At 36.6% G+C, this 144,179-nt stretch overlaps 4 protein-coding genes across 5 annotated transcripts; 3 read left to right on the forward strand and 1 right to left on the reverse strand.

Moving 5' to 3' along the window:
• Window positions 1–2,371: 2,371 nt before the first annotated feature.
• LOC121406279 (spondin-1-like) lies at window positions 2,372–99,950 on the reverse strand. The gene is made up of 12 exons (XM_041597296.1): window positions 99,761–99,950; window positions 30,859–30,953; window positions 30,035–30,168; window positions 17,471–17,544; window positions 16,384–16,521; window positions 14,850–14,998; window positions 8,951–9,211; window positions 8,257–8,446; window positions 6,554–6,955; window positions 5,652–5,687; window positions 3,144–3,314; window positions 2,372–2,580 (listed from the first exon to the last, which is right to left on the reverse strand). Exons 1-12 carry the CDS (start codon window positions 99,948–99,950, stop codon window positions 2,405–2,407), a joined length of 2,016 nt encoding a protein of 671 aa, XP_041453230.1. The 3' UTR covers window positions 2,372–2,404.
• A 6,179-nt stretch (window positions 99,951–106,129) lies between these two features.
• On the forward strand, window positions 106,130–120,599 carry LOC121406280 (monocarboxylate transporter 12-like). Its single transcript, XM_041597297.1, has 4 exons — window positions 106,130–106,305; window positions 110,619–110,759; window positions 111,087–112,067; window positions 120,454–120,599. The coding sequence occupies exons 1-4, from the start codon at window positions 106,278–106,280 to the stop codon at window positions 120,597–120,599; spliced, it is 1,296 nt and encodes a 431-aa protein (XP_041453231.1). The 5' UTR covers window positions 106,130–106,277.
• A 2,929-nt stretch (window positions 120,600–123,528) lies between these two features.
• On the forward strand, window positions 123,529–127,722 carry LOC121406050. 2 transcript variants are annotated; one of them, XM_041597057.1, is made up of 3 exons: window positions 123,529–123,751; window positions 125,990–126,059; window positions 127,217–127,722. In XM_041597057.1, exons 2-3 carry the CDS (start codon window positions 125,990–125,992, stop codon window positions 127,537–127,539), a joined length of 393 nt encoding a protein of 130 aa, XP_041452991.1. In that variant the 5' UTR covers window positions 123,529–123,751; the 3' UTR covers window positions 127,540–127,722. The 2 variants fall into 2 exon arrangements, with proteins under 2 accessions (XP_041452991.1, XP_041452992.1); XM_041597058.1 differs by lacking the exon at window positions 123,529–123,751 and adding an exon at window positions 124,124–124,142.
• Window positions 127,723–130,977: 3,255 nt separating this feature from the next.
• Window positions 130,978–140,570, forward strand: LOC121406281. Its single transcript, XM_041597298.1, has 8 exons — window positions 130,978–131,095; window positions 132,752–132,925; window positions 135,102–135,142; window positions 135,620–135,793; window positions 136,968–137,091; window positions 137,336–137,530; window positions 139,584–139,624; window positions 140,424–140,570. The coding sequence occupies exons 1-8, from the start codon at window positions 130,978–130,980 to the stop codon at window positions 140,568–140,570; spliced, it is 1,014 nt and encodes a 337-aa protein (XP_041453232.1).
• Window positions 140,571–144,179: the final 3,609 nt, after the last annotated feature.

The raw sequence follows: 144,179 nt of genomic DNA on the forward strand, positions 1-144,179 counted from the left end.
CTTTTTGTTTGTTTTTGAGAAAAGAAAACACCCTTTCTTTTATTGCTTGTCAAATTTGTTTTGAACCACCATCACCTGGAATTAAAAACCCTTTTTACTTGATATCTATTTATATTTTGAAATAAAAATCACATTCACTTGGGAGTATCAGTGAAGACCTTTAAAAAAAAGTAAAACAAACCAGCACGATGGGCTCTTTAAAAATCACTCTCAGGTCCCTGCGGTTGGACACTGTTGCCATGGCCGTAGTTATCATTGGATGGAAAATTTAAATATTAAATGCAATGGAGAACTGTATGCCATGGACCAGTGGCGGATCCGATGAGCACAGCCAGCCTGTGCCCCCCTTTGAGAGCCAGAATCAAAATTTGTAATGTAAATATACCGGTACTCTTTTTACTCATTAAACTTTCCGTGGACGAAATGATCTTCAATTTTAGGTGAAAACCTCTTTTTTGCTCGTCAAATTTTCATCGGAATAATGCGCCCCCTCTCCTTTTGGAAAATCGTGGATCCACCCCTGCCATGGACGACTGGTTTAAAATATCTATACTTGAGAGGAAAAGGGGAAAGTGACAACACACTCACAGCAGGTTTAAGAATGCAAGAAAGTACATTTACATTTATTTGTACATGGCAAAAATGATGACATACATTATGATATCCCAATTCAAACATACAATTATAATCATACTTACAATGAAAGCAAACATTTGGTGCATTTGTTTTCTATTTTTCCCCACTTGTCCCATGAATAACTTTGTTTAATGGAGACAAGATTCAATTCAGGGAAGAGACCCTTTCCTAACGGGGCAACAAAACTTCACATTTCAAAAGAGTTATATTCGAGCTTTTTTAAGAGTTTGAATGACATAACAACCTGATATATATTTTTTTGTTATATTGGTTGGAATTTCAAACGAAATAAATAATACAAAATAATATTTAATGTTTAGCAAGTAAAAATATTTTTTTTACTTCAATGAAACGCTGGCGCTCACCAGCTAAACTTGCTTACCCTCTACAAAGTTTACATAATACAAGGCCTTTCTTCCTACCAGTGCATACACTTGGGTGGAGAGTGGTAAATGTAGATAAATGCCTTACCAAAGAATATACAGATAAATAACATAGTGGGATTTGAACCTCAGACCTTCTGACCCAAAGTTAATATTTTGATTGTCAGGAGAACTCAACTGGGTTATCATCCTTGGCTATTCTGATCTGAATTTTGATTCAGCTGTCCAGTTTTTATGCAAAAATTATTAAGTGATATAAGTTTGATCATTACTTATTTTATTTATTTTTCATAAAAGAATATGAAATCTTATTTTAATACCCCCAAGTATATGGACACTGTCCTTGAAAGGTGAATTAAAAATATTTTGAACTATCATAAGATCACACTCTTATCATATAAACAGTTTAATACACAGACATGTTCAGTCAATTCCGGAACATTGTTCTGTTTCTTGAGAAGGGATGGCAATCAATGTTAAAATAATCACATGTGATTTCATAAAAAGAGAGATTTACATATTTTATAAACTACAATGTACAGAGTATAGAAGTGCATAAAACACGATTTAAAAATAGAGTTTATTAACATAGATACATTGTACAAAGACTGAGTTGATCAAAAATTGTATCATACATTTTTTACAATACACACTTGGTTTGTTGGGTATGGTGGAGTTGAATTCTAAAAAAAAAAAAAAAAACTCAAACAAGTGGTTTAAAACATTTTGTTTTGGAACCAGGTGGTCCTAGTACTAAGGCTATGTTTTTTTTAGTCAATATCTGATGGTTAATGTTGCCAAAATTGAATAGTAACTACACATTATATTAAACTTAACGGCAAGAATTCAACAAAACAACTTAATGTTTTACCTCACAAGTGTACAAAAAAACTAGTCAATTGTGTTGTTTTTGTGATACAAGTAAACACATAGGTGATTTGTGGATATTCATGCTTATTTTAGCAATAAGAAAAAAATTTCAAGTAGTTGCACTCAATCCAATCTCTGTTTTTTATATTGGAATAAAGAACTCGATGAAAAAAAGTAGGCTTGAAGATTTTAACAGAAATCAACCTCGATAATAAAATGATTTACAAGAAAGCAGAAAATTCCACAGGATCATAAGAGGAAAAATAGCCCCCTTGCAAACAATATCCCATAATTGGCCTGCTCAAAGATGAATTACAAATGTAATATATTTTAAATGCGAAGTACCTTGAAGACAGATTTACCAGTAATTCAGAGCAAATTCCTACTGGGATTTTCGTGTTTTTACTCTGTATGTAACTCCCTACAATGGTGCTACAGAAAAGAAATATCATTCACTGTTTAAATTTTTTTTCATGAAAAAGTTTCTAATTATAAAAAAATACTGGTTGAAGGCATCAGCAGGGAATGGCCGAGCAGGCACGCATCTCCTTGAGGGGGTCACAGGGGGCGCCGTCGCCCCTTGCTCTCCTCACGACATCTCTCATGCGAAACTCGACGCCCATCCCGCAGGTAACCGAGCACTCCGACCACGGCCCCCACTCGCTCATACGGCAGTCTCGCGATTTTGAAACTGCAAAGAGAAGAATGGTTAAAGATAAATGTACTAATAATTTCAAAGTGAGTCTATTTGTAAAAATAAATCAATCTGTCCAAAGGGATTCTGGAAGAAATTGTTTAATTGCTGAGAAATCGGCGAAATAAGTCGTTGCCATACTACAGAGATTCCTACTTCTCTCACTGTATTATATGAAGCCTAAACTTTAGCTATGGACAAGCACTACATTGTATGTTTATAGTTATGCAAAAAATGTCAAAATTTTGTTAGTATTATATGATTCTAATGTTCAGAGTTCTTTCTCCATAGTAATTAAGAAAATGTTTCTAGTTACAGAATGACAAGGGTGGGGGGGGAGGTCTTTATTTTACAAGCTTTACTTTTCAAAACACCCCTCCACTTTTATTTTTTATTGGGATGTGTAGAAACGAGTAGAAATTTGCATATTTCATGTAGATGGTGTATTTTTTGTCCAATTGAAATGATTTATCATTGTGGAATATGAATAAATAAATAAAAATAAATAAATACAAATCAATCCTGAGTGGAGAGTAAGGGCCTCCGACTTTAGACCTTACCACATCTGGCAACGTTGCAGGACTGTCTTTCCCTCGTTGGTCCGCATTCCTGTCCGCCATTGCGAGGTCTTTGCTTGATCATCCTCTGACGTAGCATCTTACCCTTCCCACAACTCTTGGAACACTCCGACCACTCGCCCCACGCTGACATCATACAGTCTACAACCTTACCTACAAGACACAATAATATAAAAATACATAGGATTTATACATAGTGTCTTTTTATATCCTTTAACCGGAAACTATTATTAAAGGTAAAGTCCACCCCAGGAAAATGCTGACTTAAATAAATAGAGAAAAATCAAACTAGCATAGTGCTGAAAATTTCATCAAAATCGGATGTGAAATAAGAAAGTTATTGCATTTTAAAGTTTTGTTTACTTTTAACAAAACAGTGATATGCACAACTAGGTGAGTCAGTCGATGATGTCCATCACTCACTATTTCTTTTGTTTTTTATTGTTTGAATTATACAATATTTCATTTTTTATAGATTTGACAATAAGGACCAACTTGACTGAACCATACAGTATTAAGCAATGCTAATTCCACATGTTAAGGGAGGAATTAATCGTTGTATCACTTGACAATGAGGAGAAAATTAGAATATTTCATATAATAAAATACAAAAGAAATAGTGAGTGGATGACATCATAGTCTCCTCATTTGCATACCAGCCAGGATATGCATATAACTGTTCTGTGACACTAAGCGAAACTTTAAAATGTCATAACTTTCTTATTTTACACATGATTTTGATGAAATTTTCAGTGTTATGCTTTTTGAATTTTTCCCTTTTTATTCAAATCAACTTTTTGTTGGGGTGGACTTGTCCTCTAACAACATATTCATTCTTATACCTTAACAAAACTGAACATGGATATAGCAAAAGCAATAAGGAGTAGTAATAATAAATAGTCTGTTTTTGTTCTTCAAATTGGCAATGATCACTAATAATTCTATTCATTTTCATACCTTGAAAAAATTATGGTTGTAGCTTGTGAGGAAATGACTAATCTGCTTGTGCTCCTTGGGTTGGAGTAACCACTCATTATTCTACTCATATCTTGAACATTCAAAATCTCTCCTAGATATGTGTTTTAATAAATTCATCATTTGCTTGATAATTTGGTGTGTTCGCCTTTGTTTAAAAAGGTCATTTTGCAAATTTCCTGTAGAAAAAAATATGACACTGATGGATTTCCACAGAGTTACCATTGATTGGATCAATCGTAACTCTTTGTAAGACAGGGCACAGAATTGAATGGTTGTTACATGTTTTGCAAATCTTGTGAAAATAAGGTCTCTTGGGCCCTGAAATGAGTGCTCCTTTCGTGTTTGATTGACGACCATGAATTGAAAATACATAAAAGAATACTCCATTACACACGTATGCATATGATTCCTTGAGGCATTTTGCCCTGAAATGAAAATTAATATCTGCAGTGGAAAATATGCTTTCCATCAAAATCACAAATCCTCCTTCGGTTATCCACACGGGCTTCCATGATTACAAATTGAAATTTCACCTTAAATCTTATTAATACAGTATGGATTTATCGGCCTCCATTCGTTGCCATGGTAACCAGCCATTTTCAGCGTGGTAACCAAGAATCTGATTGAGCCCCCTGCTTGGCGTGATAATTACATCCTGATTGAAACAATTTGCATTTTGAAGCCACTCTACAAAGTTAAAGGGGAATCCAACCCAAATTGGAATGGTAATTTGCAACAACACCCACTTTGTCTACTTTCCATTTGAACTCATCCCACATGTTCTAATCCTAGTTTGTCTACTAGCCATTTGGTAAATTCAATTGAATTAATTGCCACTTGGTCCACACCCACTTGGTCTACTTTCCATTTGGTCTCATCCCACATGGTCTAATCCTAGTTTGTCTACTAGCCATTTGGTAAATTCAATTGAATTAATTGCCACTTGGTCCACACCCACTTGGTCTACTTTCCATTTGGTCTCATCCCACATGATCTAATCCTAGTTTGTCTACTAGCCATTTGGTAGATTCAATTGAATTAATTGCCACTTGGTCCTTACCCACTTGGTCTACTTTCCATTTGGTCTATAGACCAAACAGAAAGTAGACAAAATTGGTGTAGCCCAAGTGATTCCGCCACAAGGCCTAATCCTAGTTCGTCCACAACCAGTTCGTCCATGAACCATCTGTGCCATGTACATGTATGACAAAGAGTTGTGATGGAACCGACCGACCGATCAACCAACCAACCCCCACCCCACCCCACCCTAACCCAACCCAACCAAGTGTAACACACAAGGTATCTAAGAAACTGCATCATTTTTACCAAGTCATTCATGATGGTTCAGAGATAATTGGAATTATAAACATAATGTACTTCAATTAAGTGTTGTTTGTGTTGTATGTACATTGTTCAGTTCCTTTGTGTCTTTCATGTAATTTATTCTTAGAAATTGAATAAACACAAAAATAAATATCAACCATATTAACAAAGAAATAAATCTGGACTCACCTCTTCTTTTAGGGGGCATAACCTCTATATTAGTACCTAAAGGAAATACAAACATAGGTGAATTTACATTTGTTAGCTATCTTTGAGCCCCCATGGTCCTTTGGTTATCTTAAGAACTAACCAAAGGAACAGACTGGAACCTCAAAAAAACGAATAGTTCTCTCCTTCTACCCCAGTCTCGATCGGCCATTTTGTTACGATTCATAACAAAAATGGTTGATCGAGACGGGGGTAGAAGGAGTTCATTTTTTTGAGGTTCCAGTTTGTGCCCAGATGTCAGGAAACTGCCACTCGTTAGACCTTCATCCATATAATCGTGGTAAGTGCTTGATTTCTGTTTTAACTATTTATTCGGAGAATTATTTTTACCATACTTCACACTAGTCCCGTGAGTATGGTCAATTACACGGTAAGGTCCTGGGCTACCACCCGCTATGCGGGCGGGAGTTCCCTGGGTTACTTAAGAACAAGATACCTAGCTTAATGCATGTAAGACCTCTACGACCTTTAAACTTTGACCTCACGACCTCCCCCCTAATCTAATCAGACAGATCATTGTTCCTCCAACATACATACATCAGCCAAGTTTGAAATGGTTCCTTTGTTATTGTGAGAACAAGATTCAAGTAAATTTTGACCTTTGACCTCATGACCCCCCCAAAAAAAACCCCCAGAGCACTGCTATACTTGGAGGTAAACCTGGACTAATTTTCATAGTGATCCATTAGTTATTGAACATGTAAGAATAAATAATAGGATGGTCAGACGCTTAATTGTGCTTTGTCAGCAAGGTTGAAGCCAATTATTATGCTAAAAATACCGCCTACAAAGGATAAACTGTTACTGAACTTAGTAGTTTGTTTTGTCAGGTCGAGTCTGAACGTGCCTGAGTGTTAACTCACCTTCAGGGATAATCTCAATGGTCTTCCGTGGCATGGTGACTCCGATGTGCTTTGGAGGCATTGTAGGTTCTTGAACCATGACCTTTGATGGCATTGTGGTTTCATGACCTCCCATGACCTTTGGAGGCATTGTTGGGTCATGACCTCCCATGACCTTTGGAGGCATTGTTGGGTCATGACCTCCCATGACCTTTGGAGGCATTGTTGGAACAGACAGTCCCATGACCTTTGGAGGCATTGTGGGGTCATGACCTCCCATGACCTTTGGAGGCATTGTGGGGTCATGACCTCCCATGACCTTTGGAGGCATTGTTGGGTCATGACCTCCCATGACCTTTGGAGGCATCGTGGGATTGCCACCCATCATAGGCTTCTTGGGTGGCATGCCTCCATGTGCACCACCTGAAACAAAGTGTAAAACAATCTTTGAAGTAAAACAGATTGATATTATTATTATTAAACTATTCTCAATGGGAATCGGTTGGCTCCTGGGGCCCGTCTTACATAGAGTTGCGATTGATCCGATCAATCGCAACTATGGAAAGCCAGCAAAGTCAACATATAAAATACATTATTGTTCAAAATTTGTTCTAGATACGAATGTATATCCATAAATTCATTGATTTCTATGATTTGGTGTGTTCTCGTTTGTTTACAAAGGACATTTCACAAATTTCCTGTAAAAAATTATGACACTGATGGATTTCCATAGAGTTACGATGGATTGGATCGATCGTAACTCTTTGTAAGATGAGACAAATAAATGAGGTGAACATCTTGGTGGAGAATTCACAAATTAATTGTTAAAGGAAATATCAAAGGAATTTAAAGTCAGATTTTTCCATTACAGCGCCATCCACTATCAAAAGGAAGCAACTGTGAAAGTCTGATTTGCACCAAAAAAATCATTTCTTTCTTGATTTAAGCTATTTTCTGTATGATTTACAAGATGTCGAATGAGTTTGAGTCTCATATCCCCAAATTCTGAAATATAGACGTTTCAAAGCATGTAATATATATACATGTATAGGCCTATATATTTTCATATCAAATAATGACACTTTCCTCATTTATTAACAAACTCATTACACAGAGTTGCTTTCTCCTTTCAGTGGACGGCAGTAAATTTTCTTGTATTGCAATCAAGAACAGGATAATAAACTTTATATATATCAAGAATTTTAACATTCTTGTGATAAAGGATGAACTTTTTTAGTACCACAAAATCATTTTGTGTTATCAAAATGCCATTTTTATATCAAGAATTGAATTCTTAATGTCAATAAACAGGAATGAATGGTAAAGTGGCTTGACCTATATGTATGTTGGGTCAAATTGAATAACATGTTCTGGGGTCTAATTATAAAGACTTTCAACTATTGTAACCTTGCCACTATTCTAACTTCAAAAGAAACTTTGATTGTGACTTGCTATCAAGCCCTGTTACCATTACAATTGTAATTGAATAAACTTAACGATACAATGATTGAGACTTTTTATGAAATGGGCTCCAGTGGTCCATTTCATAAAACTTGTTCTACATGTAATAACAATTTACAATAACAGTTAATAGCTACTGAAATCCTCCAATCTGATTGGCTGATAGCAAATTCAAAATAAATTCAGAAAGGGCTGTTTTTTTCAATATAACAAGTTCTTTGGTGACCACATAAGTCGGTTACATGACAATAAAGTAGGCTAACCTTGTGAACCAGTTGTGTCGTCAGTTTCTGTGTTGCTACGGTTACGGACTGATATTCTTTCAAGGATGACTGTCGCAAGAGGAGGGATGGGATGTCCGTTGGGGTGAAAGAAGGGCGCCCTCGTGTTGTTTGGATCGGAGCTTGTGATAATACGGATGGGATCGGGTGGATCCATAGGGGAATTCCTGGACTAATAATAATGATAATAACAATGATAATAATATTAATAATTATAACAACAATAATATGAATAATAGTAATATCAATAATAAAAATCAGAACAATAATATCAATTTGTGCCTATTAATGCCTTGTTTATATAAAACCATTTCTCAATCATGGAATGAAATGAAAATTTCAGATTAAATCTTTGTCAGTAGCATCTCTAATCAAATTTCTAAATCTGTAGAGTAAGTGCTCAAATGCTTATGTTTGCTAAAACCAGTTTAACGAGACAAAAAGCAATCTTGAAGACCACATTGCGAGATGGGTTTCCGAACCGGTTGGGAGATCGCTTCCAAGACCACTTTGAGCATTCTCATTACACGTTAAACTAGTTTCCAGTAAACTAGTTTTAGGACGGTGATGAGAATGGGATATAATCCACATTACTGACAGTTTACCAAAGCTTTTAAGTAAATACATAAATAAATCAACAAATAAAAAATAAATAAAAGGATAAATAATTACTTACATTGTACATGATGCCACTATCCGTGCCTGCATCCCAGGGTTGCAGATAGAAAACCTTTCTCTCGACCCATCCACAGTCCTCTGTGCACAGGTTTTCCTTTGAGATGCCGACGCACCAGTCTGGGCTGGGACCCATCATGGACACCGCCGATACGAGGTTGCGTTGGGAATCGGTCTTGAAGTACGACGTCATGTTACGGAGTCTGGGACCGTAGGCGGGGAAGAGACCGCGGCTGAATATTACGGTCTTGACGTCGTCTCCCTGGTTTCAATAATGTGGAGAGATCAAGAGAAAGGAGGGGTGGGAAAAGAAGAGAGGGAGAGAGAAAGTAAGAGAGGGAAAGAGAGAGAGATAGAAAGAAAAAAGAGATACAATGATATAGGTATTAATTTTCAAACTGATTCTTCACAAAAGTTTACTACAAGCAGCATGTTTGAAAAGGGATAATAATCCATTAAAGACTTGTTATATATATATACCATTAGCCAATCAGAATGCATGATTTCAATCGCTTTTAACTGTTGATGCAAATTAGTTATTATAACAAGTTTTATGAATTAAGCCCGAGCTGATATACAACCAACTGTTGAGTGACAACAATCCTTAGAGGCTTAAATGCACATTACTGGAAGAAGATGAAAGATAAATAGAAAGATAGATATATACATGTAGATAGATAGATAGATACATGTAGATAGATAGACAGATGCTGGATATATAAATAGACAGATAGATAGACAGAAATAGATAGAAATACAGACAGGCAGGCAGACAAACAGACAGACAGACAGATAAATAGATAGATAAGTAGATACATGTAGATAGACAGATAGATAGACAGACAGCTCAGAGATGTATAGACAGACAGGAAGATAGAGAGAGAAAGAGATAAAATATTGAGATGAAAATCATAGAGAGAATAAAGGGGAAGATTAAGAGAAGAGAAAATAAAAGAGAGGAAAAAAAGGAAAAGATGTCAATGGTTCCAAATAAGTGTGATATAGGAAAATAAAAGAAGAATATGAACGAAGACAGAAAAGATAGAAAGAGAGGAAAGGGGGCTGCACAGTGGCTGCTGGGCCCAAAATCAATTGGGAAAAACAAATTTTTGGAGTATTTCATTTCTCGTGTTTATTTCGAACAATGAAATAAAATATGGAAAAATATGACGTGAAAGGTATCAATATGAGCTTTGAAAAGGGAAATATTTTTCTAAACAATCCCTTTATGATAGTAGTAGCAGTAAAACACCAATTTCATGAGAAAGTCTGTAAACCCAAGGTTAGGTATGACTATATCATCATGGATCTAAATCTAGTACAGTTACATAAGCTGAACTTTGTTATATCAAAAAGTCTACGCTGAAATACCATCACACTGAAGATCACCAACACAGATAGGCACACGTGGGACAGTGTATTATTATTGCTGGAATGAGACCCGATGGGAAGTGACCGAATCTGCGCTTATTTTGCTTATTTCTCAGCAATTACACAATTTCTTCCAGAATCCTTTGGCACATATTTTTTATTCATACAAATAGACACTTGTGTGGTCATTATATTAGATTCTGTAAAAAATCATTTTTAGATTGTTACCAGAACCGGAATTTAATAATAATAATAATAGACAGTTCTTGTATAGCACATAACACATTATAAATAACGTCTCTATGCGCTTCCAAAGGACTTGGATATTATTACCCTGGCTTTAGCCTTGCAGCCTTTTTACAGCGCGATGGCATTTCAAGGAATAAATTCCTGCCAGGTACCCATTTACCTCACCTGGGTTGAGTGCAGCACAATGTGGATAAATTTCTTGCTGAAGGAAACTACGCCATGGCTGGGATTTGAACCCACGACCCTCTGTTTCAAAGTCCGGAGACTAATCCACTGGGCCACAACGCTCCACATATCCATATCTGTAAATTGATAGCTGAGTTCTATTTAACACCCCCTCCCCTGCTTTGAATCTGACATGATCCATAATTCATTTCTAATTCTCTCGCTCACATTATATTACTCTCAATGGTGATTACATGTAACAGATTGTCGGCTGAATAAAACATATTTTGAACTCATATTCTGTTGGCATGCATGTACAATGTAAGTCATTGTGTGTGAATATAATCACTGAAGACATAATTCATTCTTGCGTCTCCCCATGCCCATATTACTCATAGCAGTGGTAAGTCTTATATCTTTTGAACAAGTGGAATGCCTCTGGCCGTCTCACCTGCATCACGCGGTTCAATATAGCAGCAGTGCTGACTATGAATACTACTCTAACTCGCACAAGATGTTCAGTGATACATGGTTACTCTTATGTCCAAGTTTAATGAACTAGACCACTTTTTATGAACTAGACCAATAAACTTACAGAGATATGATGGTGGTTATTCAACGAAAAACCCCAACATGGCCAAAGTTCATTGACCTTACATGACCTTTGACCTTGATCATGTGACCTGAAACTCGCACAGGATGTTCAGTGATACTTGATTACTCTTATGTACAAGTTTCATGAATCAGATCCATAAACATTCAAAGTTATGATGGTAATTCAACAGATACACCCAATTCGGCCAAAGTTCATTGACCTTTGACCTTGGTCATGTGACCTGAAATGAGCACAGGATGTTCAGTGATACTTGATTACTCTAATGTCCAAGTTCAATGAACTAGACCAATAAACTTTCAAAGTTATGATGGTAATTCAACAGATACTCCCGATTCGGCCAAAGTTCATTGACCCTAAATGACCTTTGACCTTAATCATGAGACCTGAAACTTGCACAAAATGTTCAGTGATGCTTGATTACTATTATGTCCAAGTTTCATTAATCAGATCCATAAACTTTCAAAGTTATGATGGGAATTCAACAGATATCCCCAATTCGGCCAAAGTTCATTGACCCTAAATGACCTTTGACCTTGGTCATGTGACGTGAAACTCATGCAGGATGTTCAGTGATACTTGATTAACCTTATGTCCAAGTTTCATGAACTAGGTCCATATATTTTCTAAGTTATGATGACATTTCAAAAACTTAACCTCAGGTTAAGATTTCGATGTTGATTCCTCCAACATGGTCTAAGTTCATTGACCCTAAATGACCTTTGACCTTGGTCATGTGACATGAAACTCTAATAGGATGTTCAGTAATACTTGATTAACCTTATGGCCAAGTTTTATGAACTAGGTCCATATACTTTCTAAGTTATGACATCATTTCAAAAAACTTAACCTCAGGTTAAGATTTGATGTTGACGCCGCCGCCGCCGCCGTCGGAAAAGCGGCGCCTATAGTCTCACTTTGCTTCGCAGGTGAGACAATAAAACATACTTGAATTCATTTGGCATACTCACTGAAGCTGCTTATGTAAGTCTATTTCACCTTGCCCTTATTAGGCAATGCAATGATTATATCCACCTGACCATTGAATAAAGTTTTGAACTCATTCACTTTCGAAATATATCATTGCTAAAAAAATAATTCATTCCTACAGTGTATGTATTCCACCCTTTCTAACATTATTCAAAATTTTCGGTTGTAATCATTTATCTGCTGAATATGGCATATTTTTTTAACTCACTTCCTAACTTTCAACGAATCAGTGAAACTATAATTCATTCCCTTTTCTCTGTTTATCATAATATTAATAGGAACTAAAACCTATTGTCCGCTGAATGAAACTGCAAGCCAATTCCGCTCTCGTTCCGTCAACACAATTAGTAATACTTCATTCATTTTTTCTGTCCATATATATCTACAATTACACAAATAAGATGCATTATTGAAACTGCTTTCTGCTGAATACAAATAAAATCTTTTCTATTTATCACAATTACAGCAGCATTGTTGCTCAAATTCGTAATAGAAATTGTATCATTATTTTTCAATGGGGGAGGGGGGGGGATAGCTAGGCTTGCTCTATTTCAGAGGCACCGAGAAAATCTACTGCACATGAATTCGCTCTCAAGAGGATTAGGGCCCATTTCCCATTAATGACAATTGGAAAGTTATGTCACTGTTATAGAGCTACTGAAATCCTGCAATTTGATTGGCCAAGGCCAGGTTTGTCATTGACTTCCAGCATTTACAACCAATATTAAGTTTTATGAAACCGGGTCATGCTGAGATAGAGTGATATCATATCTACTCTAGATCGCATTGAAGATGTACTGAAGGGTGGGGTTTTCATAAAGCACTTTCATCAGTGATTTCTTACTGACAAATGGGCTCTCAGCCAATCACGTGCAAGGATTCTACTTGTCTGGTATACAAATGATGAATGTTTATGAGTGCCATGCACAGAATACTTCATGAGGTGAAAGATCGAATGATCCATTCAACTCGGCTATGCCTCGTTAAATGGATTACTCATTTCATCTTTTATCAACTGAAGTTTTCTGTCCCTTGCAGAAATGGGAAAAAATCATTGTTTATGACAGCTAAAAAATAGATAGATCCTTGTACTCCTTGTAAATGGACATTCATGAATTTGGATGCAAAAGCGCATGCAGTGCGAGCACTGCCTGTTGATTATCGCTAATAGCGTGCTGCAAACACAAGTGTTTCACTTGTAGCGCTGATGGTCTCGGCAAGCGTGCAATGGGCAGAATCGTATGGATCCAAAATTGCACGAAAGATGACGTCATCGTAATATGGGCTGAATGATCGATATCAAACAACTAATTAAATGACAAGGATCTATCTAGGTGTCATGTAGTAAATTCTAGTATTCAGAAAATAACCTGAATTTACTTTCATGTACATTATACATTCTATGATAAAATTTACATAACATGAAAAACAAAGCAAACTGCATCACCAAATATTTTTTGAACTAAGAAATAAAGATAACTCTTGCTAAAAAATATATAAAAAAACAGCAATTTGAAGAGGAGTGTGTAGCAAAATAATCAGAAAATAGTAAATAATATCAAAGTGATCTGGGAATTCGGAAATTTCAGAGTTTACAAAATATCTCTCAAATTCTGATAAGGTTTGGCTGAGCCTTGAATTATTCATTAAAGAGAGGGTACAATGTCAGTTTGTATTATTCCCGCTGTAACAAATGTTCCTTCATTACTTGATAGTTTCCTCTGGTTTATCTGAAGACAATGAAGACAAATAGCGTGCCATATCAAGTCATCTCCAACAGGGTAAGAATAATCGTTCATAGAGTTGGTTGGTTATCTTACTTGCTTTAAGGCTCCGAGGGGAAGGGGGGGGGGGGTTGGTGTTCCGGAAAGCTGTTCGTAAATTAAGAGCATCTTTAAGAATGTCTGGTGAACCTTTCTTACGTGCAAAACCATTGCCAATGAATATTCAGGTGTATACCATTTACCACAAGAAAAGATCACCAGTCGATCTTACAGTCACTCTTGACCTATAAAAGAGCTTTAAGAAATGGCCCCCAGGCAGAAAATTACATTTTTTGAACCGTATTATTCCATATTCCACTATGATTCCAGGTGCACATTTCATAACGAATTTATGGTTACTTTGTCATTCCAGTATTAGCACCATAGAAACCTTGATGGCTGCTGAGCCCTGTTACCATGGCAATGACCATAGGACCTACTGACGAAGTTAGCACGAGGCCTTAAAAAAGTTTGTTCACCGTATTTAATGGACAAAAATAAAAGGGTCAGTCTGTATCTTCATTCTTTTAAATGTATGATACGATATAGCTAGACATATTTTGATACGAAGATGAAGATTCTTCAAGTACAACTGTAATCTGGTTATAATATGGAAAATATCATGGTGCAATATTAGCCAATTCTTAATAACATTTATCGATTCAAAGGAACAAAAAGGAAGAAAAAAATGTATGAAAATGACGGTCTGTCTGCAAATTTTAATTTTTTTTGTCAAACCGATTGTTTACCTGCTGTTTGATCTCTCTCTCAAGCGCGTAAGGACTGCCCCACTCAGCGACCATCTTAATACCTCTGGAAGCATACTGACCATAATCCCATATAGTGTAGTCTGAACTGTGAGAGGCACCAATCAAGTCGGACCAGTGATTGCCGTTACCTGAGAAAAGAAAAGGTTCGTTAGTCTAAAAGTATGTTATTCCGACGGTTCAGTAGTCCAAAAAAGAATCAAGCTTTTGTATAGTTTGTTAGATACTGTGTATTTCAAACTAGTAAACTTTAACCCTCACTTGACCCATGCACAGACATATTGTCCTTTCTACAAATTGCACATTACACAATTTATGTTATATACCAGTATGTAAAGAAATGGGTTTTGATTAACTTTTTGGTACATGATTTGAGATCTTTTCATCAGATACATTTCATTAACATGTCAACAGCATTTTTTCACTTATCAAATGCCATACCGGGTATTTCAATATAATTAGAGCAAAACTTCACAACAACAGAGAAAGTGCATTTACCAAAAATTACTGACTTGTGTAAATGGGAAAATACATGTATGTATGAAAATGAGGGTGTCTGGAAGAGACTCTGTTCCGATGTGATTATGGGGGCGTCATGGTCCAGTGGTTTAATATGACTCTCCTCTTTAAATCTGTGGGATGTGGGTTCGATTCCAAGCCACGGTGTGTTTTTCTTCAGCAAGAAATCTTTACAAACTCTGCTGCACTCAACCCAGGTGAGGTGAATGGGTACCTGGTAGGAATTTATTCCTTGAAACGCAGCGCGCGTAACAGCTGCTCTGCTAAAGCCAGGGTAATCATACTGAATTATTGAAGAGCACTAATAGAGATTTCTGATAAAGTAGGTGTTAAAGGACAAGTCCACCCCAACAATAATTTGATTTGAATAAAAAGAGAAAAATTCAACAAGCATAACACTCAAAATTTCATCAAAATCGGATGTAAAATAAGAAAGTTATGACATTTTAAAGTTTCGCTTATTTTTAACAAAACAGTTATATGAACGAGCCAGTTACATCCAAATGAGAGAGTTGATGTTGTCACTCACTATTTCTTTTGTTTTTTATTGTTTTAAATATGAAATATTTTGATTTTCTCGTCATTGTCATGTGAAATGAAGTTTCATTCCTCCATGAACACATGGAATTCCATTATTTTAACATTTTGTGCGTCAGGCAAGGAGGTCCTAATCATCAAATTCGTAAAAATTGAAATATTGTATAATTCAAACAATAAAAAACAAAAGAAATAGTGAGTGACATCATCGACTCTCTCATTTGGATGTAACTGGCTCGTTCATATAACTATTTTGTTGAAAATAAGCGAAACTTTGAAATGTCATAACTTTCTTATTTTACATCCGATTTTGATGAAATTTTCAGCATTGTGCTTGTCTGATTTTTCTCTATTGATTCAAATCAACATTTTTCTGAGGTGGACTTTACCTTTAAGCATTACATGAGCAAGTATAATTTTTATTATTGACACTATAAAAAGGTGGAATTCTGTTTATTACCAGTAGGGTATTGATTTGGATGAGTCTGTGGCGTCCATGTGCTGACAAAGGTGAACCTATACTTGGCCTCTTGGTGGGGCGGGGCACAGCAGCGATGAGGGTCAGGGGTGGGGGATGGGGCTGGACCATCTTGGATCTCTGTAAATGAAATAAAAAACAACAACCATAATAGTTTAAACAAGTGTTTAAAATTTTCCTCCAAAGCAGTTTGTTCATAAAATTAATCCATTTTGATTAAGGTAGGGGCGGGTACTTATATGATACTTTGATTTTGACAAGATATCCTTTTTCCAACATACATAATTTGTTTTCCCTTTAAAGTATATGCAGGTTTATGAGTAAAATTATTCTTCCCTCAATAATTATGCAGCAAGTTATTTTCATTCGATTACAAATATAACATATGTCTGAAATTAATCAGGTCCACCAATCATTGGATTTGATGCCCTATTGACTTATTCCAATGCTCCTCTCATATGTATTGAATATTTTTGTGCCCTTTTTAATCTTTTCAATTTTTGCTGTAACCCTACAGAGAAAAGGTAGAATTGCCCTAAAAAGAACAAGATTTAAGGCCTGTAAGCATCTGAATATAAACTAAATACTTAAAGATAAACTCCAGTTTTGGTTACGATCTCAAAATGACTTTTTACAGAATCTAATATAATGACCACCCAAGTGTCTGTTTACATGAATAAAAAATATGTGCCAAAGGATTCTGGAAGAACTTGTGTAATTGCTGAGAAATAAGCAAAATAAGCATGGATTCGGTCACTTCCGTCGGGTCTTTATTCCAGCAATAATAATAGACTGTCCCACGTGTGCCTATCTGTGTTGGTGATCTTCAGTGCGAACATTTTTCAGCGTAGATTTCAAGATTTCACAAAGTTCAGTTTATGTAACTGTACCAGATCTAGATCCTCGATGATATTCTGACAATTAAGCCTGGTTTTACAGACTTTCTCATGAAATCAGTGTTTACTGCAACTACTGGCATTTCTCTTTAATGCTATCCCCCCAAATCTTATGTTAATAATAAAAGTATTATTGAGAAAAGAACGAGAGTTAATAAAAGAGGAAAGATTACCTCTCTCGCAGAGTTGCAAAGTGAGTCGACCATCTTCAGCAAACCACACTGTTTTCTTCTGAATCACACCAGCTCTGCGATTAAAAAAGGGGACAAAATCATGATCATTATTATTTTTTAATGCTTTGTGATGACTTAATTTTTCTTTTCTTTTTAGGATCGGGTTTGAAATCATTTATGTATTGATACACTGAAGGTACATGTACCATGAAACAATTTTCAATTTTCTGAGAAAATGACAATTCATTGATTATTTTACCATGCTATATGTATAAAAGCTGCTCGCATATGTCGTCACAAATCAAATAATTAAAATTCGAATAACTTTTTGATTCTTTGATGCATTTTCCTCAAACCTTTGCCAATATTCCTTATCACTTTTCTGCTTCTTTTTTTTTTACAAGAAACCCTTTTAGGGTGAACTTTCTCTTTAACTAGCACAATGAGAATATATATACATGATACCCATTATCCATTTCACCTTCTGATGCATTTTGAGTCATGCCTCGACGAGAAAATGAGATAGAATGTTCTGATTACCACAAGTTATTTGTGTAGGTGGACGGTGAAAAACATCCCATGGGCTGGCTTTCACAAATGAACATGAAAACAAACAACTATAGGCATCCCTACGTCATTGCTTAAGTATGGTACAAGGGCAAGGCTTATGACTGTTTATATACTTAATGAGTCAGTATATTTTTCACCATGTGACTATAAAGCCGGGCACACACTATGCGATTTGTTGCAATCCATTTTTCAAAGAAATTGTAATATCATTTGAGATGAACATTCCAGCCGATAAAATCTTAGCGATCGGAGCTCAGAATATGGCAAGGAATACTGAAATTGAACGTCGGTCTAGTTTGAGCCTCCCTGTAGGAATGAAAGTAAAAATTAATCTTAAATCACAATGACTCATCATTGGCTGCGACTTGAAGCCAATTTGGACTTTTCTCCAACCATAGGGCTTGCCGCAAAGTAAAATTATTACTTTATTATTCCTATCATTCCGAACTTCAAATAGAATGATTTCACGTCTTGAAACTGTAACATTTAATGCAAAAAAGCGATTTATTAAAAAAAATTGCATTGCATCGGATCGCACGTGCGATGGGCTCAAGAATTCAACTGTATGCAGCAAGGGAAAAATATCTGGGAGTATAAAACACATTTTGATATATAAAAAAATAAAATTTCATGAAGCTTTCTGTGATCCAACAGGGTGATTCCATAATATGAACCAACTTTTTTGACACTCCATTTTCTTATTCACTTTGTACACACAGATTTCATTCTCTGAATGGAGGAAGTAAAGGCAACATTTATTTCTCAATAAAAATATAAGAGCATTTCATTGTTTTATGTTATATATTTTTTTTGCACTGGAATACTTATATACCTTGATTCCTAATGAAGTTTTCTTTCCCTAATGAAGTTTAAAAATTCCCTGATAATTATTTAAACCCATTCCCAGTTTCGCATGTTTTCTCAGTTGTCGCAGTGAATTACATGAATTTCAGTAAAAAAACAATAATGTAAAACTAATTAGTACCACCATAAGCATTCATTCCGTTGTTGATATGCAACAAAATATAACAGATTCTGACCGACTGCCATGCTTTTGACTTTTTTGCTGATCAAATTCCATGATTTTTCCCTCATTTGAGGCATTTTCCCTGATTTGAGTTAGTTTTTTAAATCAAATTCCCTGATTTTTTCCCTGACTGGAAAAAAGTTAACATAATTTCCCCTGATATCCCTGATAAGTTGGGAACCCTGTATACAGGTAGGTAATGTATATATTGTACTTATACTCTAATGCCATTTATGAACTGTTTTTTTTCCGTTTTTTATGAAATGTCGAAATAAATGAATGAATCAATCAATAATTCTTAGACTCAAGTCACTCAACTCTCTCTTTTTAAAATCTTATATTCATTTCAAAGAATCTTCAGCTTTTCACCTTTCTGAACAAACTTATAGCTGTGTTGATAACTTTACCAAAAGATGCATTAACCCCAAAAGAAATGAGACATCTTTTTTTACATGTCTTCTTTCTTTCACCAGAATTCACAACCCTCAGACATTGCTTTGGAGTAGAACAGGATATTAATAGCAGCCCTGATTATGTCTTCAGACGACAAACTTATGGGAAAGTAATGTCAGAGAACTACATTTTAATTGCTTAAGCAGAGTTTAATACAGACTCTTATCAACAGAGAAAGCTATCTTGATATTGAATCTCATAATACAGTCTACCACTGAAGATCAATGTTTCTAACAGCGGCTTAAAGATCATGGTGTCAGTTCCTTTCTCATCTTCATTAACTTCTCATAAAGATTTCATACTCTCATAAAATTGATGTCAGCCATTGGGAACACATATGCAAACATGTAAAAAAAAATGTCTCTAGTCTCCATTCTTTAGCGTACGTGTTTATCACCCTTTTGTTAAAGCACACACGAAAGCCGGTTTCCTTTATATTCAGTTCTAAAGTGTAGATTCAACATTACTCTCAATGTTATTTTATTTATTTATTTATTTATTGATATATTCATATTCCACAAAGTACATTTCGTAATCATGTTTACAATGAAAAAAAAAGCATAACATATGCAGGATTGAAACGTAGCAATGAAATGAAAAAAGTGGAGGGGCCTATAAAGCAGAGCTTGTAAAATGTAGACCCCCTATCAAAACTTTATACAAGGGTAATATGATACAAATAGAGTAAAATAATCAGCAAAATTCTATAAAATTCTATAGATATAAACACTGTAACACAAATGTATTTACACTATATACAAAATTAAATATTGACTTAAAAAAAATAATCAATACTACCGTGGATAAGTATGAAGTATTTCCATCATCTCTTACGAATAACATGTCTACCATGGATAAGTATTAAATCCTATGTAATTTGGTTTTGCTTTCTTTCAAATCAACAAAATAATGCTTCACATCATCAATTTGGTAAACCTTTCAGACATAAACCGTCAAAACCATCTTTTGACTTGATCAATAATGAACTTGAGTATGTATACCCGACTTCTGTTGAAAAGACAGGTCGAAGACATAATTCTGCTTCCTTACAATCGCTATAGTCTTACAGGGGGCATGAACCATATCATGTCACTTGGATACTCCACTATTCATGATACCATCTAAGGGGCGCCTAATTGATGTTCTACCTAGGGGGTGCCAAATTAATGTTAGACCTCGGGGGCCGGATCGATGGTCGACAAAGGAGAACCGAATTTATGGTCGACATAGGGGGGGGGGGGTAAAATTTATGTTCGACTTAAGGGGCGCCGAATCTATGTTCAACTTTGGGGGGTCATCGAATTGAGGTTCGACATAAGAGGGGGGCGGACTGATGTTCGATATAGGGGGTGCATGAACCATATCATTTCACTTGGATACTCCACTATTCATGATACCTGCATGACCATCCTGTAAAATGTCAAATGAAATTGAAATGGGTCTGAAATTTCATTTTTCTTTTACAATATTTAAAGTGTTTTATTGATTTCATGACCAACATAAACAATCACCAAAAGACCATAACTCTCAGATGTCTCTGTTTATCAGATTAAACTTATTATTTTTTCCTTTTTTTCTCCCCCTACATTTTCCCGATACGGTGCAAGGGGCACGTAACCTCTATATACACCATTATCATGATTCCCGTTCGACTGCTGTTAAATTGAAACAGGATTATGAGAAGACTTCTCTTGCAAAAGGCATTAACTCCACTTGTTTATTTGGGATTGCCAACAATAAATAGTAAGGACAGAAAGGTCAATTTTGATGATAACATGTATTTGGCCTCGACGACTTCCCATTAGTTGAACTTAATTGAAAATGGAATAAACAGACCCTTATACATGGACATAGCAGTTATTGTTATAATGCTAAAATATTTGCTGTTGTCATTCGTGGCTTGGGCTTTTGACGCGTTTCGCAGCAAAATTTGTTGCCCATTTCCCTGGGAAAAGGAGCGTTTGAAAGGTCGGTTTACTTTGAGGTTGACTTTGCGGTCTAATAACCAATTCGTTGCAATTACATTTCAGAGTTGTCACAAATCAATTATTCATCGGAACTCCCAAAGTGGCCATCCAGAACGTCCAGCTATGCATTGTAATCAGCCTCACGTGTCATCGTGGGGTGATCCTCAAATTGGCACCAGTGATGAACTCTGATAGGGGAGGTTTATTTTCAAGAGTGACATATGTCAACTGCAGTAATCCCCCAGTTTATTCAGACATGAAGCCTTGTTGTCAGAAATATATCTAGAAACCTTGACAAGAGTAAATGCTCTTTTAAGTTCATACACTTAGTATTTCAATTGCGCTAGGCTTTAATGATGCTACAATTGAAGAATAAACTAGTAGATGAAGTAGTATTATTAGTAGAAATAGCAGTAGCAGCAATATCAATAACAGTATACAAAGTAGCATTACTACTACTACTACTACCAGTAGTAGTAATAGTAGTAGTAGTAGTAGTAATAGCAGCTGTAATAGTAGTAGTATTAGTAGTAGAAGTAGTAATAGTTTTAGCAGTAGTTGTAGAAGTAGTAGTAGTAGTTCTAGCCATATAGTAGTAATAACAGTAGTAGTAGTAGTAGAAGTAATAGTTCTTGCAGTAGTAGTAGAAGTAGAAGTAGTAGTTCGTAGTAGTAGTAGTGGTGGTGGTCGTAGTAGTTGTTGTTCTTAGCAGCAGCAGCAGCAGTAGTAGTAGTCATGAAGTAGTAGTAGTAGTAGCATTTCTAGCAGTAGTACTAAAAGTAATGGCACTAGTAGTAGAAGCAGAAGCAGTACCATGGTAAACTAATCCCAAAATGAAATCAATAAACTGAAATCTAACCTAAAGTGCCAAAAAATTGCTACACTTGAAAAATAAAGAAGTTCAGAACGAAGCACTGGTTCACAGACAGGTCAGATAGAAAACCAACCATCTTCTTGCGGTCCTTGCCCCCTGGAGAACGGATCCTATTTTCATCAGGGTAATTCCATTCTAAAATCCCCTGGTCCTTAATAAGAAACCAATTGGATACATGGATGAGGCTGGACCATCCATCTCCCATCTTCGCTCCTTAAACGCTAAATCAAATTAGTCCTTAGTTCTTTTCTAATAGGAGGTGGTATGAAGCTCCTTATTTCAAAATTGAATATGGGGTGCAGTGACCATTTAGTTGAGTGACGGCAATGTAATATAAACTCCCGTGGTACCACACTGAGGGGAAAAGATCTACGTAAATCTATAAGGAATGGATATTTTGCCCTACTTTGGGATTTGACCCACAAAAGTTGGATAATTGGATTCTCTGACTGAGTTACCCCAATTTCTTACAGTCCTGTGTATATTCCTTGCTAGAAAGAGCAAACTTGTCATTATTTCTCTTTTGGATAGTATAAATTTAACAATAATAACATTACCTGATAATGAGCAAAAGTTGGCAATTAGATGAATTGGAAATAAACCTAAACAAAGTGCATGCCTTTTATTTTGTGTATTTAAATACATTTTTCTCACTTAATCTCCTTTTATACAATTATTTAAGACCTTTAAATACATTTTCAAACAAAATCAATTGTTTCTCCATCTTCTCTTTGGCATACAAATCATTATATGCTCTCTCTCTATAGGCCTATGTATGGGGCACAACATTATTTGAGGGTTTCATGCTACGAAACTTCAAGATTTTTTTTTCCCTAGAAAGCCAATCTTCCAAAGCAATTTGAACTTTGCCATGATGTCAATCATCAACCATATCAAATGGACACACCTTGGCTAATTCGCTGACCCACCTACCAACCCATAACCTTTCTAATCTTAGATTTCATAAAACAAAAGTAAGCTCATCAAAATCTTGGAGTGACTCATGGGTCCGTTTACACAGCACAAAATAACACGAAACACTGCTCCATTCACACAACCAATTTAAATTATCATAATTTGGGGGAGTCCGCTTGGAGAAGAAAGTATGCTTAGGTCACTTTAAGGTTTGGACTAGCAGATTATTAATATACAAAAATATGATCATTTAAATATTTTATTGCTAAAATTTTGTTTTCTCCTTATTTTTCGAAGCTCTCACAACATTTCTTCTTGTCCAATCAAGTACTTGTGTGGATCAATTGTGACAAGTTACATATAATTTGAAAGCTTAATATGTTCATTTGGTCAAGCTCAATGAAAGTCTCAAAATTCATTTTGGGCAACTTCTTTGCAGTGGCAGGTTACATAATAATTGCACAGTAAGAATTCTTAAAATTCAGTGTGAAAAATACTTGGTGCATTTATCTCTAGTCTAAATGACCCTTGCACATAGAAACCAATATGTTTTTGTGTAGGTGTATGGGTCTCCAGCGAATGAGGTGTTCAGAATTGGAGATTTATTGCCAATCTGAGGACCAAACCTCTGCCCAAATTGATAAAGCTACAGATTTACTTTGTTGACAACACTGTGATTGCTATATGGAATCATGCACAGCTACACGATGAGACTGCTGCCCACCCCCCAAAAAAAACATGCATACATTCGTAATTCCGAAGCTTTGTTATTCCGAAGGTTCGGATATTCAAAGGTTTGTTAATCAGAAGGTTCGTTAGTCCAAAAATGAAGTGAGGTTCGTAATTCCGAAGTTTCGTTAATCCGAAAAAGAAATGAGGTTCGTAATTCCGAAGGTTGGTTAGTCCGTAAACTAAATGATTAACTAACCTTATTTCGTTTTCGGACTAACGAACCTTATTTCGTTTTCGGATTAACAAACCTTCGGAACAACGACCCTTATTTTGTTTTCGGATTAACGAACCTTCAGAACATCGAACCTTATTTCGTTTTCGGATTATCGAACCTTCGGAATAACGAACCTTCAGAATAACGACACAAATGTTCGGATTAACGAACCCTTTTACGTTTTCAGATTAACGAAGATCGAGGTATAGGCAATTTGAGTGTTTCGGAATTACGAACCTTCGGAATTACGAAGTGTAACCAAAATACATCATCTAATATAATCTAAAAATAAATCATACTCTACAAATAAAAGAAAACCAGGTCAATGATGATATTTCTATTAGGCATTTATTCCTTGCACCCAAACAAAGAGAAGAAAAAATAAGAGAGCTCAGAAAAAGTGGTATTTCATAATTACGGCAATCAGGCAAAAATTATTTATTCATTTCCAGGGGCTTTATTTCACAACTTACTACCAGGTTCTGCAAAACATTGAATTAAGCTTTTAAACTGCCATCTTTTGAGATTCCAGGGTTCTTTTGAGAATTTTTTTAGTCCCAGTGTAATGTTTCCCTGATGGCAATGTTGGTGACTTCATAATATCTGAAAACAGTCTCCCTATTAGGGCAGTACAAATTAAATGCTCAATTGGTTCTAACTGGTGTGAACTGGGCTGTGATATGATTCTCACTATTTAATTAGATTTCATTGCCCATTCGCAAGAATACAAAAAGGCAAATACAAATTATGTCAACTTCACCAAATGATCAATTGACCATTTTAACTTCTGAAAAAGCTATTGCTAAGCCTATATGGGTCTCATTTGACCCCATCATAGAAGGAATTATATTTGATGCCAATTTGATAGAATGCTAAACAAACATAATAAACATAATAACTAAAATAGAATAGTAAAAAATAAAAACCTAAAAAATATGACCAAGATTTTTAAATTAAAAATAATATCAAAGTTTACCATGTATGTGAAAACAATGCAGAGATCTTTGTACATTGTATAAAATGGAACTCAACAAAAGGTGATTTCATCAATTCAATTTCAATTCAATTTATTTTATTTACACTCTCAATAAAAACATGATAAACATACATAGGGTACATACATGTAAGTAAAACATTGTCACAACATACAAATAGGTCACACAGAAAAAAACCCTTTTATAAAATTTCAAATAATGTACTTTTTGCATTTTTTTGCACTGAAAAAAAAATCAGCCATATTGTGAAATATTGAAAGATTGTCTGTGAAACCAGACATTTCCCTCTGTCAACGCGGTAATCTAATCAAAATCAATAGAAGACTACATAATTTCATGTCTGGTTGATAATGATGCCCAGACTATGTTCAATTGAATATTTTAGGCTGGGAATCACAAGAAAGATTCACCTATAAAAAAATTGACATTTATTCTATTTCCAGTTTAAGGTTACAAGTAAAAAAAATAAATAACTTACAACCTCATGATTTCAACCCTTTTTCCAAAACCACTGCACATTTCACATTTTGTGAACATGCTGCACCCCTTTTATGCTGAATCCAGAATGACCATGGTCACACATTTGCAGTAGTGTACGAAGGAATATTGAAGGGGGGGGGGGGGACTTCAATCTGAATGAAATGCTGACAACCAAAAAAGAAGGAAAAAATAAGGTTCTCACCACAAATTTTAGGTCGCTTCTTACCACCCCCAAAAGGTCCTCAATGAAATTGGGTGGGTGAAACAAAAATTGAGGGGGGGGGGGGTTGAACCCCTGTAACCATCCCCCCTGCATATGCTAATGCACCTTTGATAGAATGATTTTCCTGAAGGAATCACAATTGATTTCCATGAAAGAGGGACCGAAAATGATTATTATTTCTCTCCATCTCTACTGAAAAAAATGTATGGTATGGGGGCTGGGGTGGGAGTTACTTGCCCCACCCCCCCGCTATACTGCCCCTACCCCAAAGGGATACCATTTTGTCAATGAAAAGTGAAATAATTTAAAGCTTGAATAAATAAATTATGTACTTTTCAAAGAATGCTGACTCAGGCAGCATCCTCTTTATCAATATAAAGACTAAACAGATTAAAAAGCAATTAACCTTCTAAAAGCAATGTAGGACCTTTGTTTGCCTTTACAATATGCCCATAACAAACCCAGCCTCTTTCCTGATGAGAGAATAATCACCAATCAAGATATATAATCTATTATTAAGCAACCCAATTAAAAACATTACCCGGCAGGGGCCTGCGCCTAAATTAAAACCTAAGTTGCGCTAGAGGAAGTCTGCAGAGCTTGAGGACTGCGCAAGCATGAGGAGAGATTTCCTGAAAACTTATTTGCTCTGGTAATGCAGCGCCTGCTTATCGACTTTGTGTTCTGCATATAGATAAATGCATGAAGAGATGAAAATAATGCTCAAAGTGAAAAATATGAAGAGAAAAAACAAAATTAAGAATATGAGGGAAAAAGGGAGAGGACGACAGAGGGATAGAGAGCAAGAACGAAGTGACGAAAGAGGACAGCGAACAAGAAAGATGACGAGACAGAGATAGAGATGGAAAGAACAGGGTTCCCAGCTTTTCAAGAAAACAAAATTCCCTGATAATGATTTAAACCCATTCCTAGTTTCGCATGTTTTCTAATAAGTTGTTGCACTGAAATACATGTATTTTCAGTATAAAAAAACTAATTAGTAACCAGTCATTCAATGGATGTTGTTTTGATATGCAACAAAAATATAAACAGAGTCTCACTGACTACCATGCTTTTGACTTTTGGTCTGATCAAAATTCCCTGATTTTTTTCTCTCATTTGAGGCATTTTCCCCCTGATTTTAGGGATTTTAAAATCAAATTCCCTGATTTTTCCCTGACTGGAAAAAAGTAAAACAATTTTCCCTGATTTCCCTGATGGGCTGGGAACCATGTGTGACAGGGAGAGAGCGAGAGGGAGATGAGAAATATTGGGAGATAGAAATGAAGATATAGAGAAAGAAGAGAGTGACAGGGATTGAGAAAAAAAGTAGTAGAGATATTAAGGAAGAAAGAAGCAAGAGGGGAGAAAGGAATGATAAAGATGTGTGGATAGAGATGGAAAGAAGAAGCAAGGCAAGAGGGGAGAGAGAAAGAACAAATGAGAGACTGGGAGGTAGAGAACTAGGGATACTGATAGGAAGAAAGAAAGAAAGAAGCAAGAGAGGGAGAGCGAATGAGAAAGATAGGGAGACGGAGATATAAAAGAAACAAACCAGATAGGGAAGAGAGGGAGAGCACAGTATAGTAAAGTATAGTAATATAGTATAGTATAGTATTTTATTCAATCCAAATTAAACACAAACAGTGGTAGTACAAAGAACAACATCACAGAACTCAGAATGATAGGTTTGGGACCCCAGTGAAGCACACCTTGTCGACGGGCCGGGGCCCCCTTACATACTGGTATATCCAAAGAGTAACATATTTACAAAGAGTATAACTTAAGAACAAATGATGCAACAATACAATACTTGGGGTAGGTTATAAAATAGGGATGTTTCTGCTTGCCATAAAGCCATACAGCAAAACTTCCATTCAGCCGGAAAAGTTTCAAAGAAAGAGGGTAGTCTGCAGGTACAGACCCTTTGCTTTTCGCAATTCACAGAGTGCATAACACAGAGTCTGAAGTAGTGAGACTAGATTCACTAAGTACTGTGGCTGGCTTACACAGACAGAGTCGTTTGCGTCTAGTCTTCAGTCTAGTCTTCAATCTAGACTTGGTGGAGCATTGTTGCCCAGTGGATTAGTCTTCTGACCACGGGTCGTGTGGTCCAGTGGTTAGAGCATTGGACTCATAATCGCAAGGTTGTGAGTTCGAATCCCAACTCTGCCATTGTCTCCACTTTGATAAAAAGGCCCAAGAGTGATATATGTCATCTATTACGTCAGCCACTATGACTGATTAATCTAGACGTAAAATGTTTCCAAGGTAATTGGTTATATACCAGCTTGGCGTTTACCAGCAAAAAATGCTGTCCTGCCGAGTTCCTACGGGAGTTACCACAAACAGAATCAGACTTTGAAACAGAGGGTCGTGAGTTGGAATCACAGCCATGGCGTAATTTCCTTCAGCAAGAAATTTATCCACATAGTGCTGCACTCAACCCAGGTGAGGTGAATGGGTACCCGGTATGAAGAAATTCACCGAATGCTTAAGCGCCAAGGCAGCCCAGATAAAGCCAGGGTAATAATAACAGCAGGGCCTGCTGGGAGAACAGTTTTCAGAACTGAAGTGGCTTTCCTGGGTAAATATACCTATATTATTATCATTATAATTGGTTAAAAATTCAAATATGATTCTGTGGTTGCAGACTGGGAACATGGTCTTAAAGGGGAATGAAACCTTTGGAACAAATAGGCTTGTGTAGAAACAGAAAAATCAAGGAATAAGAATAAAGAAAGTTTGAGAAAAATCGGACAAATAATGAGAAAGTTATGAGCATTTGAATATTGCAATCACTAATGCTATGGAGATCCTCCCATTGGCAATGCGACAAGGATGTGTGATGTCACTGATGAACAACTTTCCCTTTGGTGGACTATAAAATACCCTCAAAATGTCTCTTTTTGCTTTTTCTTACGATGATACAAACTCTTTATCCATTATGTATTCTTAAAAAAATATGTATTACATGCCCTCATGTAGAAAGAACACATGATCTATGGATAGATATGTGTAAAAGAGGCAATTCAAGTGAAATATACTGTATAAGCTGTTATTTTCGCGGGGGTTTTATTTTCGCAGATTTCGCGAATTGCCGATCGGCCGCGAATTTAACAACACGCGAAAATATTGACACATTGCCAATGCCCCCAACAGCAAAGCTTTGCTATTGAAAACATCCTGCACAGTGAGAAAATGGAGGTATGCACCTCTATATGTACAAAAAATAAGGCTTAGAATGTACAGTTAGTGATTCAAAAAGTTAGCTAGAATTTCACTTTTTTTTAATGTCTCAAACAAAATCAGAGCCTAAATTATTTTCTAACATTATTCTATCAATATTTATACACTCACTGTAATATTAAAATGTACTTTCCATGAAATAATTTGATTTTATTGTCATCTGATTGACTCTATACACACGTATTGGTAGCTATTTGCATACTCATTAATATTCATAAGTCACATGACCCCAATTTTTAGGGGGGAAGATTCTGTTCATAAAATTCCACAATTTTGCACTTTTACCAACTTTTTGAAAAATTAATCAAACAAAACACAAATTCCAAAGATTGCTTAACTCTATTAGATCCTGTGGCATGATGATTTTTTTTGATCTAAAGGTTGAAAAAGCGAAATTTAAGCCACCTTTTCCATAATTTGTAACTGTTTTTACAGGGACATATTTATGTATCAAAGACATATCAGCATAATGATTGTGAAGAGTGAAGATTTGCACATGATTTGCACTGGATTTACTTCTTTGAAATGCTGTGGAAATGTTTCATACATCTTCTGATCGCGAATTTAACAACCCGCGAAAATGTCGGGACCCGCGATTCGATTCTGTACGCGAAAATAACAGCTTTTACAGTATACTAAAGTAATGGGGAGAGTTGTTCATCAGTGACATCACACATCTTTGTCGCATTGCCAATTTTCTATCTCCATAGCAATAGTGATCGCAATATTCAAATGCTCATAACTTTCTCATTATTTGTCCGATTTTTCTCAAACTTTTGTTGATCTGTTTCTTTGATTTTTCTGTTTTCACACAAGCTATCTTGTTCCGATGATTTCATTCTCCTTTAAGTTTCTTTGGTCTCACCTGAAAATTACACAACCCGTCCCAGCTGGTGGGGCTATCCACTGAGCCGAGATGGACGTCTTACTTGATGCAAAGGTGTGCTTCAAGGCATGGCTGCACCTATCTGAGAAACGCACCTTTAATTTGTCTGTAATCTGATGAAAACAAATGTAACAGTAAATTTTGCTGGGTTAATTTCTGTAATCTGTACTCTTACTTTTGGCTTTCCATACTTAATTGTTTACATTCAACTTGTTTATTCCATCCCACCGCTGCCACCAGTTGTAACATGACCGCTTGTACACTTCCAAAATCATAAAAATAAGAACCAATCAGAGAATAGAGAAGGGTGATCATGAGTTAAACCGAATCCTAAACAAATAGATGAAACATAAAGGCCCAAGTTCATAAGGGGGTTTTGAAAACCATCGGTTGAACCCATGGTTTATGCAAATTACACTTATTTAATGCATTTATCAAAAAATGTTAAGCGCTGATATCCGCTTTCGTCACATTGCAGCATATTGATGCCCGTTGGCATGGTTGAGTACGCTATTTTATTCACGAGGTACTGTTCAAAACAGTTGACGCATTAGTTCATAACAGTGGACCCATGAATAAAATAGCATGGATAACCACTGCAACAGGAATCAATTACCACAATGTGACAAAAGCGTGCATCAGTATTGGTCATTTTTTTTTAGATACGATGTAAATTAGGCATAAATTATACACGTAATCTGAGTAAACCATGGGTTCAATTGATGGTTTTCCAAACCAAAGTTTTAAGATACACACTTTTATTGCTCTAGCGATGGTTTACTGATTTAAAAATAGAGACTTACACTGAAATTTCCTGCAAATTCATTAGGGGCAGATTCCTTGGTTGCGACAAGAAAGAATTCTCTGAAAGACACGGGTGTTGTACTCTGAAGAAGGACTGTAAAAAAAGAGAAATAAAATAATATGTTTCAAATACCTATAATATGATTAATTAACTTAAGTCTAATTGACCCCTGCAGTGTTGATATTGTCTGTTCTTTCTAGCATTCAAGAACTAGGGTTTTGAAATTTTGGCAAGAACTTAAGTAACATCATACATACAGAAATGAAAATGGCCATATGCAACAACCTTGAGGGACACCAGCTATATTTCCTCTGATGACGCTTTAGACCTGCAAATGTGTTCACTAGGTGGATACGACCTTAGGGTTGTTGAGTAGATTCAAATGGATATATTGGTTTATAGTTGCTAATTTGTGAATTTAAGAAGTAGAGTTGCTAAGTTCAAACATTGTTAAAGCAACCTGTCACCATTTATAAATTTTTTCTTTGTCAAGACACCTCATGGTTAGCAAGAATAAGTACTTAAAAATGCTACTATACACTGAAATACATTACTAACTACTCATTTACTGAGAGCACAGTTATTTTTTACAGCACCAATATTTTGTAGATTCAGAAGTTGCACAAAATGAAAGATTAGGAATGAACATTTTGAATGTTCTATTTCTGTTTCAAATCACAATAAACAGACACATAATTTCTTTAAAAGGAAATTATAATACTCTCTGTATATGTGTATATATTTTGAAAATGCTGATGACTTATAACTACACGTATAAAGTAATTATAATGGCTACACTTGTGTATCAAAGGAGAATGAAACCATTGTAACAAGATAGCTTGTGTAAAAACAGAAAAATCAAAGAAACAGATCAACGAAAATTTGAGAAAAATCGGACAAATAATGAGAAAGTTATGAGCATTTGAATATTGCGATCACTAATGCTATGGAGATAGCAAATTGGCAATGCGACAAAGATGTGTGATGTCACTTGTGAACAACTCTCCCCATTACTTTAGTATATATTTCACTAGAATTGCCTCTTTTATCACATCTATCCATAAATCATGTGTTCTGTCTACATGAGGTCATGTAATATATATTTTTTAAGAATACATCATGGATAAAGAGTTTGTATCATCAAAAGAAAAAGCAAAAAGAGACATTTTGAGGGTAGTTTATAGTCCACCAAAGGGAAAGTTGTTCATCAGTGACATCACACATCCTTGTCGCATTGCCAATGTGAGGATCTCCATAGCATTAGTGATTGCAATATTCAAATGCTCATAACTTTCTCACTATTTGTCCGATTTTTCTCAAACTTTCTTTATTCTTATTCTTTGATTTTTCTGTTTCTACACAAGCCTATTTGTTCCAAAGGTTTCATTCCCCTTTAAATAAGATAAGTATTTCTGTCAGCTGTATGTGATGGCTCTTTAAATTGAATGATACATCAATGATCACTTTGATTTCAAATCAAATCAATGTAAATAAAAGAATATAGTCTGAAAAAAGTATTTTGAAAGGGAAACCATGACTGGCTGTTCCCTGGACGTGTAAATAAAGATCAACATGGGTGAACAAATGCAGGATATTACAGAATAAATAAAATCAATTGACCCGAATAACAGTCTGTGATACTCTTCCGGTTTCCTTTTCTGCGTCCCATTTCCTTCCTTTTACAGTTAATATAGATCTCTCTCTGGATTCAATTCGATTCATTTCAATTCAATTTGCATTTATTTCGTTCTTGGTTAGAAAGATACATAGAACAAAATACATGAAATTATTAACAAGCTATCAACAAGCTTAAAAATCTATTTTTGAAGGAATTAACTGACTTTCTTTCATTCATCTTTTTAGGGGTAGAGTTCCGAGTTACAGGAAAATTGTGTCGTGCAGATTTCATTATATTAGTTTCAGCAGGCCATAAGTGAAACAAATCTTTAAAATGGGTATTGTGATTATGAATTTGGTGAGTTGAGAGGAAACATTTCATGGTAAAAAGAAAAAAGAAAAGGCCTACACTTACATTCATTTCTTGAATGCAACATTGAACATGGACATACTCTAGGATTAGAGTAAAATCACATGAGCGGAATGCTAGAAAATGCACAATGTAATTGATTCTATTAAAGGAAACGGGGGATGCAGAATGATGGCCTCAGATTTACCTGCCAAGAAAACAAGATGTTTTGTAAATAAAAGCTAAAACAAAAGTGCTCTTTGAATCTGATTTTGTTCTTATTTTCAGATTTTGCAATAGGCCTACCGACCTAGTCTGCAGGCACAGACCTTGTGTTTTTACAATCCGCATAGTGCATAAAACAATCTGAAGTAAAGAGACTAGATTTACTGTAAATATGATATTCTATGTAATTTTAAGAAATCATATTTTATTGAATTTCGATGTGCTGTTTTAAATAATACATCAATAAATAAAAAAATTATAAAATCTCAGTTTCATTGGCTTTCCGTAATATTAACCTAAACTTTTATAGAACATGGCCTATAAACTTCAGATACAGACCGGGAGTACACAATTTCAAGAGCAAGAGAGAGAAATGCTCTATATCTTTCCACTCAAACCAACATGCTTCTCTCCAATAGCGTCTTCAAAAGTCAATTTGACTGCACAAGACAGACATCTCTATTTCTAAGAACAATGATCAATCATTTTGCCGCCCTGTATGTGAGAGACAGCTGCGAGAAGTACCTGGCTGACCCAAATAGAAAAGCTTGATCGGATGGGAATGCCAACACATTCGGTTGCCCAATTTACTAAAAGCAATGGCAATTTGCTTCCATATACATGACAACTTGAGACTATGCATGCTGTAGAGGTGTTTGACATCATGGTATGTTTGTTTTGCGATTATTTTGACCAAACTGTCTCATTTGACAAAATAAAAAGTTGTACAGAAGGCACTTTTCAATGGTATACCCTGATTTAAAAATATGAAAACCTATGATGACCTTCACATTAAAACAAAATTATTCAATGCTGTTTACTATATGAACCTTACAGTAATTGTTTAAAAAAGGTTAAAAAAGGTTAAACAAGTGTTCAAATCTTAAGCAACAAAGTTAAATTTTCAATATCTAATCTTCAATAAATTAAACAAACGGTTAAACAAATACTGAAAGGTTCATATAGTAAACAGCGTTGTATAAAATCTTAAACAGCATTTTTAAATACTAAAAACTTGGAATCAAATTGTAAAATCTACATACTTTTGTTGAATGATCAATATAAACAAGTACATTATCAAAGGGAATTGTTATTCAGACAATGCCTTAGTTTCACATAGGTTAATTATGCACAAAACATTGTGGCATATGACTGAAAAACACTCCCTCCTGTGCTACAGTACTGAAAACACTCAACAGTGTCAGGCAAGAATAGCTATTTGCTCTTTCAGCCTCTCAAAAGATGAGATATGTGCCCTTTTAGCACTATATCCAGGCTGACAGGAGCAAAAACATTCAACTCTCTCAAGTATTTGGTATTTTACGAAGAACAAGCAGAGCAAGTAGAGGGAGGGAAGGGGCACGTACGCCCCCTTTTTGTGACAGGCTCAGGTGTATCTGGCATAGTTCATAAGTAGCACCTCTCTTTCTTAAAGTTATTTTAAAATTACTTGAACTACTTTGATACTGACAATAATTTTTATCTTTTTATTCATTTGTTTCATTTATTATTCATTCATCCATCCAGCCATCCTCTTATTCATTTGTTCATTAATTAATGTGTGTATTTATTTGTGTATGTAATTATCATTATTATTTATGGGAGGGGGAGGGTTAATTGCAACATATTTTGAAACGGGTAACTATTTCATGTCCCTTTTGATTTTAAAAGAAAATTTACCCTCTTTTATGTCTTTTATAAATGGGAGAACCTCTTTTTTGTTCTTCAAACTCACTTCCTGAGGACCTTTATGCAACATTCTGGACATGCCCCTGTTTAGAATGGATGTGAAAGTGTTTACCATGGTTCTGACAACTAGTCACAATAAGTTAATGCTCTGTAACATGGAGAGGCTCAGCTGACAGAGTCTGTTATAAATAATCATAGAGAGAATACAGAATAACATTCCTCAGCTCAGGCAGTGATACAATACTTGACAGAAAAGGTGTTCAGTACTTGATTAATATATTACCTTTATTCGATTAAGAAAGAAAAGGAATTATAAACATTTTCATTAGAATTTTTAAAAAGGAAATGAATGAATTTTGAAAAAGGAAATATATAAGTGTCTTGATTCATACTAAAAACAATAATTTTCTCTTTTCATTTTAAAGGAGTACATAACTTTGACTGTTAGTAAAAAAGTCAGTCATTTTTGGACCACCATACGGAAAGCACCATGAAAACCATAATTTTGAATGGTAGCTGAATGTGTGGCTACTAAAATGGTAAACTGCCGATTCGTCTATTGCCAACTCGTCTACTCATCACATGGTCTACCTTCATTTAGTCTAATGCCACTCCATCCATTATCATTTCATCTGACAACCAGACTCCAACTACCATTTGATCCAATAATCATTTTGTCTAATCACCACTTCGTCTATGACCATTTCGCTCATAACCAATTGGTCTAATACCCATTTTCTTTTCATTCATTTCACCCAATCAACACTCTATCCAATTTGACCGAATGGTTTATGGACTAAATGGCTCTTGGACCAACTGGTTATTAGACAAAATGGCAATTAGACCATGTGGATAGTGGACGAATTGATGATAGACCAAATGATTGTAGACAAGTCGATAACTAGACGAATTGGCAGTACACCAATCGGAAATAAACCACTAAAATGGCCAAAACACTTTGGTAAGTCTATGCAACAGAACAAAGAACTTCAAAAATGTAGGGTTTAAAATTTAAAGTAAGAAAAAGCGAAGACAAGGATAAAACTGTCATTTAATGTCCGCCTTCTTCTTCATCGTTTCCACCACTCGCAATCCGTCAAGTTTTAGACGTAATGAAAATATTTCCTGACAACGCTCTGGAGGCATTCTTTCCAAGGACCGAAAATTGATAAAAGGTTTCCTGTCGCAATGGTACATTCATGACCATCTTTCCCCATCACAATTCATTTTATTCATTCATCAGTCTTTCATGCTTCCCACCAATCATACCCTATTCTAGTAAGGCACGTTCACATTCCTCTATACACTGTAAATATGCTGTTAAATTCTATTACACAATGCTGTGTATTACATGAACCTTACAGCACATTAGCTAATCCATGGAATTAAACAAGTGTTTTACTCATAAACAGCAAAGGTTGAGTTTTAAAGGACAAGTCCAACCCAACAAGTTGATGTGAATAAGGGTGCGTTTATTCGACACTTTTTTACCCTAGAATCATGATTAGAATCATGATTCAAATCACGATTCTGCAGAATCACGATTGCGTTTAGTCGAAATTGGAAATAAACGTCTTTCAAATCACAAACATGAAACACGGAAAAAGGGGCGTTTGGAAAGACGTTTCTGTAGAATCACGAACGAAAAGGGTCGTATAAACGATATCGTGATTTGAATCATGATTCTATGATGTCATTGTGTCGTGCTTCTTCCGGGTTCGACTCAAAGGCGCGCGCTGTGTTTCGTGCAGGTAAATTTTCGTGTAGCAGATTGCCAGTGTACTAGTACCGGTATATGCCAATTGTCATGTGCATTTAGGAATTATCATTCTGTGTATTGTACCCCGGGGTTGTACTGTAGCGTCATTTGTATATTTCACTCAGGGTGACCAGATTTCACAAAATGAAATACGGGACAATTGACAAACGAAGATCAACAAAGAAGCCCACACAAAGTGTGGGCTTCTGAGAATCCATAGTATAATAATAAGACTTTTGAAAAAAATATAAAGAATTAGAAGGGAAGGTGAACGAAAGAATGAAGGAGAGAAAGAAAAGAGATGATTGGGAAGCCGGAAAGAAAACAAAAAATAACAGAAAGTTAGAATAAAAGGATGAAAGAAATAATAAAAGAGATAAAAAAGGTTTCCGTCATTCTTTGAAATGAATATAGAAAGAAAGAAAGGAAGGAAGGGAAGATTAATAAATGTCTCGCAAAATAAAGGAGACAATTAAAGGGGGAAAGGTGAGAAAAAGTAGGAGGAAAGAAAGAATGAAGGAAATAAACATGTTTCCTTCATTCTTTGAAAGAAAGAAACAATAGAAAGAAAATAAAAATAAGGGAAAAGAATGAGAAGGGAAAAATGAAGAAAGGAATAAAGAATGGAAGGGAAGAATGAAGGGGAAGAGAACGAAAAAATAGAAAATAATGGAAGGAGAGAAAGAACGAAAAGAAACAGGAGACGAAGAGAGAAGGAAGCCAAGGTAATTATAAGGAAACGGAATGAAGGAAATAAAAAAGTATATTGGATAAAGAAGGAAAGACAGAAAAATGAACAGAGAGAGAGAGAGAGAGAAAAAAGAAAATGTCGAGGAAAGAAAGATAGGAAATAAAGATAGATGGAACAAAAAAGGGCAAGCAGAAAGGATAGGGTATATATAAAATAAAGAAAAGGGAAAAGTTCAAACTTCAAGTAAACAAAAAAATCCAATCATCTAATAAAAATCATAACTTTATTAAATGTATTTTTAAAATTTTAAACATAAAATGTTTTAGAAATGAATAAAATTTCAAAGTGAAACATATTGTCAAACTTAAAAATTAGATGAAACATCGCGGCATCGTGCACACCAAGATTCAAAACGAAAGCTGAAACTAGATCTATGAAAAGTCAATAACATTTTCCTCCGATTACATCTCCAAATCATTAAACTGAGAATCCATAGTATAATCATAAGAATTTCCCGCCGATTTTGTGATTATTTTGGTAGAAAAACTGTTTATCATGTGAGGTGTTTGCACCATTGAGAATTTGCTTCGATCCTCCATGCCTAGCTAGTAGCCTGCCACACACAGGCAGGAGGCCAGTTCGTTTGCAATATATTAGCAAGAAATCATCGCAGAACTTGCAAAAGTTTACAGTTATCGATTTAATTGTTGTCCCTGCTTCGTCAGCTGTTGGTTATTTAATGAAAATTCGTCACTTTCAAATGTATTAACTACATTTTGTTCAATATTCTGAAATACGGGACAATCCCGGGAAATACGGGACGTCTGGTCACCCTGATTTCACTGTTTTCATCAATCATGTCTTCAAGTTCCAAAGGCACAAATTGGACTGACGACGAACTCAGGGCTCTGCTTGTGCTTTGGGCTCAGCCTGAAGCACAAGCATCCCTTACCGGGATTCACAGAAATATAAGACGATCTACGAGTCCCTTTCAGCGGCGCTTGCAAGGGAGGGATTTCAACGGAGATGTGGCACCGCCTGTCGAGACAAAATTAACAGAATTCGTGCCCAGTACTACGGCAACCTAACACCATTTCGATGAACCGACAAGATTGAATACAAGTAAACAAAAACAATACGACCGTACAATACACGGAATTCTGGAAGTAAAAGATTTATTTTTCGGAAGCCGAGTTGCACTTGCACAAACGATCGCGCGTTAGCTCCGGTGGCAGCAAAAATCTAGCAGCCGACGTGAAGTTAGAAACACGCGCAAAAATGTTGACCTATACTTCCTGGGTCAAACTGCGCACTGTGATGCGCACTGGATCGGCCCGAATTCAGGGAGAAACAGCGTTAGAAAGATGGTCGTATAAACGCTGATTCTGTCGGATCGTGATTCATGTTGCTGTTTTGAATCATGATTCAAATCGTGATTCCAATCATGATTCTGGGTTGAGGTCGCATAAACGCAGCCTAGAAGGAGAGAAATCCAGCAGGCATAACGCTGAAGATTTCATCAAAATCGGATGTAAAATAAGAAAGTTATGACATTTTAAAGTTTTGCTTAATTTCACAAAGCAGTTATATGCACATCCTGGTCGGTATGCAAATGAGACTGATGATGTCATCCACTCACTATTTCTTTTCTACTTTATTGCATGAAATATTACATATTCTAATTTTCTCTTCATTGTCAAGTGAAACAATTACGGTAATTCCTCCCTGAACATATCAGCATTGTTTAATACGATATGGTTCAGTCAAGATGGTCCTTAATGTCAAATCTAGCTGTTAAAAAAAAGAAATATTGTATAATTGAAATATTAAAAAACAAAAGAAATAGTGAGTGGAAGACATCATCCACTGTCTCATTTGCTTGTCACTAAATTGTGCATATCACTGGGGTTTTTTTTTTTTAAAATAAGCGGAAATTTATGATGTCATAATATTTTACATCCGATTTTGATGAAATTTTCAGCTTTATGCTTGTTTGATTTTTCTCTATTTCTTCAAATCAACATTTTTCTGGGGTGGACTTGACCTTTAAGAAGTGGTATTTGATGGAATGTATGTTACATGCCAAATTGGGCAGCTGCTTGCATATTGTCACAAATTAAAAACTCCTCTAATGTAATAGTGTTCTCTTGATTTTTCTGATTTCATTAGATGACCTTTATCGTCAATTTCGGTAAAAAAAAAGAATGATACCCTCATAATGTTGCTTTGATTCCTCACTTGTCAAAGTTCTTGAATAGGGACTCACCCCCACAAAAATCAGCACCAAATTCTGTCCCACCAAATACTCTACCAGTATCTGGTTCCAATAAACAGGTATCAGCTCCCCAAAACACTGCCAGGCACGTTTACTGGGCAAAGAGTGTAACATAAACTCTGAACACTTTGCAGTCCAACAAATCAATTGCAGATTAATGGCTTAATGTACTCCAACCTGGAAACTATATTGATCACATAGGTTTCATTTTACATTTGCTCAAACTGTACTGTAACATATCTTCAGGGCTTCTACTTGAGTGAGGGAGCTGTGTACTATGATCGATCAAGGAAGCTCCCGCTTTTGCGAGAGCAACCAAATCTTGAATAACAGGGATTGGTGGTCGGATGACGTAATCTTTTAGAATCTCGCCGAATAGCTTTCCTGTACAAAGTGAATGGGGATACCCTCACTAAAAAAATCATATAAAAAAGCACCACGGTGGCAGATTTTTATTTTCAAATATGTTAGGCCAATTAAAATAAGAAAGTAGTTGATCGTCCGGGTTTTTTGAGAGCGGTGATGAGGGAGGTCCTTACTATTTGCTATCTTACTATTTTTTTTAAAAACAAGGAGGCATTTTCTCGGCCCTTTTTTTGACATCAGTGATGAGGGAGGTCCTTACTATTTACTATTTTTTTTGTTATTTTTTATTAAAATCGTTGTCAGGCCATGTCAAGCTCGAAATATGTGATTGATGCATGCTCAATAATAATAAATGAGTAAAAATGTATATATATATATATATATGCATAATATACAATTGATTGGAAATCTAGGGAAAATGTATTATGTGATAAAACTCTATTGATGTATTTATACTGATGTATACCGGTACTGTATTGTAAAACAAAACATTCATGTGAAGTGAATGATTTAAACATTATTCTTGTAGAGGTAAAAAAATGCATGGGGGTGGGGTCATTTTATTACCATGGAGCCATGTTTAGTTTTCCAGAGCCAATCTCTTTTTTTTTTTAGGTCTGGGCATGGTTTCGCATCGCAGTTTTCCAGCTGCTTGTATATTCATTTACATGTTGTTTAATACTGTTCAATTTTTATTCATTTTAATTGATATCAAATGTTAAATGATGATTGAGTTAATTGTTCACATAGGCTTAACATGCCTAATGTTTATTATTTTCATGTTTGTAACCGTGTTTACAATTTTCCATCAAATTGAATAGCTCAAGTAAGAATAAAGTTTATCAAATTTGAACAGAATTGGCACTTCTTGGAATCCCATTAATTATTTTCAATCTTTATAAAGAATAACCCACTTGAAATTATTTTTTAAAATATTCAATGCACTGCCTGCTGACGTTAGAAAATTCAATTCATTTCACAAATTCACATGTTGCGCCAGCACAGTCAATAACATCATCCCAGCACACAAGTCATGCATTACCCAACAGAGTCACAACAAGCACGGTCGATCACCGTAACACACATCGAAGTACAGGTGCTATCACTCACCAAAAACCCCGCCGAAATACAAATTTACGTCATTAAAATTGATTTGTCTGCGCCATATTTCCAAAGCATGCGACGGATTAGTTCAGATTCAGGAAGCGGGGTCCCCGAAAATGCACTAAAAATGAAGAAATCTGTGATCTTCTCGGGATCTTCTCCGAGTTTGCAAACTTTATTTTCACGCTAATTTATGATGGTATCTTCAAAATTCCAATAGAAAAACAAATCAGAATTTTTTTCTTTCTTGCAGTTACGGCGATATCAGACTTTGCAATTGCTTTTGAAGTTGCGAGAGAGTTCCCAAAGCACATGGAGAGCAAATCGCTCGCCAATTTTGTGATTTTTTTTCGCTATTCAGCAGCCATAAAAAATAATAAATATCAAGAAAATAGATGCTACAATGAAAAAGGGAACATCAAAAAAGGAACATCACGATTTTTTTTTTTTTTTTAGCCAATTTTTGAAAATAGTAAATATCAAAAATTTCCATGCGGCGGCCAAAATAGATGCGTGCGAGGACGATCAACTACTTTCTTTTTTACTTTGCCTTAAAGAAAATTAAATTTCTCATCTATATATTCGAAATAAGAAAATTCGCCACCATGGTGCTTAGATGCTATTGAAGAAAGAAGACACATTTATGATGAAAAATGCAAGCAAAAGTTCTCGTAAGAGGACGTTAGTCCCTGCGTTCAGCCTTTGGAGTTTCCTTGACTGATGATCAAGTTAATTTCATGAATCAAACTGCTGAAATATAGTGCATTCCACAAAAAAGAGAAAACCCTATTTCCCAGTTTCAGAGATATATTTCAAAGTTATGAAATATGTTTTGATCACAAATTTCACATTTCTGGTAAAAGTGGAATCTCCTTTATTACCTGAGACCAAGCTGTTAGCAAAATGTCCAAGCATGGCAGATTACAAGCAATAAATACTGAGGCATACCAGAAATGATCTGCGCAAAAACAAAAGCGAATCTGATAAGAGATAAGAGACAGAAACTCAAGAATTACAAAAGAAATCATAATGAGCAAAACATCGAATAAGCACGGTCATTGTATAATTAGCCAATCTTGTATAAGTTTACTGTACAATAACCTGATTTGACACTGAACTTTCAAACTCTTGCTCATCAATGTGCGAAGTGTTCGTCTTACATCAGCTATCAAAATATAGAAGAAAACTGTGCTTTCCAATATTACAAATCAAATCCCATAATTCATTTGCCTATGAAGAAAAAAAAGGGAATCCCAGTTTACTTTATGTGGGATATACTGAACTGTTTAGAAGGTTGGTGTTGATTTATTGATATCCATGTTTTTCTGAGAAAAAAAACAAACTATTTGGCATACTGTATGTCACTTAAAACAGAAAAAAATGGACCATGAATGACAATGCTTGTTATCTTCCCCAATTCACATTCTACTTTATCAAACCCACAATACACCTTGCAAAAGAGAACATCGGTTTACCATTGCTGAGACATGCTAGTGGGATGTGCTATTCCCAATACACCAGTGATGCGATTAATCAAAAAGCATAGCTGACAAAAACATGAAGAGCTCTTTCCGCTTTATCAACAGAAATGGCTGAGGATTCCGAGAATAGAGGCCAAGCCTGCTGTCATACAGTAGTAAAGAAATACAAGTCATATGAACAGCTCGTACCAAAGCCCGCCCTGCACTAACAAGATAAAAGTCAGATGAGCAGCTTGTACCGAAGTTCAAATTAAATAGGCTGACACGAATGTCTCCATGTGGATCAACCGGAGTTACTCTTATAAAGATTCCATCTGACTTTGCCATGTATATACAGCGCCTGTTCTTATCAAGTCTTGATTTTGTGGGCGTATTGAAACGGGGTTTCGATTGCTATAAATTCATGCAGGACCACTTTACGAGTCAGACTCAAAAGATTTCAAAACATTTTCACTCATTCCTTTTCCACGTCAAAATCATGATGGATGGCACTTAGGCTACCACTCTTTACTATATCATTCTACGTAAAAATATTGAAATACTGTTTGAACAAATCTGGAAGTTCCCCCAACGCTGCTTTCACACTATCCATGGGGGATTGGCAGTCCTCTCAGACACAAGATTAGCATATCATTCTCTTATTGGCTCATTTACAGGCCGTTCAGTCTGTCCCCTGTCAACCAGGGGAAGGGGAGAGAAATCTTATCTCTTTATGACGGACCGTCCATACTTCTCCCGGTGGTGTCCGGGAGATGAGCGGGCTAGGTCATTGGCATGGTTACGTAAGGCGCGCCCGCACATGATAACACGGGAAATGCAATTATATTCGATCATGAGCGACCTGAGCGGAAGCAGTTCTCTTGACACCACATTTCGCGCATGCGCACTTATGATTAAAACAGGAGCTCGGATTACGAGCCAAGGTCACTCTTCCTTTGAAAAACCCTGGGGATAGAACCGGGAGACGGGGACAATCCTCCAGACGTTCCAGACTGTCGATTTTCCAGGGGATGTCCCGGGTGACGGGGGACAGTCTGAACAAGGTGCATGTGTCTGAGCCTCAGAGACTGGTGTGAACGGTCAGTCCTAAAATATACACACATAAGATCAGGCCGAGACTTTGCCCTCCCCTTGGACAATAGTCAGAACCCAGGGTTGTGTCTGACCCCAGCAAAACTGCCTTCCCTATGCCTGTCTCCTTGTCTAACCCCAGAACAAGTCCCTCTAGGCAGAGTATCAATCATTCCTAGTTGAGCTATCACCATGGCTGCGTTCAAGCGAGCACATTTCATCTGAGAATCACACTTCCAATATGCAGCATTGAAGTAGTCTGCTGTGGAAACCCTTCAATCAAGTAAAAGGGTCTGAATGTGCCACTTACAATAACTTGTGTACTGAAGGCCCCTAAAATTGAAAAAGCAATTGTTATGCAATAAATAAAGAATATAGGATTTGTTCAGCGCATGTATCCACCTTGCTAGGTGCTCAAGGCCCTTCATATATTACCCCGGCTAAGCTATAATAGTCTACCGATTCTGATGCGCACAGCCTTTTGAGGAATTACTCCCTGCCGGTACCCATTTACCCCACCTGGGTCGAATCCATCACAGTGTGGATAAATTTCTTGCTGAAGGAAAACATGCCATGGCTAGGATTCGAACCCACGACCCTCTGTTAGAAAGGAAAGAGTCAGAACCACTAGACCATGATGCGCCCAATAGCCACACATACTTTCACAATCGCTGTACAAATGATTTCATACCATTTATTGCTACGTATAACTTGTTCGTATGGCAATAGAAAAGGTACAGTATTTTTTACCGTAGCATTTTATGTGCTAGTCTTGTGTGAAGACCCACTTGTTGATCGAAGTTTCAAACAGGGTCTGTGCCTTCAGACTAGTAATGAAAATATTTAATCGTCTTCAATGGCTAGATGTAACATGTCTTTCAGAAAACATGTAAATGTATGAAATGGTAAATACTAAATAGGGTGCATATCACAATTATGTGACTCTGCGTAACAGGTTGCTAAAAAGATTATACCGGTTTACCTTTGAATTCCATTCTGCATTTCAACATTCAAATTAAACAAACTTTGAGGTGGGAGTTGATGTGGCTTTGAATAAGGGAATCAGCACTGTGGCGCATTCCTGAAGATTTGCAGACAGACACATCACAATAAAGGAGTGGTACAGATTTTTTTACGGGCTTTTGCATTTACTTTAATCTCTTGATTCGTAGTTGTCAACTTGTCAACCATCAGCCGTGAAAACACTATGCCTCTTGTAATTTGTATTTCAGGAACTAACCAAGGATAACGTTGAATCTTAGAAGTTTGGGTTACAACCCAAATTAGTTTCTTTCTACCTTTTTCATTGTTACGTAAACTATGAAGCGCCAAATGAAATTTATGCGAGGTATGGAATGCGATCGTTACAAGCACTGCTAAAAAATTGTTGGAATACTCTTCACATATCCGAGCTATATGTGCTGCATGAAGTTCCTGAACACATTCCTGAAGAGCATTTCACAAAAGTTTAACCATTTGTTACAAGCTACTGAAACCCTTGCATCCGATTGGCTCAGAGCAAATTCATCAGTGAAAGTCACTGACAAGACACATTATGAAACACTTCCCAGGTTGAGCTATCAGGGAGAGAATGAGCCCATTTCACAGACAATTGAGATATTATCCTGCAGACCGGAGGATCCATATTTTACTCCTTCTCTCCCCCTCTCTGCATCTTTCACTTGCCCTCCCTCACTCTCTTTCCCTCTTACCCTCTCACCCTTTATGTCTCCATGTCTTTCTGTCTGTCCCTCTCTCTCCCTTTTCCCCCCTCTTCATCTTTCTCTCTCCCCCGCTATGGCCCGTATTCTGAACTCGGGTTTAAAGTTGTGTTTAAGTATGGATAGCCAATTGTTACATAAATCACTAACAGTAGAAATATAATATTTCAGCTCATTTGGCTCTCAAATCATTCATAATTGTCTAGGAAGTATGAATAGATGATTGGCCTCACCATCGATGAATCAGGAAAGAGTACAGTAATTATAAGAAACATACAACTCAATAAAAATGTTGACACTTCTGGCTTCCCGTAATTTTAGCACAGAGTTAGACTATGTAACCAAATGGTAAAGTTAAACCTGACTCCAGAATACGGGCCTCTGAGTCTGCCTGTCTGCCCCTCTCTCCTTCTTCATCTAGGTCCATCTCTGTGTCTTTCACTCTCTTCCCCATCTCTCTCTCTCTCTCTCCCTCTCTTTGTCTGTCTCACTACCAGTGTTCGGAGCAAGAGAGGGAATTTAAAATCCTGTTTCCTCAAATGGATGCAAACGCTATCACATCACATCAGACATCTCTTAATAAAGGATGCCCCACATCGGATGTTGGGTATCACTTGGGGGTGAGATAACTGATATATCACTATATCAACATGATGATGACAGATGAAAGGGGGTGGGGGAGATGGAGATGAAAGGAATGGTGATAAATTGATAAAAAACTGTGAAATCAATGTTTTTTTTAAATAATAAAGGATGCCCCACATCGGATGTTTGGTAGTAACACTTGAAGTGAAGAGAACTAATACATCACTATGGCAACATGATGCTGATAGATGGAAAAGGGTGGGGAGAGGGAGGGAGGGATGGAGATGAAAGGAGTGGTGATATATTAATACAAAATAGTGAATTCAAATTTCAATGTTTTTTTTTTCAAAATAATAAAGGATGCCCCACATCACATGTTTGGTATCACTTGAGGTTAAGAGAACTAATACATCACTATGGCAACATGATGATGATAGGGTAAGTGTAGGTAATTGGAGACCACTGAAGCTGAAACTATCCTGCCCTGCCTGCGCCTGGCTATAATGTTGTTATAGCGCGATCTACAGTTTCTAAAATACTTCTGCAAGATCACTCTGCTTGTTTACCATACAGGTCGTCATTTAGTGCAGCAAAAAACTTCGAAATAGGTCACGGTATGATATTTTCATCTTCAAATTTTGCCCTGGTGTAAAAATTCATTTTTCAAGGAATGTTGGGGCGTGTTCGCATAGTGAAGAGGTGATCGGTAAAAGTACTTCCAATAGGAAGTTTTGTAAGTGGGCTAGCCACATAAACACTAAAAACGGCCACTGTGTGTTGTGTATGGGTGATACTGTGGCCACAATGAACTGGTCAGTCCAATAATGTGTGTAGGTAATGGGGGACACCAACATGGCGACTGTTTGTTCTGAATGGCAGGTGTCACAGGAAAGTCCTTGACAAAGCATCTTTTCTTTTATGTAACGAATCTACAAAATGGCTGCAGAAATGAGAATAAATATGGGCCTACTTTCCTTTCTTTTTTTCAGAAAAGTTATTTTTAAAGCACTTCAGAACATTTAGGATTTAGGCCTAAAGCATCATTTATCATTGCAAACAAAAAGACATGTTTTCAACCACATCTAGTTCATATTGTTTTAAAATGATGTTAAAATAATTGGCTACATGTATTTCTGTAAGAAAAGTGTTTGAACTTAGCATGACAATCCCATTTTTACTAAAGTTTTCTTGCAAATAACATGATTTGTAACTGTCCCTCATTACCTACACATGTAGGTAATGAGAGACCTTTGATGATGACGTCATTAATCCTCATTATCTTATTAATCAATTAATTTGTGTTAACCATTTTGTTACCAAATATAGAGTAGAAGTTGCTGAAGAGGAAAAAAAACCTTTTAAGAGTGTGTCATTTTCCATGTTCATGTAAATTATGCAAATGAGCTTAACGGTCTCCAATTACCTACACTTACCCTAGATGGAAAGGGGAGGAGAGGGGAGAGGGAGGGGATGAAAGGAGTGGTGATATATTGAAACAAATCCGTGAAACCAATGGTTTTTTTTAAATAATAAAGGATGCCCCACATTGGATGATTGGTATCGCTTGAGGGTAAGAGAACTAATACATCGCTATGGCGACATGATGATGACGGATGGAAAGGGGTGGGGGAGGAAGGAAGAATGGAGATCATATGGGAGAAGTGATAAATTGACCATACAAAACAGTGAAGTCATTTTTTTTTAATGTAATCATGGTCACCATCCAACTGTGCTTGTTCAAAGTAAGAGGCAATACTTCTGATGTAAATAAGTGAAGGAAAGGGAAGAGTAATGTTAAAAAAGAAGAATTAGTCCAGTTGGTTGCAATTTATCGCATGTAAGTGTGATTCAACAGGTTTACCAAAAGGAGAAGTTAGAAGAAGCAACAGTGTGCCACAGTGTGTTGACAGTGTATTCACAGTGTGGAACACAATGTGAAATCACCTTCACACTGTTAAATTTGAGCATTTTAACAGTATGAATCACATATTCACATAGTCCACCATGTGAACATGCTGTGAACAGTCACACTGCTGAGGTGCCCACAGTGTGAAAATATCTTCACACTGTTGAATTGAGCACTTTAACAGTGGGAATAATATTTTCACATAGTCTACACTGTGAACAAACTGCCATCACACTGTGTGATACTGTTCTTTTCAGCACGCATTTAACGGTTTTTCATGCAACTGAACTCAACGGCAAGTCCGAAACCTGCTCCTGACTGGTTTGAATGCAACTTGGTCTGAAAAGAAAAAATGAAATACAGCAATAGAAAGAGAATAAATGAAAGAAGAATATATCCAAGGAATAATTATATAAATTTATCGAATGGAGCAACTGCAAGGGAAGAAAATAGTATGGGAGTTCTAAAAATTTAGATTACAGACAGAGAAACGAAACAGCCCAGATAAAAAAAGGGAATGAAAGGTAATACAAGAAGATAGAAAGAAATGGGAGAGAGAGAAATCAATCAAGCAATCACGATTGATTCTACATTACATAGTCAATGCTATCAATCATAGAAAAATGTTTTGCGATTGATTGCTAAGCTTTGTGTTACGGGTCCCTGATTGCATTTTTTGCATGGTCAGCCCCCCCTCCAAACTTTCATCTCAGCCCCATCTCCCATTTAAAGGTCAAGTCCACCTCAGAAAAATGTTGATTTGAATCAATAGAGAAAAATCAGACAAGCACAATGCTGAAAATTTCATCAAAATCGGATGTAAAATAAGAAAGTTATGACATTTCAAAGTTTCGCTTATTTTTAACAAAATAGTAATATGAACGAGCCAGTTGCATCCAAATGAGAGAGTCGATGTCACTCACTCAGTATTTCTCTTGTTTTTTATTGTTTGAATTACACAATATTTCAATTTTTACGAATTTGACGATTAGGACCTCCTTGCCTGAAGCACAAAAAATGTTAAAATAATGGAATTACATGTGTTCAGTGAGGAATGAAACTTCATTTCACATGACAATTACGAGAAAATAAAAATAATTCATATTTCATATAATAAAATACAAAAGAAATAGTGAGTGAGTGATGTCATCAACTCTCTCATTTGGATGTAACTGGCTCGTTCATATATTTATTTTGTTGAAAATAAGCGAAACTTTAAAATGCCATAACTTTCTTATTTTACATCCGATTTTGATGAAACTTTCAGTGTTATGCTTGTTGAATTTTATTCTTTTTATTCAAATCAAGTTTTTGTTGGTGTGGACTTGTCCTTTAAGAACTGTTCTGTGGAGTGGACCCTCTTTTCATTAATTAAATTACTGGTCAATATGATATATGGTTGAGAGAGACAGGAAAGGATTGTAGAGATTGAATCTCAGTTAATTAGAAAAGGTATACCCATATCATAAACTCTCTGTAAACCGTGCTTGGAGGCAATATAATCATCAGGTTGCCAAGTAAGAGACGATATCATCTTCTGAATAAACATTCAACACTCAATATTGAATAAGGCAACCATGGAATCTTCATAGCAGTAAAAAAATCTTTCCAGGGGGTGTTTCACATTCAATTTTTTTTTTTCAAATTCAAATTTATTTTCATTCTTCAAAATGATACAAATAAGTACAAGATGGATTGATTCAATTTAAATAAACAATAGCATGAACAAAATTCAATATTGGAAGAAAAAAAATACATATTTGAAAGTAATTTAAATATAAATTAACATACATGTCAAGTTAAATCAATATAATCAATATCATAAATATAATTGAATCAATGCAATTATATATCATTCACCTCGCTTTACAGCAAAAGTTCTGATGTGGTGAATATAGGCCTACTCTAATACAACAGATCTTTAAATTAAACTACCTTCTTATTTCCTTTTTGGATAATCATAATAATACAAGTACTTTCGTATTAGACTGGTAGAGTATACTTGTACAAAGTAAAAAGGTGTTTAAATCTTTATACAATGCTGTTACTATATGAACTTTAAAGTAGTTGTATGCTGTTCTTAATCTTAAAATATATAAATATATTTACAAGGAACAATGAGTCCAACAAGCTTATTCATTGCAATTTATTCGCATAGAGTTTATGTCTCTTTACACATGTTATAGCCGTACACAAAGTTAATCAGCATTCAAAATTGTGCAAAGTGATAAGCAGTGTTGGTATAGATATTTGATGTCAGTTGAATATCGCAAGCAAATATTTAAACAACCATGCTTAAAGGTATTGTTTAACTTTGTGAGCAGCCGATTTAAATAATTCTCAAACCAAGATGAAACATGTGTACAAGTGCATGTATTAGAACTTATAAACCCCGAAAACAACCATTATTGAGAATGAAAAGGGAAAACTACAAGGCAACCCCCGATTTTGTAAATAGGCGTCTTATAGACACCTAAATAGTACACATAAGTGTATGGGATGAAATTAAGATGGTGTTTCCGGTCACTTATATTTCAATTTTTGAAGCACTAAATAATTATTTTCGAACATAATTTTTTCTGGGCTTCATTTTTGTAACATATCACAGACACAGGTGACAAGTGTGACCTTCTAGCTCAGATTTTTCAAAAGTCAAACCAATGTTAACCAATCATTTTAATTTATTGAATATCAGAAATAAATATTAAACTTTGTTGTGTAAGTTTCTTAAAACTTGGTTAAACTGTTACCCAACTACTATTCATATTGTAAACAAAAATTTTACTGTGTACTAGCCATCTTTGTAAGTGAGACAGGTGTAAAAAACCCCAATGTAGTGAAAATATCTGTAGAAGATATGAAACTATTGGATTTGTTATTTACAAAAAAAATCAAAGTGTTATTCAAAGTGTTCCATACACGTAGAAAAGAGAAAGAGTGGATTTTGCATACTCTACCTTAAAAGGTTTGATTTGTTTTACTTCACCTGAATTAAATTCAATGACCTTGATATCATTATGTTTGCTAGATGATCCAGTAAGGCAGCCACAGATCACACATTTTGAATGTAAAGTTCATAAAATCCATCCTTCCACTTTTTCAACAACTTGAATACAATTTTGAGGTATCTGTTAGTAATACAGAGATTGAATTAGCCCTTCATTTTATTTGTGTAGAGAAAGAAAGATATTTTTCAGAGGAATCGTTCCTGTTTTGCTACTTGGTAATATAATTATAGCAATGTGAATGCACCAAGTAGCGACTTTGTGTCTTATCATTCAAGTGGGTCTATATCACAAGACTACACTGCTCACAACATTGCATTATGGGTGATGAACCTGACCAGATATGCATAGTTGATGACTTGGGGTGGGGCTAATATTGATAAGGCTGCTGGTTTGCATGCCCTTTAAAAATAAAATTAAAGGGGAAGTTCACCCTGACAAAAAGTTGGTAAAAATAGCATAAAATAAGTATAAAAATATTGCCGAAGGTTTTAGAAAAATCCATCAAAGATTAAAAAGTTATTATAATTTTAATTATTTGATTTGCGACGTCATATGTGATCAGCATTCTTTCATATATTGAATGGCAAAAAAAAATCAATGAAAAGTCATTTTCTCAGAAAATTGAAAATGGTTTTTGCTGTACCTTTTGTATATCAATAAACAAATCTTGCACACCTGATCATGAAAACAGAACAAAATAAGTCATCAGGAACCATTGAAACAATGAAATTCATGCATTTGATATTTTTTTTGTTTTTATTTTTTTATATTTAGGTTTTTATTGAAATAAATAACAATCACAATATTTACAAATGGTTAGCATGATGAAAAAGCATAAAATCATGAAACATTACAAAAAAAATAGGCAGATATAACATAACATATGGGGCAGCTGCTCATTTATGACATCACAAATCCAAGACTTAAGATTTTTCTAAGACCTTCAGTCCTTCACTAATATTTTTCATTTTTTCAGCTTTTTTTACAACTAACTTTTCTTTAGGGTGAACTTCCCTTTAAAGGGAAAGTTCACCCTGAAGAAAACTTTGTTGTATAGCAGAATAGCAGAAAAAATAATAAAAAATATTGGTGAAGGTTTGAGGGAAATCCGTTAAAGAGTAAGAAAGTTATTAGAGTTCAAAATTTTGGATTTGTGACGTCATAAACGAGCAGCTGCCCCATGTGTTATGTAATATAAAATGTATGAATTTCAAATTTTGTATGGTTCCTGATGACTTAATTTTGTTTTCTTTTCATGATCTGGTGTGAAATGATTTGTCTATTGATATACAAAAGTTACAGTGAAAACCATTTTCAATTTTCTGAGAAAATGACATTTCATTGATTTTTTACCATTCGCTATGTAGGAATGCTGCTCGCATATGACGTCACAAATCAAATAATTGAAATTCTAATAACTTTTTAATTGTTTGATGAATTTTTCTCAAACCTTCGGCAATATTTTTTATTACTTTTTCTGCTATTTTTACAATAACTTTTTTGTCAGGGTGAACTTCCCTTTAAGGTACGAGAACAGAGAAAAGAAGAGGCAGGGGGAGGAGGAGGAGGGATGCTGGCTCAACAAGGAAGGGGAAGACTTTAAAGGGGTGGTCCAGGCTGAAAATATTAATATCCCAATAAATACAGTAAAATTCACAGAACAAAATGCTGAAAATTTGATCAAAATCAGATAAGAAATAACAAAGTTATTGAATTTTAAAGTTTATTAGTTGGGCTGATGATGTCATATCCCTACTTGTTCTTTTGTATTTTATTTTATGAATTTAGGTTTATTCAAAATGTTTCTACCACCAACTAAAACAATTGGATTGACAACTGATTAGGTGCATTAGTTATTTATTGCCGCAAGCCAACTTATTTCATCGTAATGGAGACACATCATTTACACATACTTGAATCAATGTAATAACATAAAAAAGGAAAGTGAGGATATGACATCATCAGCCCACCTAATGAATATTCATGATGATGTGCATATAACTGTTTCCACAAAATATTGATAAAATCTAAAATTCAATAAGTAACTTTGTTACTTGTTGTCCGATTTTGATGAAATTTTCAGCATTTTGCTCAGTGAATTTTTCTCTGTTTATTCAGATATATAGATATTTTTAGCTCGGACCATCCCTTTAAGGAAGGAAAGATATGGGATAGCCGAAAAGGAATAGGGGGGTGTCCAAAGGGAAGAGAGATTCAATATCAATGAAAAGTTGTAGGAGCCATCGCAACTAAACGTCTTGGAGGCAAACATCCAACCTGCAGTTTCCATGGAAACAAGCCTTTATACACTGTAGGTGCGCGAGGCAAATATTGATACGCTTTCATCCAAAATGATACCTGGAGCTGGAAATTTAGAGCTCTCCTGAACATGATTGTTAGACGCATGTACCGATTAGCATATATCGATCCCGTGCTTGCCCAGTAGAACTAATTTGGCGTGAGGCACCGTACGTCACGTCTTTAAGTTGGCTGCCTATTCCTTTTGCATACACTAAATCCTCTGAAAACTGATCCATCAACAAGTTTGTCAAACTTATCAAAATGATGAGTTAACGTGATTCTCTACTATACTTTTGAAGCTGCATGTCTCATTTCGGAATATAATGAATTGGAAATCATAGAGTGATGATGGAACGACAGATTGCTCACAACCAGGAAGATCAAAATTATCAAACTAAACTTACTTGGTTGTTATGAAAGAGAAAAACAAATATCATGAAAAGTCTTCAATGATTCCCCAAATTATTTTTCCTCACCCGTTCATATCCAAAAATATATGATAGCTTATAGATAAACAGTTGTTTATTTAGTGAAATTGCTGACAATCATCCATATAGGGCCTGTTGCAGAAAAATCGCACATAAATACAAAGTTCCAATCATCAAATGTAAGTCCCACTTTTGAATCCTGCATTGGTTGAAACTCAAGTTTCAATTGATTATGTTGCTTAAATTTAATTGCAAGTCTTCATGCAACGTGCACCTCAATCGCATAATGCCCATTACATATTACAGCAGTGTGTTCATTTATCATTCAGCAAGAGAGTGAAATAATTATTAGTGATTTATCTGAAGAGCTCCCTTTGCTCCTGTTTAATTAAAATAACTGGACCATGAAGGGTTGAAGGTAATAGAATAGATCAGAGGTGAGGTAGTCTACAGGCACAGACCCTGATTGAAATTTTGATCTACAAAGGTGTCTCCACACAAAGACTAGCACATACAAAACTTGCTGTTTCAATTCGAGACAGCCTTCAGGACACAAGTCATGAGTAGGCTGCACATTCAGACCCTTAGCTCGAGTGAAGGGTTTGCGCAGCAAACTAGGGGTGAAGGGACTTCACCACGCTCAGACTATTCTTCAGAGTGAGGAGAATTTGTGCATTTTATTTTTAAGAAACTAGGGCTATATTTTTTGCAGCAAACATATTTCACCCTAGAACCAAGTTTTTCAAAGTCAGAGTTAGACAGTTATTGATTGAACCATTTTTAACATCTTTCATTAAAAAAATATTTCAAAACAAACATTAAATGCTGAAAGCAATGCATTTTGAATGCTGACCCGGCTGAACAACGGAGGAGAAAAAGTGCTTTAACACAACAAACATCTCAATCAGGATTCTACACAGTAAAAATGATGTTTACAACTTTATAAAACACTGTTCAATTTTACCATAAATTTTTTTACCAGTTTGATCAACCATGCTTAATTCATTGATTAAATAATGAACCCAAACTTTATTGTTTCAGATTTCAAACTCTTGTTAAAACTGTTAATAAACTACTGCAATGTAGATATAGTAAACAGCATTGTATGGAAAATGTAAACATATTTTTTATGTGTACAACACTAACAGGCTTCATACGTCCATCTATGGATATGTAGTTCATACACTCCATTCTATAGTCTATCTTGTATCCTAAAAAGGTCTCATCATCCAAAGAAAATGTAAGCAACAGATTCTGACCAAACAAATTCCCAGTGAGACTGGGGAGCAGCAAAGACAAGATGATGTTGGATAACATTTAGTTACCATGGCGATGAGTATCAACTGACCCGTCATCCACAACAACAATGAAGTTTAATCAATGTTGATCATCTTCAGATCGTCGTGACCGGAGGCAGGGGGGAAACTGCATCAACAAAACCCGAAACCGGACAGATTGTTTTCAACCCAAAGAGCTGATAAATGATATGGCATGGGAGCTAATATCGATAATGGAAAATGGAAGATGATGAATGTCTGTGGCTGAAACCTGTTCCCTTGCGCTAACAGAAACATGGAGCATTGTGGCCCACTAGATTAGTCTTCTGACTTTGAAACAGAGGGTCATAATCTCAAATCCCAGCCATATAAGGTAATTTCCTTCAGCAAGAAATTTATCCATTGTGCTGCACTCGACCCAGGTGAGGTGAATGGGTAGCTGGCAGGAATAATTCCCTGAATGCACTGAGCGCTGAAAGGCAGCTGGAGCTAAGGCCGGTGTAAGAATAATAATAAACAATGTGCCTCGGAATAGATTATTTCTAGATACATAGCGCTATATAAATACCTATTATAATTATCACTATTATGATGCACAGCAGAAACTGTGGTGTTAACCAGTGTACATAGAGGAAAACAAATTATTTTACTCCAGTGTTGAATTGACAGTGTTAGGTTAACACCTATAGGTGTTATTACAATACCTTTGGTTGATTGCATTTACACTCTTTGGTGTTATGTCAAATCTCTAGGGTCTAATTTAAACACCTCAGGGTGTGGTCCTCTATAGACACCAACTGGTGTCAATTTTAACACCACAGTTTTTACAGTGTTTCTCAGGCATCAGGTTTGCTCTGCAAAACCTTGGCCTAAGGAAAGTGGTCAAGTCTTATGATTTACACCTAATTTTCTTAAAGATAAATTCCAGTTCTGGTAACGATCTCAAAATGAATTTTTACAGAATATAATATAATGACCACCCAAGTGTCTGTTTAAAAAAAAGTATGAATAAAAAATATGTGCCAAAGGATTCTTGAAGAAATTGTGTAATTGCTGAGAAATAAGCAAAATAAGAGCGGATTCGGTTACTTCCGTCGGGTCTTTAATCCAGCAATAATAATACACTGTCCCACGTGTGCATATCTGTGTTGGCGATGTCAGTGTGATCGTATTTCAGCTTAGATTTTATGATTTCACAAAGTTCAGTTTATGTAACTGTATCAGATCTAGATCCTCAATGATATATTGACAATTAAGCCTGGTTTTACATACCTTCTCATAAAATCAGTGTTTACTGCAACTACTGGTATATCTCTTTAACCCAATGCTCTCGTTAAGCAAATTTTCATTATTGCAAACCATTGACTATATCAAAACATACTTATCTTTATGATAAGGAAATAAACACTCTTAAAATGGATCGCTAAGAACCCCCCCCCCCATGTATTGGTACATTCTTCAAACTAACTAAATTGGTCAAAAACCTATAGATTTATTGGTGTCTACCGGAATTTGGTTGATATTGACCATTTTCATGGGTAGAACCCATTTTCACTAACAGATTATTTACTGTGACAAATCCCCTTAAAGAGTGTAGTTTTCCTTTTCTTGCTCATTATGACTAAAAAATCAGAGTACACACCCCTACAAAGTAAAACTGCAGATTAGCATTTCATAAAATGCTACTTACTATATAAACCTATAATTGCTAACAGTTTAAACAACCAATCTTAATTCATTGGGAATATACAGTTTTTTCTGTCTACGCTTGTCTGAAAAAGGTATTCTTGTTCATATTATATCAAGTAAAATCCTCCATCAAAAAGGCCAGTCGGTTTCAGCTGTCTGTATTTAGCATGCCTTCAGCACTGGGATAGACCTCAACAGTAACAGGAAATACTATTCCATAACTACGAACAGGCCGAGGATTAATTGCTACAGCATGCCTCAAAGCTGTACTTTTAGAGGATCATAATTCTCCGTCTTGGAGTAAAATAAACGTTTCCATCTGCCGGGGAAGACGATGACTTTATTCACATTTTGATCAGAATACGAGGATTCGCCTCTGAGCATTCAGCTTCCTTAACTTTTAAGGAACTGAGAAACATTTCAAAATAATTCAAAGTATGAGGATTCGCCTCTGAGCATTCAGCTTTCTTAACTTTTAAGGAACTGAGAAACATTTCAAAATAATTCAAAGTATGAGGATTCGCCTCTGAGCATTCAGCTTTCTTAACTTTTAAGGAACTGAGAAACATTTTAAAGTAATTCAAAGTATGAGGATTTGCCTCTGAGCATTCAGCTTCCTTAACTTTTAAGGAAATGAGAAACATTATAAAATACTTAATATGAGGATTCACCTCTGAGCATTCAGCGTCCTTAACTTTTAAGGAACTGAGAAACATTTTAAAATACTTAATATCAGGATTCACCTCGCAGCATTCAGCTCTCTTAACTTTTAACGAACTGAGAAACATTTAAAAATAATTATAAAATATGAGAAGTTTTACCTCCAAGCAATCAGCTTCCCTTACTCGTATAGAACTACTTTTCAGAGGTTATTTTTATGATGATGAAGGCTGAATCCAGGTTAAAGTGGAAGTCAATTCAAGTTTGGGTGAATAGACATGAATCATGATGTAGTATAAAATAAAAAAAAAATCATACGAAATGGATGTGAAATAAGAATGACATTTCAAACTTGTGATTATTACAAAACAATTAAATGCACAACACAATCAATAGGTTAATGAGAGAAAGGATGATGTCACTTAACAAAAGACATTGAGCGCACTCGCTCTGCAATGTTTTATTTCTCATTCAAGATGACACATTGAGTAGGCCTACTTACATGTATCTAAAAAATATTGTGATCAAATGTCAGAAAACTAAAGATCATTCAAGAATATGTTCTGCAATGTTTAGCACATTCCATGCTTTTGAATAGTTGTTGTAAAAGGAAAGGAAAAAAAAGATGCAGACATTTCATTTTGACAGGGCTGCATGGGCATGTCCATAATAATATGATTCATATTTTGATGGATACTTATGCAAAAAGTCAATTTAAAGTAAATTTTCAGGTGAAATCATGAAAAATCAGTTTCATATCTTCCACATCATAATTGTTCATATAATATAGTAATAATGATAATGATAATAATAACAGATGTATTAATATAGCATTTTTTGCCTGAGGATACAGAGCGCTGCTATTATTACCCCAGCTTTAGCTCAAACTACTATCACCAGCGCTCAGTGCACTAAAGGAATTTTTCCTGCCGGGTACCCATTCACTTCACCTGGGACGAGTGAGGCAAAGTGTGAATAAATTTCTTGCTGAAGGAACTAACATACCATGGCAAACATTTGAACCTACAGTCCTTTGTTTGAAAGGCGAAAGTCAGAACCACTAGACCAGACTACGGCTGCGTTTATGCGACCTCGACCCAGAATCATGATTTGAATCATGATTCAAAACAGCAGCATGAATCACGATCCGACAGAATCAGCGTTTATACGACCATCTTTCTAACGCTGTTTCTCCCTGAATTCGGGCCGATCCAGTGCGCATCACAGTGCGCAGTTTGACCCAGGAAGTATAGGTCAACATTTTCGCACGTGTTTCTAACTTCACGTCGGCTGCTAGATTTTTGCTGCCGCCGGAGCTAACGCACGATCGTTTGTGCAAGTGCAACGCTTACTCGGCTTCCGAAAAATAAATCTTTTACTTCCAGAATTCCGTGTATTGTACCTCGTATTGTTTTTGATCGGGAACCAGAAGGGGTCATCATCCTCCCGATCGATTTTTCTTGTCTATGATGGTCCTGTACTGGGCACGAATTCTGTTAATTTTGTCTCGACAGGCGGTGCCACATCTCCGTTGAAATCCCTCCCTCGCAAGCGCCGCTGAAAGGGATCGTCTTATTTCTGTGAATTCCGGTAAGGGGATGCTTGTGCTTCAGGCTGAGCCCAAAGCACAAGCAGAGCCCTGAGTTCATCGTCAGTCCAATTTGTGCCTTTGGAACTTGAAGAAATGATGGATGAAAACAATGAAATATACAAATGACGCTACAGTACAACCCCGGGGGTACAATACACAGAATGATAATTCGTAAATGCTGGCAATACTGCTACACGAAAATTAACCTGCACGAAACACAGCGCGCGCCTTTGAGTCGAACCCGGAAGAAGCACGACACAATGACGTCATAGAATCATGATTCAAATCACGATATCGTTCATACGACCTTTTTCGTTCGTGATTCTACAGAAACATCTTTCCAAACGCCCCTTTTTTCGTGTTTCATGTTTGTGATTCTAATCATGATTATATTCAATTTCGACTAAACGCAATCGTGATTCTGCAGATTTGTGATTTGAATCATGATTCTAATCATGATTCTAGGGTAAAAAAGTGTCGAATAAACGCAGCCTACATGTGCCCACATAATGAATTCGAATAGTGATCCATATTGGCGGTAATTAATCCGAGTTTATAGACAGGGGCTTTAGATTTAATTGTCAAACCAATTGACTATGAAATTCCCCTAGATTTTGTTCAGGGACAACTCGATTCAGGTAGGCAAAGGTTATAAGTAATGAAATCACCCGGTTCCTCTCCGAGGGGTTATTCATCCCGCATACACTTGATGTTTCATAGAGAAACAAGGTAACTAGAACACTTCATATTCTTGATTTATTTCTCAACTAAATCACATTAATGATTCTACTTTCTGTAATTTCAGCTCCATCAAACCACCTGATATTGGCCCCCTTTTCTGCAGAAGCAAAACTCGAATGTACTCTTCTCCGACCGACGTCACGCGGCCGTTTCAAAGGATTCCAGCATCTCTTTTAAGGTTAATTTCATAAATCACAAAGTATCTTTCTTTTACAAATGATATTCAAAGGAACAAATCCCCATAAATGTAGAGCTTTGTTGTAACACTTACAATCAAATATGCCCTCAATATCTTTCCTTAAAAAATAACCTTTAACGAGCTTGCACTTTCAGTCTCTTACAATTCTTTTTTTAAAACTACACAGCAAAAACTGTGGTGTTAACCGGTGTACATAAAGGACCACACCAGTTATTTTACGCCGGTGTTAGTTTTACACCTATAGGTGTTTACAACACCTTTTGTTGTTACATTTACACTCTTTGGTGTTATGTTTAATCTCTAGGGTGTAATTTTAACACCTCAGGGTGTAGTCCTCTATTAACACCAATTGGTGTCAGTTTTAACACCGCAGTTTTTACAGTGTATATTTTTCATTAATTTTTACAATAATCATGATCATACTGCTGAGAACTTATGTTGTACAGTGTTCTCTAGTGGTTACTTTTCTTTTACTTTATATGTACACTGTAAAAACTGTGGTGTTAAAACTGACACCAATTGGTGTTAATAGAGGACCACACCCTGAGGTGTTAAAATTACACCCTAAAGACTGAACATAACACCAAAGAGTGTAAATGTAACAACCAAAGGTGTTGTAATAACACCTATAGGTGTAAAACTAACACCACCAATTTAACACCGGTGTAAAATAACTGGTGTGGTCCTCTGTGTACACCAGTTAACACCACAGTTTTTGCTGTGTACCATTAATAAACAACAATAGGCACCTGTATGATCTCTTCCAAGGTGCACCGATGTCATTCCCAGCTTTAGCCCAACCTTTCACTTCCAACGCTCAGTAAATTCATGAGAGCTCTTTTTAAAGAGAAATTCCAGTAGTTGCAGTAAACACTGATTTCATGAGAAAGTCTGTAAAACCAGGCTTTAATAACTGTCAGTATATCATCGAGGATCTAGATCTGGTACAGTTACATAAACTGAACTTTGTGAAATCTTGAAATCTACGCTGAAAAATGTTCACACTGAAGATCACCAACACAGATAGGCACCCGTGGGACAGTGTGTTTTATTGCTGGAATAAAGACCCGACGGAAGTGACCGAATCCGCGTTTATTTTGCTTATTTCTCAGCAATTACACAATTTCTTCCAGAATCTTTTGGCACATATTTTTTATTCATACAAACAGACACTTGGGTGGTCATTATAATAGATTCTGTAAAAAGTCATTTTGAGATCGTTACCAAAACTGGAATTTATCTTTAATTACAAAGATTGCCAGATATATATCCCTTTAACATACCTCATGTTATATAGGCAGATACCAATCAAATCATTTCAAAATATATGCATCATTAGACATGTAGCAATCCTTTTCTCTTCTTAAAAGCCTTCATGAATTATTCTTATCACAGATATATCACAGATAAAAATCAACAAGTCAGACTCAAAAACATCTCTCACCGTAATATTAGAGCAGGGAAAGCCTAAAATAAAATTGCTGATTAAATTTGGTTGGAGCCCATTCTGAATGATATACCAAATGGGGAGTTTGGTTCAAAGAAATCCAACTACTCATTTGCTTTTAGTTTATACTGAGTCTAGTTTGTTAATATGATTAATTACGTTAAGTAGTTAGGTTGCATATTGTAAAGCGCTTTGAGAAATTTTATTAGGACCAAAAAAATATTGAATCATCATCATGTGACTACGTCATCCATTACTTGTATATGTTTAACTTTAAAGAGATAGATTATTGGACAGAAAATTTTCTTATGTCATGCATTTTGTATTTCCATTTTTATCAATTTCAGTTTCAATCATATATTGCTGTACAGGTTTATTTAAAAGGACTAGTTGCTTTCTTAAAGGTCCTGGCTTATTTTGTTTGGTACATGTTCATGTATCTCTCTTTAAATTTTGTAAATATATTTGTATAATAATAATAATAATAACATAGGATATTTATATTGCGCACATATCCACCTTGTTAGGTGCTCAAGGCGCTCCTATATTACCCGGCTAAGCTAGGCGTTCATAGCGCACACAGCTTCTTAAGGAATTACTTCCTACCGGTACCCATTTACCTCACCTGGGTTGAGTGCAGCACATTGTGGATCAGTTTCTTGCTGAAGGAAATTACGCCATGGCTGGGATTCGAACCCACGACCCTCTGTTTCAAAGTCCGAAGACTAATCCACTGGGCCACAACGATCCATCTTGCCAATGAATCCAATTCAATGAAAGTATAATATATCATAAAGAATAAAAAGATTTTGCAAGTCAATATCAGGTTGAAAAAAAAATGCTGCTTATGTAGGACTGTTATTTTGACATTTGGTTTCCTTTAATAGTTTAGTTATTTATAGTTCAAGCTTTGGTATTTAGTTCAGCTTTGTTTAAATTCTCCATGCTTCTGTTGTCATCCATTTACTTGACTTTCAACCTGCTTCTCCTGTCATTCCTTTCCTATTTAGATGTGTTCATTCATTACATTCCCACATCTGATTCTTTTGTTCAACATTCTTATTATGTAATCATTCCAACATCGTATTCATCTCCATCCTCTATCTCTTATTGGTTATTTTTATGAATTAGACTTTTTCACTTTCAGTTGGTTTCTCCATTCTCTTTATTCTCATTGGTTGATTTTGTGTAATTTAAATATATGCTAATTTTGTATGAGTTTTACTGAGGCAAGGAAGCCCAGCAAATATAGCAGTGTACAACCAGACTCCTTCGTTTTAAGTTCTCTTTATTTGCGTCTCAGTTTCACTTATATTCCCCTTCAGTTTGATGATTTAGAACTTAGATTATTTTCATTAACTATTCCAAACTTATAATTTCTTCAACCCTACACTTACAAAGAGTTGCAATTGATCTGGTCAACCACAACTATGGAAAGCCACCTAAATGCATGTTTGTCCAAAAGAATGTCTAGATATGTTGGATATCCATACATTCATCAAACTGTCCTTAAATGCCCTTTTTACACAGGATTTTCTTAACCCCGGACTATCGCTAACCCCGTACTATCCTTAACCCCGTACTATTTTTTTTCCTTTTCACACATGCCAAATTGTTATTGCTAACCCCGGATAAGGAATGCTTGCTTTTTACACACGAAACTCGCTAACCCCGGACTAGTGGTTTTTGTCGATCATTCGTGGTACAAGTGCTTCACTCGTACACTTTTTACACACGCTACAGGTGGGGCCAAATTGCCATTTAGCCCCACCTATAGTACGGGGTTAAGCTTAGCCCACTTTCGTTTTACACATGCGATCTTAACCCCGTACTATTGCTCTTAGCACCGCAATTGGTGGGATAACCCTGCTTTTTTGCAGGGCCAAATAATCCCGTACTATAGGTGGGGTTAGCCCACTTTGCAAAAACGCTGTGTAAAACGAAAGTGGGCTAAGCTTAACCCCGTACTATAGGTGGGGCTAAATTGCCATTTAGCCCCACCAATAGTACGGGGTTAAGGAAATTTTAGCCTGTCTAAAAAGGGTATAAGATTGAGGCCCGTATTCTGAAGTCGGGTTTAACTTAGACTCAGGTTTAAAGTTGTGGTTTAAGTATGGCGAGCCAATTGTCACATAAATCACTAACAGTACGAGACATCATACTTCAGCTCATTTGGCTCTTAAATCATTCATAATTGTCTAGGGAGTATAAAAAAATTATTGGCTTCACCATCGATGAATCAGGAAAGAGCACAGTAAACATAAGAAACATACAACTTAATAACAAATTTGATACGTTTGGCTTCCCATACTTAAACCACAACTTTAAACCTGAGTTTAACTTAAACCCGACTTCAAAATACAGGCCTGAGTGTGCTTCTCTTTGTTTATAAAGGACATTATGCAAATTTCCTGGAGTAAAAATTATGACATAGTTATATTTCCATATAGTTTAAGATGATCAGATCAATCATAACTCTATAGAAATCCATCAGTGTCATAATTTTTTCTACGAAAAATTTGCACATTGCCCTTTGCATGCAAAGAGAAGCGCAGTGAATTTTCAAGAAAACAATGATTGCATGAATACCCATCATAGCTTGAAAATATTTTGAACAAACATACATAACAGATGTTGACGTTGCTGGCCGTCCATAGTTGCGATTGATCAGATCAATTGTAACTCTTTGTAAGACATGGCCCTGATCTGCTTCTTGAAACAAGTAGCAAAAATCAATTTTGCTCTAGTGCCAATTGATTTGTAATTTGCATCAGAAATATGCAACTGATCGCAAATACTTTCTGCAAACATCCCCTAAAGCCTTCTCTTTGAACCTTCCCTTTTAAAGCCGATCTTTAATTGGTATTTGTTAGTTGGTAACTACCCCTAAACTGTACACAGTGTTGCTCAAAAGTTACTGAATCCAAACAGAAAATGAACATATTCAATCTATTCTGCCATGTTTCTATATATTTTATTGTCAAGTCATGTCATAATAATATTACATTCAGTAAAGATTGTTTCTATTTTCTCGCCAAACACTCTAGAGGTGGTATCTACTGTGGACATTCAGTATGAAAGAGTGCATTTTAGTGGGTTCACTAACTTTTCAGCACAACTGTACAGTAAATCTATTTCATTGCTAAATTATATGAATGAGTGTGCCCTAAAATGATTACGATTTAAAGAATGTATTAATTCAATTCAATTTCAATTTATTTCATTCAAAATTAAAAACAATTACAAGGTAAAAATATATATAAATAAAATAGAATGTGGAGACAGCTAGGAAGAACACTGAAGTCTTATAAAATGCTGCCACCAATAATACAAACAATTAAAACCAAGTAATATACAAACAAATGAAAAGAGAGCATATTTCAAATGAATAACAAAATGATACATATTATATAAATTTAGCAGTTTACAAAACCTAACAAACCCTAAACAGACATAACAAAAGACACAGATAAAAATGAGCCTGATAATTTACATGTAATTTTGTAAAAGTAGTTTCTTATAATTCTTTTTAAAAACATTGAACGAAGGGCTTAATTTCATTTCTTCTGACAGAGCATTCCAAATTTTTGGTCCTTTATAAAAAACTGAATTTATGCCAACATTTGTTTTAAAAAGAGGTTAATAAAAATTTAACTGGTATCGCATATCATAAGAAGTTATTTCAGAAATCAGAGTGAACTTATACATGAGAGATATAGGTAGAACATTTTTAGATATTAAATACATTAAAATAGCTGTATTTAATATATTCAAATCGTATATATTCAACAATTTTAAATCATGAAAAATAGGTGATGTATGGGCAAGAAAACTGGCATGAAAGACAATACGAAATGAAAATTAATTTAATTAGAGAAAGTGTATATATTACAACCAAATTTAGTTTGATCTAAAAAAATTTGGCATCTTCTTCCTTGACCCCTTCTCAAGCTAGAAATGGGGGAAAAATTTGAAGGATATTCAATCTCTGTCTGTATGGGTTTGTGATATCGATACTAAAATTGTAAAAAAGTTTGCTTTACGCCTCACAGGAGACGCCAAACAAAAGAAAAAAACCAACAATAATGATTATAATGATGATGATGATAATATAATAATTATAATATACTTTGAGTTAAATTGGAATGGTAGATGATACTCTTGTACAAATTCACATTACCGACCATTTACCAAAGCTTTAGATGGACTTTGATGACAATATTCATCTTAACTTTTTGTTATCATAACAAATTTACAATAACAGTTACAAGCTACTAAAATCCTTGACTCTGATTGGCTGATTGTAAATGTATCTTTATGAAATGTGACCCTGTACTTTCCTCCAGGGGCCCCGTTTCATAAAACTTGCTACAGTAACAAATTTACAATAACAGTTACAAGCAACTGAAATCCTTGACTCTGATTGGCTGATTGTAAACGTATCTTTATGAAATGTGACCCTGTACTTTCCTCTTGCTACTATTGTCTCCCCTCCCCCCCCCGAGATTCCATTAGAACTAAGACTAATTTTCGGATGGATGGTAATTTCCTTTGTCTGAAACCGCAATGTCATTAGATAAAAGAGCTTTTATACCCATAAGAGCATGCATTATCGATAATGATAAATCATGACATGACTGCTTCATAGTATTAACTTGTAGTCTATACTCAGAGTCTAGTTATAATATGGGGCAGCAAAACTACAGAGATTTTGTTTAAAGATCAGTGGCATACAGATGGGGGGGGGGGGACCAATAAAACAAAAGAGAGAAAAGGAAAGAATTAAAGGTGAAATATTATATTATTTTCTGAATATTATGTCAAATTCTATCACAAAATTTGATTTTTGTATTGAAAATGACAGATTTTCTTTTTTCTTTTACAAGTGCTGCTTCCTGACTGACCAACCAATCAAAATATTTCCTTTTAAGTAGCAAGACACAGTCATGTTCTGTATACAGAAATGACACTTACCACATGGCTACCCACATGGCACCTAGGGATCGAATCAATGACCTTTGAACTCCATCGATTAAAAACCTCACCTAAATAAATCTATGAAAAAATGAATGTGAACAGGGTCAAATTTGACTTCGACATGTCACCTTTAAGAGGACAATCATCAATAATCATCTGGTCAGGAATAAACATGGACCCATTACGGTTTCTCTTGGGGGAAAAACTGACCAAACATTGACTTTATAGATCCCCTCACAAAGTAATATGTGGATTACAAACGTATAGATGCTTGTTATACCTCCCTTATTGAGATAATGATGTATAATGGAAGCAGTATGAAGGAATGAACTGAAATGTATAACACATTGCATTACAAAACAAACATTAAAGTGGTATGAACGATGGATAAAATTTGTGTTTTTCTTTTGATCATTCTTTTGATTATGATTGTACAAGATTTGCTCAGCGTTTTATGAAATGGGCCTTCTAAATGTAAATATTGGGCATCGAACATGTTAGCCAAGTTTTACAAAACAAATTTCTAGACAAATAAAATATTCAAATTGATTTTTATGAATAAACCTAGAAATAGTATAAAGAAAGGGGAGAAAGATATTATGAATATTCCCCCAAATCAATCAATTTTGACTTACTTCACATCTACCCTAGATGATGTAGACAAGAAAAAGGATATAGAGCATTCTTAGATGAGGTCCCAAAGGAGGACATACGTAGTCTGTAGACACAGACCCCTTTTTTTGCATTTTGCAGAATGTACAATGCAGGGTCTGAATTGGTGAGACTAGATGTAGATTCACTATGTACTGTGGGTGGTACACACACAAAGAGATTTTGGAATCAAGTCTTCACTCCAGATGTGTTTTTGTCTAATCCGCGGAGTGCACAATGCAGAGTCTGAAGAAATGGGACTATTATGCTTTTCACACTGCACTTTTTCCCCTTTACCCCAGGAAATCGGTGGGGCTAAGGGGGGGGGGGGTCTTAGCCCCACCAATTTCCCGGGATTAAGCTTAGCCCACTTCGTTTTCACACTACGTTTTAGCAAATTGGGCTAGCACGGTAAATAGTAAGGTACTATCTGGCCCTGCAAAAAAGCACGGTTAGCCAGCTTATTGTGGTGCTAGCACAGCAATTGCGGTGTTAAGAGATACAGTGTGAAACGAAAGAGGGCTAAGGAAGAGTGGGGCTAAGCATTAGCCAATCACAGAAGTCGAAATTGCACGTTAATCGCGCTCTGTATGGTAAAATCATCAATATTAATGAGCTGTGGGATAGCCGGGGGTTAAGAATGACAGTGTGAATCGAAAAAAAAAAAGTATGGGGTTAAGGATAGTCCGGGGTTAAGGATAGTATGGGGTTACGGAAATGCAGTGTGAAAAGTATATACATGCATGTATTGTGGGTGGCAAAAAGACAGAGAGTTTGGAGCCTAGTCTGCGCTCTAGACATGGTTTTGGTATAAAAAGTGTCAAATTTTCATCTGTGCTTGGCTGCTTGCAGACTAGAAGATTCAAACAACGGGAAACCTGTGCAACAGACCGCAAAAATGATGATTTATCACTGTTTGATGCACAAAAGTTTATTGTTTGCCCTCCAACATGTCTGCCATACACTGTTAGAAAATTCATCCTTAAAATAAAAAGGAGTTCCTGCAGCAGTCTCGAAAACACCTGTAATCTTACCAGATTGCTTAATCATACAGGAAATTGATATTTGGTGTATGGAACCTTACAAATTTCCTTTAATAAAACACCTTTTCCCCCTTTTTAAACAGATCTCTTCTGTTAAATTGCAGAAAAATTCATGTTATATGAATTTACAGAATGATTCTGTTATTGCTTTCTGCAAAATCTTCTTTGTTTTTTCTGTAAAATTAGAGGTATTTTAACAGTGTAGGGTACAATGTATGCTGGAGCATTATAGCCTAGGGGAGAAGTCTCCAGAGAGAGTCCAGACTTTGAATCGGAGGATCGTAAGTTCAAATCCCAGCCATGGAGTAGTTCTACATTGTGCCACACTTGACCCGGGTGAGGTAAATGGGTACCTGGCAGGAATTTATTCCTTGAAATGCGCTTGCACTGTAATTACCTCCATCAAACTACATATAACGCGGGGGCAATATTATATCCCATTCCTTTGGATACGCATAAGCCATTGAGACATAATCATAATGTGATATGTGCTATTACTATGAAATTTGTACTAAGTTCACATTGTCTAGACTACTTAATTTCCATGCAGCATTCCTCCTGAAAACCAGAAGAGTGAAAAAATAATAATATCAAAGCTTCAAAGACAAAAATACTATATAATCGAGGAATAACCCAAAATATCTTCACTATTCATAGCATTTGTCCTACATAATTATTTAGTGCACTATTAGGAAGAGCAACATGTAAGTTTGAAAGCTTGAAGGAGAAGTCCACCCCAACAAAAAGTTGATACAAATAGAGAGAGAAAAATTAAACAAGCTTACAGCTATTTTTTTCATTGCAATTGAATATGGAATATTTAGTTTTGAGTGATATTTTTCCCTAAATTTCACAAAACATAATAAACATATATGGACATTCTGATTTCATGTATGCGAATGACTGATGAAACTGTCCCATGGATCAATTCCACTGTAATGCTAACAGGAATCTTTCATAAAGTCTTTATGAAATTGCCCAATCAAACATTTCCCCTGTACTGCCCACAAACATACACTGTAAAAACTGTGGTGTTAAAACTGACACCAGTTGGTGTTGATAGAGGACCACACACTGTGGTGTTAAAATAACACCCTAGAGATTGAACATAACACCAAAGAGTGTAAATTTAACAACCATAGGTGTTGTAATAACACCTATAAGTGTAAAACTAAAACCACCAATTTAACACCGGTGTAAAATAACTGGTGTGGTCCTCTATGTACACCGGTTAACATCACAGTTTTTGCTGTGTACATGCTCATGTACTGCTGGCAATATGCATCACCAATGCAATCTCACTACTGGTTTTATAATCCAGTAATAATTCATCTCTGCATCTATCACTCCCACTGTTGACATACTTCCGCCTCACTTCCTTTATACTCATTCACTCTTTGACCCCGATATCCCTCCATCACCATCTGTGAAACTCTCCTGCCGGTCTTTCCTCTTTCCTCTCATCTTTTCCTTCCTCTTTCTTTATCTCATTCTCTCTTCTATAATGTACACATTCCTTCTTCTCTCTCTTACTCTTCTCCTTTTCTCTCCATCCTTTTATTTCTTTTCACACTTCTACTTTTTTTTTCTCGTTCACTCTCTTCGTATTCCTAAAATGTTTTCCATTGTTTTATGTGTTTTCACATTACTTTCTTTTCTCTTGATTTCTATCTATCTATCTATCTATCTTTTTATCTATCTGTTTGTCTGTCTGTGTACATCTATCTATCTATCTATCTCTCTGTCTGTTTGTCTGTCTGTGTACATCTATCTATCTATCTATATATATATATACATATATATATCTGTCTGTCTGTATGTCTACAACTACCTATGTATGTATGTATGTATGTATGTATGTATCTATCTAAAATCTTTTCTATTCTTGCCTCTCTCTTCTTTATTTCTCATTGTCCATTCTTTCTTATACGTTTTCTTCTCACACTCTCTGTTTTTGTCTCTCTCTTTTTATCAATCTATCCATCACTTTATTTCTTCTTTCTGTCTATCTTTCTTTTTGTTCTATACCCACTTCCTCACTGTTTCATCCTCACCTCAAACCACAAATTTCCACCCTCTCTCTCCCTCTCTCCTTCTGTCCGCCCCCCTCTCCCCTCTTTCTCACCTCCTCTGCTCATGTATCTCACCCTTTCATTCACTCTCTACATATCTGACATCAGGAGCAATTGTCAGCATCAAGTATTGATTTTTTTCTGCGGCCAGTATCACCATTTGTCAAACAAATTGAGTTACATCCAGCTTTGTTGAAGGGGTATAAATTATAACCAATGTCGATTTCTTGGTAGAGATGGATGGGACTTACAAGGAAATACATTAATGGATTTGTACAGAACCATGCAGTGTCTCCACCGATCAAAAATAAATTTCCCCAAACTGAATCCTAAATTTTCTGAAATTCATAGATATTTCCCGGTATTTTCAAGTTTGATTTTTAACGAAAATCGGGCAATAATACAACGAACCTAAATTTGGTCTAGGTGGCCTAAATCAGCAAATCTAGCTTTTTTTCACGGCCTCTTTAAAAATAGGAACAAAATTACAAAATTTTGAGCTACATGTACGTATGGAGGTAAAAACTCTTTAAATATAAAGAGAATATTCTAATTTGCTACGTTTAATTGTTAATTGTAATTTTTGGATTTCCAGAAATTTCATGGAATTTTTTCATCATCCGAATCTTTCCTGGAAAAAGTCAAGATTTCACGAATTCTGGGAAATTTCAGGAAGAGTGCAAACACTGGTACCATTACTCACCCATATGGAGAAAGGGGTGGGGATAGTTAAAGAGAGGGACAGAGGGAGAGAGAGAAAGGAAGAGGGGGGGGGGGGCTTCTTGAAACACATCTACAAATCTGCTCAGAACAGTGCACCTTTGCAATAAGTTTGTATTCAACATTATCATTCCATTGTTTATACATGTAGTTCTACTATCAATCGTACAGGAGTATAAAAAAATTTGATTCAATAGCAAATTTTTAGAGCTCTCAAAATGGCTACAAAACCAATGCAAAACAATGACTGAATTTCCAAATACGCTTCTGACCTTCCCTTTTAAAACAAGCTGACAATTTGTTATCCAGAGTTTTCTGCTTTCATTAAAGCAAAAATGGCATCAGAGGAGAATACTATACCCCTTTAAAATCAACACCTCGGCCTGAGCAAGAATGATCAATAGCGCATGTAGATTGTTTGCGGTCTTCACGATCCATTAAAGATCATATGTAGGATGCAATGACACCCATGGGGATGTGTACAAAAACAGTCAGTAGGTTTATTTTGTTCTGTTTGCAAATTATCAACCTAATGATCATCCATTACTCCTGCAATTCTTAATAATAATAATAATATTCCATTTTTATATATCTATATATCTTTAGCGCTCTACAGAGTGAAACAAGAAAGAAAGGAAAAAAGAGAGAAAAAACAATAATATAGAACCTACAGAAATACAATAACACTGTAAAAACTTAGGTGTTAAAATTGACACCGGGTGGTGGCCCCAGATGACCTAACAAACTGAGTGTTAAGATTACACACTTAAGACTGAACACAACACCAGGGAATGAGTGTAAAAGGAACAATCAAAGGTGTTGTAAACTACATAACACCAAAGGGTGTAAGGGTATAGTGTTGTAAAACACATTACACCAAAGAGTGTAAATAACAATGGCATTGTAAAACATGCTTAGGTGTTGAATCAACATCAAATATTTAACACTGGAGTAAAATAACTGGTGTGGTCCTCTACACCAATTATCACCAAAGTTTGTGTTGTGTATGCTTCCTACATAGTAACCCTGCTGGAAAGAATAAATTGTCACACAGTGTGATCACAGTGTGTTTACACTGTGGACACTTCGACAGTGTGACGGTTTGCAGCGTGTTCACATGGTCGAATATGTGAATTTGTGATTCACACTGCTGAAATGCTCAAGTTTAACATTGTGAAGGTGATTTCACACTGATCCACACTGTGGCACGTGGGACACTGTGTTCTTCCCAATAGGAAAGTGGAGCGTTGTGGCCCAGTCGATTAGTCTCCGGACTCTGAAACAAAGGGTAGTGGGTTCGAATCCCAGCCATGGCGTAATTTCCTTCGGCAAGAAATTTATCCACATTGTGCCGCACTCGACCCAGGTGAGGTGAATGGGTACCCGGTAGGATTTATTGATCGCTTTAGCGCCTATTAATATGGCGGCTCAGCTACAGCCAGGGTAATAATATGATACCAAGTATCAAAGCGACGTTGAGTATATGCACACAGTATCTGTGCTACATAAATGGACATATTATTATTAAAGTTTGTAGTTATACTTATAAAGAAATGAAAAACAAAGACATAAATATACCAAACATGAAGGAGAGGACAGAGTAATGGCATCATCAGCTTACTCATAAATAACAATGAGGGAAGAATGCCTACAGAAAAACATTAATTTGAATTCCTCCATTCAAAATAACATGGAAACAAACGCATATTAATTTAATAAAATAGGCCCTAAACAAATAACATCATAATTAATATGAAATGAAAAAAAACAAATTACCCCCTTATCAACCAAATATGCACCAGATCAGATCCATAAATTTAATACATTTACATGTACATAATCTTCCTGTCCAGCTCAATTGCTATTATAGTCTCTTACTTGTAGCCTTGTAGGCCTATATGTCAACAAATTCCCTTCCCCTGGGAAAATTCCTTCATATCGTCATGCATTTTGTTAAAAAAAATTATTTCCAGTAAGTAGTGTCTACAGCTTGCGAGAATGATAGACTATTATTGCCTTTGCTTTACATCACACTGTCATTCTCAACAAAAGCTTTATTGAGGTGTGAAAGTTAATTTTCATATCTGAGTAGCTGTCTTGTGACGGACATCCATTCAAGGTGGTGCCGTCGTTTCGGCTACCGCCTCGTCACGCCGCCGCTGTGGGACTCATTAAACCAGCGTGGAGCCGCACCGAGTGCTAGGCTAATAGAGAAAGGTGGATTATGGGGGAAGATAATCACGTTAGATTGAAGTAAAGATGGAAAGGACAAAGTATTCTACCAATACTTCATTTCAATCAAAGATATTTTTAGACATTGAGGGAAAGGAATTTAGTCTGAAGCACAGACATTGATTTGGATGAAGTTGAAAGTGCTTTTAGGGGAATTTTACATCCTATCACAGATGAAATTGGGAAGAACCATTTTGCATAAAGGGAAGGCTGGTTGTTCATATGTACTTGAATCTGTACATTTTTTCATGTTTACAAATGATGTCTGTTTGCAAAGGAACACACTGCCTCGAGTGGTAGCAATGACCCCTCTCTCTATATTCATTGACTATTATTCATTACATGATTATTCTGTTCACTTGTTGATACTGGCAATCTTTAGTTGTCACTTCATGTACTTCAAATTTGTATCATTATGACAAAAAATTAATACAAACCAACCCACTGCAATTCAGTAATTTGAGTTAGAATAAGGTTGCAAGAATCATGTGTTCAAGAGTGTAGAGGGGGGTTTCAGACTGCCTCGAAGTTTGTCAGTTCCACAACCGCGTAGCCAGGATTTCATTTTGGAGGGGGCGGTAAATGCACGCGAAGCGTGCCAACACTTACAGAGCGCGCGAAGCGCGCTCCCTAGGGGGTGGGTGCAGGGAGGAAGCTTTTAGTGTTTCATAAATTAAAATGAAAAGGAGCCGTTTCTCTTGTCTCTAGTACCTCCAATTCGGTTGACTATATTGCGATTTTGAACCTTGTTTTCAAAAGTGATTGTGAACGCACAAAAGAGGTATACAATGGAGGAAATTAAAATGATAATAACTCCGCGCGAAGCGCGGAAGCTAAAGTGTTTTATCAATTTTTCTTGCCATAAAAAGGGTCCCGAGAAAAGGGTATTCTCAAAGATATATTGAAACTTTCTTTGGAAAGATCAGATTTTATTACAAACAATTTAGCATCAGTGCATATTTTTAACTCGCAAAACAGAGAAGATTGGTAGAGGAACTTATTCCTCCCTGAGCAGAGCAATGAAACTCTGAAATTTCAAAGGGCGGACGTTTCATCAAATGTAGATATCTCTAATACCCAATCGTCTCTAATTTAATTGATTTTCTAAGATTATTGAACTTCATTACAAAGAAAATAGTGCGCATAAAGTTGAAACTTCTTGAAACTATCTATCTATATATTATATAGATAGCTAGTTTCAAGAAGTTTCAACTTTATGCGCACTATTTTCTTTTAAGGATGATTAATTTTTTTGACTCATCCTGAAGCGCTTCATTTTGAATATAAAGAAACTTAAGTGTCATTCAAAATTTCAAACTGAGGGCGCAGGACAGGAGATGAATGTATACAGGGAAATGACATGAAGTTTAATACAATTTGATTAAAAAAAAATTGTACTTTTTTATTTAATACGACACAAATTCCATACCTTCCTCTTTTCAAATTAGGAACCTGTTTGCCCCCAAATTATGGTTGTTTATAGTAATGAGCTGAAAAGCGGGAGAAGCTGACTTTATGGAGGTGACGGCAGAAACTGATATAAAGATTTTACCCGCTCGGAGCCGACCAGACCAGAAGTTGCGCGATCAATTGAAAAAAAAGATAACTTCATATATTTACTTCGGAATAACCTTACTCAAATTCATGCCCTAATGTATACAATTTTAACTTTAACTGGCAAGAAGCACATAGCTGAGGTGGAAAAACAGGGTTAGAGAAAAGGTGGGGGAACAATGGAGAACTTCAGCGCGGAAGCAAAATTCATATATGAATTTAGAGCAAGAAGAGTGAAGGAGTTTCTCTTTTGAGAAAAAAATAAAGAATAAAAAGAAAAAAACACAAAGCTACCTTTCTTCCCTTTCCTCCCTTCCCTTTTCCTTTTCTCCTCTCTTTTTTCCCCTTCTTTTTTTCTTTTTGGGGACGTTTTTGGGGGGGCGACCGCCCCCACAGCCCCCCCCTGGCTACGCGCCTGCAGTTCCAGGTATTCTCTGATCAGGAAATTTACCCCGATCAGAAAATACCAGTATTTTGGTATTGTGAAAGCAAACTACGCGTAATTTCCCAGAAAGAAAATACCTGCTAAATATTAGGTACTTGGCAAAATTACGAGAACTTTCGCTGGATTTTTCCAAGGTCGCAGGTATTTGGCCCAGTGTGTCCTTGGGCACGGGCGCCGTGGGTGGCTGCTGGGCTAGTGATTTTGAATCTTGCGCTTTGCCTGCTTATCAGACCATACTGCGCATGCTCGTAACTTCAGAACACCGCCCCGAAACATACGCTTTGGGGCGGTGTGAATGCACGAATAATTAATGGGTATTTTTTTCAGCCTATAAAAGTTTTCGTAATTTAACGGGGATTCTTATGATCGAGGCGGTTTGAAACCACCTAATGAGTAATTTTAATAGAATATAACAGTGTTGGCCTTTACTTGCGTGATTCTGGAATAGAAAATGAGCACCTGCTCAGTAATCAGCAAAATAAGGAAAGGCATGCTGCAGGACGAGTCTATATTGTGTGCCCACTCATGCTTATTAATTTTCATGGAATTTCAAGCAATGTCTTGCTTCTTAAGCTTTCAGAGCTTTACTCGTAAAATATAAAAATTCTCTTCAATTTTCAAGACTTTTCCTAAAAACCTTTGCTAACTGTGACTACACGTATGTGAATTAAAGACTCTTTTTGTAACTTCTACAGTCCACCCTGCAGGCCAGATGACAGAATAAAGACATGAGTTATAGGGATAATGGACAAGTAGAATTGTTTGATGGATAGGAACTCCCTAAATCCATTGGTCATTTTCATCTTTCATCATCAAATTCCATCATCTCTAGAAAGATGCATCCTCTGCTCAAAGCTACGTGAAAGTATAAGAAGCCCTTTTTAGACAGGCTAAAATTTCCTTAACCCCGTCCTATTGGTGGGGCTAAATGGCAATTTAGCCCCACCTATAGTACGGGGTTAAGCTTAGCCCACTTTCGTTTTACACAGCGTTTTTGCAAAGTGGGCTAACCCCACCTTTAGTACGGGATTATTTGGCCCTGCAAAAAAGCAGGGTTATCCCACCAATTGCGGTGCTAAGAGCAATAGTACGGGGTTAAGATTGCATGTGTAAAACGAAAGTGGGCTAAGCTTAACCCCGTACTATAGGTGGGGCTAAATGGCAATTTGGCCCCACCTATAGTACGGGGTGAAGGAAATTGTAGCGTGTGTAAAAAGTGTACGAGTGAAGCACTTGTACTACGAATGATCGACAAAAACCACTAGTCCGGGGTTAGCTAGTTTCGTGTGTAAAAAGCAAGCATTCCTTATCCGGGGTTAGCAATAACAATTTGGCATGTGTGAAAAGGAAAAAAAATAGTACGGGGTTAAGGATAGTACGGGGTTAGCGATAGTCCGGGGTTAAGAAAATCCTGTGTAAAAAGGGCACAAGATATTTTTTATTTTGTCACTTGTCATATTCCTTTAGAGGAAAAAAGTGATGAAGAAAACATCAGCTATTCTTTCAGTAAATCAACATCCATCATCCAGAGAGAAAATATGATGAAGAAAACATCATCTATTATATTAGTTCATTGAGTTAAGATTTATCATCCATCAGGGCTGTGTAGGCCCCTTTACATACTTGGGAAAATCAAAATCACAATAGATATTAATCAGATATTAATCAACTGCCTATGCAATTACGTCAAAATTTAATCAACAGAAACATTCAAGTCCCAGTTGAAAACTTATTTAATCTCCCATTAACAGTTTAATATTGTTTATTCAGGAAAATTCAAATTCTATTCTTTTTTGTTTTCTATTGTTGTTGTGTTTTATGTTCATTATCCTTGATGCGCCATGAGCACCGATAGGTGGACCTGTGCGCTGTAAAGTAGCCACCATTATTATCATTTCTAGATTTTTAGCAAACTTATCTCCCCACCAGCCTTTTGCTTTTGCTCTTAAAGGGGGGTACCCCCGGCTGATAATAATATGACTTGAACAGCTAAAACAATAAGACAAAAAAAACATTTGAAATGAGCATTTCAAAAAGCTATTTCTCTCTTCGGCAAATGAAGCATAAATGCAGCTAACAATCCTACACAGGAGCTATTTTTCGTCACAAGCACTGCTTAAAGAGTTGCTACCTACGTTTTGCTGTTAAGTTTTTTGAAATTGTACGAATGCTTTTATCTTTGGAAATAGATGTTGATTGAAATTGAAAAATAGGCATTTATTTATGAGGGTGAGTCTTCACTTGCTCTGTGTAGTTCTTTGGCCCGGTATAAAAAGAACCTATCCTCTATCATCACTCGCAATCAACGATGGTCAAATAATGGACCTAGACATGACTCAGGGATTAGGGCGGCAGCGAGAAAAGATAGTTTGATTGAGAGAAATGTTCGTCTTCATCTTCTTATTTCTCCATGGATTGAAACCTTTCTTCTCTCGGCTGTCTATCTCCCTATGGGCAGGGGAGATTAGTACCATATTGCTTCTAGATAATTACACCAGGGCCGTTCATACCACTTCAGGTTCATATTGTGAGATGTTCACGCGGAGGCGTGTATTGTGCCTGTACTTTCCCCCCTCTGCACTTTTGAACTGCACTAGATTGATGAGGGGGAAGAGGGAAGAAACAAACAGGGAAAGAAAGAAAGAGAAAGGGGAAGGTAAGATAGAAGAGGGAGAGTGGAAGGTGGGGGAGGGAGTGAGTGGAGGGGCGGAGATGGGAGGGGAGAGGAGATGGGAGGGGAAAGGGGAGGGGAGAGGGGAAAGGGGAGGGGAGAGGGGAAAGGGGAGGGGGAGAGGGGAAAGGGGAGGGGGAGATGGGAGGGGGAGAGGGAAGGGGTAGAGGGGGAGTAGAAGGTGAGGGAGGGGGAGTGGGAGATGGGAGAGGAAGGGAAAAGGATGATGGTGAAGGGTGGAAAAGAAAAGGATGCTATCAGGCAAAGAGTAAAGGGTGTGAGTGGAGGGTTTCTATTAGTCTGCCGGCACAGACCCTTAAGTTGGTTTTCGCAATTTGCATAGTACATAATGCAAAGTAGTGAGACTAGATTCACTATGTGGCTCTTCTTGACACAGACAGCACCTAGTTCGTTCTGCAAACCCTTCACTTGAGTTAAGGGTCTGAATGCGCAGCCTAATCATGCCTTGTGTACTGAAGGCCCTAAATTGAAACAGCAAGTTTTGTATGTGCTAGTCTTTGCGTGGAGACACACTTGCTGATCAAAGTTTCAATCAGGGTCTGTGCCTGCAGACTAGGTGTGAGTGGAGGGTTCCTTTATTTTTGCAATTCGCATAGTGTACAATGCAGAGTCTGAAGTAGTGAGACTAGATTCACTATGTACTGTGGCTGGCTCTATTTGACACAGACAGAGCCTTTGGCATCTAGTCTTTCCTTTAGACTTGTTATTGGTTAAAGTATCAAAAATGAGTCTGCGCTTGCAGACTAGGTTCCTATCACTAGAAAGGTCCTAAGTGTAGGCCTACATAAAACTACAGCCAACTATTACAAGCTCTACCAATTCCCCATTCACATTTCAAAATAAAGATGGGGAAATTGTATGCCTTTAGTGAATGAAAGATCGAAACACCCCACTTAATCAAAATAGTATGTCACCCTCATCATCTCCATGTGATAAATCAAATTCAAAGTATTAATTTTTCAGTCAGACCATGTCCTTCGCTTTAAACACTTATCCTGACATTAAAAGTCAAATGCATGTTCAATGGGTTAATATTTCAGTGTAAACAGGCCCTGAGCTCAAAAAGACATCCTCACCATCTTCCTTACTTAGACAACAAATGTGTGTTCAGACTGAGTGAATCTTTGACTCAAAAAGTCATCCTCCTATCCATTTTGACAACAAAATTATGTAATACACAGATTAATTTTTCAGTGTGAATGACAATTCAACTTAGAAGTCATTTTGATCATCTTCATTAAATATGATGAAGTTCAATAGGTTATTTTTTTTAATTGAAACAAGCCCTTGGCCCGAAAGTCATCCTCAATACAGAACCATGACAAATTGTGTTCAATTAGGTGATTTTTTTAAGTGTGAACGTGTCCTCGAGTTATCCTCATCATATCAATTGCATGATGAATTTGTATTTCACTCGTTATTTTTTTTTCTTTGGTATATTAAAGCACTAAGCTAAAGTCATATTACTCTAATGTTTGAAAATATTGTGTTCCAAGGACTGTGACAAAAGCTCAAAAGTCATCTTCATATTCGCAGCAATAGACAAAGGGAGGTAGGTCTCTCTATAACTGTCATGCTCCAAGAGCAAATCGTATTCAAAGGAATAACTTTCCAGTGTAAACGTGCCCTTGACTCAAAGAGTCACCCTCATCATCTTGTGGAATCTCTGAGGCGAAGATGAAGGGAGGAGGGACTATCTCCCATTATCACACGCCGCAGTATAAACAATAGTCCATTAGGATATTACAAAGGTAAGGGCTACGTATTCCAGGGAGCGGCCATCTTTGTTTTCTCTACGTTTCTGCCAGAGAAAGTTTTGTTTTCGTAGAGATTACCCCCCTGATAGGCCGAGGGTATCATCAATCAAAAGATGAGACAGCTCACGAGTCAATATGTTGATTATCTCACTGACTTGCTCAAGAAATCACGGCCCTATTTTTGGCATGTGTAAGTAGGCGGCTCACACTTGTAGCGTCCCAAATGCGACATGTTAAAGCCACCGATCAAATTTCATACACAGTAAGAAACGCTGTTTGAAATCTTATACAATACTGTTGTTATACTACATGAACTTTACAGCAGTTGATCATTGACAGTGTAATTATGCTTCATTGAAAATTAAGTGTGAGATTATAGGGTTAGTCTACTGAGATTTTATACTATAGGGTTAACCTACAAGCTCTAGAACTTGCTAAAACTGTCAAAACAGCTACTGTAAAGAGCATCAATTGTATAAAAATTTAAAATGCACTTTTACTGTATACAAAGTGGACAAGACATGGCACTGGTGGATCCAGGGGGGGGAGGGGCAAAATGCCGTTAAAACAGAAGGGTGCCCCCCCCCCCTTTTCAAAATTCCTGGATCCGTCCCTGAGACACAGGATAAGCCTTAACTATAAACTAATAACTTTGTGTCTTCTATTTCAATGTTTGCAGCATGCATTGTGAATCAAAATGACAATAAAGACTAAACTCCCAAAACCGCAGAAAAAGCTCAAGTCTGAAATCCCCCCCCCAAGACTTTTGGTTCCTTCATATTCAAAATACATATATGAGATTTTGATGGAGTGGTCTATGCAATACTTGGCAAAGTATTCATATCACAATATTTTGCTAGGGAATAAAATGATTCATGTGTTTCCATAATTTAGATTAACTAGCAATAATAAATTGTCAGCAGAATTCACTAGACATTTCGAATTGTATCAAGAATATTAACTAAGTGCATGGGAATGAAGGGATTGATTTTTTAGTTCTACTTCATTCCACTCTTATTCTGGAATCATCCCTTTTTCTAATAGAACATCCCTCCTGCCAGATCCCTGGGGCCTGTTTCATTAAAAAGAATATCAGTTTAAAGATACTGAAATCATCCAATTTGATTGGCTGATAATACATTTGCTACATGAAACAGAAGCTGTCAACTTGTTCTTGAATTCACCACAGGTCCGACCTAGTACCTACATCATTTGATGCCCTCTCAATTTCCTCAAATTTTATACTTATGTTCAAGCCCCATTTTTCTTCAACATATCTTAATTTTGTGAATTTTACACTGGAAAAATGGTGTGTTATAAGTACTAATGCGACTTTAGGTCCCCACGTTTAAAGTGCTAAAACTACACCCTATAGAAATAGACAAAACTATATTCATGGCACTGGCGGTTCCAGGAGGCAAAGCAGGCCTGCCCCCCTCCCCCCTTGGAGAGGCACTATTAAAATTTGAAATGTAAAAATGTTAATTAAAAACAGAAGTATGCCCCCCCCTTGTGAAAGTGATGACTTTTTTTTATCTTTTTGCTTGTCAAATATTTCCTCAGGAAAATGTGCCCCCCCCTTATGGAAAATCCTGGATCCGCCCCTTATTCATGATTATTGCATGCCCCCAGTGAAGTTAGGGTTAAAATTAGTGCTGTTGTCGATAGGCCTCATATCGACATTGATGTCGACATACGAAGGATTTTCAATGTTTCCGACATGTCGACATGCACGCACCCACATCGACATGCAAACATAAAATAAAAAGGGGTCTAGCCTAAAGTCACGAGTATAAAGCTTAGCTGAAAAGTTGGAAGCTTTTATCCACAGTAAGTGGCGCGATTAAAAGGTTTATTCAGCTATAAAGCAGCACATTAAATGAAAAAAGAATACCTGCGAGCTGCGCGGCAGCAGAAATACGTCAGTGCCTGAGTCGAGTGTGGGCCGGCCTGCCCGATCGAGCTGCCGCGCCCCTCGACGATCGCGAGCGTAGCGTAGCCGTAGCATTCACCGTACCCATCCATATGTACCCATCGCTATTCACCGTGCTTGATAATACGTTGCTCCTCAATGCATTACTTTTCACATAAACGTTTTTGTCAAAGTTGTGACCGCCGCAATTGAGCGCTTAATTCAAATCACGAAGTCACAGAAAACTTCCCTTCCTTCGTTTGGAGATCGTTGCACGGATCGCCGCGGAAGTGATACTGAAATTATCGGTCGATTTTCATTATTTTTTACTGTCAATTTGAGGAGCTTGCGTTTGCAGCACATGTGTACCAGCGTATAATACGCAATGATCACTATTGTAATTGGTGATTCTCAAATTGGCTCCGAGTGTTATTGCGCAATGCTTTCGAGACCGGATCGTGGTACAAAACTTGATTCTCCAGAAAAAGATGTGGATTAAATCAGTGATTTTGAAAGTGAATTCACTCTAGCTTAGTGAAAATATGTTTTCTCGAACTGAGCCTGTATTGTATAGATCTAGATCTAGTGTGGGGATATTCTTCGTGTCAAGGTGAATACGTTTGATTGAGAGTGTTATGTTCCACGATCGAATGATTTTTTTGTTAGGGAGCATAGGCAAAATTACGGTCCCTTTTTCATGTCGACATTGTCGATGTCGGGATTAATTTGTAAGCGACATGTCGACATGGATTTTTGTTCCCGACAACAGCACTAGTTAAAATACCACATAGGAATGTAGACACTGTAAATAAAATTTTGTCATCCAAAATTCATCAGGTAGGCCCTAATAATTTAAAAAGCCCCTGGGGAAAAAACTTAGGGAAAAACCTTACCCTAAACACATTTGGCTAGTCTTAACAGAAAAGCTTGGAAAAAACAGACCCTGAATATGTTTGACCCGAGATTGACCATTGACCACTCTTTCAAAACCACCCTTTTCTTTGAAAATCTGTGTTTTTGATACCCTTAAACGAGAGCACACGCGACCCCCCGTCTTATAACTGAAAAATACCCCTTTAAACGCGTTTCTGTCACGCATGTGTACAACAATATTTTTTACTGCACCCCCCCAAATTTCTTCTTCTCTCCTATTTTCACTGATAATACATCCCTCTCCAAATGTGCAATATTACAATACACACATAGGCCATGATATATGATATACAATAAATTATGTTCCATGCATCCTGGCATCCCAGTTTACACTTTCCAGCATGTTCAAGGCAATTGAAGGAGCCAATGACCATGACAGCCGACACCAACCATCGACCATCGACACCGACCATTACCAAGCCTACAGGCAACTGTCATATAGTGGATGAATGATGTCTTTATCAATTATAGATGAAGAACAGATGTCTACTAGCTTGTAAACACAATCACAGGCTTTAGGCTATCCTTTATCACAACACAAAAACATTAAACCCCCTTTTTCATTTTTTATTCATAGCATCCTATCCTAACCTTTGAAGGAGGTGCAGTCCGTAAACTGGCAATGTAGCGTTCAACATGGATCACATAGATAGAAGGGTTACAAGGCAGTATAAGGAACATGAAACACAATTTTGAGAATGCATTTTGTAGAGAATATTAGATTTAAAAGGTGTTGCCTTTTAAGTTTTAACTTCTTTTATTTTACCCAAAGCTTGATTTATTGGTTATTTTGAAACTAACCCATTTTTCCCATTCTATCCTACCCTAACCTTTGACATGAAATTGGCAATGTAGCAATTCAACATGGAATTCTCTAAAAGATAGAGACTGTTAAAGGGATGGTGCAGGCTGGAGATAGTTATATCTCGATAAATAGAGTAAATTCACGGAACAAAATGCTGAAAATTTAATCAAAATCGGATAACAAATAATGAAGTTATTGAATTTTAAAGATTTGCATAATTCTGGTGAAATAGTTCTTCTTTATATGCATGTCTTCATGAATATTCATTAGGTGGGCTGATGATGTCATATCCCCACTTGTTCTTTTGTATTTTACTATATGAAATTAGATACAGAATATGCATTGTCTTTTATTTGGGAGAAAGAATAGGAAGCTTGTATTGGTTGTTTTGACACTAACCCCTTCATACATGTATTATCCTATCCTACCCTTTGAGCAGAGTGCAGTTGTTAAATCGGCAATGCAACAATGTTCAGGCAGTATGGTAGATGTAAATAATGTATTGGAACATGCCTTTTTCTCACTCTTTTCTCACCTGAAAATCAGATAGTGCAACAGGAATGGTCGTTGTCTTTTTAATAAAAAAGGGGGAAAAAGTAGAAATATTACACACTTTTTACTCCCTGTTTCTCTCCCAATAGGCATATACATGGTTCTTATCTTACTCTTTATTATTAGGCATTTGACAGATAGTATAATGAAGATAATATCATATTTATGATGATAATAATTTGAATTTATTGAGCGCACAAATTCCATCTGAAAAGTTAACAAAAAAATTGCTTGTAAACAAATTTGCATATTAACTATGAAGAAAAATATAGGCCTACTATTTTGAAAACCAGTAGAGGTGCCGTGGCCGAGTGGTCTACGGCGCCTGGCTATACATGGAAAGTCCGTGATTCGATCCCCGGCCGCGGCACCTATGCCCGTGAGCAAGGCCTTTAATCTACAATGCTCTTTTATCTTGCTCTCAAATAAATGGAATGCTATATGCATTATTGGTAACTATAGGTGTGCACTTGTTTTTTTTTTTTGAAAACAATTTTGTAAAAAATAATTGTTGAATTCCCAGCCATATGACCTGGCTGGGTAGGCCTACATGTTGCAGCATGGACACACTAGTTCATGAAAAAGTGGACTCAAGGTCAGGACGACATTCTACTCCATTTGTAGATCTGACAATTTTCTGAATGAATTATCAGGGCGGCATGTGTAAATCCCATCTCTCTTCTTCGGTCAGGAGGTCATTTTGATATGACAGGACAATCCATCCATTGTGTTACCATAGAGCTATTAGAGAAGGAGAACCATCTTCCAATTCCTCTGGTAATCCTTTGTTATTGCTTCCTTCGGGCGAAGGAATGATATCTAACATCAATCGGCGAGCCGCCAGGCCAAAGTTAGAGCACGCTTACATAACGCGATAAGCCCCCTCGTAAAATCTGAGGTCAGAGATTTTTTGAAGGACCCTGCGAGGCACCGCCGTAAACAACGTTCTCCCACATAACTTCCCTCTAGCTCAGTGTTTTTTTCAAAATTGAAACACGACTTGCTGTTCTTCTAACATCCATATCTCTTCGTACGGATTCCTGATGTACGTCTTTTATGTATGGTTGAACTTCTGAGATGATCCCCTATGCATACATACCAAATACGGTGCAATCTGAATTGACTCAACAAAATTACAAACGGAGGAAGTTGGAGATTGGTCATTTTAAGTATGTCTGTTTTTCTTCCATGGTTAAATCTTTTCCTATCCGTACCTGTTTTAGAAATTATAATAAGATGAAAGAGCATATTTTGAGCTAAATTTTCATGCCAAGATCATTTGTTAGAGTACAATAGAATCGATAATATAACGACGAATCTGCGGCATTTCTCTGGCGATTGTCGCATCGTGGAGTACCCTCCGGTGCCCCACGCATTCCTATTTGTGTAAGTTGAAAGTGAGTGTAATGAATGACGGGAGCCGTGCTCGCTCAGCTCTTGTCTCTGTATCGTTTTTGGAAAATAGCAGGGGCCGCGGAGCGAACAGATTTAATTTACAAACCAGTAAAAAGGAGAACAAAGTATAAAAATTGTTATTCTACATAATAAAGAAATTAAAAACAACATGTTTGGGACCACAAAGAAGTATACCCATTTCTATGTCAGGACGATTCATTTTAAGTTACAAAGTCATTTGGAAAAAAAATTACAAGCGAAGTTTTACAATTTTTAGGACCAAAAATAATCATGATTTAAAATGATTTTAGAGAACAAAATAAAAGATGATTACAACTATTGAATTCATATCTTTAGTTTAATCTAAAGAAAAAAAAGGCTTCCAAAAAATAAAGTGTCCGGACGCCTGACCGCCCCCCCCCCCCCTCATTTCTAAAACATTCTCTTTCTGTTCTAGATATATTAAGAAACATTGAATATCATTATGATTTTTGTTAGATTAGGAGATTTTTTGTTTAAGATTGTACTTTTTTTCTTTCTTTCATATCCTTTTTCTGGAATCATTCTATCCTTCCTCTTTGCCCCTTTTTTTATTCCATCCTATCTTTCTTTCCTGATCTTCTCTCTCTGTTCATTTTTCTTTCTTTCCTTGTTTGTCTTACTCTCCGTCCTATTTTAAATTTCCTTTTTTTCCTTCATTTTTTCTTTCCACTTTTCTTTGCTTCCTCTCCCTTTTCTTTTCATTTTTTCTCGATCCTTCCATTATTTTCTCTTTTTAAATTCTCTCCTTAATTTTTTCCTCCCTCTCTTTCATCCTTTCTTTCATTCTTTATTCTATTTTTCCTTCTAATTTGTGTCCTTTTTTCTTTATTTCCCTCCCTCCCTTCCAGGGTGACCAGACGTCCCGTATTTCCCGGGATTGTCCCGTATTTTGCTCCTTTGTCCCGGCGTCCCGACAAACCCTTCCCGGGACGCCTTTTTGTCCCGTATTTAAGAATATTGAACAAAATGTAGTTATTGCATTTAAAAGTGGTGATTTTTTTTCATCAAATAACCAACAGATGACGAAGCAGAGATAACAATGAAATTAATTTGGAGATGTAATCGGTGGAACAATTATTTAGTTTTCATAACTAGATCTTGTTGTTTCAGCTTTCGTTTTGAGTCTTGTTGTGTATGATGCCGCTGTTTCATCTAATTTTTATGTTTGACAATGTTTCACTTTAAAATTTTACTCATTTCTAAATAATGTTAGTTTTTCAAAATTCTGAAAACATATCAAAAAACACCAAACTTCATTATGATTTTTGTTAGATGACTTGATTTTTTTGTTTGCTTGAAGTTTGAACTTTTTTCCTTTTTCTTTTGTATCATTCTTTGTTCATCCTTATATCCTTCCTGCTTGCCCTTTTTTGTTCCATCTATCTTTATTTCCGATCTTTTTTTCCTGAACCTTTCTCTCTCTGTTCATTTGTCTTTCTTTCCTTCTTTCTGTTACTTTTCTTTATCAAATTTCCATTCCTTATTTCCTGAATTCATTCATTCTTTCTTTTCTTAAACTTTTCTTTGCTTCCTTCTCACTTCCTCTCCCCTTTTTCGTTCTCTCCTTCCATTATTTTCTCTTTTTGTCATTCTCTCATCTCTTCATTCTTTCCTCCCTCTCTTTTCTCCTTTCTTTCATTCTTTATTTTATTTTTCCCTCCAATTCTTTTCCCTTATTATTTCTTTCCCTTCCTTCCTCCCTTCCTATTTTCTTCTTTCTTTGTTTGTTTCTTTCTTCCAAAGAATGAAGGAAAATATTTCTTTCCTTCATTCTTTCTTTCCTCCCCTTTTTCTCACTTTCTTTTTTCCTTTCTCTTCTTTATTTTGTCTTTCACACATCTATTCATCTTCCCTTCCTTTCTTTTTTTGTCTTTCTATATTCAAAGAATGACGGAAACCTTTTTTCTCTCTTTTATTCTTTCTTTCATCCTTCTTTTATTTTAATTTTCTTTAATGTTTTTCTTTTCATTTTCCCCTTCAGTTCATTTTTCCTTTCCTTTTCTTTTGTCTTTTCTTTCTCTCCTTCATTTACCCTCCCTTTTTTTCTTTCTAGCAATTCTTTATATTTTTCACATGTCTAACATTGTGTATCTTTTTTGATCTTTTTTGTTGATTGTCCCGTCTTTCTTTCTTTCAAAGAATAAAGGAAGCATTTTTTCTTTTATTCGTTCTTTCTTTCCTCATCCTTTTTCGTGCTTCTTTTATTTCTCTCCCTTATGTTTTCTTTCACACATCTTCCCTTCCTTCTTTTCTTTTTCTTTCTAAATTCATTTCAAATAATGACGGAAACATTTTTTTCTTTTATTCTATCTTTCATCATTTTATTCTAACATTCCTTTTTTTCTTTATTTTTTCCTTCATTTTCCCCTTCATTTTTTTCTTTGTATCCGTTCTCAATTCAACTCTTTTCTTACGCCTTTTCATTCCCTCCTTCATTCTTTCGTTCACCCCCCCCCCGCCCACCTTCCAATTCTGTACATTTTTCCCCAAGTCGAACACCGTGTAGCCTCCTTTGTTGATCTTTTTTAAGACCTGGCTCGGTCGATCCGCTCATGCAGCGTACTTTGTCGATTGTCCCGTATTTCTTTTTGTGAAATCTGGTCAGGCCTGCATTCAGCTGGTTCCAAAACCAGATTTTCGTCTTCGAAATCACGACGTTCGAAATCGTGAGCCGCCATGTTTGCATAAAATTCGTGAAGCCGATGTGAAATGCATTATGGGTGAAAACACTACTGCGCAAGCGCAAACCCGAGCTGTTGATCGCGTCGATCAACTTTCCTTATCTGATTTACGAGCGGCCTCTGTAATGCGCCGTGAGGGACCCTGCTGAGAGGGGATTAGCGGTGCCACGCATGGGGCAAAGCGTTTGAGAGAGTCAGATCTCCTTCTGTTAATAGCTCTATGGTGTTATTATGAAACAGTAACTCTGCAAGACCGACTAAATGCAAGTATCACAGGCATACAGAGGGGGGGGGGGGGCAAGTTTCTCGACCAAGAAAAAAAAAAGGAAAGGGAAAATGGTGGAATATAATATCCTTTCTAGACGATATGTTAAAATCTATCCCAAAAATTTGATTTTTGTATTACGAGAGTAATTTTTTTTTCGCTTGCTTCTTTGCTCTTCGCATCTGATTCGATATGATTTCAAATCCTTGAAATTTAGAGCGTACTGGTAGAACATGTGATGCTAAAATACACTGCTCACTTTCACTTCATTAAGAAAAGGAGGAAGAGAAGAGGAAGAAGAGTACGAGGATGAGGGAGAACGAAGAGAGGAGGAAGAGGTGGAGGAGTCGAAGAAAGAAGGAGGAGGAAGAGGTGGAGGGAGAGGAGAAGGAGGTGGAAGAAGAGTGGGAGGATCTCGGTAAGAAGGTCTCAAAAATAATGATGATCACGACGATGGAGATGATAAAAATATCCAAACTCATGCCTTTATATACAGACAATTTGTAAATTATAATAATGGCAAAGAAGTCTTGATTTATTACAAAGATGCCTTCTATTAAGTTCTAGAGGACTCAGTTTTCAGTACATGCAGTTATCTTGTGGACAAACAGATTGTGTAATCACACATACTAAATTCTTCCTTTATAAATTCAAAACTAAGTACTGTTCCTCTCAGCTCATAAATCATATTCATAGAGAGCTGGCTGTTACTATGGAAATAGGATAAATCCCATGTTGTTAGAAATCCTCCAATAACAAGACATCCTGATCAGTCGTAAATCATTCAGAGAAAATGCTTTTATTGCTGGTTTACAGCAACAGTTTATGATCTTATGAGCCTGCATGAGATGATGTCTAATGATTTATTGTCCATGAATTCTCCCGAGAGAAAAAATGTACAAGTGTATTTGTCTAGATCTGTTGATTTCCATGTGGTCTAATCTAATGCAAGTTCGTCAGAGATGATGTCTAATGATTTATTGTCCATGAATTCTCCCAAGAGATACAATTATAGGTGTATTTGTGCATCGGTTGATTTCCATTTGGTCTAATCTAATGCCATGCAGTTCTTCCAATTGAACTTGTCTTCTATCATTTGGTTTACCATCAGTTCGTCCACTATCCACAGGTTCTAATTTCCATTTCGTCTAATAACCAGTTGGTCCAATAGCCATTTAGTCCATACAATATATTATTTGATCAAATTAGACTAAAACTAAGTGTTAATTGGCGAAATCAATCAAAAGAAAATGGGTATTAGACCAGCTGGTCACAAGATGAACTGGTGATTAGACAAAGTGATTACGTGAACAAATATTGGACTGAATGGCTGTAAGACAAAATTTTGATGGATGGAATGGCATTAGGCTAAATGACAGTAAACCATGTGATGTGTGGACGAGTTGACAAGAGACATATCGGCAATTTACCTGCGCATCTGCTACTTGCACAGCAATGCTAGAAAGAGCTTTACCCATGAATTTCCAATCAGCAAGTAATTCAAGCTTCTTGATACAAATTCACGCCAGCAATGAGAAGTTTTAAATCGTCTGGCAAGTAATTATTCTCTATGAATTTTAGGGATTTGAAAATAAATCCAGATTGACTCATACTGGAATATTTTCAGTTGGAGTTCCAAAGACTTATTCAAAATTTTCAATTTTGATTAATGTAAGTCTTTAAGCTTTAGATTGATATCTTTTATCAAAGTATTAAAAATCTGATGTATAAAAAACCCAATGTTTGGCTATTTTCACTGCCATGTAGACATCTGGAATTATTTTGAATCCATGAAATTTAGGGTGTAAAGCTCAACAGTCAGAGGTCAGTGCGATCAGTAAATAAAAAACAAGGATAAGTTGTCATCGGATGCAGGCCTAATTACTAGATCTAACTGCTTGTCAGACAAAATATGTTGATGAAATCCCCACCCTCTCCGATATCCGAAATAGTCTGCACGCACAGACCCTTGGGTTTTGCAATTCGCATGGCGCATAAATGCAGAGTCTGAAGTAGCGAGACTAGATTCACTATGTACTGTGGCTGGCTCTTAGCTGACTCAGACAGAAAGTTTGGCATCTTCATGTAGTCTTTACTCTAGACATGTTATAATTGGTATTTATTGGTTAAAGTGTCAAACATGAGTCTGTGCTTGCAGTCTATATCCGATGGGTCTACCAGACAGTTGCGTATCCTGTCAATGACAGGATGTTTTTTACTAAAAATATCAAACTTTGTCCAGGATTAAAAAAACAAAATCATATTTTGCTAGATTCATATTTAATCCTGAGGAGAGCTTTTGAATCTTCAAGATTTGAATTAAACTTAAGTGTAAACCTAATGTTCAGGGAGTCCCTACTCATTGGCTGTTCTTGAATTTTTTTTAAATCCTTGAAATCGAGAGCGAAGGCCTACTTCACCTGGTTCACCCTACCAAGAGTAAGACTAAAAATCAGTGAAAGTCACGCACTTCAGACATTCGAACGGACGCACCTTCCAAGTTGTGCCAGATTTTAATTTTTCCTCTTCACTTTTAATAATCCGAGGAGTGCTTCACAACTGGCATCTTGTCAATGATCTTCACTGAAGAATTCCCCATGAGCCAATCAGATGCAAGGATTTCAGTAGCTTATAACAACAAGTCAGGGAAAAAACCAATAACTTTTTGCTTCATGAAATGGGGACTGTGACCCCGTCAGTGTCAGCCCTCAGGCTTCGTATCGTTGGGGTATGTGCCTCTGCATACGAATACGCCAATACTGTCATCGAATCTCAGAATATTTGTCCCATATTACCCACGACATGGTTTCCCCCATCTCCGATTTCAGTCGAGCCTGTCATATCAAATGTCAAAATCAGGTGTTGTCTTTCAGTTGATAAAACTTTCATAAATAACTAACTAACAACCCCCCCCAAAGCAGAGTGAACATCACACTAGAATGATCTAAAAAAGGAACCCAATAAAAATATCTATTTTTATAGTTTCACTTCTTGGCTTCAGTAAGGTAATGATGATGATAATGCTTTGAATGCAAAATAAAGTTTTCATTATTAAAGGTTTTATACTTTATTGGCAATCAAAGCTTTATCATCAGTATTATTTTATTACGATAATACACATGTACACACAATGTATACAATGTGTACACACATATACTAGTTTAATTTTAAAAACCCACCTTTCTGCTTTTTGTTGTGTTCAGGCTTTCCAGAGATTGTTCATTTTCCAAATTTGAATTCACTGTATATAGGTTGATATGTACACACAGAATCTGCAATGTAATGCGTCACACATGTACACTAGTTTATTTTTTAAAGCCCAGCTTAATACTTTTTGTTGTGTTCAGACTTTCAAGTGATTATTTATTTTCCAATTTTGAATTCACTGTATAGGTTTAAATAAAAAATTGCATCATAAAATATATTGCATGACAGATGTGATCTAAAATATAAAAGATATACAACAGGAAAAAAATGATAATAAGTGTCTGTTAAGTGATAGTGTAGAATATTTGAGGTTCTGATATATTTCTTACCTAATAATAATAACTTATTATCAGTCATGATTAATTTAAGAAGGAAACTATCATGGTGTACATGTATGTACACACAAATCTGATAAGTGTTTAAAAGGCATTTGTTAAAAAGAATTACTAGAAGAGCATACTAAAACTACCTGAAAAAATATGATTTCTCTGTTTCATAGAAAGATTATCAAATTTATGAAGTGAGGTGGGGACAGATTTTACTAAGGAGAATGATACCCTTGAACTAGCCGAATAACAGAGATTTTTTTTTTACCAAAACAACTATCATTGTGATGAAAACATGCATGTATTTGTTTGTTTTTGATTTCATAATTTTTGCCACTACGTACTACACTACTTTCTTAAAATTGAGTAAAAGATTCTGTTTATGATGGCTTCTGACTCTTGAGTCAGCCTCTTACCCCTACAATGGAGAAGTTTAAATACATCTAATATTTGCCAAGATAAATCATTATACTATAAAAAAGAGAAGAAAGGGAAAAAATTCAAGTTGTATCTAGGCAAAAGGCATATAGTTAAAATCATTTTAGGCCAACTAACACCTAGGCCTACATCATACACGCTTGTACCTAGCAATCACAAAATTTGTACATCATCCATGTTGGCTACATCCTTGGCTAATACAGATAAGATAATTCTTGTGTACACTAATTAAAAAATAATCTTGATTTCTTATCACTTCCACATGTCATTAATCAAAGCTCCCATTCAAATAAGAACTGGATTTTCCTTTTGTTTGAGCTTATAGCAGTTTTGACTTCGGCTATAAAATCACTCAGGAAGTTTGTCTCTGCGACTTCCTAAAACCATGGACCTAGTAGGTCCATTCTAAAAACACTGTACCTCATCTGTAGAAGTCTATTTCCCCAATAGACTTTGTACTATTCATCTAGACCTTGGGTTAAAGCTAAATGAAACATTTGGAACAAAATAGCTTGTGTGAAAACAGAAAAATCAAAGAAACAGACCAACAAAAGTTTGAGAAAAATCGGACAAATAATGAAAAAGTTATAATGCTATGGAGGTCCTAACATTGGCAATGCGACAAAGATGTGTGATGTCACTTGTGAACAACTCTCCCCATTATTTTAGTATATATTTCACTTAAATTGCCTCTTTTATCACATCTATCAGTAGATCATGTGTTCTTTCTATTGGAGGGCACGTAATACAGATTCTTAAAGAATAACCCATTGATAAAGAGTTTGTATCACCACAAGGAAAAGCAGAAAGAGACATTTTGCGGGTCCATCAAAGGGAAAGTTGTTCACATGTGACATCCCACATCCTTAAAGGGGAAGTTCACCCTGACAAAAAGTTTATCGCAAAATAGCAGAAAAAATAATAAAAAATATTGCCGAAGGTTTGAGAAAAATTCATCAAATAATTAAAAAGTTATTAGAATTTCAATTATTTGATTTGTGACGTCATATGCGAGCAGCATTCCTACATAGCGAATGGTAAAAAATCAATGAAATGTCATTTCCTCAGAAAATTGAAAATGGTTTTCACTGTAACTTTTGTATATCAATAGACAAATCATTTCACATTCGATCATGAAAAGAAAACAAAATTAAGTCATCAGGAACCATACAAAATTTGAAATTCATACATTTTATATTACATAACAGGGCTATTCCACGGTTACTCACGTTACATTTGGAGACACCTTGACTCGTACCTGGAGCTGTAACTCCATTATTATTGATAGGAACTAAACATCTCCTTATCACAACAAAGTACACAGTCTGACTATCCTTCGTATACAAACAAAACTTGGGAAATTCTATTATGCTCCTGGCAAATCTTTGGAATGTGTCGGTTACTCACGTTACATGATTTGGACATGCATAAAATGAAAAGTCAACATAAGTGAAAAGTCTCCTCATACAAGGCTTTTATGAAAGTTGATTATATCCATTTCAAAGAAGTATATTAGGGAGACAAACTTTGTATATAATTAAAAAAATAAAGAACACATGGTTTTTACTTGGGGTGCAGATAATATGGTTACTCACGTTACGGTTACTCATGTTACATTTTGTCCATGTATGGTTAACAACACACATGTCATTAAAAATTCAATAATGTGTGTAAAATTCATTGCTAGGAACATCTAAAAGAGATTTTATACCAAAAATTGGAACAATTGGAGCTTTATTAGGGAGTAGGAGGGAAAAGTATGATTTCGCTTACTAATTATGCATAAATTAGCATAATAATTAATACCAATTTGCATGAAATAAATTACTGTATAGTATTGTAGATTATGTCCATGACAACCTGCATGCAAATTTTCGGCGTGATCGTGCGGCCAATGGCCGAGATCTCAAGGGGGGCCTGGGAGCCCCCCCCCCCTTCCCCCACCCTCCGGGCCATATCAACTCCCAAAATACCCCAGCCTAGATAGGGTTACAGGTAAGGGCATTCAATGTGTTGTTCAAACACTCTTTAAAGTTTGGGTAATCAAAACCAAGTCTGACTAATGCACTCTCGCATTGTGAATACTTCTACTAATATTCAATTTTTTTGTGTGATTGTATGACCACTGATATTTTGATAAACAAAGAGTCGCATCAAAGAGATGTACCCTCATTTTGCTTTTAATTAATCAAAAATAACTTCACAACTAACCATGAGACTTAAAACTTGACATCCCACAGAAAATGTTACCGAACTGAATAATTTTTACTGGTTACTCACATTACGTGATGGTTACTCACTTACAAAGTTACTCACGTTACAGTTTTTCTTCATCAATTTTATAAAAAAATTGTACTTTTTAATGATTTTGATAGTCATCACTGTGTCAAAGATTGTTTGAAGGAAGAGAATTTAAAATCCCACCAATTAAATGTGAAGAATTTTTCTCTCAGAAAACAAAGTCAGTTTTTTCGGTTACTCACGTTACATCACCTGAACAGGTTGCAATATTTATATTTGAATGAGTACTACAAATTTACTTGAAAAGCGGTTGTGTACTTTAAGTGATTTGACTCTTCTAAACTTCAGAAATATATAAAGTGGTATGTTGTTGCAACAACAAAATGGTAATAAGGCATATTTCATTTTTCACTATTTTTCTTGTATTTTGGTACACAATGGAAGACCCAACTTTTGACCATTTTTTTCCAAAGTATACATATGAAAATAAACTTTATTTCTTGTTCCTGAAACTATCATGTATGAAGGACTTAAAGTATTAAAAAATTCAAGAAAATATTGAATTTGAATTTTTAAGCTCATGTCCACCAGCCTGTGGAATTGCCCAACACATGGGGCAGCTGCTCGTTTATGACGTCACAAATCCCAAATTTTGAACTCTAATAACTTTTTTACTCTTTAACAGATTTTCCTCAAACCTTCACCATTATTTTTTACTATTTTTTCTGCTATTTTTACAACAAAGTTTTCTTCAGGGTGAACTTCCCCTTTAAAGCATTACCAATGGGAGGATCTCCATAGCATTAGTGATTGCAATATTTAAATGCTCATAACTTTCTCATTCTTCCGATTTTTCTCAAACTTTCTTTGTTCTTATTCTTTGATTTTTCTGTTTCGACACAAGCCTACTTATTCCAAAGGGTTTCATTCCCCGTTAACATGGTCATGGGTTGAAAAAGACAGATTCCAAAAGGAAATGTATTCACAATACGGCCTATATGTTTAACTTTAACAATTATAATAACAATAACAACGGCAAAACAATGTTGATGATAACGATGATAACAACAACAACAATAATAATTACTAATAATAATATTAATAATATTTTTGTAGCGCTTTTAACAAAGGTTCAAGGCACTGTTTATACATAACATACAAGGAAAAATTACACAGGGGCAGGGGGCAATTTTGCTCTCCCCCCCCCGAAATGTTCAAAATGGCCATGGAAACAAAAAAGAAGCCCTAGAATTTAAAATCCCCATTAATTGCAATGTTAAAGCTTATCCCATGTTGCACATTTAGACAGTAAATTGTGATAAGCAGCCCCCTAAAATATATATTTTTTTGCCTGAAAACATAATAAAAGTATTGGTACTATTTATACAAAATGAAAGAGAAAAATTTCATAATAATTGCCAATATTTGTTTTCTCTTTCTTTTCTTGTAACATATTGATATTAAAACAAGTTGACAATTACTTATAATTTTATTAATAGGGAAACTTTAAATTACAAGAGCTCTGCTTTTTAACAGTTTGCCCTTCATACCCTCATCTCCAATATATATGTCTCCAATCTGATTGTTCAATTGTATAACCTTTGTCTTATTTATTATAAATAATGGTGATGTATTACATTATTTTTTTCATTATTAATTTACTGTCTTTTGATGAACATTGTATTTGTTATTTTGTGAGATATGAAAAAAATAAATCAAACTGAAACTGAAAAATGGAACTTCATATTCCCCTTCCCCCTCCCCAAAAAGGGTGATTTCAAAGCTAAAAAACATATAAGTAGGCAGCCATAGATTACAAGAACTTCAAGGGCATATTATGGGCCTACATAGGCCTACAACATGACTTTGTGAGCATCTGCATGAACATTCAGTTCACATGAATTGGCCTCAAAACAATTTCTTTCACATCGCGAAATACCAGGTATTTTCTGAGCTTGGGCGGGTATGAAAACAGCTACCTGTACCTTTTGTACAAATTCATACAGCACTTCAACCCCATTTCCAGCATGTATTAAAGCCTCATGTTACCATTGAATTATGGGGGTAAAACCAAACAAACTGTATCATCAAGTTAATCCTCAGTAATGCACACAAATCCTATTGTTTATTTATTTTTTTGTTGTTTGTATATATAAAAGGACATAATGCATGTTAGAGGTTGATGACCTTTCAAACTTGACATCTCAATTTCAATAAAATTGCAATTTTCCTTTAGCTCCATATAGTAATCTTTTTTTTCCAATCAGTTGTTAGATTGAATCTAATCGTTTGGCTACAAATTGCAGTGGATGGCAAAAAGTGAGGGAGAGAGAGAGGGAGAAGGAAAAGATGGAGGAAGTGGGGGGGGGGGGTAAGTAAGAGAAAAGAGTTGGGTGGGGAAGGAAGGGAAATTGTGGAATAGCATGTGCCTGTAAGCCCGGGGGGGGCACTCGACCAAAAAAGTGGTGGGGGTGTGCCGCGGGCGAGACAAAAAACGGGGGCCTCGGAGCGGGCTAATTGTAAAAAGGAGGGTCCTCGGAACGGGCTTCGAACTACAAATGTTTGTGAAAACGGGGGTCCTTGGAACGAGTCGCCTGCATGTGAGTGCGCATATGCATCCCCATGGAACGGGCATACGTGCATACAGCTAGCCCGGCGGCACGGGCGCCGGGTGCGCTAGCACAGAGGCAATGGTCGGACCTCGCTCAGCGGCCGCTTTTCACCAAAATTTCGGCTCATTGTAGCAGATCAATGCGACCGGAACGGCGTAACGGAAAATATGCGAAGCTTTGGAGCGGATTTCTTTCTTCGCTTTTCACGATAAGAAGAAAATGCTATGCCTTGGAGCGGCTTTCTCTGTTCTTTTTCTCAATAAGACAAAAATGCTATGCCTTGGAACGGAAATTTGAGTGTGAAAATGGGGGTCCCCTCCGCGGCACATACCCACTATGCATTATATACTGAGTGCCCCCCCCGGGCCTGTAAGGCTGCTTCGTACCTTACTCTCTATTCTATAAATTTCTAACACCCTCCCCCAAAAAAAACCCAGTGAACCCCAGACACAGAAACAAGATACCCACAGGCGGATCCAGGGGGGGCCCGAGGGGCCCGGGCCCCCCTATTGGCGGAGCAAAAAAAAAAGGGGGAAAGAAAGGAAAAAAGAAAAAGGGAAAAGAGAGGAGAAAAAAAGGAAGGCAAGCATAAGAGGTGGAAGATGAGTGAATAAAATAAGATAAGGGGAAGACTTGGAAATTAATTTTTTTTAATCTTTCATGTCGGGATATAAAATTTTCACTCGCGCTTTGCGCTCGCATTGCCTTTTAGGTGATATCTTGCTCAATATGTACCTTAAAATAAATTCTGAAGTCAATACATAACATATTTCAGTTGGAAAATTGAACTTTCATTATTTTGTTATATTTACAAATTGATTTTTCTAAAGTGTAAAAATTTCTGTTTTATGGTCTGAATATTACCAATTTCTGCTTGCACTGCGCGCTCACAAATTTTGATTTGTCAGTTACCTATTATTTTCCTGTATTCCATGAAGTTCTCAAAATATCCTTATTTAGGTCAGATTGTCAAAACGCATCAGCTAGCGCTGCACGCTTGCATTTTGATTAGTGAGTTATGTATATCTCAATATTAATTCTAAAACAAATTACTTAAAATCACCATTTGATGACAATCATAAATTTCTGCTCGCGATTTGCGCTCGCATTGATAGATTTTAAACTCATGCATCTTATGCATAATTACAAAAGTGCTTTAAATGTCCAGTTTTCAGGCCATAATATTAATAGATTTTGCGCTCTCATGCTTAGGAAGAGAAATGGGAAGATAGTCATCATTTTCTTATGATGACATAATGTCCTTATAGAATATCCCGGTCCTATGTCAAAACTCAAAGTAACAATAATTGAAAATATCAGCTGTTTTAACTGTTATCCTTTTTCACCTCACAATTTTTCCACAAAGTGCTTGTAATACAGAGCTTAAAGTGACCCCTTTTCAGATCTGAATATCATATATTTTTAGCTCGCGCTTTGCGCTCGCTTTATTGGTTTTCATGGTAAAAAAAGGTATTTAGAGTACCCAAATTCTAGGTCGATATCTCAAACACACGTTTATTCAGATACGCAGCTTGTTCTCCATTTAAATAATTATCCAGTTTTAGATAACAATATAAAAAAATTGTCTGCTCGCGCTTTGTGCTCGCATTATTAATGTATGAAAATTTCCAATAGCTTAACCTTTTCATGATTTACAAAACATGAATAGAGTGTCCAGAAGTTTTCTGCTCGCACCAATAATGTTCAGTTTTTGTCTTATCCTTTCCACGATTACAAAAAGTGCTTAAAAATTCCATTATTCAGGTAGAAATGTCAAAAATTTTCAGCTCGCGCTTCGCGCTCGCAATATTTGAATGTTGAAATATGTAACGTCTTCATGGCTAAGTTCAAGCAGTCCATAACAAATACGTTTTCGATCAGCTCAAAACGTATATAAAAAATTTCTGCTCGCGCTCTGCGCTCGCATTTTAAGGAAGATCCCCACTTCCTCATCCTTTTCATGATTTACAAAACTTTAATAGAGTGTCTCGTTCAATAGGTCTAAATCACGAAATTTTTTTGCTCACGCTTCGCGCTCGCACCAATCGTTTAGTTATATACCTATTCTGTTAAGTTAAAAAAAGTGCTTAGAATTTCCATTCCTTAGGTAAAAATGTCAAAAAAATTCAGCTCGCGCTTCGCGCTCGCATTATTTGATTTTTAAAAATATGTAACGTCTTCATGGCTAACTGCAAGCAAGTCCTTAACAGTACCTTTTCCATCAGTTTATTTCTGCTCGCGCTTCACGTTCGTAATAATTATTCACTTGCATACACATCTTTTTTCAGGTTTTTCAGATTCCCCCCCAAAAATAGCTCGCGCTTCGCGCTCGCATTATATAAATAATGATTATGGTATTATATATTTATGTTTATTCATAAGAATAAAGCTAAGAAGTGACTAATAGGACTACCCCTTTAAAGAAACCAAAAATCCCGGCAAATATCATATTCGAGTGGCCGATCGGGGAAAATATGGCTGAAAAAAAATTCCGGGCCCCCCTATTGGCGAAGGCTGGATCCGCCCCTGGATACCATATTCACAATATTACATCAAAACTACAAATGAATGAAATATAGATTTGTTTTGAGTTTGAGTACTAAAATCAAACATTTTGACATGTATTGCAGTGACTGTATACCGAGATCTATTTTAGATCAGTTTATAGGCCTAATAGTGTACTTAAACCTTTAGGAGAACAGATTTAACCAATTAGAACTGATATTTACTTCATGTATAAACAAGTACTTGTAACTTTTAGTACTTGGTTTCCATTTTTTTTTACAAATTCCATGAAGTTTAAGTCTTCAGAAAGCGGAATCATATTAAAATGAAAAAAATCACATTAAATAAATGCCTAAAGCCCTAAACAGATGATGACGTCATAGCCTCCTCATTTGCATACCAGCCTGGATATGCATATAAACTGTTTATATGTAAAGTTAAGCAAAACTTTCAAATGTTATAACTTTATTATCCGATTTTGATGAAAATTTCAGTGTTGTTGCTTGTTGGATTTTTCTCTTTTTATTCAAATCAACTTTTTGTTGGGGTGGACTTGTCCTTTAAACTCCTAGGTCATGTGTATCCCCGACTCCATCTCATTTTTTTTAAACACTGATCAATCACAAACTACTACCAAGTCAACGGATACAGGAAAAGTCTTACCCCGATACTCCTGGCCTGGAACATAGTCAGAGGGTAACCTATCGATCCGAATCCTGTATCCATTATCTCCATTTCTTTTCGAGATGCCCTGTACCATAACAGGATCGCATGATTCGTCCTCTTGTGCAGAAACTATCCATAGGGTCACAAAAAGTAGGAAAGCTCCAATCAATAACTTTGTAGCCCCCATGTTGGGCAGAAAAAGTCCGAAAAGACCAGGGGTTTTATTCCAGTTCGCGCCAGTGATGTTCTCCTGAAAACGTTCACAACACGTGTGATTGCAAAATAAAGTACCGCCAGCGAGCGCTGGGCGAGCGAGCGAGAGATGAGGGGAAAAGGATGCCGTGTGGCTGATGGGGGTCAGTGGATGGTGGAGATAGATTGCGTGGGAGATAGACAGAGCAGGCCTCCGGGTTGAGTATGGGTCCTAAATATTACAGTTGGAAACTGCAACACCAACAAATGAATGGATTTAATCACATTATAAGACCTATTTTGATGAAGAAAAGGTTGAGGGGAAAAAGAAATGAAGAAGGAGGTCTAATAAAAGAAGATGAGGGGAAAGGTTGATGAATAGAGAGGGGGTTGGGAGGAGGGGCCGAAGTAGGGGTGGGGTGTAAGGTAAGCTATTCGGTACTACTACTACTACTACTACTACTACTACTACTACTACTACTACTACTACTACTACTACTACTACTACTACTACTACTACTACTACTACTACTACTACTACTACTACTACTACTATACTACTACTACTACTACTACTACTACTTCTACTATACTACTACTACTACTAGTCTACTACTACTACTACTACTACTACTACTACTACTACTACTACTACTACTACTACTACTACTACTACTACTACTACTACTACTACTACTACTACTACTACTACTACTAGTAGTAGTAGTAGTAGTAGTAGTAGTCTACTGCTACTAATGCTACTACTGCTACTTCTGCTACCACTACTACCACTACTACCACTACTACTACTACTACTACTACTACTACTACTACTACTACTACTACTACTACTACTACTACTACTACTACTACTTCTACCACCACTACTACCACTACTACCACTTCTACCACTACTACTACTACTACTACTACTACTACTACCACCACCACCACCACCACTACTACTACTACTACTACTACTACCACTACTACCACTACTACTACTACTACTACTACTACCACTACTACTACTACTACTACTACTACTACTACTACTACTACTACTACTTCTACCACCACTACTACCACTACTACCACTACTACCACTACTACTACTACTACTACTACTACTGCTACCACCACCACCACCACCACCACTACTACTACTACTACTACTACTACCACTACTACCAATGAAAAATAATGAAAAGAAAATTCGCGTTTTTGTGGTAAAAGTGACCACCCAAAAGTTGCATTGATGAAAGAACACTTTTCTTTTAATATAGCAATGAAAAAATAGCAAATTAACACAAATGAAACAAAGTAAAAGTATAAAGAAAAAAACGTAACTTTATACTGTCAAAGACAATTAACTATCGATAACGTGTTATTTTTACAAGGTATTATTCTTAAAAAAGAACATGACTAAATTGATAAAGGGTACCCCCCCAAAAAAGAAAAAAAGAACACTCCAGGGGTTCGGATGATTGAAATAAAATTATTGATCTCTTTAGCAAATACAAAACCACATCAATTCAGATGAAAATGAGGACATGAGTTCAATACAAAATGGAAATCTATAAACCAACAAGTATAAGTTAAAAAGAATAATGGTAAAAATACACGCGGATGGTTTCATAAGTTTTTCGTTGATAACCACGATGTATGAAGTAGACCGCAGTTTCCCTCCCATTGGCCAAAAGTTTATTCAACTCTTTCAGCCGACTTCGCTGTAATTTCATCCTCACCGGTGAGGGCGATGTGTAACAATATTTTTCGTGTTCTATTGACCCCCGTTCACAATGATTCAGGGATTAAAGACGTCGTGGAAGAAAAAAAGATCGGACTTGTCGAAAGTTTTATCCGACAATAAATCTGCTGTAACCGACAATTACCATAGCAACTGTGATTCCTACCTGATTAGAATGACGGGACGGTGTCGGTAAGATCTGGCAACTTGTCGGACAAAATATTTATGAAAAGTTCCCCATGTTGATTAACTGTGCTATCGCGCCCATCGCGACAAAGGCTTGAGTGTATCACCCAAAATATGGCACGTACAAGAAAGTCACGAGAAAACTGAAATTTCTCATATGGATGTAAAATCATACATTATATCCTACATAGATCAAATCTTGTATATGAAGAGCTCACTTGCAAAGGGGGTTAGGTCCATTTTTCATCTATTTTGATTTTTATGTCTCAATGGAGGCCAATAGATTTTTAGTAGCTCTATAAGATGATACCCAAAAAATTGAAATTCCTATTAAAAAGTGAACTAAAATGGCAAAGAAAAATCACCCCTTTTTCAAAAGGGGTTAGGTCAACTTAAGTTAAGTTGCAAAAGGATTAGGTCCACAATGATTTTTTTTCGAAAAAAATATAAAGATATGGAGACAGGATTTCTTTTATACCCAATTGCATGTTCTCATGGAAGGGTATCATGAATTTTCAGTTTCGCATATGAATATTGCAATATGGGAGAATAAAACAAAAAGGATTTTCTTAGAGTTGACCTAACCCCTTTTGCAACAAAACTCTTCCGAAGAACTCATTTGTAAAAGGGGTTAGGTAAATTTTCCATATTTTTTTGTTTTCTGTCTCTAAATCTCAAAACATTGAGGGCAGGTAGATTTTTTTTTAATATACTGTTATATATAAGAAGAATTGTAAAAGCAATTACATTCATTTATTTAGTAATTTCCCCTTTAAGGATATTTTGGAATGATCAAGAACATTCCACAACATGTTTGTAAAAGCTTTTGTTAAGCAGACCTCTGCCTATTTAAAGGCCAAGGATTATTGTTATTTCTAGATAGAGATTACTTTACAATAGGATTCCAGTGAACAATTGGCTTAGCTATTTTATTGACATTGTTGTTGATTTTACTGAGGTCATTCAAGAATGTTTTAGAAATGTAGAATGCTCCAGAAAGAAGGAGAATGTTCTAAATGTAGAGAATACTAGAAGTCTCTAGAATAGTTGTAATTAGTATATAAAGCTGGCAGATTCTTTAAGGACATCTTCATATCATACAAGATCACTCCATCAGATCAGAGCTAAGAGTTTCACGCCAGACTTTATGTCAGAGCAGAGTTTATTTCCACCTGGAATAATTATCTTCTGTGGAATTATTTAGCCGACATCAATGAACCGTTCGCAGTTATTTTGAGAGAGGAATTCTCAGTTCTCATTGAGATCATCAACCGGTTTAATGAACACTCTTCAACCAATGGATTACTGAAATTGATTGTTAATCATCATCGGCATCGCCTTCACGGACATTTCAACTCATTACAGTGACTCTTGTTATTCATCGTGCTTCAACATCGGTTTTATCATCGCCGTCATTGTGAACTTTTACTTTTTGCCAGCCAAATTGGACTTTTACTTTGGATTATTAATCGGATATATTGCACATCTGTCACCTCAAGAGACGTAAGACCACATATATTTATGTTTTATTGGTTTTTGAGTGTTATATTTCCTGTAATAAAAAAGAGGAAACCAAATCTAAATTTCAAATTATTTTACTTGTTATTTGTTGCAGTATCGTAACAATACCCAATTTTATTTCACATGATAGGGTAGTACATCATGCCAATTCATTTTCTCATGAGAATATTGCAATAAGTGAGAATGAAAAACATTTGTTTTTCTCGGAATGGTCCAAAGTGGACCTAATCCCCTTTGCAACTAAACCCTTTGTATTGATTGGTTCAAATAGCACCATGTGACCAAATACATTTTAACTATGATGTTGCGTGACGGCAGACCTCGATATATTTTTCGCTCTCCCAATTTTCTCCTGTCATTATTTCAGAAAATTGGATATTCAGCTAAACTCTCGAGCGCACCAGTCAGTGTATGCTGTCTCTCCGACCCGGGCAAGCGTTCCGCTTGGGGGAAAACGGGTCATTCAACGCAAGTAACCGGACTCGATCTGCAAGCCCAGCCTAGCGCATAGATTTTGGTTCTAAATTCTAAAGTAGGATATAAAACAAATATATCGGGCGTTTCCTTCGTAAGCTTAGTGGGAATTATTCCCACTAATTGTATGGGAAAATATAGTTTAAATATTGGATCAATAAAATAATCTTGAAACTTATTGTAGCGTAGCCCACCCCCGGGGGCCACTTACATTGACGAGTGGATACCATGCGCGACCCAAAAAAAAACACGTAAAAAGGATGTCTTTTTCACGATAGGGCACGTTACGTACGTAACGTGATAAGGGTGTCAAAAACACAAAAATAATGAAAAAAGGGTATCTATTTTGCTAGGAAAATTACGTGATTAGGGTAGAATTTGTGGGGATGATAAAACAAAATTAAAAAGTTAAAGGATGTCCTTTTTGCCCCAACACTTCGTGTTTAGAGTCCGATTTGCGCGAGGTGTAGAAGGTGGGGTCGTACTAAACCAAATAAGGTAAAGCAGTCGACCGAAGAACCCGTAACAATAAAACATTCCTGTAATTGTTTAGGGGTTCATTTCAGGGAATATTTGCCAAGAGTATCGTTTTGTTTCAAATACTTGTTAAGGGTAGGGTTTCGCACGCCAATACTTGTTAAGGGGTGCATTTTGAGAATATGGAAATTACGTGTTTAGGGTGATTTTTCGAGACCCCATGGTCGCGCATGGTATCCACTCGTGAATGGAAGTGGCCCCCCGGGAGCCCACCATACCCTTCCCCCTTTCTACCCCATCCGTCTCTAACCCCCCCTCCTGTTTTTATTGCAGAAAACTTTACCTGTAAAATGTCTTTAGTTGCTAATGTTTTGCGAATTATGCCGCCTCGGCCTACATTCGTCCCTACCCCCCTCCTCTTCCGAGGTTGGTCTAGCAATCACTACTTTCCCCCCGGGGGGGGGGGGCACTTACATTGACGAGTGGATACCATGCGCGACCAAAAAACACGTAAAAAGGATGTCCTTTTCACGATAGGGCACGTTACGTACGTAACGTGATAAGGGTGTCAAAAACACAAAAATAATGAAAAAAGGTATCTATTTCGCTAGGAAAATTACGTGTTTAGGGTCGAATTCGCGGGGATGATAAAACAAAATTAAAATGTTTTATAAAGGATGTCCTTTTTACCCCAACACTCGGGCCAACACTTCGTGTTAAGAGTCCGATTTGCGCGAGGTGTAGAAGGTGGGGTCGTATTAAACCAAATAAGGTAAAGCCGACGACCGAAGGACCCGTACAATAAAACATTCCTGTACTTGTTTAGGGGTTCATTTCGGGGAATATTTGCCACGAGTATCGTTTTGTTTCCAATACTTGTTAAGGGTAGGGTTTCACACGCCAATACTTGTTAAGGGGTGCATTTTCAGAATATGGAAATTACGTGTTTAGGGTGCGTTTCGAGACCCCATGGTCGCGCATGGTATCCACTCGTGAATGGAAGTGCCCCCCCCCCGGGACTTTTCCCGAGTAGTTTTGCCAGTCCACCCGAGGATTACTAATTCCACTACTTTCTCAAAGCCTGATAGTGGAGCGTTGTGGCCCAGTGGATTAGTCTTCGGACTTTGAAACAGAGGGTAGTGGGTTCGAATCCCAGCCATGGCGTAATTTCCTTCAACAAGAAACTGATCCACAGTGTGCTGCACTCAACCCAGTTGAGGAAAATGGGTACCGGTAGGAGTGCAATGAACGCCTACCTTAGCTGGGTAATATAGGAGCGCCTTGAGCACCTAACAAGGTGGATATGTGCGCAATAAAAATACCCTATATCATTATTATTATTATAAAACATGTAAAAGCTCCTGAATGATTATTGCCATGGTAGTATTGTTATATATCAACTTCGGCAATGTAGGCTCGAAATAATCCCCCTTGTAAGCCTCAACAACCTTTGAAGTTGATCATTCAGGCGAACAACATGGTCCATAATCAGGATAATAATCATACGATATAGCGCCAAAAAAGCAATATAGGCCCAATATTAGAATCGTTCCGTTTGTAGCTGACGGTTTATGGTTTGTGACTAGAATGAAAAGAGATGCTACCTTATTTGAATAGTTGAGTGAACAAAGGCGCAAAATGAATATATAGAGCTATCAATAGCTCCATGAATGAATAATTGTAGGCTTACATATTATACGTATGCACACCCACCATACTCATGAATGCTGCTGATCTTAGTGCAAAATGGCCGCCGCAAATTCCCGCGTCGATTCCTGGGGGTATGTGATTGTTTTGAGCAAGTTCTTTATTCTTTTCATTGATACCGGAATAGAGAAATCGTTTGGCGTTCTTATTCCCACCTTAGTTGAGCGTCTGGAGTCAGACTATGCAACGGTTGGATTGATATGCAGCATGCCTCCGGCGATAATGTATCTAATATGTAAGAAAACAAAAGTTTTTATTTACAATAATACTCTTTTTTGTATTTGTCTCTCCTTGTATATTTCCTTAACGAAATGAATTTCCATTAAGTTGGACAACAAAACATTACATTATTATTATTACGTTTGCTATCCTTTTCCCTGGCTGCCGAAGGATGCACAAGGTAAACTGTTCCTTAGGATGACAAAAGTCCTAAAGAAAGCATTTGTTTACTGATCTCTTTCATTTTTTTTATTGTAATTAGGCCTATATGCAACGCTTAGAAGTCATGTATTAAGCGATAATGTTTCACGCTGTTATCAGTATTATTATTATTATTGAATTATTTATTTGTTACTTACATCATGTGTTTTGAAGTGCCGAATGGAAGTTAAATTAATAGAAACTAGTCCATTTTATTTGACCAAGTACATAAAGTAAGAGGATCTTCTTTATACGATTCACAGATGCTGTGTTTGGTATGGAAGCTTAAAAGTGCCACCGAGATGTTGAGATAATTATCTTGGGAAGTCGACATCTTGATAGCAAAAGATCAGATGACGAGATCCTGGATCTCATCATGTTGACATCTTGTAAAAGAGATGATGAGATGACAAGATACCGGATCTCATCATGTCAACATCTTTTAGAAGAGATGATGAGATGACAAGATCCCGGATCTCATCATGTCAACATCTTTTAGAAGAGATGATGAGATGACAAGATCCAGGATCTCATCATGTCAACATCTTGTAGAAGAGGCTATCAGATGACAAGATCCAGGATCTCATCATGTCGACATCTTTTAGAAGAGATGATCAGATGACAAGATCCCGGATCTCGTCATGTCGACATCTTTTAGAAGAAATGGTCAGATGACAAGATCTTCGATCCATGATCATGTCATCTAATCATCTCTTCTAAATATGTAGACATGACGAGTTACGAGATCGTGACATCTCATCATCTCTTCTACAAGATGTCAACATGATGAGATCCGGGATCTTGTCATCTCATCATCTCTTCTACAAGATGTCAACATGATGAGATCCGGGATCTTGTCATCTCATCATCTCTTCTAAAAGATGTTGACATGATGACATCCGGGATCTTGTCATCCCATCATCTCTTCTAAAAGATGTTGACATGATGAGATCCGGGATCTTGTCATCTCATCATCTCTTCTAAAAGATGTCGACATGATGAGATCCGGGATCTCGTCATCTTATCTTTTGCTATCAAGATGTCGACTTCCCGAGATAATTATCTCAACTTCTCGGTGGCACTTTTAAGCTTCCATAGTTTGGAGTGCCACCAAAGATACTCGTTCAAGGTTCATTGAAAATTCAACCATTTTATCCAGTGCGTCAGAAAACTCAAATTTGCACCGTTGCATAAATATATTTATAATTGTTTCATGCATGTACCGATTTCTAAGGAAATTTCTTGAGGTTTGTTTGATAACTTTTATTTGTGCATCTAAACAATACAAGCGTGAAGTATAATAGGCGTTGATAAATATATACGACAAAATTTCAAATGCAATGGCAAATAAAGAGCATAATAAAATAGTATTCATGACCTAATCACACCATTCGATACTCTCGACTACAATATTTTACTTCAAAAACTGAAAATTAAGGAATTCGAGGAATCTCACTTTCATGTTCTTTCTTTGTTCATTTTCTCACATTCTTCGATTCATGCCAATAACAGTAAATAATGTTGTGTTATGTAATTTGTTATTATGTTATATAAAAATGCTTTGTACAAATTATGCAGAAAAGAAAAAAAAATCAAATAATATATTTTGCTTTATTACATAACAATGAAAATATACTCTCTGATGATGCAAATTACGTGTTTTCTTGGTAATAAAGAGATTAATGCCCTAGATAGAATTAGTAGTGTTTAATTTTGAAAAGGCCAGTCGGTCAGTCAAAAGAAAAGTATCCAATTAATCATTTTCCATGTCAAAATAAGTATTACATCTGTTCTTATATTGAATAATTATTGTTACATTTCTCAGGCCTTTTAAATTCAACTGTGTTAAATAAAAGACTCATTAAAAACGATTTACTCATGTATTTTTTTTCCAATTCATTAAACAAAATCTTTCCCATGTATACCTGGCATGATATCCTGGTGGTTATAAATAAGATATTAATATTCTCAGGCAAGGAAACATTATTAATAACCATGCCGGAAAGAACACAGTGTCCCACAGTGTGAAATCATCTTCACACTGTTAATTTGGAGCGTTTTAACATTGTGAATCACATCTTCACATTGTGAACGAGTAAATTCGCACTGTGAAATCAAACATCACTGTGTGAACACTCTGTGGTAAACCACACAGTGGAGTTGTCCACAATGTGAAATCATCTTCACACTGTTAAATTGGAGCGTTTTAACATTGTGAATCACATCTTCACATTGTGAACGAGTAAATTCGCACTGTGAAATCAAACATCACTGTGTGAACACTCTGTGGTAAACCACACAGTGGAGTTGTCCACAATGTGAAATCATCTTCACACTGTTAAATTGGAGCGTTTTAACATTGTGAATCACATCTTCACAGAGTCGACTATGTGAACACACGGTGTTAATAACATACTTAAAATCAAAGAATGAAATGTTGTAAAATATACCAATTGACTTTATTGCTTTATTTCATTTCTACATCCATTTTCCAACATGCAAATCAGAAGCCGATCTTGACTCGAGAGTCTCTATTCATGCGAACATCACGATCCACATAATAACTCCAAAAAGGCATTTAAGCCCTATATTAGAATCATTCTGTTTGTCGCTACCGGGTTATGGTTTGTGACTCGAATGAAAAGAGATACGTTATTTAGTTCAGAGAACAAAGACGCAAAATAAATGTATCATAGAGATATCAATAGCTCCATGAATGTATAGGCTTACATGCACACCCACCATACTCATGCTGCTGATTTTAGTGCAAAATGGCCGCCGCAAATTCCCATGTCGATTCCTGGGGGTATGTGAATTGTTTGAATGCTACTATCTGGTTATGATGACAATCCTTCTCGTGCTAATTGTTATTAAATTGATATGGGTCATCTTTCTTTTGGTGTTAAATGATATTTCTAGTACATTTATTCTTTACTCATGCCAATAACAGCAAATAATTTTTTGTTATGTTATATACAAATGTTTGGTACAAATTGTATGAATGTATGCAGAAAAGAACAATAAATCAAATCAAATCATATATTTTGCTTTATTACATAACAATAAAAATATATTATCTGCACAACGATGATGCAAATTATGTTCTTTCTTGGTAATAAAACGATTAATGCCCTAGAAAGAATTAGTAGTGTTTAATTTTAAAAATGCCAGTCGGTCAGTCAAAACAAAAGTATCCAATGAATCATTTTCCGTGTCAAAATAAGTATTATGTCTCTTCGTCTAATGAATAATTATTGTTACATTTCTCAGGCCTTTGTTAAATAAAAGAATAGTTAAAAACAACGATTTACTCATATATTTCTTTTCCAATCCATTAAACAAAATCTTTTCCATGAATACCTGGCATGATATCATGGTGGTTATAAATAAGATATTAATATTCTCAGGCAAGGAAAAAAATGCAAGGAGATATAATAATTAATAATATACTTAAAATTAAAGAATGAACCGTTTTTTAATATACCATTTGAATTTTTTGAACATCCATTTTGCAACGATGCAAATCTGAAATATAAAAATTTATATCTTTAATGGACAGTACGTTTAAAGATACAAGAATAAAAGAATAAAAAAACACGAACAATGTAGCCAAACTTCTGAAACTGTTAGCCTGTGGATTATCCGGGCCCAAATTCTAGATGACTTTATAAAGTGCAAAGATAAGTATACAAACGAAAATGCATAGGGTAATAACAATTTTACAAAGTGGAAACTACAGGAGCTATGATTTCAAGGAAGATAAATGCATGATCATTAATCATATTGGCAGAGAAAATTGTGAATATATCTATAGAAGTGTTCCGTGTATACGCGCTGTGGGAGAGGAGAAAAACTAACTTTTTTTAGTGGACATGGTGGAACAATGGCGTATGTCATTATTTACTCGAAATTGATAAAGACGTTTGGTAATTTTGGTTGTTTTAAAATTAATTGTTAATTGTTTAAAATTATAATATTTAATTCAAACTTATACATACATTAAATATTTATTAGGCTTTTTACAAGATCATGCTCAAAGCGCGTTACAACAATATGACCAAAAAAGTGAAATATTTTCATATATTAATATGAAACTCAATGTTTACCCCTTTCTCTCACAATGTTAAGGTCCTTTTGTAACGGTCGCTCTTCGTAGAGCCAACCATCGTGCCGTTGCTATGTCAGGGGGGCTGTTGTCAGCGTTGTGTTTGATTGCCTGTGCTTTCTTGAAAACAACAGTAGCTGTAGGCCTCTGTCTCACTCTCTCTGGTAAGTATATTATGTATTTGAGTTATAAGCCATGGTGGAACTCATTCTTGTCCATATCATAGGCTTGTTACAAAAGGCCGTGTAAGTGGCGCGTAAGTTTTGGGGTAAATTTCTTTTCGCAGCTATAAGGGCAAAAATTAAAGGAGTGGAATCAAACAACATAGCTACTGAGAAGTTATATCAAGTGATAGAGATTCATAAAAGCTAATCGTACTTGCATTATCAATAAGACAAAGCACAACTGAATTATTTGATGTCATAATAGAGTGTGTGGATAATTTTTGTTGTACTTAACTCTAAAAGTGCATTGTTTTTTTTTTCTTGCAGGTGTTGGATTAGCAATGACCTTCTTGCCTACAGTCCTTGCACTAAATGATTTCTTTAAAGACAACTTTGTTTTATGGAGTACAGTTGCGGCATATGGTTACACGTCAGGGTCATTGCTACTCCCTATTGTAATTGAAAGGTCACTTCCGGCGTACGGATATCAGGGGGAATTCATCATCCTCGGCGGTGTAGCTCTTCACCTTCTCGTTTGTGGAGCAACGATTCGGAAGGCGACCGATAGAACTGTAAGTAGCTCCAGTAACCGCGGAGGCCACGATCAAGAGGAGAAGAGACACAGGTGTGGTTCACAAGAACGACCATCTCTGAACGGGGAGGTTACGCTTCACCAACTGGATGAAAGAGTGTGGGAAGAGAACGTCTCGCAGTTGGAGAGGATAGAAAGGGAACAGGAAGATGAGAATTGTGAGGAAACTTTTCTGGAGAAAAGGCGTTTGATTCAACAGGAGTCCCGTAGATTTCAAAGAAACAATGAAACCTTACCGAATGCCTCTCGAGGAGATTGTGGACTGCTTGAGGAAGGCATCTTTCTACTCTCACTCCCGATTCCCTTCTTCATATCTTACACAACATATGCATGGATGCTGTTTCTCGTTCCCCATGGTGAACAGTCAGGCATCCCTCCTTCCAAAGCTGTCTACCTATCCACTTTAGGTGGAATAGGTGGTATTCTCGGTCGGACAATCTTTGTTATCCTTCTCAGCAAAGGGGTCAGTGACCTGTCCGTTTACATCGTGGTGGGTTCAGTCTGCACGGGGTGTTTCTGCTTGGATTTTACCAGTTCTGCCTATCCTGTTCGTGCCACCCTGGCATTTTTTCAAGGGTTTTCCTTCTTTGTCGAGGATTCTGTGTACACCAGTCTGTCTAAAACAGCGATTTTTTATGAGAATAATTTCGACATGGCTGTGGCGATTTCTAACTTCATGTGTGGGCTAGGCATATCCTGCGCAGGACTGTTTACAGGTTAGTAATGGTGTCGTAGAACTCAAATCCACACTCGGATTCAAGATTATTTCATAGTACGTCGTAATTAGAAAAAGATAATTATAAACTCTTTATAAGTGTTCAATATAATAAAAATGTAAATGATATAATAAAGATTATTATTATTCTTATTATCATAATTACAAATATCAATACTGTTATCGTAAATATCATTGTAGGGTTCTTGTTTCTCAATTTCTATAAGATACTCGGACTTGTTTTTCGAACACACTTTGTAGTACCATTCGCGCGTGGCTCTATTGAATAATTCAGGAGGGCTGAGTGAGCTTAGACCATACCTCCTTTTAATGCAATTTTGCGACCTAATTTAAAAAGGCGAAAGTATGCACCATTTTCTTCCTGTTTGCACCATAAATACGGCATCTTTACAGTTTTGAGAGCGCGTGTTAATTTGCATTCAAATGCTGAAAATTTTAACCTTACGGGGGAGGGAATGGACAGCATGTCCATATGCTAGCATATGACAAAATCTGAATTTCTCTTTAGCCAAGAAACTTTTTGAATGGATAGTGGTAACAAAATGGTACGGTGACCCTTTTCCCTTTTTTCTCAGATAAGAAAATATTCCCCCTTCTGACACCACTGCTCTACAGGATATGTAACTCTGAACCGTAAACTACGCCATACGATCCGACTACGACGCTATTACGGACAAATCCCATTGGAATTGAATATAAAAGATTTGAAGTTCGGAATAGAACAGGAATACTAAAAGCAGGAGTATAAAACTAAAAGTCTAGGGGCCCGTTTCATAAAGAGTTAAACTGTTGTAATTTTTCCATTATGGCAACTACCATAGCAACATCGCTCAGCAGCCAATCCAAATCAAGGTTATCAAGGTAGTTGCCATAATGGCAAAGTTACAACAGTTGTAACTCTTTATGAAACGGTCCCCCAGATCTGCTTCACCATTCCCTTTGCAGCCAATGATGGCGTTATCATGCATTGAACGCAGAGGGCGTCTTGGTGCGCAAAGTGTGCCCCCATGGGAACAGGAACTCCCAATGTTGCATTTAAAGACACAGGGCCCAGGCCGGAACAAAAAGGTGAAATTTACAAATGTGAAATACATGAGCTATATGTACATATCACCAAAATGTAAATTTTATGTATATAAACCGCTTGACAGCTGAGTATTTAGCTTAAGAAAACTCAAATTAAGTGCTTTCGACAATAGGCTTTCTTCTGCTTTTGTTTGTATGTATGTATGTTTTATTTATTTAAATACGGGATAAAAAAAACTGCTTTCAGTCACAAAGCTGTTTTTCAGCAAGTCCGTACATAATAGTTGCAAAACATAAAACAATGATTTATAAATCAAGAACAAAATAATAAATACAACATTTGAACAGGCATAGATTACATGATAGAAATAGAGATTTGAGAAAAGAGAATAAGAAGTAAAAACAAAAATGTATAAATACATACACATTTGAAACATAAACAAAAGTACAATCAATGTACATGATAAAAAATGAAAACAATACAATGGTCAGAATCTCAGCAATTACGGAAAACTAATTGGAAATATATTTTAGATGCATTTTTTAAAAGCCGGTAGATTTGTTTGTGTTCTTACAGATAGGGGGAGGTTATTGAATAAATGACTGGCAAGATATAAAGAGCCATTTTTCAAATAATTGGTGTGGGGTTTTGGAAGATGAATATCCTGTTCAATATTTCTAAGTAAGTGGTGCGTGTCAGTTTTGAGTCTAATACATTTGGAAGCAGATTATTTGATAGTTTGAATATCAAAGTGACGAGGTATTTCTTTAACTTTGCATTTAAGCAGTCAACAGAAACAGTCTGATAAAGAAGTGTTCTACTGTAGCGACAATCCACCTGTAGAATTATCCTCAATGCTCTGTTTTGGAGGATTTGAAGCCGTTTCAGAGAACTTGAATCAGGTTTCATCCACACGGTGTAGGCGCTGTCACACCTTGGCGTTTTAGACAGCGTATGCCCGACGTATCAAAATTTCTCTAAAACGTCGGCATACGCTGAACTTTGATTTTTTTCAACTCTGGGCGTATACTTAGCGTATTCATAAAGAGTTGGACGTATACATAACGTATTAGTAACTTATATCGAACGCTTCGTTAACTTATAAGTAACGTATTCCAACGAATTCTTAGCGTATTACTGGCGTACACAACTTATGCCCTACGATAGCCTAACTTACGCATAGCGTGCGGCAGCGTATCGCTCACGAACACGTGTCGTAGCCTATAAAAAGGCTGCCGCTCGACTGTTCAAATCATAACCGCACGTTACATCATCTCTCGAATGGCATGGGCATCTGTTCACCATGAAATCTTCAGGAGTTCTGATGGGTTCCTCCTGTGAACCCCACCTTTATATACCACTTCCTATAAACGTTGTCAATACGCCATTATACGGTAGCTGTAAGTTATAAACACGTTCAGTACTGGTTACTCACCTTACCGACTGATGTATGGGAGGGTCCCATCGATACCTCTTGATCAACTCTTATCTCAGCAGCAAGGGGACTGGGATCAAGACTATGTTGCAGCTCAAGTTGATGCTCTTACTAAGATGAATGCAATAGTAGAAAGTAACACGAAGAAGGTAGCAGAGTATAACAAGAGTAGGCATGATCTTGGGCTGAAGAAAAAGAAGATCACGATTGGGCAACATGTATTATTGCGAATGACCGCGTTCAAGGGAAGACATAAACTAGCTGATCATTATCATAGAGACAAGTGTGTCGTAGTTTGGATCAATCCTGAAGAGGATGTGTGTAGCATCAGGCCCTTACATGGAGGCAAAGTACAGACAGTAAACAAGAAATATCTATTGGAGTACCCGAGAGAACCTGAAGAAGAAGGGGATCCACCAGAATTATGGCCTCCAGTAGAAGATGATGAAATGTCAGACACCTCTAGTAATGATGAAGATGACGAAAATCATATCATGCTCCCTAACTTCAATGATAGACTTCCAGTTCGGGAGGAAGTAGGTCAGAGGCAACTACGACGCTCGACGAGAGTAACCAAGGGAATGCATAGTAACCCTTATAACCTGCCCAGGACGGCAGTGAGATGATTTTTCCTATTTCTCTTCTGTCATTTTTCTTTCCATGATGTTGGATATTTACATTTTTTCATTTTGGAGATATTAAAACTACTCAGATGAGGATTTTTGCTTGAAGTTTAGGTATAGATTGAAATATTTAATAATGGGAGCATTTTACATGATAAATCTTATTTATTTTATAAAAATTTGTATGTCTTATTGAAGAATTGGAAAAAAATAATTCTAATAGGGTGAATATTATTTGTAATATGGAAAAAATTTTATTTTGTCAGGATGGATTGTGGTAAATTGAATTTTATTGCAAAATCATTTTTTCTTAGCGGAGACACCTTACGAGAATTTAAAGCGAAAGCGTATTTCATGATCCACCGGCTGTCAATAAATGGCTGACCCACCCCTACTTCTTGTCTATGGTTGTCCTGACTGAGTACCCAACCCCCAACCCATACTAGGACCCAAGCCCAGTTTACTACAATAATGTCAGAAGTGGGATCACCGGTTTGAGATTGATGCAACCCCATACTACGTCAGAGGACGCCAGCAGGTCAAGAGGATAAGAAGACGCAATTAGATATAAGCTATATTAAAGTTGAAAGGTAATTTGGTTGAAGTAATTGAAACAAGTTAAGAAATAGTAAATATATTCTGTAAGAAGTTGTATTGTTTCAGAATTGTCATAGATTTCTTTCCCCAAATAAACCAGCAGGATGCCTGGAGGTAATGTTGGGACTGGGGCTGGTGCAACCCCTAGCACTAGCCTCGAAGACATGATTGCTTCTATGACTGGCGCGTTTCGAAGTATGTCCATGGCTAGGTCAATGCCCTCGATGAAGTTGCCTAAGTTTAAGGGTACTCCACAGAAGCCTGGTGATTTGACTGTACGTGAATGGTTTGATGAGTTCGATGAATACTGCCAATATTACCAGTTATCGGAGAGAGAGAAGGCACAAGTTCTTGTGACTCATCTAACATGTCTAAGTGGTCCTGCAAAGGATGAAATCATGTGTAGGGAGGCAAGCCTACGTGATGATCCGACCGGCCTGAGAAGGGTTCTGATGACTCGGTTTGGCTTAAGAGAGAGCGTCCAAAGCTTGAGTAGTGAACTTCACAGCCGTGTCCAACTTGACGGAGAATCACTTGCGGATTTCAGTAGTGTTCTCATCCGTTTGCATGATAGGATGGAAGCAGCCGCTTCCATACCTGAGAAGGAAGCTCTGCAAAGATTGAGAGACATGACCCTCAAGGAAAAATTCGTGAGAGGGGTGCGGGACAAACAGATCCAGAGAGAGCTGAGGAGGATCCTAATTTCTAGCGGATCTGGGACATTCCTGTGGATGAGAGAAGAAGTACTAAATTTATTCCAAGACACAGATACGGTCCCAAGACCAAGGGTGAGAGAATGTGAAGTAGAGACTGCTAGGGTCGAAGCATCTTCTGAGACAGCTGAGATAAAAACAATGAGGGAGGAAATATCTCTTCTTAAAGAGGGACTTAGTGAAGTTGTCAAGGAAATTCAGGCCCTATAGCTCCCCCCTCATCTTCGACAAAAACCAAAGAAGAAAGAGTTACATTGCTTTAATTGCAAACAGAAGGGCCATGTACAGAAAAATTGTGTCAAACCACCTAGATGTTATGGCTGTGACAAGCCAGGTCACTTCAAGAAAGATTGTCCAGAGGTTATGGAAACGGTGAGGGGTAATCCTGGAAATCAACTGAGTGAAGGATCCGCTGAAGTCCTCGCAGTATCCAACCCTTCAAATTATCTTTCATCGCTAGTATCAGAAAGTCCAAAGGCCATAGTCAAGATAGCTGGAGTAGAAACTGGATTTATTCTAGACACGGGTGCCGAATCGAGTCTGGTTCCACTGAGTTACTACGAGAGATGTTTAGAGGGGATCATTAGGGATCTCGAAGGCACTGATAGCGGTTTAAGAGTGACTGGCATCTCAGGAGCCGTCCCAATCGTAGGTTACTTCAGGGCACCATTTACAGCCAATTGGAAGACTGACGAAGTAGGATTTCTCGTGATTAAGGATGTAGTCCCCAGTAAGAGAAAGGAATACCCAGTTTTATTAGGCTCCAATGCTCTTTATAGCTTTGTGGGAAATGATGAGTCTCAGAGTGGAAAAACTGCCTGGCAGATGGTTGCGGAGGTCTTAAAGGCATTTCCTAAGCCTGTGTTGAACCCGGAGACTTCAACTGTGCTGAAGACAGGAGATAACGATGAGGTGATACCACCGCTCACTGTCAGGAGATTAGAGTGTCACGTGGACAATGCTGCCCAGTGGGATGGTCGAGATGTTCTTGTCCAAGTTATACGCGATGAGTCAGAAGACAGTCAAAGACTGAATTCGATTGATCTTTTTGATGGTTGCACTCAGGTGAAGGGAGAAAGACTTCATGTGACAGTAGCCAACCGGAGTGAGCAGCAACTTGTCATTGAGCCCAATACGACACTGGCATCTGCTACAAGGATTGAAAGAAAGAGTAAAATAGTACTTCAAGAACAGAACAATACAGTGGAAGTCATGGTCACTGATATAGAAGTTGAGCCTGGCGCAGTTAATAATGAGGCTCCAGTGAGTGATGCGGTTGACGGACCAGATACTGATAGTCGAGTACACACTTGCCTGGATGGTCGCAATCTCAAACTACCTATGGGGGTTAACGTAGATGGACTGGAAGCTGAGAAAGCCGATGTTATTGCTTCACTTTTGGTCAAGAATGCGGCTGCATTTTCTGAATCGGAGATGGACTTGGGTTGCTGTACAGTCATTCCGCATGAAATCCAGACGTCAGAAGGTCCACCTATCCGGTTGCCATACCGTCGTGTTCCTCCTAATCAGGCTGCGGAGATGAAGAAGTTACTGCAAGAAATGTTAGATAAAGGGATAATCCAACGCTCCAGGAGTCCGTATGCAAGTCCGGTAGTTCCAGTGCGAAAGAAAGATGGCTCGTTAAGGCTTTGTATAGATTACAGACAGTTGAGTTCAAGCCTGTTTGAGTTCAAGAGGATGCCACAAGGCTTAGTTAATAGTCCCAGTACTTTCCAGAGGGTGATGGAATTGGTCCTTGGAGATTTGAATATGACACAAGTAATCATATACTTAGATGACATACTTATCTATTCAACCACGTTTGAGGAACATATAGAGAGACTTCAAGCTGTTTTCACCAGATTGGCTGACAATGGTCTTAAGCTCAAGGGGAAGAAGTGCAAGTTCCTTCAGGAAAGGGTGAATCATCTGGGTCATGTGGTGACGGCAGAAGGCATATCTGTAGATCCAGGGAAGATAGAACGAATCAGGGACTGGCCAACCCCCAACTCACCTGAGGAACTTCGGTAATTTTTGGGCTTGGCATCATATTACCGTAGATTTATCACAGGTTTTGCACAGATTGCCTCCCCTCTACATGCCTTAGTCGGAAAGACACAGAAGTCATCGAAGAAGTCCAGGCGGTACCAGAAGAAGAAATCGCGAAGATCGCGTAACTTGCCTTCAACTTATGGCCCGCGTATGCGGGACGTATGAGCCATACGCTGGCATACGTCGAAAAATTTTGTGCTTGCACGAAAATTTTCGATGGCCTCGCCGTATGACGACGTATACCAGCTGAGCGTGTTTTAGCGTACTCTTAACGTATGCAAAACTTACCCGTAACGTATTCGACGTACGCCAGCGCATTCGCCAAATTCCCCATACGTCGGGCATACGCTGTCTAAAACGCCAAGGTGTGACAGCACCATTACACTAGTCGAAATGGGGGTAGATCATTGTCTTATACAAGAGTGGCAGTGGGTATGTCTATATATGGTCGGATTCTCCTCAACATATAGAAACTGCGTAGGACATTGGGTCAGACACCGTCAATGTATGGTCGCCATAGTCGCAATAACGATACCCAAACATACGGCTTCAAGAACGTGACGTCACGTTTTTTAGAAGCGTTGTGAATCCATAGGTCTGTACACATAACAAATTTGTGATTTTCAGCTTATGAATTTTTTTTTAATTGCAGAAGAAATTGGCGCTGAAAATTATTCAGTGCTCACAATGGATGGGAAACCTTCAACCCTTCACTATTTTTTGGTGATTTCTTTGTTTGTCATGAATTAACGGCTACCTAACAAATGTTCCCACTATGAGCTCTCATTTTACTCCCAATGACCCTTTATGTCTTATGGATAAAGACTCTTGAAGATGAACTTATCAAATTCGAAAAAAATGCACACACACACAAACACTAAATAAAACAGAGCTTTCTTAACACTTTTAGTGTAATGTAATTTGCCATTTAATGAAAGGTCGATGAGCTTTTGACCTTTCCGGTCATAACTGTTTAATAGAAGGTCAAGGTCAATAGTGCTGTACATTCCTTTGTTAAGTATAACAAGACCAATAATTTGATGTATCACTCGACACAATCAGGGAATAAAAAAAAATGACCCCTATCGACCCCTAACATTAACAAGATAACCACTGGAAATTCGATAAAAAGTTGACATTTGTTTCTTGTGATGTAACCGAACTTATGGAGGTGAAAAATCAAATTTGGCCAATTTATCCAAGTAGATGACATATGCTGTCTATCAGTTGGCCTAAATAGGTGTTACAGATTATCTAAATGCAGATAGAATTTCAAAGCTTCGCCAAATTAGCGGGAAATATAATATGACAAAACATTATTTAAAGCTGGAGATTCCATCAGTTCAGGCTTACAGTATAAGATATTCATGATATTTCTATGTCATAGAAAAGAAACACTTAATCTGAAAAGCATAGAAGTACCCCAGATTTTCTGTGTTGAAACACAACGCTTAAATCACAACATAACGGTTCGTGTTAAGGTCGATGGAAAGGAGAAGAAAATCTGTTTTCGAAGTCAGAAAATTTGAGCTATCATTTAGCAGAATAATAATTAATACTCGCTGGTATACGGTGAAAATGCATAATGCTTGAATTTCTTAGGTAAGAAGTATTACAAGCTTTCTCTGCCTCAGCACCTTCTCTCTGGAATAATTTGCCGTTGAATTTAAGAATTATACAATCACTGGAGACCTTCAAATCTAAACTCAAATCTTATCTTTTCTAACAGTATTAGTTATTGGCACTTTGACACTCATCATGCTCATCCAAACTTTTTCATTCTTTCTTTTCTTTTGCGCCTCGGAATAGAATATTTCTAGGTAGATGGCGCTATATAAATGCCTACTATTATTATTATTAATAATTGTTAATCCGTATCAAATCATTGAGTCTTTTTTTCCATTCATATATTTCTAAAGGTTATCTGTTTGATGTCACTCAGTCCTTCACGAAGGTATTCATCATCATCGGTGTCATCCAAGCGATCGCGGTCATCAATCTCCTAATCGTATGGTTTCTTATCAAAAGACGTCAAAAGCACATTCAAACAAACAGTGACAAATAGTGTTTGTGTCAGCAGTTTGCTTTTAAACTTAAAGTTTGCTATCAACCAGTCAAATTTAAAGATTTTAGTAGCATAAAACTGTAAGTGTTATGACAACAAGTTTCATGAAACGGGCCCCCAGAGGAGGTGGATCCAGGGGGAGGGGCGAAGCAGTCACTGCCACCATGTTAGCGGCGCTAAAAAAAGAATAAAGAAAACAGACAGTAAAAAGGTAGGGGAGGAGAAAAGCGCTTCGCACTCACATTATTGTTTTCCTTAGGTAACCAACCTGCCAATGGTTACAAGAAGTAGTTATAACAATTCATTTTTAAGGTTGGAATAAGAAAAACACATCCTTTTAATATCGGGTCATACATACTACGGATCGGAAGTAAAACAGTTTTTAACTAATTGAAATTTGTAGGCAATACATTTTTTTTTAAATATGTCATTATATAGGCTGTTTTATACAGCACAAAATGTTAGGTGGTCGTTAGTGTCACATTGAAAGTGCATTTTATTTATTCATTTATTTATTTTCTTGTTTTAACCCAATCAATTTAACCCTGTACTCCAACCAAGGTAGCAATGAGACATCACTGACTATAAGTAATAAAGATTTTTTTTCAGGGCAGTGATCTTTCTCTGCCTTGCCTGAATAGTTCCCTTTTGTTTCCCTTTTGTCCCAGGCAGGATCCAATCTTTTTGACCAGCTGCTTGGGATTTTTCTTGGCAAGAGAAGAAACGCTCAGAAGCTTTCCATTAGCTTTTTGCACACACCAATACCCAGACTTTGGTGAGCACATTCTCTGTGCAGTTTTCTCGAGCCAGCCAGAAGAGAATTTATCACATTTTACTTACATGTTGAAAGCTTAATTTACTTCCGAGCAGCTATATTTTTCCTGATTTTGAGCTGCTAAACATTACTTCCTGCATGAGCTCAGAATATACAAGCCTTTTAAAACCAATTTCAAGCCCGTTTTGCTGAGTGTAAAAATGACTTTCATTCTCTTTTTTTCATTACATGTTAAAGATTATATGATGTGAGATATACTGTGAAAGTTTTGTGGAAAATAATAATAATAATATAGGTATATTTACCCAGGGTAGCCACTTCAGTTTCGGAAACTGTTCTACCAGCGGGCCCTGCTATCATTATCTTTACCCCAGCTTTACCTGAGCTGCCTACATGTATATAGGCGATCAAGCTTTTAAGGAATTTCTTCCTACCGGGTACCCATTCACCTCACCTGGGTTGAGTGCAGCACAATTGACATGTATTTTCTAAACTTATAATTCTGAGTCAGAAGTGGCTGACTGGTGGTGTATATTATTATGAATCAAACTGAAATATAAAAAGGGAACAGTTACTAATCATAAAACTATTTATTTTATCATTTATTCACTGATATAAAACACTGGAATGATAGCAATGAAGTATTTATTGCATTATAGAAAATCGAGTGAAACAACGACAATCAGTTATAAATGTATGTCTAAAACTATGAAACATCAAAGGGTTACGATCATTACAAATAATAGCAACGTGACATCAATGTTAAAGAGGAATAAGGGAATTGTATATTACAATAAGTGAAATATAAGTAAGGGTCATTATACACAAAATCACTGGATTATAAACTATTTTAACGATAACGATAAGAAAGATAAGAAAATAGTTTTAGGAAGACGTTGATCTTATATTTGGAGAAATGATGTTGGATTGTCAAAAAGTAAACCGGATTATGCAGAGTTAAGTGAAATTGAATGATATATATTGATATGCTGTTATATAGTGTCGAAGAACATGAAGAAGTTCATAAGTTATTCTGAATATTGAGTATACTATATTTTCAAAGTGATCTATTTAGTTATGAGTGGATCATTGCAGGATCCTTCATAAGGAAGAAATAGTGATATGGAAAAACAATCAAGATTTTTATGATCTAGCGGTAATAGACAAATGAAACGTTTGAATAAGTCAGTCAAAGGATTATTCAGTTGTGAAGAATTATATTTATTTTACGTGTCTAGAGTCAAGATTAATGTGAAGTTGGAACAGGGAATATAGGTGTGAGAACCTACAATGTATTTTGTTTTCTCATGATCTTCATTCGAAAGATTTTTTTACTTCTAATTGTTAACATCAAATCAAATTCCACTGAAATAAATTGTAAATAGTTTGATATTGAATGGCACAAGTTTGGCTAAGTCTTATTTGAGAATATCCACGTGACAGATAGGTTAACGTTTTAGTGTAAAAAGTGGATATAAAGGAAATGTCACAATAACCTGTACCGAAATAAATGTGCTGTCTATGCATTTAAGTGATGTGAAAATTTCCTAGAAAAAATAAAAATGTTTTTAAATAAATTAATGACATATAACATAAAAATCAGAATATATTGCAAAGCTTAGAATCCATTCTTTCATCTGATGCAGCCAATTTGATAGATATACTAAAAAAATAATCTGATGTCCTAGCCTTTCACGTGAAGAACGTGATCTGAATATGCAGGGTGTATAATTTGTGTGAGTGGAGATACCGTGGCCGAGTGGTCTATGGCGCCTGCCAAGTCACATAAAGGTCCTGGGTTCGATCCCCGGCCACGGCACTTTAAGCAAGGCATTCAATCATCAGTGCTCCTTTATCCTATATTCAAACGGAAGTGCTATAATAATTCTTGGTAACTCTGTGTGCACACATCTTCTTATCTCCATAGGGTACAAGCCGGTGTGTGTGTTATTGGGTGAGCATGTACATATCTACATAGGCTACAAGCGGGTGTGTCTTCGGTGTAAGTGGGCATGTAAGTGGGACTTTGAGCGGGTGAGGTAGGTGCGGGTGGACATTGTTTGTATGGGTTTATGAGTTATTTGGGTGTATGTGCGTCGAGGTGCGTGTGTGTGTGTGCGCGCGCACACGTATGTACCACCACCACTTGTATCTTACGATCCGCTGTTCATCTGAGGGGGTTGTCATGGCGCACATTGCTCAAGAAGAAATTACTCCTATAAAAGTTCTTATCTGATAAGAGGAAGCTGGGTCGTTTACTCGTCAGAAGCTTTCTACTCATCGAAGTGGATCTGAGAATACATCACACCAAGGAGATTGTCCGTTCATTGGATAGTTCATTTTCTGTATTCATTTTTATTTTCATCGTAGAATCAAAGTGAGTATTGAAAATGATGCTTATATCAATACAGATCACATTTCATATATACCCAGTTGTTGTGTGTCCGGACGATCAATTTTAGAAAGTCATTTGGAAAAATTTACAAGCGAATTTTCATCAATTTTTAGTACAAACTGTTAGGAAATGTTATAGAGAACAGCTATTAAATTCATATTTTTAGTGTATTCCAAAGACAAAAAAAGCTTCATAACTATAAAGTGTCCGGACATCCGACCCCCCCCCCCCATCCTACTAAACTGCTTGTATGCAATTTAATTCTAAGTTGTGCTGACACTCTGTAACTGGATCTCGTAACTTTGTTCCAGATTCTAAATCAAAATTACTACTGATTCAGCCATCGTGATCATTATCAAGTGTTTTATAAGTGGTGAGTTGTTCTTAAAGATACGTAGGCCTATATTCGCGACAAGTATGTGATCTACCGCCATACTACTGGGAATTATTTAGTAGAGGGTGATCTATCTAACAATTTACTGTATATGAAAACCAATTCAAAATTGTGTGTACCCATTTTTTGTAACTTATACTTCAGGTAGGCCTAAGACCAAATTATTCTCTTTAACATGATAGAGGTGTTGTGGCTCAGTGGGATAAGTCTCCGGACTTTGAACCACAAGGTCCGGGGTTCAAATCCCATTGCAGCACACGCTTCCTTTGGCAAGGCGTCAGTATCTCCATTTGCCACTTTCCGCCCAGGAGTATAGTAAATTGGTACCCGGTAGGAAGGATTTCTTGAATGCTTGATCTGAGCGTCTGATCAGGTAGCTCCGTGCTAAAGCAAGGGTTGTGGTATTCAGAGCTTAGAAACATTGTTATTGACTGCTATATAAATGTTGCATGTTGCTCTTCAGATCATAAGCATAGCCGCGGGGGGGGGGGGGGGACTGCCCCCAGAAAGTCTGAAAACTTGTAAAATTTGTCACTGAGAATTTGTACTAAATCTAACAAAGTGTGTGCACGAAATCCTTTCATTTCAGTTTAAAAATCCGTAGTGCCCACATGACAAGCTCGGTCGGTTCGCGAAAATTTTTTCTCATCTTTCTCCCCAGGAAAAAAAAATCCTGCTTATGTCCATGTTCATTTGTATTTTAGGCCTATAAACAAACATGCCCCATGTCATTGGATGTGTATTTGCGCGTGTGTCTTTGTGTGGGGGAGGGTGGCTAGAAGTAAAATATATTACATATAAAACGAAGGGTCGCACTGGCAATGTTTCGTAAATTTGCACAATTCTAAGCAGATGCCTGATTCATTCAGTCTTTATTTATTTTGCTTCTCATAAAACGAGAAACAAGGTTTATGGTATTTGTTCCCTATAAAACGCATCGTCTATTACGTAACTTTGGATGGAAAACAATAGGAACTGATGAAATATGAGTGGAAGAAGATGAACAAGGAGGAGAACGTTCTTGGCCTTTTGAAAATGAAAATTATATTTATTTAATTAAAGGGGCATGTCTAGCCCTTGGTTAGGCACATGGGCAATTCTTTGGCAATGGAGCTACTAACATTGAGTAGTAGCTCCATGTTTTGGCGGTACCTCCTGAATCTCTCGAAGTTCAGTATTTTTTGTCCTGAAATATAAAGGAGACGAAGACGAAAGAAAAAACGAAATGAAGTTGAGGATGAAGATAAAAATAAAAAAAAGAAAAAATGAAAGGAAGAGAAATAAATAAATAATCAAATAATAAATTATTCGTATAGCGCACGTATCCACCTTGCTAGGTGCTCAAGGCGTTCCTCTATACCCCGGCTAAGCTAGTCTACCGATTCTGGTGCGCGGAGCTTTTTGAGGAATTACTTCCTGCCAGTACCCATTTACCCCACCTGGGTCGAGTGCAGCACATCGTAGATAAATTTCTTGCTGAAGGAAAACACGCCATGGCTAGGATTTGAACCCAAGACTCTCTGTTTGAAAGGTGAGAGTCAGATCCACTAGACCTAGATGCGCCCAAGATCGAGGAGGACGAAGAGACAAGGGGAAGAATAAGGCGAGAAGATTGAGATGAAAAGGAGGAGGAAAAAAATATTCACAGGCTGACTTCTCACAGCAAATTGCTTGTGTTACCATTGTGGTATTCTTGGAGAAAAGGAACAATTTATTGTCTTTATCACGAAAGGAATTAATCATTCCTTTATTATTTTCATATAATTTGACATCTTCGTTTTGCACTTTAAGTGAAGTTGACATTCTTTGATTATCATGATTTACAGATGGCGTTTCGAATCATTCTGGCAATCTTGATAGTAGGCACATCATCGGTTGTTGAGGCTGGTCTATCAGGTAAGCTTGTGGTAACATGTTTTATGTAATCATAAAAAGAAAATGCGTTCGTGCCCTATGGCGATCATATTTTGACGAAATGTGAAAGAAAAGGAGTCTGGAAATGACGTTAATTCATTTTGGTCGCAGACAAAAATTCTCAGTGTTGAAAAACAGAATACATGTTATGATAATGCCGTCAAATGACCAAGAACAGCTGGGAGGTCTTTGTTGCAAATTGTGAAACAATCATCAGTTTCTTCCTTGCCTTTTGACAAACGACATATTTGCAATTTTTCGTCAACTCCGAAACTCAGGAGGACACGGCTGTCCGCTTCACCACTTTTCGACAACGACCTCCCATCTGTTCTTTGTCATTTGGAGGGCATTTTAAAAACATTTTCCGCATTCTTGAATCCTCCGTAACGTTGCTGGGTGAAACTCCCCAATGGAGCATTGTGAAATTAATAACTTTATCTAATAGAACATCATTGGCATCTGCCAATATTCTTGCTCGAAACAAAAATACAAAGTAGTACATAACAAATGAACAAAAACAATTCATAATTATTTCACCAAAACTTAAATCTTCGTTCAGTAAATGTCTTATAATAGAAAAGTGGGATAAGCATGCAGGGGAGAAAGCGATAGAGATAAAGAAAGAAAATGTGTAAGAGAGAGAGAGAGGGGGGGGGGGGGGAGAGGCAGAGATAAGGGGGAGGAAGAGAGTGATATGAAGAAACAAGACGAAACAAAATATCGTCAATCATGATTTTGATATTACATAGAAACATGAATACCTTTGCCCGTATTCTGAAGTCAGGTTTAACTTAAACTCAGGTTTAAAGTTGTGGTTTAAGTATGGCGAGCAAATTGTTACATAAGTCACTAACAATAGAGATATCATACTTCAGCTCATTTGGCTCTCAACTCATTCATAATTGTCTGGTAAGTATAAAAAGATTATTGTCTTCACCATCGATGAATCAGGAAAGAGCACAGTAAACACAAGAAACATACAACTTAATAAAATCTTTGATACTTTTGGCTTCCCATACTTAAACTACAAATTTAAACCTAAGTTTAAGTGAAACCCGACTTCAGAATACGGGCCCTTGTGTACAATGCATGTGATGAAAATTGATTAAATGATGCACATGCTCCTTTCTAACTACCAGATCAAACGTTCACCTGGATCGACCTCTCTGCTGGCGTTGCAGCCACGGTGGGCATATGCGTCTTCCTCGTCGGTATCGCCTTCATGATCAACGACCTCGGCTTCAGGGAGTACTTGGCGGAGGTACGACCGAACGGACGACCCTTCGTCCAAGACCTTCCCGATGTCAATGCCCCCGAACCGATAGGTACCGTCTTCTCCCCGTCGATGAGCGATGGGAATGACCCCTCGGTGCCTGAGAAGGATGATGACGATTTCACCAAACCATCAGCAGCAGTGGTGGGCTTCGTCAACGAGGGGGAACTGCCCGTTGTACTGTCGTAGGCAACGCGGGGCAAGGACATTGAATGATTAAACCGTTTTCTACCGAAACCGGGATATCTCTGCACAAAGCCTATGGAATTACATGAAGTAGTAGACAAAGTGTTAAATGTCTATATCTCCATAAAAAACTAAGATTTCTCGAATTGCCTTTCTTACAGGATCTTAATGAGGAGGGAGGGAGGGGGGGGGTGTCAGGGAGGATTGATAACGTACAACAGCTTTCCTCTGTCAAGTATCACTTTCCTGTAATATTAAAAAACAAGCAGTAGCGTTATGAGCGAAATTTTTTTTTGAGGGGGCCAGTGTTTGCCTATGGGGCAAAACATATTAAAATCTGCGAGCAAGAGAAGCGAGCTAGCGACATTTTTTAATAAGATCTATTTTTGTGATAGACTGGCATAATATTCTGATCTTGATAGCATATTTATCCTCGTCCCTTTCCTTTTCTTTTTCTTTCCCCCCTTTTATCTTGACATTGAAACCTTTTTTGAAAGGGGGGATGTATGCCATTGATAATGCATTTATTTTACCCCTCATTTGACATAGATTTTAGATAAAATACTTGTGTGTTTTTTCTATATTCAAAGCATTCTTAGGTTTGACTGGATTTAGCCTTAATCTATATATCGACCGTAGTAAATGTATAAACTATATATTTTTGTGTTTGATTGATGATAATGAATGTTTACATGTGTTATAATAACTGCGGTGAAGATTGTAAAAAGTTGTCATGTAATTAACAATGAAATAAATTTAAACAAATGAATTAAAACAACATTTAAAAAAAATCACAAATAATGGAAACATGTGCTTTCTTACGCCCGCGATTCTTATTTTGTTTGGAGTGTTCACACACACACACACACACACACACACACACAATGTTGTGCACCAGACTTGTAGGAATATATAAGGAAGGCTAGTAGTGACTATTTTAAGATGTAATAGTCGGTCCTTTTGCTCCCTCATACCATGACTTAAAATTCTAATAACTTTCTCTATGATCATACACCTATGTCAATTATTAACAAGTTTTATTTCGAATTCCGTACATAAATGTAGATCCAACGAACATTGGTGTAATGAGAACAACAAATTGAGGGGGCCGAACATGGCGTATGGTGTGCGAAAAAAAATATCGCGAATGAGCGATGTGAGTGCATGAAGATGAATGTTGACCTTTTATAACAAAGAGCTGACTTGGGGATTGATTTTGACAATGTTAATGGTTTAAACAGAACATTTAACTCATTTCCCTGTTCTTTTTTTTTCTTCTTCGTTTTCCTCGTTTTTTTCTCGGTCTTTGATTTTTTGTTTTTGCGGAGGAGGGGGGGGGGCATGCCCAAAGGCTCTCTATCTGTTCGTCAGTGGCGCCATAAGCCTGGGGAGTCCCATAAGACCCCTATCGTATACAAAGTGCTACTGTGGATTCTGAGGGGTTGCTACATTTTTCGATGCTTTGAATGTGATCTTTAGGTATTTGCAGCCCTCTGTCGTTCATGTTTAATTCCTCTTTAATACGGCACTTTCAGCAGTTTTCTTACAAAATTCAGTAATGATGTATTCATTAAAACATGCAAGAATAGAGACAAAGATTATACACTGAAACCTTCTCCCCCATTCCACTCTTTAGAAGTTGTTTTATGATAAAAAAAAACATGCACACACACCCACCCGCACGATATTTTCTTTTTGCTTGGCACCTGATCAAAGTTATTAATTTTATTTGAAAAATATGATTGTGATATCATATCCTACACACTATAACTGCATAGGGAAAAGACAGTCATGTACTGTAATCCTGATATAGTGGCCCTCGGGTTTTGGGAATTTACCATCACTTAACATTAGGAAGTTTCTGCAACTACAGAGAAGACGGAGTTAAGAACACAGTAAATGTATTGACAATGCCTGTCAAATGGCAATGAGCAACTTGGAGGTCTTTGTCGAGAATGGGTGACCCTGCATGAGCAGTAGTTTCGTCCGAAGGTCCAGTGCTCACGAAAAATTGCAAATATTTCGTTTGTCCAGAACGAAAATTCCGGAAAACTCTGTCTTGATTCACACATTTTCGACAAAGACGTCTTAGTTGAGCTTTGTCACGAAGAACGTTTGACAATACATTTTGTTCTGTTAAAAATCTCTCGTGTGTCGCGGAAGTAAAATGTCTCTATTGACTGTAAAACCGACAGTATGTATGTCTTTTTATATGTATATGCTCAGATAAATTGCACCGGAAAATGTACTCAAATATGGAAGGAAGTTTCCTACATTTGAACAAAGTGCAAGAGAATCGAGTACCCCAAAGACATCAACATATCCATTAGATGAACAGAGTTGAGTGTCAATTATGAATTCGAATACAAATCTGAATTTTGAATCTGAAATATAGACAGAACATTTTATGATATTGACTGATCATTTTTATGGACGACGCACCTAAAGTCCAGTTTTGTATGGCCTGGTATCGGGTGAGTATAAAATGTTAAGTACGATATATATTTTCTAAAATCATTAATGACTCCACAAATATAACACATTATGTTAGACGAATGATTGAGTAGTATTCAATATGTGGCATATTTCCTTGGCATATCACTGCGTTTACATGAACATTAGACGTATTAAAACAGTGTAAACATTTCTTCTTCAAAACAACCCTTCCGAATTAATGAGGCCAAGAAATAAAACTATTGAGGAGGAAAAATCGTGTTCTGTTTTTAGCTGATAACCATTTTATCTTTTGCTTGTCAAATTCTCAAGGAGGCGAATTTAAATCATTTTGTAGTTGGCTATAGTTTATTTATCATTAATTAATTAATTATTGAATTAATTAATTCATTTATGCAATCGTTCGTTCGTTCATTCAGTCGTGCATTCATTCATTCATTTATTCATTTATTCACTTGTTCGTTCGTTCGGACATTCATTCATTTATTCATCCAATCGTTCGTTCGTTCGGACATTCATTCATTCATTCATTCATCTATTCATTCATTCATTCATTCATGAATGAATGAATGATGCCGGCATGAATAAAAAGCAAATTCTGTATTCACATTTCTATTTCTAGTATTATAAAAAAATGAATTAAAGTATTCTTTACAAGCATATCCGATATGCTTTTGCAATGTCTATAAGTATTGCATGCACACACAGTCATTTAACTGGTAGATATTTTAAATAACGGGTTTGATAATGAGAAAGTGTAATAATTCTGACAACCCTATTTTGCAAAAGGTATAAGCATTAAGTTTAGTTGGGTAATAGAATAATTAACAGATTAAATTTAACCTATTGTAGATATTGAATATTATCATTGTGTAATTACACTCTGATTGTATTATCGAGTAGTATTTGAACAATATCTACTTGTAGGCCTAGCTGGTCAATGGCCACAAATGTAGGGGATATTTTGATAGATCTCACGGATTGGAAATGGGTCGACATAGCTGCCGTGAAGCGACATCGGACGATATAGCAAAGGTGTATGATTTGCTAAACGAGTACGTCATCGAACAGGAGTTAGAAGACGAATTCATGAATTCGAAGCCAGGTTAGTTGTCTACAGGGGCCGCGGAACGGTTTTCAAAGTGGGGGGGGGGGGCTGACCATACAAAAAAATCACAATCCTATGGTCATTTTTACGTTTTGTACACGGTTATGGAAAAAGTCGGGGGGGGGGGGTCAAAAGTCACGAGTAGCGTAATACGCTAAACATTTTAAGGGGGAAAACATTGTGTGTGGGGCAAAATTTTTAAGAACTTTGCCCCATACAGTGTTTGTGAAAGGGTCAAGTTGTATGGTAGATTTGACACAATACAATATTCAGAAAAGGATATAAAATGTTATGCAATTTTCCCTTTCTTTTCTTTCTTTATCTTATTTTCTTGTTCGTGATTTTTTCGAGGGGGCCATGACCCAGACCTCCAGTCTGTGCGTCAGTGGTGGCTGTCAATAACCAGGCGCGGATCCAGGAGGGGGCCGAGCTCCGGCCCCCCCCCTATTTTTTGACAACCTGCAGAAAAAAGTGTACTCTTTACCTTGATAGAAACTACGAAAAACAGAAAGAAAGGTAAGGAAGAGGTATTTTACCCATGATGAGTAATTTACAGCCTCGTAACGACCGGCCCGACCCCGAAAGGATTCCCCCAAAAAGGTGAGGGGAAGAATTGGTAAATAGACTTTATATAAAATTTTTCGCTCGCGCTTCGCACTCGCATTGCCTGTGTAATGAATCCCATTCAAGAGGGTTAAATGACACTAATATATAACCAATATATCTACAATATATCCAGTTCTAATTTGCACACTTTTTTTTTTAGCTCGCACATCAAGCTTTCATTATTTTGTTTGATTTTCACAAATTGTTAATGTGTATCAAATGTTCAGCTCGCGCTGCGCGCTCGCATTGATTTGTGAGAAACCTATGCTCTTTGGAAATTCTTACCAAAATTTGTCAAAATGCTCCTTTATCATGTCAGTATATCAAAAAATTAAGCTCATGCTTCGTGCTCGCATTTAATTATTTGAGACACACATCTTGTTTATTTAAATAAAAGACGCTTAGACTGTTCATTTTTTCAGGTCGGAATATCAGAAATTTTGAACTCGCACTTCGCACTCTCATTATTTAATTGGTGATACTTGTATCCTCCTCATTAATCACTAAAACAGTCCTAATTGAGTCACTTTTCACGTTACTATATGATAAAATTTCGGCTTGCGCTTCGGCGCTTGCATTGTTTAGTCGGATACTTATTTTTGTTTATGATTATAAAAACTGCTCTGAATCTTCAGTTCTAAGGACATAAAATATCAAAGATTTTTAGCTCGCGCTCGCATTATATATTAAGACCACATGAGATACCTTATATTGTTTATAGCAATAAATACTAACATATACTTAAAACTTCAGTCTTTAGTTAGGACTACCCCCTGAAAACCAACAAAAAAAAAGCCAGATTGTAGCGGCCAATCAAAAAAATGTTGATCAAAATATTTTTCGGCCCCCCCCCCTATTGGCGAAAGCTGGATCCGCCCCTGATAACACTGATTTAAGAACAAACTTGTGCCTTCCTTTTATACTTCTCATGGAGGTTAAAGTGAGATGAATTATGTATTCATTTTTTAACAATTAACTTTCGCTTTTTTCGATTTTATCTTTGATTTCAAAACTGTGTGATATTTAAACATTTTATTCCCCCAACAGCATTCAGCGAGCATTATAAGCGTGGACTTTTTACACCAATCATCGCCGAGGTCACAAATGACGGAGAAAATGAGAAGGATATCATTGGATGTGCCTTTATTTCGTTTCCCTTCAATTACGTAATTGGAATCACTGGTTTCATCCACTGCTGTTACTTGAAGCCGTCTTATAGGGGTATGTATCATGCTTTAATCGACAGTTGGCAAAAATATGATTCATTTTTAGCGAAGCGCTACTTTGATGATGTGATGGTGATGTTCAATCAGCATTTATTTGTATCGAGCCATTTATCTGTTAAAAAAATACTAAAAGGGCGCGCCGGCTCCCTAATATGTCACACATTATTCATAAATATGCTGAAAATATGGGACTTTATTTCAGACAGTGAGTTCACTGGTTCAGATTTTAAGGTCTCAATGTTACAATTACGAAGTTGGATCGGTAGAGAGTTCTAAAAAGACGAGCCGCAATTTGGGGGGGGGGCAAAACGATAGTTTTGCCCCCAATATTCTCATTGGTGGGGCGATCGCCTCGCCCCTCTTTGCCCCCAGGATCGACGACTCTGCACATACACATCCATTCCCTCCAGAACTGATAAGCCCATCCAAATATAAATACACGCCCGTATACACTTTGCACATAAGCATGGCTTATTCCTATCGATGGTTTTCATAAAATGGGAGTGTTAGTGTTTTGACAATTATTATCTGCACTGTAAAAACGCTGTTTAAAATTTTAAGCACGTTGCTCAATCTCAACACTCTAGCAGCTATTGTTTAAACAACTTTTTAGATAAAAGGTTTAAACTAAAAAAAAAAACCCGTGTAAACTAGTTTAAACAATTGTGTTAGAGTGACGTTCTTAAGCAACGTGCTTGAGATTAAAAAAAAAGTGTTTACAGTGTATGATTCGTATTTGTAAGTGGGTATGTTATTGACAGAAACCGTGGAGGAAAAGAACGCAGAAGACTATCAAACCGGGGAACTTTAACAAAACGTCGGTGGTCTTCGTTTTTGGTCCCCCAAAAGGTTGAGAATCAATTAAAAATGGCGCTGAAATACTTAGAATAATCGGCCAAAATTTAAGCGCCCTTTACGCACCTTTTTGTATATCCTGACTGTAAAAACTGTGGTGTTAAAACTGACACCAATTGGTGTTAATAGAGGACCACACCCTGAGGTGTTAAAATAACACCCTAGAGATTGAACATAACACCAAAGAGTGTAAATGTAACAACCATAGGTGTTGTAATAACACCTACAGGTAACACCACCAATTTAACACCGGTATAAAATAACTGGTGTGGTCCTCTATGTACACTGGTTAACACCACAGTTTTTGCTGTGTACAGGCACACACACACGTCTCCATTTGCCTGTTGCATGCAAAAATGTATGCTCCCGCTTCCCTGCGTCGCTACTGATTTACCGGTTGATCATAAAGGTGGTGTGGTGAGGGTCTACCCGCGATGTATGTGCGGGTGATTGCGCGAGGAAAGCTGCTTTGACTGACTTAAAAACGTAAACATCCTACAAATAGTCCACCATTATTGCATATAACTACTCCATCCAAATCATCATTGTGTGTGGCTACCCCGGGGGGGGGGGGGCACTCCACCAAAAAGTAGTGGGGGTGTGCCGCGGGCGAGACAAAAAACAGGGGCCTTGGAGCGGGCTTATTGTAAAAAGGAGGGTCCTCGGAACGGGCTTCGGAACGACAAATGTTTGTGAAAACGGGGGTCCTTGGAACGGATCGCCAGCGTGTGAGTGCGTATGCATCCCTATGGAACGGTCAAGCGTGCATGATGCAGCTAGCGCGGCCTCCGCCGGGGATCTCTGCGGCCGCTTTTCACCAAAATTGCAGCTCATTCAATGCGATCGGAGCGGCGTAACGAAAAATATGCGAAGCTTTGGAGCGGATTTCTCTCTTCTTTTTTCTCGATAAGAAGAAAATGCTATGCCTTGGAGCGGCTTTTTTTGTTCTTTTTCTCAACAAGGCAAAAATGCTATGCCTTGGAACGGAAATTTGAGTGTAAAAATGGGGGTCCCCTCCGCGGCACATACCCACTATGCATAATATACTGAGTGCCCCCCCGGGGTGGCTACATTCCCATGAAAGATTAGGGTGTGTAATATTTGACAGTAAAATTCTCATTTTGGTAGTAATTTAATATGATACACATTAAAAAAACAAATCCTGATTTCCCCGACGTCATGAAACTGACCCATACTATCGTGTGCCATCTTGAATTATTATTTTTCTTTTAATCAGACAGGCTTGAACTTGTATTGTTAAACGCATGGAGTATTGATCATTCGTACAAATAATCATTTTTAATTTCATTTGACAGATCTTGGACTTCAGCAAATGTTACTTAAGTTGGCAACAAAGGTTTGTGTAATTTACCTAAAACAGTGTTAAACAAGATTTAAGATGAAGAAATTTTATAATTATGCTAATGATTTTCATTCAGATAGAATATTATTTAATTGCTTTTGTAAGAACAGAGGCAATGTCAGTGTTTCTAATGGGAATAACATAAAATCGAAGTATTGTCACTCCTTAGTTATAACTATTACAATTGCATCCTTATTCTGAAATAAAGATGACCTTTAATTAGTCAGCATAATTCTAGTTTCATGTATTTTATATCTAATTTTGATGTCGAACACACAATCAACGAAGAAAAAATTCCAGCCCCACCACCCCCCAAAAGTATGGGAATTTGTTTCCAATATATATTCAATCATTGCACATAAGTCCCTCCACTGAAAAAATTCTGATGTATCCACCTAAGCCATGCAAATAAAACAACATTATTTAATAAAACAATATTTCGAATTTTACTTACATAACCATGCATTTCAGGTTTCTATAGAGAAAGGATCTCACGGCTTGCTGGCGGCTGTGTGTGGGAGAGACTATATATTTAATTCCGCTTTCGAGTCCGAAGGCGCGACTAACTTAAACACCAGCATGGCCAAAGGTGCAGGGAGTGATTTCTGGATAATGCCAAATCCCTCAGCAACGCCAGAGTTTTTGGTAAGCACATGTTCGATAAGGGTGTGTATCGTTCTGATTCCACAGCTTTCTATCCAGTACCATAATGAGCCAAGATAGCTGAGGCGTATGGGCGAAATTTTTAGAAAGGCCACGAGCGAGCAAAAACGTTAGCTTCTTTAAATTCAAAATCTTCTAGCAGTATCTGTTTTTAAATCGATTACCTAGAAAATCGCAAGAAAAGTTGACGCTCGATAGAGTGTGCTTCCAGCCACCAAAAGAAATGTTTGTATTAGAAAAGTAAGTTGTACTTGTTCAAATAAAACTTGCTTTACAAGTCTTTACACGTTGTCGTCACAAAAAAATGTCACTATAACAGAACCCTGTGGGACACCCATTGTAATGACGGATTCATACGATATTCCGGAGTTCCCAATATGCATGTATCTAATTAATCTTCACACATTCGTCTTTCCTTCTTGAATTTTATTTTCCATGTCAACAAAGCCCTGATTGTTTCTCCCCATGCCTTGTTCTTGCAAAGTGTGTGCTACCTTTCTCATTCTTTACACCAATGTCATTTCTTTTCCGTTTTTCATCTGAATATTCTCGGCCGACTTGCTTTTATTTCAAAGCTCCTCAATTCCAAGTCATCGCTTTCTCCCACTCACCCCCTCTCTCGAGCTATATCCCTACGGGAAGGAACACAGTGTGTACCTGTGTGTATTCACAGTATGTGCCTGTGTGTATTCACAGTGTGTGCCTGTGTGTATTCACAGTGTGTGCCACAGTGTATTCACAGTGTATTCATAGTACATAAAAATGTACTATGTGAATATATCATTCTCAGTGTTTATCTGCTCAAATTCAACAGTGTGAAGATATTTTCAGACTGTGGACACCTCTACAGTATGTGTGACTGTTCACAGCGTGTGTATGGTCGACTATGTGTTTTCATAATGTGTTCCATGGAACACATTATGAAAACACCTTCACGCTGTAAAATTTGAGCACTTCAACAGTGTGCATCACATATTCACGTAGTAGACCATATACACGCAGTCTGAAAATATCTTCACACTGTTGAATTTTAACAGATAAACACTGTGGATAATATTTTCACAGAATACATATGTAAACACAGTGATCAAACGTCGTTCTTTCCAGCAGGAATATGAAAAATAATTTTCCTGTACGTTTGATTCTTAACCTTCAGAGTGACGATTATGTGATCCGAGAGGGCGCTGTCCAAGATTCGGAAGGTGTTTACGATTTATGTCAAGAGTTGGTGAAGTTAGAGAACATTGAGGATATTCGGACTCCATCATTCACCAAAGAAGGTAATATGCAACTCCAACTTTCATGTAGAAATAAAACTCCTCCCATCCAAAAATTTATACGGATATGTTATGCAGTCACAGTGTGTTTCAAATTACATTAATAAGTTGCATTGCTGCATTAAATCTGGCCCGAGTATCATAATTAATATTGTTGGAGTTGAAAATAAACGAAATTAAATAAGATACTACATCATATTTTTGCAAACTATGGCAGACTCCATAAAAATTTGTCTCCCATCTTCAGAATTCATACGTAAAGGGGGAGGAGATAGTCCCTTGTATGGAACAGTCGTCTTGGAACATCAACGTCGCATCGGTGATAATGAGAGCGACGTCATTCACGATATCGTCGGTTGTATACTGTATACCAAGATGTACCATGCGTTAAAAGGAGATACATATTGGTTACAAGGGTTGTATATCTGTCCAGAACATAAGGGTAAGTATATATATATATATTTTTGTGTCTCATCCCATAGAATATATGAAGAGCTCAGTTGCAAAAGGAGTTAGGTCCATTTTCTTTTGTCTCAATGTATACATTTTTAGTAGCTCTACACTGCTTAATTTATCCTTAAAATTTAAGAAGTTCCTGCAGCAGAGTCTCGAGAACACCTGTAATCTTACCAGAATGCGTATTACAGGAAACTGGTATTTGGTGTATGGAATCTTACAAATTTCGTTATATAAAACACCCTTTTCCCCTTTTTAAACAGACCTGGGCCCCGTCGCAATCAAACGCAACTCTAAAATCACGCGCAACTTAATTTTCAGCCAATCAACAGCGCGCATTTGGGACTTGCGATTGATTTTTTGACTTGCATTTAAACGCAACTCTTTCTGCAACGGGTCCCTGTTCTGTTAAATTGCAGAAAAAATTCCTGTTTTATGAATTTACCGAATGATTTTGTTATTGCTTTCAGCAAAATCTTTTTTTATTTTTTTCTGTAAAATCACGTTTTTTAACAGTGTATAAGATGATATCAAAGAAAAATTGAAATTCCCATTAAAAAGTGGGCAAAAATGGCCCTCAAAATCACTATTTTTCAAAAGGGGTTAGGTCCATTTCAGTTTTGTTGCAAAAGGGGTTGGGCCCACAAAAAAATTTTCTTTGAAAAGAATATTTAAAAAAAATATGAAGATAGTTAGATTTCTTTTATACCCAATTTTATGTTCACATGGTAGGGTATCATAACATTTATACGAATATTGCAATATGGGAGAATTAAAAAAAATGATTTTCTTAGAGTGGACCTAACCCCTTTTACAACCAAACTCTTCTGAAGAGTTCATTTGTAAAAAGGGATTAGGTCTATTTTTCATAAATTTGATTGTTTTCTGTCTCAAAACCTACAGATCCTTAGTCGTTTTGATAATACCAAAGACAATTTGAAATTTACATTAAAACGTGAATAAAAGCGGGAAAGAAAAATCACTTTTTCATTCAAAAGAGATTGGATTCGTTTTAGTTTGCTTGCAAAAGTGGTTAGGTCCACAATGATGATTTTTTTAATAAAATATTTAGAAATTAATTGAAGACAGGTAGATTTCTTTTATACCCAATTTTATGTTCACATGATAGGGTAGTACATCATGACAATTCAGTTTCTCATAAGAATATTGCAACACGTGAGAATAAAAAAAACATGCTTTTTCTCGGAATGGTCCAAAGTGGACCTAACCCCTTTTGCAACCAAACTCTTAATATAAGACCTACGTTGTGTTGTTATCCCGATGTCGACTAGCTCTAACAATTTCAAATGGCTCTATCTAATGTTTCACATGGCCACTATAGTAAAGAAGATGTCCGGGTGGGGGGGGGGGGGGTCAATCAGTATTGGAGAAGAAGCAGAATACGAATCTTAGTGGGATGTGATTCAACACTATTTAGTCTTTCAAAATCTATGTTTATTTAGACAAGAAATTTGGAAAAAGGAAAAACTTATCGTAAAAAAACTGAGCATATTACGTTTTCAAAGAAAAATGAAAAGTCTGACAAGCAACACACCCAAAATGGAAATCGATGATCCAAGAGTTTGAATCTCGGTCCTTTTCTTTTATGGCCATTTATTATAATCAATATATTTTCAGATTTTAGTTTTGTGTTTTGCCAACGTTCGGGTGGAGAATTAGTTCTCAAAATTTGCAGCAAAATGTTACACTACTACTACTACTACTACTACTACTACTACTACTACTACTACTACTACTACTACTGCCACTACTACTACTACTACTACTACTACTGCCACTACTACTACTACTACTACCACTACAATTCTTAATCACCCGAGTTATCTAACGCTGCTCTATCTCACTGCGTCTCTGACATTGCGAACTATTTTTTTTTTTTGGGGGGGGGGTGGTGGGGTTGTAATCTCGAGTAGACGAAAAAATAACATCGCTACGATTTGCAGTACATGTAGGAAAGGGTTATTTACTATAAACGATTTTAAGGAGCATTTTATTCTTCATAAATTATTTTTAAACAGGAAAAGGCCTGGGGAAACCACTGGTTCGTGCATCACTAGAGGTAAATAGTAGGGCTATTTACCCGAGGTAAATAGTAGGGCTATTTACCCCGAGGTAAATAGTAGGGCTATTTACCCCCCCCCCCCTCTCTCTCTATCTTGCCCAGCCTCGGGCTATAGGTGCGTGTGTGGATAAGATGTGTGTGTGTATGCCAAGGTGTGAGTTAATGCCCTACTTCTGGGGACATTTTCTTATATGTCACCCATCGAACGGGGACGTTCCAGGACCATTTTAAACATAGAAATAAATTCCTCACCTCGTTTCGAACCGTTTCGTATTGTGAAATCATGATTTGTTATAAAAAAAAGGTCAGTTGAACACTGGTTGCGTGTGTAGTGGGGTAAGATACGTCCAGGGTTTGGGATCTCTACTCAATTTAATATTGTCCGACAATGAATCCGGTCAGTGGAATAAATTCGACATTTTGAGTGTATAAGATCGCACACAAAATCATGTCCTCACTTTGGTGATAAATGAGATCCCCGATTGATACAAATAACAAGTATGTAGGTGTGTGTGTTTTTTCTGCCCGTTTTATATTGCTGAATGCAATTTACATGTACATTGTCGAAGTTAGAAGATATAAACATGTGTGGAAATGAGGAACTGACAACTGGTTGTTTAGTTTTTTTTTTTCTTTTACTTACATAACAATAAAAGAAATTTGAAGTATAACAAAAAAGTTCTTGTAGTGAAGAAATGGCATGCCAAGTTTTTAATATGAAGGAGAGTGAATTAAATAAAACCAATCCCCAATTCTTATCACCCTCTTCCATGTTTTCGTCTATTATTTTTTACAGGTTTGCAAGAAACGCCATGGAGACGGATTCATATTTATTATTCTCAGAAATAACCACATATCGCAATCACTCTTTAAATCACTCCAAGGTGTTAATATGACAAAATCTAAACACAACATGCAATCATACCTACTCCTTTACATGTAAATTTGTACAACATGAAAACAGATGTACATTAAATTATAGGTAAAAGTGTGAATAGATCCAATTTTCATCTGGGGCCGGTCGTACAAAGAGTTAAGAATGACCCAATCCACTAACCTATGGAAAGCATCCAACGTCATGACATAAGACTATGGAAAGCGTCCAACGCCATAATACAAACTTATGGAAAGCGTTCAGCGTCATAATAAAATGTATGGAAAGCGTGGAAGGTCATAATACTAATCTAGGTAATAAGAGAAAGTTGCTAATGGCTCTTAAGGGGGTATAGGTAGTTAGTTAAATGGTCTGAAAGTATACCAAATTCATTAAACCAATTTAGTCTACTTTTCTAGACTAACTAAAATTAGACCATGTGGGGTGAGACAAGATGGATAGTAGGCAAATTGGGTGTGGACCAAGTGGTAATTAATTCAATTGAATTTACCAAATGGCTAGTATGCTATCTAGGATTAGTCCATATGGGATGAGACCAAATGGAAAGTAGACAAATTGGGTGTAGCCCAAGTGGCAACTTTTTCAATTGAATTTACCAAATGGCTAGTGGACAAACTATTATGATAATAATAATATAGGTTTTCCCGTCCAATTTCATCAGGGTTGCATTTAAATTAATGAAAGGACTTTCAAATTCGAAATATTTTGTCAACCCTCTGCACACATGGTTCATTTTCATTTATTCATCATTTAATTCCGTTCTATGTCATTCCTTTGAATTTGGTAGAAATTCAATTTAGGGAGAAATTCGTTCAAATTAATGGCCAAAAGTTTGTTTGTTTGTTTGTTTGCATTTATTTCTGCGTTCAAAAACACAATACAAAATTATTTATAATTACAAAATACAAAATAATTCATAATATAAACAATGTGGTCATATTACATAATAAATACAAATAAGGATGTGAGTATAAATTAATCTATTATAAAATGTAAACAAAATAATGTAATAAATGAACGCAGGAGACCGCCATCGTGAGCGGTTAGGCTTGAATTGATGGCGGCCTCATAAAAGATTCGTGACTAAGATTGATATTTACTGACCAAGTGGGTGCATTGCAAGTGCAGGTGCTGGTGCTGTGTATAGCAGTTGAGTAAAATCAGAATATTAAATAGCGAATGTGAATATTTGAGTGAATGTTTTAATTTGGAGGGTGGGGTTGATAAGATTGAATGATAGTTTTCTTTAGAGTGGCTTTTAATGAGTATATGGTTGAACACGTTTTAATATTGTTTGGAAGACCATTCCAAATGTCAGGACCATGGTGTCGTATTGATTTAGAGGCAATGGGGTTAGAGAGATGAAAGTTTCCGGATATGCGCGTTGGGTAAGTATGGACAGAACTATTAAGTTTGAACATGTTATCAAACGACGAAGGGAGCAGATTGTTAATATATTAAAACATAATTATAGTTATTTGAATAGTATATAAGACGGCAATTTTTAATGTTTTCAGTTTAAAAAATAAAGGATCAGTTGTCATTTAATTTCGCAACGACGAACTGATCGTTTAATTTCACCCAAAATACCATTTTCAATTTCATTAATCGGCATTCCAAATGTCAGGACCATGGTGTCGTATTGATTTAGAGGCAATTAACAGTCTGGGGTTAGAGAGATGAAAGTTTCCGGATATGCGCGTTGGGTAAGTATTGACAGAACTATTAAATTTGAACATGTTATCAAAGGACGAAGGGAGCAGATTGTTAATATATTTAAACATAATTATAGTTATTTGAATAGTATATAAGTCGGCAATTTTTAATGTTTTCAGTTTAAAAAATACAGGATCAGTTGTCATTTAATTTCGCAACGACGAACTGATCGTTTAATTTCACCCAAAATACCATTTTCAATTTCATTAATCGGCACACATATTTGCACTTTAAACGTCTAAATTCAGATAACATGTTTCTGTGTTCATTTTTCTTTTCTAACGTTATACAATTTTTTTCTCCAAACTTTACCTTATCTTTTTTTCTGATCTTTCAGTTAGAATAATTGTATTCCATTATGTTTGATAAAGACGCAATTCATGCAACACTTATAGGATATTGTTGTGAACGGTTATTCTTTTAGTGATTAATGAGTGGGTGCAGGGGCGGATCAAGGATTTCCAAAAAAAGAGGGGCATTTTCCCTAGGAATTTGACAAGCAAAACAGAAGGTTTTTAACCAAAGAATAAGGGACGGTCCACGATTTTTTTTAATTGCGGCTCTCAAGGGGGGGGGGGGCACGGACACGAGCCGGGTGTGCCCCCCCTGGATCCGCCAGTGAGTGGGTGGATGACCTATGCCAATGGTAGGTATTTTTTTTCATCATCTTGTTCTTTTTTTTAATTTCATATTATTGTAAATTATATCGTTGTGGGGAAGGGATGGTATTGACCACGATCTATAGTTATGAAAGTGGAAATACGAGTTGTTGTTCCGATGATGGTTTTTCAGATGGATGATACATTTCAGTATAATGGTAAACATCCAATTAAGAAGTAAAACTCATTTCCATAATCATTCAAATGAAGTAAAAAAAAAAGAAAGAAATAAAACAACGAAAAACCCTGTGCATATCATATAAGTGATCGCATATTAATGATTTTGAATTCCTAAACCTTAGCAAGGAGGGTAGGGGAAGGCGGGGTAAGTTGTGACAGTTTTTGCTTTTTGCATGTTAGAATTGATATGATTAATAATCTTGTGGAAATAAGTACCTTGCCTTGAAATTTAATTCTTCTGAAATATTTTCCACCTATCTACAATTTTCTATCCCCACACTGAAAGTCATCGTGACATTTGAAAAAAACGATGTCAAATGGCTCAACTTGCCCCATATATGGGGTAAGTTTGAGCCACCTTCTGGGGTAAGTTGAGCCACAAAAACTATGTACAAAATGTATGGGGGAGAACCAGCATGTCAATATTTTGTTTAAAGTCTTTTCACTTGCTAATTCTCTATAAATACTAACATCCTGTAAAAGGAAAAGAGCAGTCATCTAAATTTGCTCCTTTCAGCCTGCATTTCAATCGATTTTTATGGTTTGTTTGTTTTTTAAGATACATTACCATAGGAATTACCATGGCTCAACTTGCCCCATGCTGTTTGGCTCAACTTACCCCAGTCCGAACTTAGTGCGATAATTTTGTATCCACACATTTATTATGCATCCATCATATAAAAGACTATGACAAGAATGAAGATGCATACCTGGACTAATAATGTTGTTATCATGTCTTTATTATATTTAAAGACGTGTGTGTTTATAAAGCACTTATCTATTTCACACTCTTTTTTACTTTTTTGGCTGAAATTCATATTTTTTCCCTCTAAAAAACTACTTTTTGTTTCAAAGTTGGAAACAATGTGGTGGGGTTAGGGGTTATGCTATGGGTCATCAATACATGACACCACCACAATGTCTGACTCATTCATTAGTGGCCTGGGGCTGGTGGCTCAACTTGCCCCTATGCTCAACTTACCCCGCCTTCCCCTACCGTTGCGAATTTGAAAACACCTCTTCGGCTATTTGAATTTGATCGATCTTTATACTTGTTTAAATGAAATAACCATGAAATCGCGTGCCAATATGATTAAATTAA

This window comes from Lytechinus variegatus, chromosome 19 (genome assembly GCF_018143015.1).
Source record: "Lytechinus variegatus isolate NC3 chromosome 19, Lvar_3.0, whole genome shotgun sequence".
In the NCBI taxonomy this organism is placed as follows: Eukaryota; Metazoa; Echinodermata; class Echinoidea; order Temnopleuroida; family Toxopneustidae; genus Lytechinus; species Lytechinus variegatus.

Coding starts and splice junctions, on each gene's coding strand:
- LOC121406281 (XM_041597298.1), top strand. CDS start 130,978: ATGGGTCGACATAGCTGCCGTGAAGCGACATCGGACGATATAGCAAAG. Junction 135,143..135,619: donor TACTTAAGTTGGCAACAAAG/GTTTGTGTAATT, acceptor CATGCATTTCAG/GTTTCTATAGAGAAAGGATC. Junction 139,625..140,423: donor TGGTTCGTGCATCACTAGAG/GTAAATAGTAGG, acceptor TATTTTTTACAG/GTTTGCAAGAAACGCCATGG.
- LOC121406279 (XM_041597296.1), bottom strand. CDS start 99,950: ATGGGGGCTACAAAGTTATTGATTGGAGCTTTCCTACTTTTTGTGACC. Junction 17,545..30,034: donor ACGGGTTGTGTAATTTTCAG/GTGAGACCAAAG, acceptor TTTTAATCGCAG/AGCTGGTGTGATTCAGAAGA. Junction 6,956..8,256: donor CGACACAACTGGTTCACAAG/GTTAGCCTACTT, acceptor ACTTTGTTTCAG/GTGGTGCACATGGAGGCATG.
- LOC121406280 (XM_041597297.1), top strand. CDS start 106,278: ATGCCTCCGGCGATAATGTATCTAATAT. Junction 106,306..110,618: donor GGCGATAATGTATCTAATAT/GTAAGAAAACAA, acceptor CACAATGTTAAG/GTCCTTTTGTAACGGTCGCT. Junction 112,068..120,453: donor CTGCGCAGGACTGTTTACAG/GTTAGTAATGGT, acceptor ATATTTCTAAAG/GTTATCTGTTTGATGTCACT.
- LOC121406050 (XM_041597057.1), top strand. CDS start 125,990: ATGGCGTTTCGAATCATTCTGGCAATCTTGATAGTAGGCACATCATCG. Junction 126,060..127,216: donor TGTTGAGGCTGGTCTATCAG/GTAAGCTTGTGG, acceptor TCTAACTACCAG/ATCAAACGTTCACCTGGATC.